We start from the raw sequence: 144,179 nt of genomic DNA on the forward strand, positions 1-144,179 counted from the left end.
GACTTCTTTAAATCTAAGTCTCCAGACTCTTAGGTTAGGGTAAATTAATACCTAACCCATAAATGTCCTATGCTAGTGTTTTATGCTAGAGTGCCTGGGATAACAGAAAAACCAAAACCCTATTATACGTATTGATATTGAGCCCAAAAGTAAATCAACAGCAGAAACAGAATCAAGCAAAGCAGTTGGGATAGATAACTGTAAGAATTTCAGAAAGAAGCAGCAGGAACTTTACTCTTAAGCCTTGGCTGGAAAAATAAGTATTCCCATTACTATTACAGAGTTGGCTTTATACATCAAGTACCATATTAGTAAGAAAAATGCCTATGGGTGTTAGAAATGTTTATAAGTCTATTAATTTCAGAACGAACACTTTCTGAATTCTTCAAGGTGAAAACCAGTTTGTACTCTTCCTGGCATTGATCTTTCTCCACAACTCGCTCTAAAAAAAATCAATGGCAGTTTCTTGCTGGGCTCTGTTTGGAAGGAACTGGAAGCAAGTCAAACAGCTTTGGAGTTTATTTTTGTTAAAGGGTGGGCACAATAGAGGATGTCCTCGACATCTGCAGCATCCATGATGAATTATTTATTCCTGATTATTCTGAGCAGACAGACTTGTTTGCAGTAATATGTCACACATATTACAAAAGTTAGAATGCAAATGAAAGAGGGCCAATCTTATTTTTAGAACCATAAAAATTTCTTAATGTTTAGAAATATTGTCTTTGATGTTAATGATAAAAAAATCTTTTAAATCAATTTTTGGCTTCTAATAATATATTAGTCCTATGTTTATATTTATATTTTATCAAGCTTTTAGTGGTTGTATCATATGTCAATCTTATTTTTATAGGTATTCTGAAGGATAAATCTTAAATATGATATCTCATTACTAATTTAACTTGAATTGACTTAACTGTTTTCAATAATGGGTTGAATATAGCAATATAATCAAAAGTCATTTTTAAATTAGTTTGAATACATGTGAATCACAATTGAGAAACTTGGTAAAAAGGAAATTCCATTTTTTCTTAAGAATAAAATATGAATTTAGTCTCAGTGTGTGCTAAGTGTTGTTTCGCAGTTTATTATAAATAAAATGATATTCAAGAATTATCTTTTCATTTAGCTAAAATGTATGTACTTGCTGATAAATGTAGTACTCAAATATTCCTTACTTACATTATAGGTAGCTGCTATTGAAGCCATATGTATCATTAGCTAGAAAAATACCGCTTCATATTTTCTCTACCCCAGACCCTCACCAAACTCTTCAATATCTCCACCATTGTCATCAGCAATCAAGAGTGAGCATACGTGTTTGGTCATGGCTTTGCTACCTTAATAATATTTATAAGATTTTGTTGTCAGCCTGCTTCAGTGAACTGATGAATAACTGTTACAGTATTTCTGTGGAAAAATATTGTCTCTGCACCTACAACAGATAGACCTCAAAGAACTTGTTAGTTGAAATGTTGGTTGGTATTGTCAAAGTTATCATTTCCAAATTGATTTTCTATTCAATTCCTTTTCAATACCCACTTCTATATGCCTGATTTACAATTTTTATTATTCATAAAGAATTTGGAAAATTCTGATAATTAACATGGAGAAAACTTTAAAATGATATAACACACCACTTTGGAGAACTCTATACTTATTTTGCCACGTTTCCTTCTAAGAATACTCCTGTCTATATTCGTGTCTTTCATATATATAGTTTTTTTTTTTTTAAGGAGCTGCTTAACCATGTTATTTTTAAGCTGAAATTTTTACTATAATATCTTAAGTATCTTTACATTTTATTTAATATTCTACCACAACATAATTTTAATGACTACATGGTATGAATTGTATGAATGTACCATGGCTTCTTCTTTATTTTCTAAGTTGTCCTGTATTAGAAATTTAGGCTGCTTTCCAATATTTAGCTTTAGAAGCAATTTTGTGATGAACATCATTGTAGCTATATTCTGTCCACATTCCTATTTCTTTGGGATAAATTCTCAGAATAGCAATTCCTGGGTCAACATATAAAAACCTTTAGGCTGGGCATGGTGGCTCATGCCTGTAATCCCAGCACATAGGGAGGCCGAGACAGGAGGATCACTTGAGCCCAGGAATTCAGGACCAGCCTGGACAACATGGATAGACTCCATCTCTACAAAACAATGTCAAAAAATAGCCAAGTGCGGTGGTACACACCTGTGGTCCCAGCTACTCGGAAGACTGAGGTGGGAGGATCACTTGAACCCAGGAGGTAGAGGCTGTAGTGAGCCATGATTGCACCACTACACTGCAGCCTGGATGATAGAGTGAGACCATGTTTCAAATAAATAAATAAGATTTTCAATAGGTTCTGACAAATTGTTTTTCAGAAATATATTAGGTTTGTGCAAAAGTAATTGTGGTTACTTTTAATGGCAAAAATTATGATTACTTTTGCACCAACCGAATAGTATCAATTTATACTTCCACCAAGTATGTGTAAGGGTCCTCTTTTACTTGACCCCTCATCAAAACCTATGGTCCACTATATTCTTCAGAGTATATGCTAGAAAATCAAGGGGGAAACATACAATCAGGGATGGGGGAATGGTGAGAGTAGAAATAGGAAGAAAAGGAGGCCATGACCTCCAGATGTTGGATAAACCACAACTCTAAGATCACTGGGGAATGAAGAAAGGGTTTGTTTGGAAGACTTTGAGGTCCAATGTGATTTTATTACACGAGGTCCTAAAAGTCTCCTTCAGGACTTCCCACGAAATTTCCCATCATTGGTTTTCTCAGGAACTTTCTGCTATAAAAATTTAGAATGTCAGGGCTAATTTGTTCTCTCAAAAGCCTGACTATAAAAGCATTTTAAAACCATGACGATCTATGCAAACATAGAAAACATAGATAGAAAAAGGCTATGGGTTTTAGGAATGTTTATAAGTCTATTATTTTCAGAACACTTTCTGAACTCTTTAGAAAGTTAGAAATTATAATAATTCATGCTAATCTCCCAACAAACTGATAATCCCAAACTATTGTTACAAATATTAATTATTCATAATGTGTCTCCCATTGTCTTGGGATTATATCTTCTCTCACCTGACCACAGAACAGAGTGCACACTTAGCCTATTATTACTAGATTGCAAAATAATTTATAGAAAAGAGATTAGATGATCTATAAAAATATAGTCACTCATTGCTCAATTTACTGGGCACAGGTTCAAAGCATTGTTCAATGTTTTTCATTCACGCTGTGTTTCACTTTTCTGTATCCAGCTGGCTGCTTCTCAGGACTCACATTCACCAAGATCATTAATATTTTGTGCTAGAATTAAAGTGTGTGCATGCATGTGTGCATGTGTGTGTGTGAGTGTGTGTGTGGGGGAGAGAGAGAGAGAGAAAGAGAGAGAGAGAGAGAGAGAAAGAGAGAGAGAGAGAGAGAGAGAGAGAGAGAGAGAGAGAGAAAGAGAGAGAGAGCATGCACACAAAGATTTGATTTCACTTTACATCAAATGGAAACTGCTCTCCCAATACCTGTTAAGGCAAATCAGCCTCTGTACTCTGCTTAGGGATTCCTCAAACTAAGTTTGTTTCCTCCCTTTTTTTCCTATCTTTGGATACACTGCATTTCTTCTCTATCTTAAGCTACTTTTCAAATTTTAATTATCACATCTTATTTTAGGTAATATGCTTTTTAATTCTCAAATATTTACATGCCAATCTTATAATTTTTCATTCTGGCCTACAAAATCAATTATGAATTCATTTTCATAAGATCATTCATCTTAATTTTCCTTAGGAGGAAACCTTTTGTCAGTTAAATGCTTTAAATATATCTTCAGTCTCATTCCATTTGAGATTGGCTTGGAAATAGTTTCTTTAGATAGAATGTCAAATTATAAAAATTGAATAACTATCTTTATTTATAAATATATAAAGTTGGATCTTACACTACCACTTCATAATAAGCTTGGTGAAATGGCTTGACTATGAATTTTATAGCTCAAGTTCATTGGACTGCTTATTTTTTATCTAAATAAAATTATGTACTATTTCTATAGGATGAATAACTCAGAAGACACATTAAAAAATTCTGGCAATTAATGAGTGTAATGAGTGTCTACATTTAAATTCTTTCTTTTTTTTTTTTTTTTTTTTTTTTTTTTGGTGATGGAGTCTCACTCTGTCACCCAGGCTGGAGTGCAGTGGCACCCATCTCGGCTCACTGCAACCTCTGCCTCCTGGGTTCAAGTGATTCTCATGCCTCAGCCTCCCAAGTAGTTGGGATTACAGGTACCCACCGCCACACCCAGCTGATTTTTGTATTTTTAGTAAAGACGGGGTTTTACCACCTTGGCCAGTCTGGTCTCGAACTCCTGACTTCATGATCCACCTGCCTCAGCCTCCCAAAGTGCTGGGATTATAGGTGTGAGCTACCACGCCCAGCCTAAAAATTTTTTTGTTTAATCTTTGAAATCCATATTCTAATAACGTGTCAGTGTTGATGAAGAGATAGACTTAACATTATAAAGTTCCTTTTTCTAGTGCTCACAGACTTTTACTTCACTATTTCTTGTAAATAATTTTTAATGTGTAGCTTTTAGAATCTTTGAAATATAAGCAGCTTGGTTAATGAAGATGTTAGAGCATTAAACCTCTTTCAGGAGGTCCAAAATTCTTGTATGATCTTATTTATATATCAACTTAATTCATTCTGCCTTTTGCAGTTATTCAAACTATTAATTTATTATTGAGAAAAAGTCTCGCTCTATCACCCAAGCTGGAGTGCAGTGGCATGATCTCGGTTCACTGCAACCTCCCCCTCCTGGGTTCAAGTGACTCTCATGTCTCAGCCTTCCAAATGGCTGGGATTACAAGTGTGTGCCACTATGCCCTACTAAGTTTTGTATTTTTAGCAGAGATGAGGTTTCACCATGTTGACCATGCTGGCCTTGAACTCCTCACCTCAAACGATCCACTCGCCTTGGCCTCCGAAGTGCTGGGATTACAGGCATGAGCCACCATGCCCGGCCTGATCTATTATTTTAGATGTTCCTATACAGTTGTCTCTCTTTACCATGGTTTCACTTTCCATAGTTTCAGACACTCACTGTCCAAAAAAAAAAAAAAAAATCAAACGGCAAATTACAGAAATAAACAAGTCATAAGTTTTAAATTGTGCTACTCTGAGTAGCATGATGAGATTTCAGCTATTCTGCTCTCTCCTCCTCTGGACATGAATTATCTGTCCAGCAGATCCACACTGTAGACTTTCCCTTTCCATTGGTAATTTAGTACCCTTCTCAGTCATTAGATCAACTATAATGATATTTTAGTGCTTGTGTTCAAATAACCCTTATTTTACTTAATAATGACCCCAAAGCACAAGAGTAGTGATGCTAACATATTTTTGTGATTGCTCTATATTGTTATTAGTTATTGTTGCTAATCTCTTACTGTGCCTAGTTTAGAAATTAAAATTTATCATAGGTATATATGACTAGGAAAAACACATAGTATATATACAGTTCAGTATTCTCAGTTTGCAGGTATCCACTGGGGCTCTTGGAATGTATTCCCTGCAGATAAGGGATAATTATTGTATTTCAGTTTGACAAAGAGAAGTCATGTTTTTAAATAAATGTTACCATTGTATATTTAGTCTGTATTAGAGCTATTAAGATTCATTGGTTTGCTGGGATGGAAAGTATTACAACAGTCCCCAGGGATATACAAGTCCTATTCTGTATGTTAGGTTATTTGGCAAAGAAAAATTAAGGTTGTAGATAGATTGAGGTTGCTAATCAGTTGATATTAAAGTAACAGAATTATCCCGGTTTATCTAGGTGAGCTCAATATAATCACAGGAGTCCTTGAAAGTGGAAGAGGGAAGCAGAAGAGGAAGAATCAGAGGGTGGAAGCATGAGGACTCCACTGGTTGTTGCTGGAGGAAGGGGCCATATACCACAGAAAGTGGGTGACCTCTAGAAGCTAGAAAAGACAGGGAAATGGACTTTCCTCTCAAGCCTCCAGAAAAATACATAGCCTTACTGTCCTCTTGATCATAGCCCAGTGAGAGCCATGTCAAATTTCTGAGCTACAGAATTAGAAGAAAATAAAGTTGTGCTGTTTTAAACCACTAAATACTTGGTCATTTATTGCATCACCAAAAGAAAACCAATATAGCTGGTAATCTGGCTGCCTAAGTAAACATTTATATTAAAATTCTACATTATAATTTAAATAGGTTTAAATATACTCTATGTTTTCCCAACTCTGATGTTTGACTCTATGCTTTTTCTCCATTTATATAGTTTTAGTTTAAGTTCTAGTGAGCATTTGCTTATTTTGCAAAAGGCTGCAAGCTGTCTCCCTGTTTCTGCTTACTCCTATAGCCAGTCATGGAAACATTTCCGGAGTTGCAATTTTCATTTCGTCACTCTATTTCTCACAACTTGGGAATGATTTCTAAACTTCTTTCTCAATATAATTATAATTCTTGATTATGGGTTCCTATTTCTCTACCAAAAAACCCCACCTTCTTGGGCAAGTGCATGTGCCTTCTCCTCAGGGCTCCCACAGTACTTTGTCTATACTTGTATTCCCACCTTTCATTGCACTTTGGTTTACTTACATGCATCCATCTGTTCCCACTGGATTATCAGCTCTTTCAGATATTGGTATTGTGTATGGCACATGGAAGATGATCAATGTATAGTGAATACATGAGTAATTTCTACAAGAATACTTTCTAGCATCACAGACACATGGTGCTTTTTATTGCTTCTACTTTCCTGTATATTCCACTGACCCTGAACTACACAGGAGGTGCCTTTTCATTTGCTTGCTTGCATTTAGACAAATGAATTCCTTTGAAACTGGTCTTTTTGCTCTAGAAAACATCCATTGCAGGCCGGGCGCGGTGGCTCAAGCCTGTAATCCCAGCACTTTGGGAGGCCGAGACGGGCGGATCACGAGGTCAGGAGATCGAGACCATCCTGGCTAACACGGTGAAACCTCTTCTCTACTAAAAAAAAAAAAATACAAAAAACTAGCCGGGCGAGGTGGTGGGCGCCTGTAGTCCCAGCTACTCGGGAGGCTGAGGCAGGAGAACGGCCTAAACCTGGGAGGTGGAGTCTGCAGTGAGCCGAGATTGCGCCACTGCACTCCAGCCTGGGCGACAGAGCGAGACTCTGTCTCAAAACAAAACAAAACAAAACAAACAAAACAAAACAAAACAAAACAAAACAAAAAAACATCCATTGCAAATCTCCATGTGCACTGATGCTGTCAGATGTTACTTTAATGATTATGTTTCAGTGAATTTTGGTGTCTGTGCATTTTGGCAATGGAAAGGGCTAACTGTATTTTTATATGACTCTGAGATTGTATTTATTTTTTCTGTCTACTTGCCATTCCTCTCGTTTTGTTCAGCCTAAGAACTGTGGTGAAAGGAAAGGAATTGTCTCCTCCAGATTACTGACTGAACAAACTGGCATATCCAGGAAGGATACCAGGCAGTACGATTTTGAAACCATGTTATATTAGAAATAAAGATACTATGTTTATTTGGCATGAAGTTAAGATAATGAAGAAATCTATTTATCTATTCATCCAGAGATTGAAAGACTACCATATAAAAGGAGTATATTTATTTTCTATTCATTGTGGTTTTAGACATTAGAACTTGGATCAATAGGTGAGAACTATAGGGAGAATCTAGCTTACACTACAATATGTCAGTTCTTTTTAATTTTAATTATTTTGAGAGATTAGAATCTTGCTCTGTTGCCCAGGCTGGAATGCAGTGGTACAATCATAGCTCACTGTAACCTCAAACTCCTGGGCTCAAGCAATCCTTCTGTATCTGTCTCTCGAATAGCTGGGATTACAGGCATGCATACCACGTTCTACTAATTTTATTTTTTATTTTTGTAGAGATGGGATGTTGCTATATTACCCAGGCTGGTCTCAAACTCATGGCCTCAAGCAATCCTCCCACTTCGGCTTCCCAAAGTGTTGGGATTACAGGTATGAGCCACCATGCCTGACCTATGTCAGTCTATGTGACTACGTAGCCACTAGTTTCCTGCATATTTTCCAGCAAAGGTTGTGCCATCATCTAAATAAAGAAGATACATCTTTGGGGCAAGGACAGGACACCTCTTAACTCCATCTTATAAATAAAGTATGATTTTTTAATTCACCCTCAATACAAGATAGATGTTTAGAAAATAACTCCTGGTTTGAACTGCTTAGTTTTGAATCCTGGCTCCCAAACTTCTAGTTGTTTGATCAAGCAAACTTTTTATTTATTTATTTATTTATTTATTTATTTATTTATTTAGAGATGGAGTCTTGCATTGTTGCCCAGGCTGGAGTACAGTGGCGCAATCTCGGCTTACTGCAGCCTCCACCTCCCAGGTTCAAGCCATTTTCCTGCCCCAGCCTCCCGAGTAGCTGGGATCACAGGCGCCCACCACCATGCCTACCTAGCTAATTACTTTGTGTGTGTGTGTGTATTTTTAGAACAGACAGGGTTTCACCATGTTGGCCAGGCTGGTCTCCAACTCCTGACCTCGTGATCCACCTGCCTCGGCCTCTCAAAGTGCTCGGATTACAGGCATGAGCCACTGTGTCCGGCCGATCAAGCAAACTTTTAAACTATCGTGTGACTCATTTTTCTTCTCTGAAATCTGGGGAGTTAACTCCCAGTGCTATTGTTAGGAGTAATGAGATTAGGCATGTAAAATACTTAAGAGGCGAGGCGCGGTGGCTCACGCCTGTAATCCCAGCACTTTGGGAGGCCGAGGCGGGCGGATAACGACGTCAGGAGATCAAGACCATCCTGGCTAACAAGGTGAAACCCCGTCTCTACTAAAAATACAGAAACAAAATTAGTTGGGTGTGGTGGCAGGCGCCTGTAGTCCCAGCTACTTGGGAGGGTGAGGCAGGAGAATGGCAAGAACCCAGGAGGTGGAGCTGGCAGTGAGCCCACATCGCGCCACTGCAATCCAGCCTGGGCGACAGAGCGAGATTCCATCTCAAACAGAAAACTTGACAAGAATGCTTCACAATTGGACATCAATAAATGTTAGCTAACATTATTCTCAACACTACTGGATTAGTTAGGAATGAGGTTCATTTCCCAATAACTAAAATACTGAATTGTTTTAATTTTACAGTTATATATGTGAAACAGATTTTTGCAAAAATTACTAATAGAGTAACATGTTCCCCTCAAATCCCAACAGTAATATAAATTACTATTCCCAGTCTAATATATATCATGGGTTAATTACATATATATAAAATATTTATGACACCTATGTGTATAAATTTACTTATGTGTATACATACATATTTACTATACTGCACCATGTTTTCTTGCTTTAATTATTGTATACATGTCTCCATTTGTGTATATAAGGAAGAGTTGTATCTTATTTTTTCGCTGCTAAAGACTAGTTTATATTAAGGATGTATTGTACATTTTTAATTATTCATAGATGAATATTTTAAAATTTTAACTATTGCTATCAGTGCTGTGATGAAGAGTCCTGAATATCTTGAACATATTCTATTAGTATCCCTTTAAGAAATTCCTAGATCTATAATTGATTAGTCACATTTTACATTTGTTACACTTACCAAAATTGTCCTTCTGTAATTTTTAGCCAATGTGTACTCCCAACCCAACTGTATGAGTGCTTGTTTTCCATCACCTTTAATAATACAAGGCATGAAAACTATTTTCAATTTCATCCATTTCAAGTCATATTTTCTTATTTTGATTTACATTCACATAGTTAATAGCAACTCTTCATCTGTTTTATTTGATATTTATATTTACTTCTGTTATTTTTATTCATTTGTAGAATAAAAAGGACAAGCATCTTCTCAAAGTTAAATTCTTTGTTTTGCTTTTGGGCTATTTGTCATTATTTTAATAATTTGCAGAGACTTCACATTCTAAGGAGAGTCACATTATGTCACACTTAAAATAAATATGCATATTTTTACTTCTTCATTGAGTTTTCAACTTTGTTCATGACTTCTGAAAAATATAATGTAAAAATATGAACAAAATACAGCATTTAAAAAATTGTGCACCTTGAAGTCAGAACAAAAAGGCTATTTCTAACCTACCATTATAAACATATCCTTGAACATTTACAGTTCGAGTACATGACATTTACAGTTCTACTTTTTCTCTAAATTTTTAATTTATCTGAAATTCATTTTTTCTCTTCTGTATTTGCAAAAGAGATACTTTTTTCCCAGTGGACAGTCAAATATCCTCAAACCATTTATTCAGTAATCCATTTTTATTCCACTTATCGGTAATGTCAGATATATCTAATATTAAATTCTCATATCTATATTGGACCTGTTTCTGGACTTTACATTTTGTTTGCTAATGTGTTTCTATTTCTATGTTAATATATCACAGTGATTTATTTGCTAGCACCTTATATTTATTGATATCCTTCTCACAACTAACTTGGTTACTCAATGAATGTCTTCACTTAAATAACCACTTTGTCACATCCCTTACATCAAAAGAAGACAAAAATTACAAAAAATAGTGAAAGAATGATGGGAGAGGAACATATATCTACTACCATTTTTGGAGAAATTCATTTCACCTTCGGTAACAATGTACATCTTAACGTTCTAAAACACTAATTCCCGCCTTTTATGACTCTCTCTGCTATCTCTCTCATTCTCTTTTTTCTGTATTCATATTAGTATTCCAGTGAAATTATAGCTTAATTTGACAAAAACTGATAGCTTACTCAATGCTTACCTTAGTATTTGCCTGTATATTTTTCTCTTTAAAACTAATGTCTTTGAACACTAAGCTTTTCCAAAGAAATTGATTTTTAAAAATAACAGCCCAGCTCATTCCTTGTTATCTTTATTCCTAGGCATTTGATTGGTATGATTATTATTCTTTTTCTTTTAAAAATTATTTGCTTTTATAATTATTTGTTTCTTATCTTTTTTATGTTTATAATTAATTTTCTAATTTGTTATCATTGGTACCGCTTGTTTCATTGTTATTGTTTGGTATTGTATGATTTATTGAATTTGACCATTTTTTAATTGAATTTTCACTTTTAAATGGAATGCTGCTGCTGATACCTAACATGGTGACTTTGTGGAGCAGAGAGTGGTCCCATTTAGTCACGTGATCACTTGATGTCTCATGGTCAGGCATTTGGCTTCTATCTGGAATCAATATCAAGCCAGGAACTGTTTCTCAAAACTGAATAGTGATCTCTAAAAGAGGTCATGGCTTTTTTTTTTTTTTTTCATGACCCTGTGTCTTGCCCTATAATTCTCCTATTGGGGCTTGCCATACTTGAGCTGTTTTTAGTGCAGGTCACCACTGAATGCAGACTTTAGTCAACCAAAAAGCATATGGAACCACTCTCAGCCACTTGGGCTAGTATAACAAATCCATAATCTCTCTAGTATGTACTCCCATATTAACAAACTTAATTTAATTGAAACCTATGTTCCTAGGCCTGGAACTCTTAGAATCGATTCTCACATTTCTCAAGTTTCTACAGATGCAATTTAGAAAAATTTTATAATTATTTTGGGTCACACCTTGTATTTGGCCTTCAGGGCCAAGTAGGAGGTAGAGGAGCATGTTGAAGGCAATGAGTGGTAAGACATGGGCATGAGGAAAAGTTCATGTTTCCTCAAGAAAACATATTAGTTGATGTCACTGAAGAGTCTTCATGCAGGTAGGACTAGCAGACCAAGACAAGAAGGAAAAAAAAATTCTTGCTTTCAAGGAGGACTCAATAGGACATTTTGGTTCACAGTGCTCAGATTTATTTAAATTTATAGAAATACTCAAATTCAATTTCTTAGTATTTCTATCCTTTGCAATAGATATCCAAAAATTCACATAAAAGATATGGTGAAGCTATTAATTCAGTTTGCATTATGTTTCATTAATCCATTGTATCTGACTCATTTTCAGAAATATTAGCTGTGAGATTTCTTTAGACCACCAATAGAAAATCCCTAGTCCTCTAATCATGCATAGAGTTATGAATTTATTTTTCTTTTGCTTTGGTTTTTTAAATATACTATATTTTTTAGAGACGTTTTAAGTTCATAGCAAAATTGAGCGGAAAGTAAAAAGAGTTCCACTATGCTCCTCTATCCTCACAGGTGCACAGGTTTCCCACTATGGACATCCTAAACCAGAGTCTTACATTTGTTATAACTGATGAACCTGCACTGGAACATCATTATCACTCAAAGGTCATAGTTTACGCTAGCGTCCCATAGACTCTTAGGGATGTACACTCTGTGGGTGTGGAAAAATATATAAGAACATGTATCCACCAGGTTAGTATCATACAGAATAGTTGCACTGCCCTAAAAAATTTCCAAATTTCCATTCACTGCCTATTCATCACTCCCTCCTTCCTAATCCCTGGCAACTGCTTATCTTACTGTCTCCATAGTTTTACCTTCTCCAAAATGACATACAGCTAGAATCATATAGTATGTATTCAGACTGGCTTCTTAACTTAATAATAGGCATTTAAGTTTCCCCCATTTTCTTTCACAACTCATTTTTTAATTTTTTAGGATGGAATATTCTTCCATTGTCTGGATATACAGCACTCTATTTATTCACTCATCTGCAGAAGGAAATACTGGTTTCTTCTGAGTTTTGGCAATTATGGAAAAAGCTGCTATTAACATGTATGCACAGTTTGTGTGAACATGTTTTCAACTCCTTTGGGTAAATACTAAGAAACATGATTTCTGGATCATAAGGTAAGAATATATTTAGCTTTGTAAGAAACTACCAAAGTGTCTTCCAAAGTGGTTGTACCATTTGTATTCCCACCAATAACAAACGAGAGTTCCTGTGGCTCCACATTCTCACAGGCATTTGGTGGTGTCAGTGTTCTAGATTTTGGCCATTCTAATAGGTATAGAGTGGTATATTATGCTGATTAATTTGCAGTTTTCTGATGACATATGATATAGAGCATCTTTTGATATGCTTGTTTGCAATCTGTATATACATATATATATGTGTGTGTGTGTGTGTGTGGTGAAATGGATGTCTGTTCAGATCTCTTGCCCATTTTTTAGCAGGTTATTTGATTCATTATTGTTTAATGTTCTTGGAGTTTAAATTTTCTTGGATATTTTAGATGACAGTTCTTTATCAGATATATATTTTATAAATATTTTCTCCCAGTCTGTGAATTTTCTTTTCATCCTCTTTAAATAATTTAAGTGTTTTTTTTTTTTTTATTTTGCCAGTGTTGTAAAAATCTACCCACTCCACAGTACCTGTGATCACCATTCACACTATGTCCTATTTTTACCCCCACTTAACCTGCTTTCCATGGAAATGTTCTTACAGGCAATCACTAACAATAATTTAAGTAACCTTTTTGCCTTTGCATTCTATGGGCCAATATTTTATTTTCCAACTGTAAGCTGATTACCATTGTCCTCAGACCCTACCAGGTTAGATACCAGTTACAGATGTCCTTCCCTACAGGTCTATTGCATGAAGACATTCATGGTATCTAATATGGTATTAGTCAAGTTCCAACTCAAACAGAAATTACACTAAATTTTTTTTAAGAAGAAAGGAATTTAGTGCAAAGAAACGGGTCCTATCATTTGAAGAGCTAGAGAAGTAGCAATCAGGAGGCTATCACTATAATTATTGAATTCAAGGGTATTACCATTGTTACAACAATTCAGGCATCAAAGGAAAAACTATTATGAATAGCCATATCACTACAACATGGTTTGCCTGTAGAAGCAGCAAAATAGAGCTTCAGTTTTATTTTGCTTTCAAAATCTCATATGAATACATCTAATTGGTAGAAACTAGCTTTTATCCAAAACCGTGGCTTCAGAGTATGGAAAATATATTTTAGCGTTCTGGACTCCATAGCACAGAAAGACACACAAAAGAGAATAATTGCTAACCATATCAGCCTTAGTCATACTCTATAATTAATTATAATGCACACACTTTATTAAAATGTATAATTTTGTGCTAGGATACTACTTGACCCATAGTAATAGTGACACAAGAGTTAGCTATTATGGTTATTATTATATTTAACATCTCTTTCTAGACTGAAATCGATATGAATTCTTATTAACACATATGAGTGACTTCATCGTGTCCTTATGTCCTTGTAAATTCCTAAAGGATTCTGGGGGTCCAGAAGAGATTGTCAACAGGTAAACAGGTGGCAGTGAAGGTTCATGACCAAGCTCCAGAAAAGGAGACAAGGCAGGCAGTGAGGAGTTGGATGGGCTCCCCACACCTCACCTGCTCTGGTTCCAGAGAAGCCCTCAGTTCTTTTGTGTCTTGCACTGTTGTGATAAAGTTCAGCTGAGCATTCTTACAGGGAGTTGTGAAAGAGAAGGAATCAAACGTGTGCCCTTAGATTTTTATACCAACCTTCTGTCTCCAGAGAGAAACAGAGCTTGAATCCAGTCAGTGGGAGTGGGGGCAGTGGGACATGCGCATTGTGAAAGAAGAGTCCTATGCCTGTTTTTTTGATGCTATCTTAATTTTTCTGCCAAGTCCGTATTTTTGTATTAAATTGTAATAGTAGAGGTTAGGGTTGAGCCAGTATGCTGCAACATAGACTATTGTAAGGAATTCGTTTGAAAACGTATTTTCACAATCTAAACCAAAATTAACCGCAATTAGGTAAAAATTAATTGCTTTCAGATTCAGATATTCAGATTGCAGAATGTAAAAGATGATCCTCACATCTTTATTTTTCAATTCCCTCTTAAAAATATGATGATAAATACAGCTTCTGCAACACATTCAAAGGCTCTTCTACTTCCTTATAATTTCATTTCAGTCATTCTAATAGAGATACCTCAAGTCAAAAAAAGTGGATGCTAAATAAGTAGCTAACACTGATTGCTAAAAAATGAGAAATGAGAACATTCCCCTAAAACTACATATATATCTTGGTTCTCTGTGAAATTAAGTTAGCATTTTTTTGTTCATGTTCTCTCTCTTGCATCAGGCCTACTGAAAGTTGATATGGCAGAAAAAAATGAAATACAAAAAACTGTGTATTATCTATTGAAATTCATTAGAGAATGTTTCCCCCTGATAATTTTTGCTCCATTAAACACTTACTCCAAACTATCAACCAAAATATATTTATGTTTGAGAAGCTCACTGAGAAAGAAATTCCATCCTGAGGATTCTCATCAGCTTTTCCACTTTAACCTGCTCTCCCAAGAGACCCTGCACTCTGATTGCTAGTCTTCTTATGGAGAAAAAATAGAGTAAGATTTCCTTAGAGACACCCCTGCCTCTTAGGTAAGGTGGGTGAAGATTACTAATCAGAATGGCAGGAGATACAGAATTTTAAAAATTTAACTCAGTTCCTCTTCAGATTTTTTTATAAGTTGCTATTAAAAATGAAGAAAAACTAGGTCTAAACCTCTTGGAAAAAGTACACTACTTACCCACTCCATAACGATTAAATCAAGGCAGAAGGAGGTTTTAAAAATTTATATTAGACCCTCTCTATAAAAATGCTTGTTTGTGAACTGACCCCTCAATAAGCCTTTCTTGGAAGCATTAATCACTCATTTTCAGGAGCTTTTTGTCTTTCTCCAGGGAACTTAAATAGAGCATGTAAGGCTAGAAGTTTAATGTAAATACAACTTTTTAATTTTCTTCTCCAGATCATTATAGGCTGAAACAGCAAAGGAAATAAATTACAGAAATTATACCTTATCACTGGACCTAGTTATGGTCATAAAAATGATACATATCACTAAGAGTCTGCTAGTGTTGGAAGTTCAGACTAAAGATATTTTTTCAATTATGGATGAGAAAAACATATTTGTTAAAAAATTGCTCTATTGGCCGGGCGCGGTGGCTCAAGCCTGTAATCTCTGCACTTTGGGAGGCCGAGATGGGCGGATCACGAGGTCAGGAGATCGAGACCATCCTGGCTAACAGGGTGAAACCCCGTCTCTACTAAAAAATACAAAAAAACTAGCCGGGCGAGGTGGCAGCGCCTGTAGTCCCAGCTACTCGGGAGGCTGAGGCAGGAGAATGGCGTAAACCCGGGAGGCGGAGCTTGCAGTGAGCTGAGATCCGGCCACTGCACTCCAGCCTGGGCGACAGAGCGAGACTCCGTCTAAAAAAAAAAAAAAAAAAAAAAAAAAAAAAAATTGCTCTATTAAAAGTGTGGCCTACCTGCTCTGCAAAAGAGCAGGTAGACTCTTCCCATGCTAAGCTTTTTTCCTTTTCATTATCATGCATTTACTTCTCAATATAGAATCACTTGATGCTATTGAATATATGAAATTTTACCTGAGAGCAGGATCAGCTGAGATATATATGAGATATAACTAAGAGTGTGAAAACGTAGCCTTGAATATAGTGCAGGGAGTGCAATATGGCCCCAAAGGGTATTCCCAACAGGAAACAGACATAAATGTCATCCTTATAGCCAGGGTGCTTCTCCAGTAAAGTGGGTAATAGAAAATATAACCAACTGACATTTGTTCCAGGGATTCCTACACAGTTTTAGGTAAATCTTTTAGAAAACAGTTTATCAAATGTAAGTGTAGCACACAAATCTAACAAAAATGATTCACTTTACCAAGCACCATATCAGGCACTAAGCAAACATAAGCAAGTATCATTGTATTAAAGTAATGATGTACTATGCCTTGGGATCCAACAGACTTGGATTTAATTCTTGCTTAATCACTTCCTTGTTGTCTTAATCTGTTCTCAAGCTGGCTTGGGGAAAAGGAATTTATTCAAAAGTCCACATGTTTCTAGACTCTGCTTCTCTTCTCCTTCCAGGTTTTATTCAATCAGACAGGCTTGTGCCACATGGCTGAAAATATTGCTATGAGAGGTGACTTTGCCTCATTATCTCTGGCCCCAATTTTGAATCCTGGAAAAAGGTTTATAATTGTCTGATTTAAGTTAAATACCAATCTCAGAGAAAACGGTCTGTTTCTCAGAGTAGACGGTCGGATGGTCTGAAATGGTATTAATATGGCATTTTCAATTTGTACCCTGTGGTTGCAGTGATTTCCATATTAGAGAATGGCCTGGTGGATTCATGCCTAAATCCATTTTAGTTAGCCTCCTTTGCTACAAGTAAGAGAAATTCAGACCAAACTGGCTTGGGCAAAAAGGTATTTATTGTCCAGCATTACAAAAAATTCAAGTTTTAGATTCAGCTATACAAAGGTGTTAACAAGATATCATCAATTTCTAGTATTTCTCTCTCTCTCTCTCTCTCTCTCTCTCTCTCTCTCTCTCTCTCTCTCTCTCTCTCTCTCTCCATTTCTTGGCTTCACTTCATTTTAGGCTTCTTCTCTTAAACAAAAACTTTCATTTTGGTGCCAAAATGGCTGCAGAAACTCCATCTTTGTAGTTTTAAATCTACGGGAAATGGCAAGCCTCTTTCCTAGTAGCCCCAAGGAAATATAAAGGTTTATTCCAGTTAGACTGCCTTAAGTCACATTTTAACATGTGAAACTGATAGTGTGACTACAATAATGTTGGATAGTTTCGACTGGCTTTGGCTTGAGTCAGGTGCTCAAGCAGGTAGCAGAGGTGTGGAGCCCCACACAGAAGATATTGAAAATTTTTTGAATAATTGATGCTCATCTAAAAGTGGGGGTTATTGGGAGAAAATTGTGGAATGGAGGCTGGAAAGGCAAACACAAAAGTCTATAAATAATACTCTATGGAGAAGTTTTAGGCAGAAGATAGAGTAATTGTGTTAATAGGATACTTTCTCAAAAGTAAAAGCAGTTCTACTTTGGTGTCAAAAGTGACAAGTTAGGTCACAACAAGTATTGTAAGTATATTCTTCACTCATCTTCCCAGAATACCAGTTAGTTTCAGTACATTGGGGGATAGGATGCATACTTTAGGTATATAGTTTGAGTACAGCCAGGAAATAATGTATTCTGGAAGCACCAGTAGTGGGAAGATGCCCCTAAAAAACTTCAGAGAATAACAAAGAACATAAGAGGACTATTCAAAAACTAATGAGTCACCTTGGGTATTCAAAGAAATTTGTGACATCAATTCAATGATGATAAGAGCCAGTGAAAAGTGATTATCAACTTGTTTCACAGGTTGTATTCATAGACTGGTGAAACCTCAGGAAACTTTAAAATTATCCAAAAAACCTCCAAACAGTAAATGCACTAGGAATAGAGGAAAAAATTACAGGGGAAGAGAGAGAGAAAGCAATAAGGTAGCAAGAAAAAGAGGAAGACAAATTTAGTTCAACCAGTTGTATATTGCAAGACACAGTGATTTGGGAGAGAAAAAAATAAACTTGACCTGAATCCTGCTCTGGAAGAATCTCTATTCCAGGAGTAAATACAGGACATTTACCTAACTAAATAAAATATGATGTAAAAAGCAATAAAGAGTACTGTATTGGTTCATTATCACACTGCTATGAAGAACTACCTGATACTGGGTAATTTATTAAGAAAAAGGGTTTAATTGACTCGCAGTTCCACATGGCTAGAGAAATCTCAGGAAACGTATAATCATGGTAGAAGGGGAGGCAAGCCTGTCTTACCACAGAAAAGCAGGTGAGAGAGAGAGGGCGAAGGGGAAAGTGCCATTTTTAAACCATCTGATCTCCTGAGAACTCACAATCATGGGAATAGCAAGGGGGAAGTCCACCCCATGATCCAAACACCTCCCACCAGGCCCCTCCTCTGACACTTGAAGATTACAATTCAAGACGAGATTTGGGTAGGGACATAGAACCACACCATATTGAGTATCTTGTAATCTTTTGAGAATTTCATGAAATAATAAAAATGCATGATGCATTTAGCATATCACTTGGCAAACAGATGAAGCCTAATTAATGTAATAAAAAATTTTTAGAAGAAAACAGTGAAAACATAAACAAGTTACATTAAAAAATACTATGAAAGTCTTGGATGAAGAACACATTGAAAGAAGACTTTTCTGGTATAAGAAAACAGCAGAAGTAGAAGTATACCAGCAAAGATTTCAGAGCATTTGTATTATTAAGTTGATCAGTTTAATCAGAGTTGAGGAATGGGTTGGAAGTGCCTGGTTAGCAAATTGTAGTAAGAGGAGAAACAGCAAATTAATTCATTGATAGTAGATTCACAGAATACAGCAATGTGCACTGTGATGGGTAATACCTGTTCTGGGTAGCAAAACTTAGAACTGATAATAGGCATGCCAAGAACGTGCCATCACAGACAGAGAGGAAAAGCAAACAGAATGGAAACTGAGCCTGAAAAAGAGGTATGAGTGAAATGTTAAAAGTGAAAATGCTATGTTCAGAAAGTTGGTCTTTTTCCCACAAGTGACAGCAAGCTAGCAAGAATTTTTTGTGTAAGAAGATGATATTATAAATCTACTTTAAAAACAGCCTGGCAGTGTGTAAAGGAGGAAGGTATAAATTCATTCAGGAAATTATTGCTATGATCCTGCTGAAAGTAGTAATAAGGCCTCAAATAGGATTATGCGAATAGGAATAAAAAGAGAATGGATAAAAAATATTCCAAAATACAGTGAATAAATCGTATTGCAAGTGAGGAGTAAGTGAGAAGATGAGGAAAAACAACATTCTGTGGTTTCTAATTTGGATATCCGGTGGGGTGTAATGGAAATCATAGGAAGAAAGGAAATATTGGAGAGTAGAAAGAGGAAACTGTGGTTTTGGACTTCTGAGTTAGTGCTGGCAGAACATCCAGTTAAAGTCACTCAGCAGATATTTAAAAATCTGTCTTCAACCCTACAGAAAGGTGAGATCTACAGATTAAAACTTATGATGAATTTTCCAAGTGTCAGTATTAGTTAAGAACAGGGAATTGATTCTATTTGCTTCTAGACTAATGAAGCATTCAAAATTATTACATTGATCATAGACATGGAAGAAGAGTTAGAGCTGCCCTTTTCACAAATATTCTACACTGGGCCATCTCTTTAATGAAGTGCAGGCTACACAAAATGAATTGATTTAATGGAACTTGTAAACCAAGGATAAACGGAAGCAACCTATATAGAAAACAAAGCAATAAAAAGCAAGTCTTTGATGTCTAAGGAAGAAAAAAATAAAAATAATGCAACATAAGTGATTAGTATTGAGAACCTTTGTGGAGAAAGAAGATAAACTTTGAGCTTTAAGTCTTTGAGGTAAAGGTGAATTTTAATTATAAATTTAGTTTTTAGGTAAATGAAGTATTTTTAAGGAAGCTGAATATTGATTTCTGGTAATACAGTGTCCAGTGGACACTGAGCTATTTTACAAAATGTGCTTACAATGGATGTTTATAGAAGTTTGGTTGCTTTCCTCTGGAGTTTCCATTTACAAATACAGCATTGATTCCCTTAAAATGTTTAAAATGTTTATTGACTTCATCTCTCCAGGATGTAGCAACTGGTAAAAGACTTATTCTCCCAGTGTTAAAAACGATAAAACTGGACAAAGCATATGAGGCAATTGTTTTCAGGCATTGAATATGGGCAGTCCAGAACTTTCTGAGAGAAAGGAATTAAAAGAGAGAAGCCCACATTCACTCAAGCTTCCATCTGGGATCCATTTCCCAAACAGCCCAATGGGAGGTGAGGCTCAAACAGTGAATGGAGCACTACATAATGAGAGGCACAGATTAGAGATCAGGACTGGGGAAGAGGCTATTATAGAACTGGTAGGAGTATAAATCAAGGAGGAAGAATCTTCACACAAGGTACCCTAGAAGTCTGCAGGTGATTCCCTGTAGGCCCTTGGCTGAGGACCGAATTGCACACATTCAGGACAAGGGTTTAGAAGATGTAGCATAGCGTGGTTGCAGGGGATCTGGGAGCTGAACAAAATACCAGAAGACCTGTAGGACAAGATGTTAGAGTTCCGACCCCCCCAGGGTAGACAGACCTCACTGAGCACCATGGGAATTCCACTGGAAAACCTGGAAAGACCATACCTTATGAGTAAGAAACACCTACTGAAACAAGGACAATACCCAAGGACTAGAAAGAACTGAAACAAACTTACCCCAAGAGCAAGTAAATCCAAACTAAGAGAATAAAAATTATTTTCTAGTGATTTAACTGCCTGCCAGAGCAAAATTTAACACTGTTTAAAGAAAAGCAATACAATCTACACTCCCTTCAATGAATCAGCCACAGTTTTTAGTCTATAATAAAAATTACTGGTCATGCAAAGAACCAGGGAAAGATGACCCATAATTAGAGAAAAGAGTTGTCAATAAAGAGATAATGTGAAATGACTCAGATGTTAGAATTAGCAGACATGTATTTTTCAAAATGCTATTATAGACATATTCAGGACTTTAAAAAATGGATATAATAAATAAAGGGATGAGCTATCTCAGCAGAGAAAATAAACTTTAGAAAAGGCTAACAAAGACTTTTAATGAAAGATAAATAGAGTTAGAAGACTCACATTCTCTGATTTTAAGCCTTACTGAAAAGCAACAGTAATTAAAACAGCATGATGTTGGCAAAATAATGGAGATATAGATTAATGGAAGAGAAAAAATAAAGATGATTGATTGATTTTCAACAAAGGTACCGGCCCAAATTCAGAGGATAAATTAATCTCTTCAACAAATGGTTCTAGAATAAGTAGATAGCTCTAACTCATACAATCCACAATTTGATTCAGTATGAAGCATAAATGTAAAGACAAAAGTGGAAGCTATATTCTTTTAAAACAAAGCATAGGACAATAACTATGTGACTATGGGTTCGGTGAAGTTTTCTTAGAATACAAAAAGAACTACAGGCCAGGCATGGTGGCGCACATCTGTAATTCCTGTACTTAGGTCAAGGAGGGAGAATTGCTTAAGGCCCAGGGTTCCAGACGAGCCTGGGCAACAAAGAGAGACCCCTATTTTTACAAAAACTAAAAAAATTAGCTGACTGTGGTGGCTTGCACCTGTAGGCCCACATACTTTGGAGGCTGAGGTGGGAGGATACTTGAGTTATGGAGTTTGAGGATGGAGTAAGCTATGATTGTGCCATATCATCCCAGCATGGGAGATGGAATGAGACCCTGTCTCTGAAAAATAAAAATAAGGAAGAACTACAAGAAAAATAATATGTTAGACTTCATCAAAAGTAAACATCTCTGTTTATCAAAAACCAGTATTAAGAAAATAAAAAAAAGAATGGCCAAAGATTGGAAAAACATATTCTAAGTACACATATTTGATGAAAAACTTGTTTCCTGCATATAAAGAATGTTTTCAAGTCAGTAACAAGAAGACAAACAGCCTAATTAAAAAGAAGCAAAGGATTTAAAAAGACACTTCACAAAACTAAGTTTTCTAAATGGCCACTAAGCACATGAAAAGATGTTCACTAGCTTTGGTCGTCATAGGTATTCAAACTGAAACTACAATGAGACATCATTTCATAGCCTCTAGAAGAAACAAAATTTAAAAAGCTGACAACATCAAACATTGGCAAGGATGTGGAAAAACTGGAATTCTCATGCACTGCTAGTGGGAATGTAAAATAGTACCAAACTCTTCAAAGGATTTTATAAACATACATCTACCCTACTACTTAGCAATTACAATTATAGGCATTTACCCAAGGGAAGTGAAAGCATGCATTCATAAAAAGAATAGTATAAGGATATTTATAGAAACTTTACTAAAAATAGTCCCAAATTAGACACAACCTGATGAACTGAGGTCCGTTAACAGAGAATGGAAAAACAAATTGTGGTCCATTTACTCAATAGAACATTATTAAGAAGCAATGTACTAATAAAAGCAATAACCCGGATATATATAAAAACCTGTTGAACAAAAAAAGCCAAACATACTATACTCCATTTTGATGACATACAAAAACAGGCAAAATTAATCTATGACCATAGAAATCAGAACAGTGGTGTTGCCTGTGGGTAGTGAGGACTGACAAGAAAGGGACTGGAAGGAATTTACTTGGTAATGGAATTGTTCTATCTCTTGATTGGAGTGTTGGTTACATAGAATTGTGTTTTAATTTATACATTTTATTGTATATAAAGTTTACATGCATACCTACATACACACGTACATATATAAGAAAGAATGTGTATTGAGCTTCTACTAAGTACAAAGCTCTATAACAGGCATTATGGGGGATTCACAGAAAAGTGAGACACCAATGAATGTCCAAGTGTTCCCAGACAAAACTGAGGGTCGGGCTGCTATTTCTTGCGACCCAGTAACAAGATGCAGATGAACTGGGGAGAAAGAAAGTTTTATTTTCTGCAACCGGTTACGGGAGAAGGCCTAGAAATTATTGCCATACCAACTCAATATTACAAACTTCTCCAGAGCTTATATACCTTCTAAGCCATATGTCTAAGTGTGCATTCATCTAAAGACATAAGTGATTAACTTCTTTTAGCCTATAACTAAGGTCTGAGTCTGGAAGACCTTCCTCTGGAGACTCAGTAAGTTTACTTAATCTAAATGGGTCTTGATGCTAGGGTGATTACTCTTATCATTTCTCCTACTAAATCATAAAGGTTTTGGGAGTTCCTTTAGACCCTAATAAACTTGTTTGTGCAGGTCTGGGAAGTTTCTTCAGACTCCCAATAAAACTTGTTTAATCCTTAAAGGGTCCTGTTAAGAATTCCTTTGTTATCTTTTCATGCTTCAAGGTCCAGGAAAAACCTGGGCAAAACTCTTGGTGGGCTTTGTCACATTCCAGCCTTCGTATCAGGGCACTGGCTCAATCAGCTTTTAATGTTTAACCTAGTTAGTCAGTGCAGGGACAGTTGTAATGGAGGCCTGTATTAGTGAGACCTGGCCTGCTACATAAGGTGTCAAAAGCTTTAGTAAATCACTCTTTTGCCTTTAACAAAGCTTTCTTTTTCTTTACAATACTTAGACATTTATAACCAAACACAATTACTAATTTTTTTTAACAATTTAGAAGTTAAATATATTTTGTAAAAATAGACTTTGAAACTCTTCTGTTTCACTAATTTTTAACCATATTCTTCTTTTTATGTTTAAATGTAACACCTTTTATAATAATACTCATTCTTATCTCTTTTCTGTGCCTGCCTTTTCCCAAAATTCCAGAACTTCTTCCCAACTTTTTAAAGGTAGCTTTCCTTCATTTTTTTCTCTCTAGGGAGAGAGCTGATCACGTCCATCCTAATCAGAGAGTAGGCATTAAGTTGTCTTTTTAGCATTCTAAATTAGATTGCTGAACACCAAGCATCCCTGCTGTATTCCCCTGACATCCACATTTCTTCCCCCTCCTCTTGGCAAAACAGAAGGAGACAACAATTATGCAGCAGCATGAAGCCTGTAGTCTGAATGAAAACTCTGTAATTGTCTTTTCCCAACCAACAAGTTCTCTGGCAGACAGCTTCTAAATTGCCTTAAGCTCCCCTCCCAGAAGATATGCTAGATGCTTACTAATTAATTTGAACTCAATGGGCCCTTAGCAACCCTCATTCACAGAATTAAATCTCAGTGCTTTGTAGATTTGAAAAACTATACCCTCCAACAAGAGTGTAACATGTTCCAACCTGGATAACATTTATAAGCAGAAAATAGTTTCTATATGCAGCAAGTTAAGCCTCACTATTGCAGATCATACGACAAAGAAAAGGATGTGAAAATCTAGTTTATGGAGAACTTCAGACATTAAACCGAGTCACTTAGCTTTAATTCAACAGATTTTTTAGGTGCTGATATTATGTAATAACACAATAAGAAAGCATTTGACCATAGTTTATGTATTGTTTCTGAAAGTCTGGAGTATTTATTTATTATTTATTTTTATGTAGTTGATCTTCAAGAGTGGGGAAATACATCAGATTCTAAAAGAAGAAAAACTGAAATATCATTTCAGATGCTCATAAAAATGTTAGAAGTGGATGAATGTTAGTTATAAAAGGGCAAAATGATAGTTGCACAGGAATATTTAGATTAATATCAACTCTGTAATGCTTACTAAAAAGTAAATTGCAGAAGTCACCCACCTGTAATTTCTCATTATCATTATAGAAAAGAATTTTTAGAAGAAAGAATGTGAGTGATAGCATATATTACTGGAGCTGAAGTATCTCCTGGAAATAAAAAATTTTGAGCTGCTTCAAACGAAATATTAGGCACCTGGCTAGCTCTGAGAAGTAAATGAACAACTTAATAAACAATAAGGAAATAGTAGCTTAAAACAATAGCCAGTGAAGTTACAATCAGAAAAGCTTCAGCTCCCTGTAGAAACTGAAGATAACACCTTAACGTATGTCCCTGAGATGTTCTTCAGAAACCCAGATCCCACCAAACAGAAGATCCGCTGTCACGTAGACCTCAGATAAGAGGAAAGTAAGCACTGAACTCTGACCCCCTTATTTGTAACTTCCTCCTGCAGGGCCTAGAGGAGGTCATGCCCACCAGCCTGAGCTCACATTCTTTTCTGCTCATCCCAAGTTCTAGGCAACATTTTACATCCTTAACTTACCGCAATTCAGAAAATCTTTGAATCCATCTATGACCCATCCTTCTAACCTCTCTTTGAGATGTCTGGCCTTTTCAGGTCAAACCAATGTATACCTTCCATGGATTAATTTATAACCTTTCCTGTAGCCTCTTCCTCCCTGCCTTTAAAAATCCTTACCTGTAGCCCTGTGCGGTGGCTCACGCCTGTAATCCCAGCACTTTGGGAGGCTGAGGTGGGCGGATCATGAGGTCAGGAGATTGAGACCATCCTGGCTAACACAGTGAAACCCCGTCTATACTAAAAATACAAAAAAAAAAAAAAAAAATTAGCCGGGCATGGTGGCGGGTGCCTGTAGTCCCAGCTGCTCAGCTACTGAGGCAGGAGAATGGCGTGAACCCGGGAGTCGGAGCTTGCAGTGAGCCGAGATCGCGCCACTGCACTCCAGTCTGGGCGACACAGTGAGAATCCATCTAAAAAAAAAAAAAAAAAAAAAAAAAAATCCTTACCTGTAAGCTATCTGGGAGTTCAGGTCTGAAGCATGAACTGACTGATTCCCCTTGCTTGGTGCCCTGCAATAAATGCTTCACTTTCACTGCTATCTCGATGTCAGCATTTGGCTTTGCTGTGCCAGTGGGAGAACCACAGGCCAGTTGGATAAGACTGTGATAAGTGTTGGTACTTCTCTTACTACTTGTAAATGTATCTTCAAATTTATGGATGTTCGCACCTAATGGACTTGGCCATGCTAGCACACTCTATAGTGGCTGGGTTGCCTCCATGACCCATGAGTTAACTCTAAGCCATGCCTAAAGTTTATGCAAAATCTGGAAATTCTCAATTCTGGTTTCTTATTAAAGTATGGAGATTTGTAAGCATACAGAAGCCTTTCTTACTGAATGAATGTCTTCAGGGGAGGCTTTATGCCTGTAAATATTTAGAGTGGCATACATGATTCTGATGTGTAGCTCAGCTTGAGAACTACCGGAGTACAGCAACTCTCGAGAATGTAGTGAGAACTAAAATAAATATAATTTGGTCTCTGTGTTAAATTATATTGGGACCGGGTATACTTTACCATTTCTATGCTGAAAAACACTGGAATTAAGCAAAAATAATTTAGCTACTTGCTTCAAGGAATATTTACACTAAGAATATGTTTGTGAACAAAACAAAAAAAAAAAAAGCTAACTTATCAAGACTAACAGCTTCTACTATTTGAAGACTCTTCCCTTACTGTGCTCAGAAGTCCAAGCTATTATGTGATAAAATCTGTTAAATCCTGATCAGCTCTTGCTTTTAAACTGGGCTTTAAATTTCTAGCTCAGGCCATTACACCCTATAAATATCCTTCTTGACCACTATACCCCTTTGGAGAAAGTTTTAAGGCTGTCAAAATGGTGTTCCCCTGATGGTGGTAGGAATAAACCTAGCTTTGCTTGATCAACCTGTATTTTGGTAAACTGGAAGTCAAACGCATAAATTCTTTATTTCATAACAATCACCTTATTTTATAAAAATAAAGTATAGAGTTTGATTGAAAGGCACAAACTACCTAGTTATAATAAACTGACACCTGGAATTAATCTGGCATTTTTGTAAATGGTCTCTTAGTTTTTCCTATCTAGAGAAGATTTTGTTCTTATATGAACTCTAGAAATCCTTCAAGCTTTAATATTCCAGAACTTGCTTGTGTAACCCTTTGACCTGAATCAGCTGTCAAAAATCTCAAAGTATATATAATCTACTTATTATACATAAAACCTTAAATAATTCAAACATTTTACTACTCCCAGGAATCCAGAATCCCTGATATTTTTCCATATTGGAGGTCATTCTGTTGCTGCTTTCATCTGTTAATATATTTCACAAATAGAATTAAAAATCAGAGAAAACACTGTTTTCTATAAAAACCCTGTGCTAAACCAATCAAGAAAATATTATGTGTAGCAATTAGGCAATGACAACATTTACTCTAGCTTCATCTTGCTCCTTTCTTTGAAACATTCTATTTACTTCATACAGAAATAGCACAATGCTATTTCTGTGTGAAGTAAATACAGAAATAATTTACTCTAATGCTAACTCTGTACCTGACTTTAGACAATTTTTTTTTTTTAAAGAAAAGTACTTGAGAAAGTACATCTGAACTCATGACCTGAGACACCAAAAGAGAAAGTAATTCAAGATTAAGAAACTCTTCAAAGAAAAAGGAAAAAATAATTCAGTTAACAAAAAGAAAATGAGAGAAACATTGGGGTAAATATAAAAAAGACAAATAGGGAAATCCAATGGGAACGATGAGCTTGGACTTTTAAAGGACACCTACAGAAGATCATTGGGAAGAATATGATAAGAGAGGAATGATGTGAAAGTCCAGAAGGAAAGCATAAGAATAAGAATCTGGAATAAGATTAATGTTGCCACACAAAAGAAAAATGACATTAAAGTTAAATTTGGCAATAATTGCCTTTTAAATTATGTATGTCATATGAAGAAGAAAAGACACTGAACTTGAAAAACAGGATGGGGCAGTTACAACAACTCCTCTTGGAAGTATGTGGCTAAAGCTCAAAATCTTTAAAATCTTTTGAATCAGCTTCACTAAACCTCAAAGATCTAATTATCTTATTCATAAAGTTTTCCATCATTCCATATTTAAGATAAAGATGCACCATAAAAAAAAATTTTACCATATATATTTATGACCTGCTAGTTGAGGCTTTAGGACATATCTGGTTTAAAGTAATGAAGCAAGAAATTAGAGTCACACAATACCTGAGCTTAGGAGGATATTTACACTGGATCTAAGGACCTGCAGTCAAGCTGCAAGTTCAGTTACAAGTATGATATATGGCATCGTGTATGCTAGGACTCTGGGGCATATTTTAAAATAAATGAGCATTAGATTTATCCATTATTGTAATTTATTTCTGATTTTATTTTATGAGAATTTGAGAATCAGTAGTTGTGCAGGGAAAAAATTCTCTCCCCCAGTGTTTTTCTTCTGCTTTCACACCATCACAACAATTATCAACATAGAAGAAGACTTCTGTGACTAAAGTTATAGGAGATTGTCCCCCACACACCATACAGCAGAAAAAAGCTGGGTGTTCTTCAATTCAGTTCTAACACTACCTAGTTGGAGATAGTGTCAGATCCCACAGGTTGAGCTCAGCCTCACAAGAGAACCCCTTTCTTTCCCCTAGTCCCAAGTCTGGACCTCCAGAACTTCTGACCAACTGGCTTCAAGTTGGAGTTCCCACAGTCCCCTCTGTGGGTCCAATTAATTTGGTAGAGGGGTTCACAAAACTCAGGGGAACACTTGCTTATGTTTACTGGTTTATTAAGGAGGATATTTTAAAGGATACAAATAAAGAGATGTGTACAGCAAGGGATAGGGAAAGGGACATGGGGCTTTCATGCCCTCCCCAGGTGCGTCACCCTCCAGGAATCTCCACACATTCAGATATGCTGAAGCTCTCTGAACTGAGTCTCTTGGGTTCTTATGAAGCTTCATGATGTCAGCATTCCTCCCCTAAGTGTACAGGGCAGGACTCTTTCCAAAGGTCTTAAGACTCACAATCAGAAAGGTGGGGGAAGATTAGAGTCCTGCCTTGGAGCAGGTGAGAGGAAAACAGGAGAGAGATTCTGTTTCTTGAGGCCTGTCCCTGAGACCCAATACATTCAACATTATAATAAAAGACTGTAACAAGGGCTATATCTGTTATGAACCAGGAAACATGGGTGAAAACCAATCTATATTATAACACAGCAGTGGTAAAAGCAGCAAAGGTGTACAATGAGTTTGGATACCTAAATCTACCAACAGACTTCTGAAGACCTATGGAAAGACACTTCACAAGACTTAGTGAAGATACAACACTGACTGGGATAGCAAGAATCAATATTGTGAAAATGACCATGCTGTCAAAAGTAATCTACAAATTCAATGCAATTCCCATCAAAAACCACCGTCATTCTTCACAGAAAGATTGTTTTAGAGAAAACAATCCTAAAATTCATATAGAACCAGAAAAGAGACTGCATAGCCAAAGCAAGACAAAGCAGAAAGAACAAATCTGGAGGCATCACATCCTGACTTTAAACTATACTGTAAGGCTACAGTCATTAAAATAGCATGATACTGATATAAAAATAGGCACATAGACCAAGGAAACAGAATAGAGAACCCAGAAATAAAGCAATATACTTACAGTAAACTGATCTTCAACAAAGCAAACAGAAACATAAAGTGGGGAAAGGACACTCTCTTCAACAAATGGTGCTGGGATAATTGGCAAGCTACATGTAGGAGAATGAAGCTGGATCCTCATCTCTCACCTTATATGAAAATCAACTCAACATGGGTCAAAGACTTAAATCTAAGACCTGAAATCATAAAAATACTAGAAGATAACATTGGAAAAACGCTTGTAGACATTTGTTTAGGCAAAGACTTCATGACCAAGAACCCCAGAACAAATGCAACAAAAGCAAAGGTAAGTAAATGTGACTTAAATTAAAAATCTTCTGCACAGAAAAAGAAATAATGAAGAGAAAACAGAAAGAAAGTAAACAGAGCAAAAGAAATACTCAGCAGAGTAAACAGTTTGTAAAAATCTTCACAAACTATGCATCTAACAAATGACTAATACCCAGAATCTACAAGGAACTCAAATCATCAAGGAAAAAAAACAAACGATCCCAACAGAAAGTGGGCTAAGAACATGAATAGACAATTCTCAAAAGAAGTATGTACCCAAAGGATTATAAATCATTCTACTATAAAGACACAGGCACAGGCATGTTTATTGCAGCACTGTTCACAATAGCAAAGACTTGGAACCAACCCAAATGCCCATCAATGTTAGGCTGGATAAAGAAAATGTGGCACATATACACCATGGAATACTATGCAGTCATAAAAAAGAATGAGTTCATATCCTTTGCAGGGACATGAAGACAGAAACCATCATTCTTAGCAAACTAACACAAGAACAGAAAACGAAACACTGCATGTTCTCACTCATAAGTGGGAGTTCAACAATGAGAACACATGGACACAGGGAGGGGAACATCAAACACTAGGGCCTGTCAGTGGGTGGGAGGCTAGAGGAGGGATAACATTAGGAGAAATACCTAATGTAGATGATGGGTTGTGGGTACAGCAAACCACCATGGCACGTGTATACCTATGTAACAAACCTGCACATTCTGCACATGTATCCCAGAACTTCAAGTATAACTAAAAAAGAAAAAAAAAAATTTTAAAGGAGACATACAAATGGCTAAAAAACATGAAAAACTTCTCAGCATCACTAATTATCAGGGAGATACAAATTAAAACCACAATGCAATAGCACCTTACTCCTGCAAGAATGGCCATAATCAAAAAATCAAAAAATAGTAGATGTTGGCATGGATGTAGTACAAAGGTAACACTTTTACACTGCTGGTGGGTATGTAAACTAGTGCAATTACTATGGAAAACAGTATGGAGATTCCTTAAAAAAACTAAAAGAAGATCTACCATTTGATCGAGCAATCCCACTACTATATCTACACAGAGGAAAAGAAGTCATACCAAAAAGATACTTGAACATGATGTTCATAGCAACACAACTCGCAATTGCAAAAATATGGAATGTGCTCAAATGTCCATCAATCAACAAGGGGATAAGTAAAATGTGGTGTGTGGTGTGTATATATATATGTTTTATATATCATATGTATTATATAATATACATTTTATATATCATACTATGTATTATTATATTTTATATATATAATGTATTATATAATATATAATATAATCTGATATATAATATATATTAGATAATAATATTTATTATTAGAGAAAATAGATATTATATAGTATACATTTTATGCATAGATTTATATATTAATATATTTTATGTATAAATATAGATTTAAATAAATATATTAAATATATAATTAATAATATATTATATATAAATAAATTATAGACATATATAATATATAGATTATAATTGACTCTTATGGACTATAAGTGTGTTTTACCAATATATTATAGAGATTAGTATAGTAGATAATCGATATATTATAAATAATATATAATCTAGAATATAATCTATAAAAATTTATATAAGTATATATAATATATAATTATAAAAATTATATATTATATAAAATTTATAAAATATATAAAACTATATAAAATATAAAATATATTACATATATTTTATATTTAATATATAATTTTAATAAAATATATATTTTATATTTTATATATGATAATCATATATCTTACCTATAATATACATTTTAATATTTTTATATATAGTATATTATATATATTTTATATAATTTTTATATTTTATATATAATATATAATGTATATAAAATATACAATCTGTATAAAATATGTCTCAAATATAATATGAAATATATAAAATATATAATATATAATACATACTATATATTTTATATAAAATTTTATATTATATATCATATAATATGTATTATTCATATTATAAACATAATATATATTTATGTATATATTTATATATTTTATATATATATTTGTATATTATATATGTGGGAATATATGTGTATGTATGTTTATAGATATATATACACACACAGACACACATATAAAATGGAATACTACTCAGCTATAAAAAAGAACAAAATAATGGTATTTGCAGCAACCTATATGGAAGGGGAGACCATTGTTCAGGAAGGGAAAACCAAACTTGTATGTTCTTACTTGTAAGTGGGAGCTAAGCTATAAGGATGCAAAAGCATAAGAATGATACAATGAACTTTGGGGACTTTGGGGCAAGAGTGGGAGGCAGTTGTGGTATAAAAGACTACACATTGGGTACAGGGTACACTGCTTGGGTGATGGGTGAAGCCAAATCTCAGAAATCACCACTAAATAATGTATTCACGTATCCAAACATCACCTGTTGCCCAAAAACCTATTGAAATACAAGAAAAAATATTTTTAAAAAGCCAAGGAAAAACAGAATATTAGACACTTATTGTGTACTTCCTGGACAAGAACAAACCTTTTGAAACTATAGAAAGTAAAATACGGCAAGAATTAGTTAAAATTCAAACTAAGTAAATGATCTATAAAAAATCACCAGGGGACCTCTAGTTTCTGCTCTAATCTTACAATTAGAAAAAGCTAAAAGTTGAAAATCAATAACTTGTTTCGTCCCCATCAGGATACGCAGGTTGTAAGACAAAATCTAAAAAGAAAGGCATACCCAGAGAGACACAGCGGGTATCTGCTTACTTGCAGCAGAAAATCAGGAAGTATAAACTACTGGGAACACTTAAATGGTAATTTTGATAAATTGCTGGAAGCTGAATTTGACCCAATGTGAGAGTAAGAAACTCCTGGGGCCCCAGTTTTAGAGGGACCACTGCACTTTCGTGCATTTTACCTCCAGGAAACCCATCAGATCCTCAGAACAAAGAACCAGAAAGATTTCCTTGTGTCTCTGAGAGAAAGAGAGGAAAAGTAATCTTCGTGAAGTGCATCCTGAGAATTCTGCATAGTGAAGGTGTATTCTTCGTGGCAAAATACTTTATCAGATCCTTACCCATGTGGAAGAAAGACACTTTCCCTCTTATTGACTCTTTATAAGTGTGTTTTTTACAATAAACTCTTGTAAAAGTCACAACCCATGGACATAGATCCAGTAACAAACTGAGATTTAATTATAAGATTATGCTGTAGAATCTTCCCCTTCCCTATACCTTACCACTGTATTAAAAGAGCTCCATTACAATCACAGTGGATTAAAGCTGAAAGAGCTGCAACATAAAGACTGCATTTAAGAAGAGATTCTCAGAAAATTCCAAAGATAGGGGAGAGAAAAAAAGCAAGGACACTAGAGTAACTTGAAGACCCTGGCACTTGCGGCTACAACAAACGTTAAAAACAGTCTAACTCCTAGGCAGATTAACTTAAAACCTTATACTAAAGGCTATTTACTCAATTCCTATTATCTAATACATCATGTGTGGTTATCAATGAAAAATTAAAAGACATGCTAAAAGGCAAGATAAAGTACAATCAGAGAAGACAAAGCAAACAAGAATTCTCAGATATGACACAGATTTTGGAATTATCACACAGGGAATTTAAAACAACTATAATATTTTAAGAGCTCTAAAGGAAAAAATAGTCAATATATGTGAAGAGATGTCTAATTTAGTAGCGAGATGGAAACTAAGAATCAAAAGGAAATACTAGAAATCAAAACACTAGGAGAAATTAAGATGTCTTTGGAGGGCTTATCAGTAGACTGCAAATAGATGCGGAATGAGTGAGGTTAAGGACGCACTAATAGAAACTTCCCAAATTGAAATGCGAAGAACAACCAAAAATAAATTTAAAAAAACAGAATCGAATATCCAAGAATGGGAGTACAATTACAAAAGGCATAAATACACATAATTGGAATGCCAGGAAGAGAAGGAAGACAACAGAGGTAAAGAGATATTTGAAGTAATATTGGCCAAAAATTTTCCAAAATTAATTACAGATATCAAAGCATAGATGTCGGAAGCTCAGAGAATGTAAAGAAGAATAAATACCACACAAATCTGTAGGTAGTCATATTATATTCAAATGGCAGTAAACCAAAGACAAAGTAAAAATCTTAAAAGAAGGTAGGAGAAAAATACTTATAGAGGAACAAGGATAAGAATTACAGCAGATTCAGGAAGCTCTGCGAATAAGAAGCAGTATAAACACACACACACCCACAGAAATTACACCTCGGCACATCTTGTTACATTGCAGAAAACTAAAGATAACAGAAAATATTGAAAGAAGCTGGCAAGGAGTGGGGTGGAGTGGAGTGGCAGGTGGGGAGACACCTACTTATAGAGGATTGAGGAAAAGACTTTCATCTGAAGCCGTATACACAGGAAAAGAGTAGAATAAAATATTTAAAGTCCTAAGACATGGGGTGGAGGCAGGTGGGAGACCACACCAGGATAGGATTCTATATCCAGATAAATTGTCTATAGGAAGGAGAGCTAAAATCTTTCTCAGAAAACACAAACAAGCAGACCAGACCTACCCTGCAAGAAATGTTAAAAGAAATGATGCTTCAGGGATAAGGAAGCATACAGGTCAGAAATGAGGATCTACATAAAGAAAAGAAGAACACTAGAGAAGAAGAAATGAACATAAAAGAAAATATTTTATTTTTCTTATTCTTAGTTGGTCTAAAAGATAACTGTTTAAAGGAGTAATAGTAATAATAATAAAAGTAATAATAATAATTATTATATGTTGTACGATTTTGACACATGGTTAAGTAAAATGAATGACAGTAAGGTCAGTAGTGATGAAGAGGAATTGGGAATACTCTGTTAAAAGACATCTGCACAACATGTGAAGCAGAGTAGTATTATTCAAAAGTGGATTAAGATTCATTCAAAATGTATAATGTACAGCAACCATTAATTCTTTTGTTAAGTAGCATGTATAACTGATATGCTAAGAGAACAGAGAAAATATAACCATATAAAATGCTCAATTAAAACCAGAGAAAGCAGAAAAATAGTGAAAGACAAAAAAAGAAAAACAAATAGAAACAAATGGAAAACAGTCACAAATATAGTAGACATTAGTCCAACTATATCAATAAGTATTTCAAATGTGAGTAATCCAAACACACCAGTTAAAAGACGTAGAGTGTCTGAGTGAATTAAAAACAAGTAAGCAAACAAACAAAAAGACCCAAGTATTTGTTGACTTCAGGAGACTTACCTTAAATATGATACAGATATAGTAAAAATAAGGGGATGGATAAAGATTTACCACTCTAACACTAATAAAAGAAAGCTGAAATATATTAATTTCAGACACAGCAGACTTCAGAACAAGCAAAATTATCAGAGATAAAGAAGGGTATTACATAATGATAAAGGAGTCAATTCTCCAAGAAGACATAGTAATTCTTAATACAAGCGCATTTAACAATAGGTAATCAAAACCACGTGAGACAGCAGTGGTGGCACACACCTGAAATCCCAGCTACTCAGGAGGTTGAGGCAGGAGAATTACTTGAGCTCAAGAGTTTGAAGCCAGCCTGGGCAACTTAGTGGGGCCTTGTCTCAAGGAAAAAAAAAAAAGAAAAGAAAAAAAAGATGGGGGAGGGCGAAACATGTGACACAAAAACTGATAAAACATGCAAAGAGAAATAGACAAATCCACTTTTATAGTTGGAGATTTCAAAATTGCTCTTTCAGTAATGGATAAATCAGGCTGAAATCAGTAAGGATTTATTTGACTTGAACAAAACAGTTAATTGACTTGATCTGACATTTATAGAACATTTGATTTAGTAAAAGCAGAATACATGTGCTTCTCAAGCTGGCATGGAACATTAAAATTTACCAAACTCTGGGTCTTAAAATTCACATTAAATATAGAAGAATTGAAATATTACAAAGTATGTATATCATACCACAGTGGAATTAATTCAAAATCAATAGCAAAAGGAAAGCTAGTGTATTCTCCAAATATTTGTAGAACAAAGAACCCACTTTTAAATAACACATGAGTGAAGAAAGAAGTATCAAAAGAAATTAAAAAGTATTTTGAACTAAATGAAAATAAAAATATATTGTATCAAAATTTGTCATATGCAGCAAAAGCAGTGCTCAGAGAAAAATCTATAGACTCAAATACATATTTAGAAAAAAATATCGAAGATTCCACTTTAGGGAAAAGCACAAAGAAGATCAGCTGAAGCCTAAAAGCAAACAGAAGCAAAGAAATAACAAAAATCAGAGAAATTAATGGTAAGAAAAAAAAATAGAGAAAAACAACACACAAAAAAATAGCTGGTTCTGAAAAGATCAATGCAATTGATACACTTCTAAACACACTAACAAAAAAGAAAGAAGCTACAAATTACTGACATCAGAAATGAAAGAGGAGCCATCACCACAGATTCTGTGGACACTAAAAGGAAAATAAAGCAATACTGCAAACCAGCTTTATGCTCACCAATATAACTTAGGAAGATCTTTCTAAGAAATTAGAACCTTCAGGCCGGGCGCGGTGGCTCACGCCTGTAATTCCAGCACTTTGGGAGGCCGAGGCGGGCGGATCACGAGGTCAGGAGATCGAGACCATCCTGGCTAACATAGTGAAACCCCGTCTCTACTAAAAATACAAAAAATTAGCCGGGCGTGGTGGTGAGCGCCTGTAATCCCAGCCGCTGGGAGGCTGAGGCAGGAGAATGGCATGAACCCAGGAGGCAGAGCTTGCAGTGAGCCCAGATGGCACCACTGCACTCCTGCCTGGGCAACAGGGCGAGACTCCGTCTCAAAAAAAAAAAAAAAAAAAAAAAAAAAAAAAAAAAAAAAAAAAAACAAGAAATTAGAACCTTCAAACACAGAATTCTTTTCTTCATATAAATTTTTTTTTTTTTTTTTTTTTTTTTTTTTTTTTTTTTTTTTTTTTTTTACTTTCTAAAACATCTCTATGGTTGTTTTATTAATACACATTAATAGATGTCATATGAAATAGAGAAAACCAAAACAAAGAAGAAGATATAATCTATATTCTCAATGTCAGAGAAAACATTTGCTAATATTTTGGCAGACATACCTCTGAATTTTATGTATGTAGATATAGATACATAGCAAAACTGATGTAATGCAATATATACATTTTTAAGTTGTAGTAAAATGCACATAGCAAAATATCTTAACCATTTCAAAATGTACTATTCAATAGTGTTAAAATGCATTAACGCTGTTGTGCAACCAATTTACAGAACCATCTTGCAAAACTGAAACTCTATATCCATTAAACAACTCTGTTTCCTCTCGTCCAAGTCCTATATAATGTTTTATAAACCTTTTAACATATTGATATGTTGTCAAAGATACTTATAATTCATATTTGATATCTTCATTGGATCATAATTGATTTAGCTATCAAACTGTTTTTGAAATTTTGATGTTTTAGTATTCATTCTTAAACTAAATATTTTTACACACTCCTCATTTTCTGCAGATTAACTCTTAGAAGTGCAAATTCTGGACCCACGTGTATGCACATTATTAAGGCTTTTCTCTCATTACTTAAGCTGTTAAAGTCCAGTTGGTGAGAATTTATTGATGAGAAAATGTAAGAAATTGTATAGTGAAAAAAATAAAGGCAAGTGGCAGGGACCTTACTGTATCACAATACAGTATTTTGATGTATTAAGTATTACAAACTGGCAACAGATGGAGAAGCAATAACTGTAAGGACAGGAGATCTGGAGTCAAATGCCCACAATGTCACCTGTTACTGGAGTCCCCTGATGCACTGACTCTGTAAACTTATTTTATCATTTTAAAGTTGGATCAATAATACCTGTTATAGAAACCTCTGATGGTTGTTTAAAGGATCAATATGAAACAGGCCGGCCGGGCGCCATGGCTCACGCCTGTAATCTCAGCACTTTGGGAGGCCGAGACGGGAGGATCACGAGATCAGGAAATCGAGACCATCCTGGCTAACCTGGTGAAACCCCGTGTCTACTAAAAAAACACAAAAAACTAGCCGGGCGTGGTGGCGGGCCCCTGTAATCCCAGGTACTCGGGAGGCTGAAGCAGGAGAATGGCGTGAACCCGGAGGCGGAGCTTGCAGTAAGCTGAGATCCAGCCACTGCACTCCAGCCTGGGCGACAGAGCGAGACTCCGTCTCAGAAAAAAGAAAGAAGAAACAGGCCATAAAGCACTTAGAAAATGTATATTTTTATTAGGATTAGAGCTAAATGGAAGTCACAGCCAGCCCTCAGGGGGTGTCAGCAGTATCCGAAGGAGACCAAGTGAGGCTGAGTAGGTTAGGAAACTGCCCAGTGCCATGATCAGCCATAGACTTCAATGCATATGTTGTTTGGAGAAGCAGCTACTAAACTAAGGAAGCCTATTTTCTACTTTCTTTTTTTTTTTTTTTTTTTTTTTTTTGAGACGGAGTCTTGCTCTGCCGCCCAGGCTGGAGTGCAGTGGCCGGCTCTCAGCTCACTGCAAGCTCCGCCTCCCGGGTTCACGCCATTCTCCTGTCTCAGCCTCCCGAGTAGCTGGGACTACAGGCGCCCGCCTCGTCGCCCGGCTAGTTTTTTTTGTATATTTTTTAGTAGAGACGGGGTTTCACCGTATTAGCCAGGATGGTCTCGATCTCCTGACCTCGTGATCCGCCCGTCTCGGCCTCCCAAAGTGCTGGGATTACAGGCTTGAGCCACCGCGCCCGGCCCTATTTTCTACTTTCTAGTGCTATATCAGAAATTACACTTCATTGTTTAAACAATAATCATTCACCATCTCCCACAGTTTCTTTTTTAAAAAAAAACTTTAAGTTCAGGGGTATGTGTGCAGGTTTGTTACACAGGTAAAATGTGTGTTATGGGGATTTATTGTACAGATTATTTTATCACTCAGGTATTAAGCCTAGTACCCATTAGTAATTTTTTCTGATCCTCTCCCTCCTTCCATGCTACACCCTCCAGTGTGTTGTTCCCCTCTAGGTGTCCATTTGTAAGTGATAACATGTGGTATTTGGTTTTCTATTCCTGTGTTAGTTTGCTGAGGATGATGGCCTCCAGCTCTATCCATGTCATTGCAAAGGACATGATCTCATTCTTTTCTATGGCTGCATAGTATTCATTGGTGTATATGTACATTTTTTTATCCAGTTTATCATTGATGGACATATGGGTTGATTCCATGTCTGTGCTATTGTGAATGGTGCTGCAATGAACATTCACATGCAGTGTCTTTATAATAGAACTATTTATATTCCTTTGGGTATAGTCTCAGGAGTAGGATCACTGGGTCAAATGGTATTTCTGTCTTTAGGTCTTTGAGGAATCGCCACACTGTCTTCCACAATGGTTGAACTAATTTGCATTTCCACCAACAGTGTGAAAGAATTCCTTTTTCTCCACAAGCTCACCAGCGTCTGCTGTTTTTTGACTTTTTAGTAATAGTTATTCTGACTGATGTGAGATGGTATCTCATTGTGGTTTTGATTTGCATTTCTCTAATGATCAGTGATGTTGATCTTTTTTTATAAGATTATTGGTCACATGTATGTCTTCTTTTGATAAGTGTCTGTTCATGTCCTTTGCCTACTTTTTAATGGGACTTTTTTTCTTATAAATTTAAGTTCCTTATAGATGCTGCATATTAGACCTTTGTCAGATGCATAGTTTGCAAAAATTTCCCATTCTGTAGGTTGTCTGTTTATTCTGCTGATAGTTTTGTTTGCTGTGAAGCAGAGCTCTTTAGAGTCCGTGTATCAATTTTTGCTTTTGTTGCATCATCATAAAATCTTTGCCCCTGCCTATGTCCTGAATGGTATTGCATAGGTTGTCTTCTGGGGTTTTTATAGTTTTGGGTTTTACATTTAAGTCTTAATCTATCGTGAGTTAATTTTTGTATATAGTATAGGGAAAGGGTCCAGTTTCAATCTTCTGCATATGGCTAGCCAGTTATCCCAGCACCATTTATTGATTAGGGAATCCTTTCCCCATTGCTTGTTTTTGTCAGGTTTGTCAAAGATCAAATAGTTGTAGGTGTACAGTATTATTTCTAGTGTCTCTATTCTGTTCTATTGGTCTATGTGTCTATTCTTGTATCACTACCATGCTGTTTTCATTACTGTAGCTCTTGTAGTATAGTTTGAAATTGGATAGTGAGATGCCTCCAGCTCTTTTCTTTTTGCTTAGGACTCTCCTGGCTATTCAGACTCCTTTTTAGTTCCATATGAATTTAAAAATAGTTCTAGTTCTATGAAGAATGTCACTGGTAGTTTAATGGGAAGAGCATTTAATCTACAAATTGCTTTGGGCAGTGTGACCATTTTCATGATATTGATTTTTTTCTACCCATGAGCATGGAATATTTTTCTGTTTGTTTGTGTCATCTCTGATTCTTTGATCAGTGGTTTGCAGTTCTCTTTGTAGAGATCTGTTTCCTCCTTAGTTAGCTCTATTCCTAGGTATTTTATTCCGTTTTGCTTCCACAATTTCTGAGGGTTAGGAATTCAGACAAGGCACAGAAGTGACAATTGCTCATGCTGTCTTTCTTAGGGCTCAGATGGAACACTTGTAGTCTGGAGACTGAAATTTTCTCCTTTTTTCCCCTCAGAAAGAAACATTTAACAGGGACTTAAAACAGAAGTGAGACCTTAGGCCACTGAGAGAAAATGAATCCCTGAACTTGCCCTCCAGAAAGTACCTTTTCTGTAGCAAGCTTCTTTTAGTGAAACAAATGAAGCTGCTCAGGTCATAGACACTCTTGTGAAACTCTGACCACTAGAGAGGTTGGAGAAACATCTTTATGAGGGGTTATCTATGCTACAGGTACTGTTTCTTGACCTCTCTACAAGAACATTGGTATGCAGGAGTCAAATACTGGTATTATGGACAATTTCACCAAAAGATAGTATTACTCTTGCCATGCAAAGGACTGCTTGCCTGCATGGAGATGGAATCTTCTGAAGATTCCCCTTCAGTCCTATGACTGGCATCTGATGTCAGCTGTCAGCTGAGGCCCTAGTTGGGCTGTCACTTGGAAAATCTGTATGTGACCTTTGAAGCATGTGCCCTAATTTTTCTTACCACATTGTGGCTAGGTTCTATGGACATACATCCAGAGAACCAGGAGGAAGCCTTCTTGCCTTATATGAACTAGTCGTGGAAGTCACGTGGCTTCATCTCCACCACATTCTATAGGTTGAGGTAGTTTCAAATGAATACCCTGGTTAAAGAAAAGGGAACACAGATGACACATTTTGATGGAGGCATGTCAGTGTGTCAATGTTATATGTAAGAACATTTTATGATTGGCTATATCTTAGTTAGGCCATTTTTAGAAAATATAATGTGACAAAGAGCCAGAATACCCCATTTTTAGAAAATATAATGTGACAGAGAGCTAGAACACAAAACCCTATAACTGTTACTTTTCCCAACCCCCATAAGGTTATAAAAGCTACACACTTCTTCCTAGCTTCTCAGGAGTCATCTTGTGAAAATGCTGATCATGAAGGGTAGAAGATTAGAAATATGACAGAGTAGAATTATTTCAAAGAAAGGCTAGCATTATAAAAAGCCGCCCTTTAAATTATTTAATATGAACTTAGTTCTAAATTGGATAGGATTAATAAGTAATTTTTTTACTACCCAATACGTGGGGGCTGGCAGGGAAGAATTAATTAGTAATACATAAAATTTAAAAATTATATTTTCTCAGTACCTTTTTTCTAAGTTGAAAATTGTGATTCTGTTTTTATTGAATTGGGTTTGCAAAAAATATTACCACTGGTTTAGAGATAATTACTGATATTACAGAAAATTGCTTGCTTGCATTTAAAATAGCAAGTTGCCCGATTAGGAGTAGATAGTAAAATTGTTGACATTGGAAAAGCCTCATTTGGAGTTCTGGCAGACACCTTTGAAATAGGAAAATGGTTGTATTTCCATAGGCATCTATAAATATGCACTATTACACAGAGACCTGATACTACTTTTGGGGGAAGTTGCAAACCTATGACTGTTGATGCCCCCAGACTAAAACCTGAATATGTAGAGTTGAGGTATTAAGATTAATTTTTGTGATTCATGCATGCCAGAATATTAAGAAAATGGGGGTTTTCAGTATCAGTTTAGAAAAGTGAGAAAAGGAGGCAAGCTTTGCGCATAAAGAGACTAAAAAACAAATACCTTCCCCTTCCTCTGGCCAAGGGATACCTGCAGATTCCTTTTATCATGTTCCTTTGAGCTGCTAGTCAGGAGTCATGCAGGGGCCTGTGTTATTGTTCTTATCTTTGTCTTTTTTTTTTTTTTCTACTTTCTTAAAGAGTTCCTAGATTGTGTCTTTTATCTCTTATACTAAATTTCTTATTTTAGATATCATATTTTTAATTCACAATTTTTTTGTAGTTTTCCTTTTTATGCTATTTTTTATGAATGCTATATTTTCTCTTACCTTTGTAAGCATAGTATATGCAACTGCTTTGACTTACATTTTCTTTGTTTTCCCTAAGTATTTTCTCTGTTTACTTATTATGTGGCTATTTTGATGTTAAAGAATTTCCTCGTTTGACTGGTGATTCTTGACTATGTGGATATATTTAAGAGCAAGACACCAAACTGAATTGGTAGCTCTGTCAGTGGGTGCAGCTCCCGGACTAGAAAGCTTCCCTGCAGGGTGATAGGGTGAACAGCTATCTTTTCTCTAAGGGTGTCCTATGTCAATATCTATAAATCCTGTTTCCTTTGATTGTTAAGCTTTTCCAGAGAAGGATTTTACAGTATTATCACAAGGAGTTTTAAAGCCACTTTCTGAAAGACAGAGGACGTTTTCACACTATTCTGTATGCACACATATACCTAATTTCTCCCTATCCACTTTGCTCCTTGACTTCCTGTGTGCTTGCTTTCTTTATATTTAGAACTTCTCTGGTCCGTTTTCTTCAGAGATTAAATACGTAGTTTCCTTGGGGTTAAACAAGGGGAGTCAGCTATATTTGTTTACAGTGGAAACCCAAAGGGTACAACTATTCCTTATAAAGTCTTTCATGGAATTTCTTAGCCCCCAAACATTCACAAATTTTATACTGAGTATTATACCAACTTCCTGGGCCTCTGGGGTTCTGTAGAGCAGATTGCCATGATTCTCACCAAACCACCCCACCAATTGCAAGAACATTGGTAAATATTTATCTTCTCCCATCTGCCTTGTATCATCATGCATTGGGATAAGAGGGTTATAGAATTCCCCTGGTTTCATTGAATTCAGAATTCACATTTCTGTTCTTTGTTCTCCTTTTCTTGAGATAATTTTTTAAGAAAAAGGAAAAAGATATGTTCACTATACTTTTTTGACATTATTAATCTTGTTTTATAATAAAGTGTATTTTTATTACAAAATTAATGTGCTTAAGCTAGAGGAGATTTTAAATAGAAATCATAACCTAAAAATCATCCTTAATCCTGCCACTCTTAGATAATTGCTATTAAAGTACATATTCTTAATTGACATATTCATTCTCATTCTATCAATCTGACCCAAAGCTAATTATTAAACCACTCAGGTTCTCAAGATTTTATCTCACAAAATAAAAAGATTAGACCAGATAAATAAGTAAAATACTCCTTTCAGAACCTGTTTACCTTTAATGGAACGAAGCTTTCTGTTAGAATTTCAAGTCTATTTATTTCTATTTATTATCCCTATGGCTTTTATCAACATCAGAGAGCACTACCTACAGATATGTACTTGATACTTCCTTTCTGTACAAAGATACAATAAATTAGCCAAGTTAAAAACAAAAACTTTCATACAATAAAGAAAATAAAAGGTGTTAGTCATTAGTTGCTCCTCTAGGAAGAAAAAAAATTATATGTAGTTTCATTTCTCACATTTGAGAAACAATAACACTTGTAAAGCTCACGTGAACTACCTAATTAATCAATTGTGATTCAGGACACTGAAAACTCCTTTCACAACAGAGGCCATGTCTTATTCATCCTTATCTCTTTCATGGTGCCTAGATAACTGCTTCACACATCTTGACTCCTAAGAAAAGGAAATTAAATACCTGAAAAAATATCTTTGAAAAAACTTAATAGACTGTATTTTTACATTCAGGTAAGGTTTTTCCCTTTGCTGAGATTAATTTCAATTTAGCCTAAGATATATGGATAAATTAATTTATTGTGCAGATGGCATTTGCAAGTTAAAATGTTGTTTGCCTGGCTTTCCTCTGAATGAGCGTTCTTCTCTCTCTCAAGCAAAGGAAAACATCATTTCATTAAATACGTAGGGAAGATGTCTAACTTTCAAAAATGCCAAAAGAAAAGTAGTACATTTGGAGTGTAATGAGTTTGGTCAATTAAAATTTTTAAATTTTAATGCTTATGTTTTACTAAACGATACATGTTTATTGCATAAAGATAAAAATACAGATAAGCAAAAACAAAGAAACTTAGAACCATAATTCCAAGTCGAAGATAATCACTGTTTATATTTTGCTCTAGTTTTTTTATTTATCATACTTAAAAGCAAGGAATTATATGATTTAAACACCAAAAAAACAGAAACGAGCCTATTTTTCTCAAAGTTCTCACAGTCAGCTTGAGGGTTAAAAGACCTGCTAAAGCCTCTGATATGGCTGATCAAAATAAGCACTTAATACTCATGCTCAACACAAAGATCTGTATTATGGATTGAGGGGATGAGGATCCAGTGATCTTACCAACTACTGGTATCCTTTAATCTCCCATCTTGCTTTCTTTGGAAAGAATACAACTGGATTCAGATGGTAAGCCAGTGACTCATCTCGGACCATTACTTGCATAGGTCTGAAACTTATATCTTTTCAAGTTAGAAAAATCGTCCAAACAAATAGGATGTGCAATCATTCTGAGCCTGAGGAAATCCACGGTTTAGTATAAGGGTTGGCAAACCAAATTCACCCACTATCTGTTTTCTTCTGGCCTATGAGCTAAACTGGTTTTAAAACTTTTAAATGGTTGAGAAAAAATCAGAAGAATAATAATACTGTATAACACATGAAGATTATGTGAAATTCAAATTTCAGTGTCTTAAGGGAAGTTTTATTGAAATAACCATGGCCATTCGTTTATATAACATCTGTGGCTTCTTTCATGTTACAACAGTGTTAAGCGGTTAAGACAGAAATTGTAGGGCCTATAAATCAAAGCTGGCTCTTTACAGAAAAAGTCTGCTGACTCCTGGTTTTAATCTTTTCATTTCATTTCTAATATCAGCATCAGGGGCTTGTCTTCCATGGCCCTGTTATCTATGATTGGTATTTTAGGATGAAAAGCTTAATCCTATTTGGCTAATTCACCTAAGACTAACTTATTAAAAAGACATCTATTTTTTTTAATTTGTTCAGCTGTTGTATCTTGAATAATAAAGCAAATTTTAGCAAAACTAAAACAAATATGGAAGCATCTACTAATGAATACATTTTACCTAATGCCTTTATTAAAAGGGTATATTCCAGCTATATGCATTGTTTACTTGCTTATGACCTCTTTTTTCCAAGTAAGATAATCATCAAAATATCAATTTTTAAAAGCACTCTTTTTTAAGTTCTGGAATACATGTGCTGAATGTACAGGTTTGTTACAAAGGTATACACATGCCATGGTGGTTTGCTGCACTTATCAACCCATCATCTAGGTTTTAAGCCCCGCATGCATTAGGTACTCATCCTAATGCTCTCCCTCCTCTTTCCCCCACCCCCTGACAGACCCTGGTTTCCCCCACACTCCCCACCTGCCATGTCCATGTGTTCTCGTTGTTCAACTGCCACTTATGAGTGAGGACATGTGGTGTTCGGTTTTCTGTTCCTATGTTAGTTTGCTGAAGATGATGATGTCTAGCTTCATCCATGTCCCTGCAAAGAACAAGAACTCACTACTTTTTATGGCTGCATAGTATTCCGTGGTGTTTATGTGCCACATTTTCTTCATTCAGTCTATCATGGATGGGCATTTGGGTTGGTTCCAAGTCTTTGCTACTGTAAATAGTGCTGCAGTAAACATACGCGTGCATGTGTCTTTATAGAAGAATGATTTATAATTCTTTGGGTATATACCCAGTAATGAGATTGCTGGGTCAAATGGTATTTCCGGTCCTGGATCCTTGAAGAATCACCACACTGTCTTCCACAATGGTTGAACTAATTGACACTCCCACTAACAGTGTAAAAGCATTCCTATCTCTCTGCATCCTCGCCAGCATCTGTTGTTTCCAGACTTTTTAATGATCACCATTCTAACTGACATGAGATAGCAGGCATCTCACTGTGGTTTTGATTTGCATTTCTCTAATGACAGTAATGATTAGCTTATTTTCATATGTTTGTTGGCTGCATAAATATCTTCTTTTGAGAAGTATCTGTTCATATCCTTTGCCCACTTTTTGATGGGATTTTTTTTCTTGTAAATTTAAATTCCTTGTAGATTCTGGATATTAGCCCCTTGTCAGATGGATAGATTGCAAAATTTTTCTCCCATTCTGTAGGTTGCCTGTTCAGTCTGATGACAGTTTCTTTTGTTGAGTAGAATCTCTTTAGTTTAATTAGATCCCATTTGTCACTTTTGGCTTTTCTTGCAATTGCATTTGGTGTTTCTGTCATGAAGACTTTGCCCATGTCCATGTCCTGAATGGTATTGCCTAGGTTTTTTCTAGGGTTTTTGTGTGTGTGTGTGTGTGTGTGTGTGTGTGATTTTGGGTTTCACATTTAAGACTTCAATCCATCTTGAGTTAATTTTTGTATAAGGTGTAAGGAAGGAAGTGGTCCAGTTTCTGTTCTCTGCATATGACTAGCCAGTTTTCCCAGCACTTTTTATTAAATAGGGAATCCTTTCCCCATTTCTTGTTTTTGTCTGGTTTGTTGAAGATGAGATGGTTGTAGATGTGTAGTGTTATTTCTTAGGTCTCTGTTCTGTTAAGTGGTCTATGTATCTTGTTTTGGTACCAGTACCATACTGTTTTGGTTACTGTAGTCTTGTAGCTTAGCCTGAAATCAGGTAGCGTGATGCCTCTAACTTTGTTCTTTTTGCTTAGGATTCTCTTGGCCATATGTGCTTTTTTGGTTCCACCTACAATTTAAAGTATTTTTGTCTAATTCTGCAAATTTAGTCACTGGTAGCTTGATGGGAATAGCATTGAATCCGTAAGTTACTTTGGGCAGTATGGCCATTTTCACAATATTGATTCTTCCTATCAATGAGCATGGAATGTTTTTCCATTTGTTTGTGTAGTCTCTTATTTTCTTGAGCAGTGGTTTATAGTTCTCCTTGAAGAAGTCCTTCACATCCCTTGTAAGTTGTATTCCTAGGTATTTTATTCTCTTTGAAGCAACTGTGAATGGGAGTTTACTCAAGATTTAGCTTTCTGCTTGTCTATTGTTGTTGTATAGGAATACTTGTGATTTTTGCACATTGATTTTGTATCCTGAGACTTTGCTGAAGTTACTTGTCAGTTTAAGGAGTTTTGGGGCTGAGAGAATGGTGTTTTCTTAATATACAATCATGTCATCTGCAGAGACGATTTGATTTCCTCTTCCTATTTGAATACTCTTTCTTTCTTTCTCTTGCCTGTTTGCTGCAGCTAGAACTTCCAACACTATGTTGAATAGGAGTGGTGAGAGAGGGTATCCTTGTCTTGTGTTGGTTTTCAAAGGTAATGCTTCCAGTTTTTGCCCACTCAGTACGATGTTGGCTTTGGGTTTATCATAAATAGCCTTTATTATTTTGAGATATGCTCCATCAATACCTAGTTTATTGAGTGCTTTTAGCATGAAGGGATGCTGAATGTTACCTAAGGCCTTTCCTGCATCTATTGAGATAATCATGTGGTTTTTGTCATTGGTTCTTTTTATGTGATGGATTATGTTTATCAATTTGTGTATGTTGAACCAGTCTTGCATCCCAGGGATAAAACCGACTTGATTGTTGTGGATAAGCTTTTGATGTGCTGCTGGATTCAGTTTGTTAGTAGTTTATTGAGGATTTTTGCATTGATGTTCATCAGGGATATTGGCCTGAAATTTTCTTTTTTTGTTGTGTCTCTGTGAGGCTTTGGTATCATAAAATGAGTTAGGGAGGTATCTCTCTTTTATTACTGTTTGAAATAGTTTTAGAAGGAATGGTACCAGCTCCTGGTTGATGAAATAATGCCATTTGTAGTTTGACAGGAATAGCACTGGATCTGTAAATTGCTTTTGGGAAGTATTACCATTTTAACAATATTGATTCCTTCTACCTGTGAGTATGGAACATTTTTCCATTTGTTTGTGTCATCTCTGATTTTTTTCAGTACTGTTTTGCAATTCTTGTTATAGAAATCTTTCACCTCTCTGGTTAGCTGTATTCCTAGGTTTTTTGTTTTATTTTGTGGTGATTGTGAATGGCATTGTGTTCTTGATTTGGCTCTCAGACATTATTGGTGTATAGAAATGCTCTCAATTTTTGTACATTGATTTTGTACCCTGAAATTTTGCTGAAGTTGTTTATCAGATCTAGGAGCTTTTGGGCAGAAACTGTGGGGTTTTCTAGTTAGAAAATAATATCATCTGCAAACATCAATAGTTTAACTCTTCTCTTCCTATTTAGATGCTTTTACATTTTTCTCTTGCCCGACTCATCTGCTAGGACTTCCGGTACTATGTTGAATAGGAGTGGTGAGAGAGGGCATTGTTGTCTTGTTTTGGTTCTCAAGGGGAAGTCTTCCAGCTTTTGCCCATTCAGTTTGATGTTGACTGTGATTTTATCACAGATGGCTCTTATTATTTGGAGGTATGTTTCTTTGATTCCTAGTTTGATAAGGGCTTTTAACATGAAAGGATGTTGAATTCTATTGAAAGACTTTTCTGCTTCTATTGAGATACCCACATATTATTTGGTTTTGTTCTATGTCATAAGTCATTTATTGATTTGCATACATTGAACCAACCTTGCATTGTAGGAATAAAGCCTACTCTATCATGGATGGTGGATTAGCTTTTTGATGTGCTGCTGGATTTGATTTGCTAGTATTTTGTTCAAGATTTTTATGATACCAAAACTTGGCAGAGACACAACCAAACAAACAAAAACTTCAGGCCAATATCCTTGATGAACATAGATATTTCTGGCCATATTGTTACCCTGCACTCTGTTTCTGGAAGCACAAGCTCCATGGAAAATTAATATGGTAACAGCAACTAATAGTTTAAGTTACCACCAAAGGCTTTTATTTTCCTTGTTTTTTTTTTTAATTTTCCTTGTTCATCCACAACTTTTACTTTCAGGGGATATAATTTAATTAAATTTGTTTTTCACCAGTCAATGTGAAATGTCCTTTTTGGATAAAGTTTCATTCAAGCCTCTTTAGAAGTAGCTGACCTTCACAGATTACATAGGTAATTGGTTGTCCAGATTCTCTTCTTTGGGGCATCACCTCTTCCCTCTTCCATAGTAACATCATTTCAGGTATTTAATTTGGTTAGTGCTTATCCTGCCACCATCTGGCTAGAAGTGGTCATGTGATCTAGGCCTGGCCAATATCCCTGGCCTTCGATTAGTTTAGATATAACCATGTAGCCATATCTTGGAGACTAGAATTCTTCCCAGAGACTTTGTCAGGAAAAGCACATTTTTCTCTTGAGCTTCAGGCTCTTCATTCATTCATTTATTCATTCATTACTTACATAAATATTAATGAGTATATTTTTATGCCAGACTCTGGTCTGGTCTGTTGATATAAGTCAGTGAACCAAATAGGGTAAACAGTCATGCCTTATGGAGTTTACATTCTAATCATGGAGGGAGAGGGATAATAAACAGTAAATAAAATGCATAAGTAATAACTGACATACCGAAAAGAAACAAGAGTCATGAAAATGAAGGAAAAATAGGACAAGATAAGCAGAATTGGTGGTCAGGATAGGTCTTCTTAAAAAGAGGACATTTAAGGCTGCGGTGGCTCACGCCTGTAATCCCAGCACTTTGGGAGGCTAAGGTGGTCAGATCAAAAGGTCAGGAGATCAAGACTATCCTGGCTAACTAGGTGAAACCCTATCTCTACTAAAAATACAAAAAATTAGCCAGGCCTGGTGGCAGGTACCTGTAGTCCCAGCTGTTCGGGAGGCTGAGGCAGGAGTATGGTATGAACCCAGGAGGCAGAGCTTGCAGTGAGCCGACATCACAACACTGCACTCCAACCTGGGCAACAGAGCAACTCCATCTCAAAAAAAAAAAAAAAAAAAAAAAAAAAGACATTTAAGCAATGACTTAAAAGAGAAAATAGTTACCCATGCAGATAAATGGGTGTAAAGTATAGCATGCAGAATATTTGCCACCATAAAATTCCTGAGGCAAGAACAAACCAATGTTCAAAGAATGGTGAAGTGGCCAATTAAGTTATTACAAAATGTTCAGTGGGTGGTACAGCAGATAGAATTGAAGTCAGAGAGGTAATGAGAGAAAAACATGTAGTACTTTGTAGGCCATTTATAGACTTTGGATTTTGCATATATAAAATGGGAAGCATTGCAGGATATTGAGTAGAAGAGGAATGTAATTTGACATAATTTTAGAACACCCTGATATCTAAGTTGGGAACAAACTTTAAGATAGAAAACTGAAGCTCAGATTAGAGTGGTAGCATTGGAAATGGTAGAAACTGAGAGATAGAGGGTTAAGTTTTGAAGGCAGATGCAAGGAGATTTTCTGATGTGCTGAATGAGATATATGATAAAAAGGAACAAAGAAGGATTTCAAAATTTTTGAATTGAGTATCTGTAATAATAGAATAGTCATTAAATGATATGGGGAAGTCTACCCAATGGGCAGGCTTAGCAGATCATCGGTTTGGGGCATGTTGAGTTTGAGATTTCTATTAGACATCCAAATGAGAACGTCAAGTAGGCAGTTGAAAATGTAGGCTTGTAGCTTGTGTCTGGACATAGGAATTTGGAAGTTGTCAGATTATATTTGTACTGTAAAGCTACAATACTGAATAATATTATAAAAGGGAGAGGAAAGAATAGATCTTTAGATGTATTCCTTTAGATCCTTAGATTTTTCCTTTTTTAGGGGAAAGATATAAACCTTAGATCTTTCAAAAATAAGAGGTTGGGGAGACATGGAAGAACACGTCAAAAAGACAAGGAAAGAGCAACCAGTAAGGTAGGAGGCAAACGAGGACAGGGTGGTTTCACGGAGGAAGGTATGATCAATTTCCAGTCACCTTGCCAATGGGTAAAGAGAACCTGTATGATATTGAAGCCAAGCAATGCAAAAAAATCTGTATTGAATAAAAATTGTTTCACGAGCTGGGTGCTGTGGCTCACTCCTGTAATCCCAGCACTTTGGGAGGTCAAGGCAGGCAGATCACTTGAGGCCAGGAGTTTGAGACCAACCTTGCAAACATGTTGAGTTTGAGATTTCTATTAGAAATCCAAATGAAAATGCTAAGTAGGCAGTTGAAAATGTAGGCTTTGTAGTTTGTGTCTGGACATAGGAATTTGGAAGTTGTCAGATTATATTTGTCCTGTAAAGCTACAACAGTGAAACCTTGTCTCCACTAAAAATACAAAAATTAGCCAGGCATGATGGCACATGTCTGTAGTCCCAGCTACCTGAGTAGGCTGACTCATGAGACTTGCTTTAACTCGGGAGGCAGAGGTTGTAGTGAGCTGAGATGGTGCCACTTTTCTCCAGCTTGGGCAATGTTGTGAGGCTCTGTCTCAAAAAAAAAATTGTTTCACTTTTATTCCCACATTGATGCCCCCAAAATTACTTTTGACTAGGACAATGGATTTCAATTCAGTCAACACATGTGACAAGAGTTACAGTTGCTTAAACAAAGAGCATCATTTAGAAGTTTTCCTTAAAAGGTAGCAATGTAACTGGCAGGTATTTTCATTGTCTTCTACACCAAATCTCCCAATTGCTAGGCATCTTTTTTTCTAGGTCTACACTTACAAAAGTATCATCATCAATTTATCATTATAATGTAGCTAGTTCATGCCCAACCAAAGTCACTTCTGAATAGCAACTAAAATTATGGCTTACTTCTACAAAGAAAGATGATATCTTTAAATTATTCTGAAGATAATGTCTAATATTAAAATTTACTCTCATATACAACTATACTTTGTTAATTAACAATAAAACTAAACTAAAATAAGATCTACTCTCTCTGGTTACATTCATTTGCTTTCTATTTTTTAAAATAATACCTCATATACGCAACTTGCCACAAGACCATTTTTAATATTAGACTTTTATTCTCTTTTTATTTAGCTAATTGCTCAGTTCATCTAGGACTCTTGCTTCACAGAATAGCACAAACCATAATTTTTAAAAGGTCTAAAGATATCATATTTTCTTAATGACTTTCAGCAGGAAATAAAAGGAAGTGCCCAAATAATCCTTTAGTCCATCCATGATTTTTTTCAAGCTCTATTTTGGAGCATTAGACTTATTGTCCCGTTCAAGGTGGTAATGATTCTTTTCACTATTATCATGACACAAGTAGTCCAAGATTGACAGGTGCTAACCACAGGCTGCAATTTGGTAAAACCTTTTTCATATTTTATATAAAATGTGTCTGCCTCCTTTGGATACTGTCACTTTTATGTCTAAGGTCTTAGAATGAAGGGATTAAAATAGAATTATTCTGAAAGTGGAATATCAGGTAAGATTTTAAAAGCTACTACTGTTCCTCCTCAGTTTCTAGACCTATACATTTAGATGTGGAAGAGGCATCATTCTATATAAATTGTTGTCACAGATCATATACCACACAAAATAAGACAAGGTAGATCTTCAGTCCAGTATGGTTAATTAAGGGAAAATGTGAATAAGTTTTCAATACATCAAGTTATCATTGTATAAGGCTGACTACTTATCCATGGTGTGAAAATAACAGTAGTTCCTTTCAGGAGTGTCAGATTGCTTTACTTCTTTTCTGTGAAATGAGTTCTACAAACAGAAGTTACATTGATGGACGTAGTGGTATTTGAGAGAGTAAGTCTATGTCATAGGCAAATGTAACATGGCCACAGGAAGCAAATTTAGAAAGAAAGAATAAGAAAGAATGAACAAAGCCTCCAAGAAGTTTGGGATTATGTTAAGTGACCAAACCTAAGAATAATTGGTGTTCCTGAGGAAGAAGAGAAATATAAAAGTTTGGAAAACTTATTTGGGGGAATAATTGACAAAAACTTCCCTGGCCTTGCTAGAGACCTAGACATCCAAATACAACAAGTTTTCAAAGAACATCTGGGAAATTCATTACAAAAAGATCATTGCCTAGGCACATTATCATTAGGTTATCTAAAGTCAGCACAAAGGAAAAAATTTTAAGAGCTGTGAGACAAAAGCACCAGGTAACCTATAAAGGAAAACCTATCAAATTAACAGCAAATTTCTCAACAGAAACCCTGCAAGCTAGAAGGGATTGGGGCTTTATCTTCAGCCCCTTAAACAAAACAATTAATCAGCCAAGAATTTTGTGTCCAGTGAAACAAAGCTTCATAAATGAAGGAAAGATACAGTCTTTTTCTGACAGACAAATGCTGAGAGACTTTGCCATTACCAAGCCAGCACTACCAGAACTGCCGAAAGGAGCCTAAACCTCAAACAAAACCTGGGAACACATCAAAACAGAACCTCTTTAAAGCATAAATCTCACAGGATCTATAAAACAAAAATACAATAATATTTTTAAAAACAAGGTATACAGACAACAAATAACATTATGAATGGAATGGTACCTCACATCTGAATACTAATGTTGAATGTAAATGGTCTAAATGCTCTACTTAAAATATACAACATTGCATAATGGATAAGAATTCACCAACCAGCTATCTGCTACATTCCAGGGACTCATCTAACTCCTAAGGAATCACATAAACTTAAGGTAAAGGGGTGAAAAAAGACATTGTATGCAAATGGTCACCAAAAGCAAGCAGGAGTAGCTATTCTTATATCAGAGGAAACAAACTTTAAACCAACAGCAGTTTAAAAAGACAAAGAGGGGGCTGTGTGCGGTGGCTCACACCTGTAATCCCAGCACTTTGGGACGTCGAGGTAGGTGGATAACTTGAGGTCAGGATTTCAAGACCAGCGTGACCAATGTGGTGAAACCCCATCTTGACTAAAAATACAAAATTAGCCAAGTGTGTTGGTGCATGCCTGAAATCCCAGCTACTTGGGAGGCTGGGGCAGAATTGCTTGAACCCGGGAGGCGGAGGTTGCAGTGAGCCAAGAGCATGCCATTGCACTCCAGCCTGGGCAACAAGAACCCAACTCCATCTCAAAAAAAAAAAAAAAAAAAAAAAGAGGGATTACATAATAATAATAAAAGCCTTGTCCAACAGGAATATAGCACAATCCTAAATATATATGCACTTAACACTGGAGTTCTCAAATTTATAAAACAATTACTACTGCAAATGAGATAGACAGCAGCACAATAATTGTAGGGGGCTTGAATACTCCACTGACAGCACTAGACAGGTCATCAAGACAGAAAGTCAACAAAGAAACAATGGATTTAAACTATATACTGGAACAAAAGGGCTTAACAGATATTTACAGAATATTCTACCCAACAAACGCAGAATATATATTCATCAGTGCACATGGAACTTTCTCCAAAATAGACCATATGATACGCCACAAAAAAAAGTCTCAATAAATTTAAGAAAATTGAAATTATATCAGGTAGTCTCTCAGACAACAGTAGAATAAACTGGAAATCAACTTCAAAAGGAATTTTCGAAACCATGCAAATACATGGAAATTAAATAATCTGCTCCTAAATGATCATTGGGTCAACAATGGAATCAACATGAAAATATAAAAATTTTTCATATGGAATGATAATAGCAACACAACCTATAAAAACCCCTGGGATACAGGAAAGGCAGGGCTAAGAGGAAAGTTCATAGCGTTAAATGCCTACATCAAAAAGTTAGAAAGAGCACGGATAGACAATCTAAGATTGCACCTCAAGGAACTAGAGAAACAAGAACAAAACAAAACAAACTCAAAACCAGTAGAATAAAGGAAATAACCAAGATCAGAACAGAACTAAATGAAATTGAAACAAAAGAAATACAAAAGATAAATGAAAAAAGCTGGTTCTTTGAAAAGATATATAAAACTGATAGACCATTAGTAAGATTAACCAAGTAAAGAGAAAATGCAAATAAGCTCAATTAGAAATGAAAGAGGAGATATTATAACCAATACCTCAGAAATACAAAAGATCATTCAAGGCTACTATGAACATCTTTATGTGCATAAACTAAAATGTCTAGAGGAAATGAATAAATTTCTGGCAAGATACAACCCTCTTAGCTTAAATCACGAAGAATTAGATATCCTGAACAGACCAATAATAAGCAGCATGACTGAAATGGTAATAAAAACATTGCCAACAACAAAAAAGTCCAGGATCAGATGGGTTCAAAGCAGGATTCTACCAGACATTCCAAGAAGAATTGGTACCAATCTTATTGACACTATTCCACAAGGTAGAGAAAGGGAGAATTTTCCCTAAATCACTCTATGAAGCCAGTAAGCATCACCCTAAAACCAAAACCAGAAAGGATATAACCAAAAAAGAAAACTACACACCAATATCCCTGATGAACATAGATACTAAAATCCTTAACCAAATACTAGTCAACCGAATCCAACAACATATCAAAAAGATAACCCACTACAACCAAGTGGGTTTCACACCAGGAATGACTTAACATACACAAGGGATGTTTTAACATACAAAGTCAATAAACGTGATACACCACATAAAGAGAATTAAAAACAAAACTCACGTGATTATTATGATAATCCACCATATAGCCAAAATAATATGAATGGGGAAAAGTTGAAAGCTTTCCCTCCACGAACTGGAACCAGAAAAGGATGCCCACTTTTAACACTTCTATTCAATGTAGTACTAGAAGTCCTGACCAGAGCAATCAGATAAGAGAAAGAAACAAAGGGCATCTAAATCAGTAAAGAGGAAGTCAAACTGTCACTGTTTGCTGATGATTAGATTGTATATCTAGAAAACCCTAAAGGCTTCTTCAAAAAGCTCCTAGAACTGAAAAGTAAACTCACCAAAGTTTCTGGATACAAAATCAATATACACAAATCAGTAGCTCTGCTATACAACACCAACAAGAAAGCTGAGAATCAGATTAAGAACTCAACCCTTTTACAATAGCTGCCAAAAAAAAAAAAAAATATGTAGCAAATACCTAACCAACAAGGTGAAAGACCTCTACAAAGAAAACTACAAAAGACTGCTTAAAGAAATCATAGACAACACAAATGGAAACACATTCCATTCTCATGGATGGACAGAACCAATATTGTGAAAATGACCATACTGCCAAAAGCATTCTACAAATTCAATGCAAATCCCATCAAAATGCCACATCATTTTTCACAGAATTAGAAAACAAATTCTAAAATTCATATGGAACCAAAAAATAGCTTGCATAGCCAAAGCAAGACTAAGCAAAAAGAACAAATCTGGAGGCATCACACTACCTGATTTCAAACTATACTATAAGGCCATAGTCACCAAAACAGCGTGGTACTGGTATAAAAATAGGCACATAGGCCAATGGAACAGAATAGAGAACCCAGAAATCAACCTAAATACCTAAATCCAACTGATCTTTGACAAAGCAAACAAAATCAAAGTGGGGAAAGGACACCCTATTCAACAAATGGTGCTGGTATTGTTGGCAAGCCACATATAGGAGAGTAACACTGGATTCTCATCTCTCACCTTATACAAAAACCAACTCAAGATGGATCAAGGACTTAAATCTAAGACCTGAAATTATAAAAATCCTAGAAGATAACATTAGAAAACCCTTATAGACATTGGCTTAGGCAAAGATTTCATTAACAAGAGCCCAGAAGCAAATGCAATAAAAACAAAGATAAATAGGTGGGACTTAATTAACTAAAGAGCTTTTGCAAGGTGAAAGGAACAGTCAGCAGAATAGACAATCAGTCCACAGAGTAAAATCTTCACAATCTATACATCTGACAAAGGACTAATATCCAGAATCTACAATGAACTCAAATTATCAATAATAAAACAATTTCATCAAAAAGTGGACTAAGGACATGAATAGATAATTCTCAGAAGGAGATATAAAAATGGCCAACAAAGTAGAAAAAATTCTCAACATAACTAATGATCAGGGAAATGCGAATCAAAACCATGGTGTGATACCACCTTTCGCCCGCAAGAATGGCCATAATCAAAAAAAAAAAAAAAAAAAAAAAAAAAAAAAAAAAAAAAAAAAATAGACGTTGGCATGGATGCAGTGAACAGAAAACACTTCTACACTGCTGGTGGTAATGTAAACTAGTACAATCACTGTGGAAAACAGTGTGGCGATTCCTTAAGGAACTAAAAGTAAAACTACCCTTTGATCTAGCAATTTCTCTACTGGCTATCTACTCAGAGGAAAAGAAGTCATCATACAAAAAATATATTTGTACCCATATGTTTGTATCAGCACAATTCACAGTTGCAAAAATATGGAACCAACCCCCAAACCCATCAATCAATGAGCAGATAAAGAAACTGTGACATATATAAAAGAAGGAATACTTCTTAGCCATAAAAAGGAACGAGTTATTGGAATTCGTAGCAACCTGGATGGCATTGGAGTCTATTATTCTAAGGAAAGTAACTCAGGAATGGAAAACCAAACATTGTGTATTGTCACGCATAAGAGCTAAGCTATGAGGATGCAAATGCATAAGAATTACACAATGGATTTTGCGGACTCAGGAGGAAAGGGTGGGAAGGGAATGAGGGATAAATGACTACAAATTGGGTTCAGTGTATACTGTGTGAGTGATAGGTGCACCAAAATCTCACAAATCACCACTAAAGAACTTACTCATGTAACCAAATATCACCTGTTCCCCCAAAACCTATGGAAACAAATAGTATTTTCCAGTGAGGGTAAATAAGTTCATAGCAATTCTACAAAATCTGATGTAATCAACATGCCATCAGCCGCTATTTTTCAATAGAGTATAGTAATTTATCAAAAATTCAAAACTTCATTAATAATTTTTGACATCCCATTTGGCTGTAGACAGACTTACCATAGTAATAAGAGAACAAGTAATTAGACACAATCATAGTCCCTGTTCATCTTCATCACTGTATTATTGAATTCACTGCAAGGAAATGGGCTAGCTGAGGAAAAAAGTACTGCCAAGTGTGGATCATCTGATCAATTCAAATGTTAACAACGTTCCATTGAAATGACTACTCTCTGGGCTTTCTCTTAAAAGCATAATCCATATTGTTCTTATCTAACACCCTACACAAACCCTCCAACTATACTTCTTCCGAGTCTTTGTCAAGTTAGCTAACTGTCAGCCACTGTCTCCAACTCAAAGTAAATGTGGGTCTCAATCTAGGCTTCCTTCCAGACACAGCAAACTGCAAAATGTCCTCCTTGAAGTTCTGCTGAGTGGAAGGATTTCCTTACTCCATCATCTTTCAGGGTTATTCTTATGAGTGCTCTAATGCTAGAGGAATAAACTTGTGTATAGTGCTAACATGTTTTGCAGAATTCCCTAGAAACATCCCTTAAGATTTTAATCCTCTTTAAGTTGAACAGAAAGAGTATTCTACAAATCCACAGACATAAGTTGAGAGAAGAATGGCAATGTGATCCCTATAGAGGCAATGAATATAGAGGGAGAATTTGTTCACTGAATGTATTCAGAGTCTCAGTCCTAAACAGACCACTTCCATTTAATGGTGGACTTCAGCCAGTCATATTCGAGCTTGTGGTATGGTGGATCACCACGGTCAACACATGTCTTGGGGTCAGTTGTATCCCATGACTAGGCGTTTGTTTTCTAGAGGCTTGTGGTAAGTCAAATATTCATCCTCCAAAGGAAAGTGGCATTCTGCTGCAAGATGTCTAACTTTGCCTAAACTTTAGGGAACACAACCAGAAGTCCTTTGGGATTTTACCACTTGGGAATTAAGCTCTGTTCAAGACTTCATGCCTCTGAAAATGAGCAACACATTGGGGAATAAGTGGAAGGACAGCTCATACTTCATCCTGAACCAGCTTAAATTCTTCAGTGGTTCTTTAAAGTATGCAAGTGAAGTACAGGAGAATAGCCAAAATAAAGTTTTAAGCAGTGAGGCATATCTAGAAAGAATAATAAGATAACTCTAAAATAAGAGGTCAATTAAATGTTATTCTACCTTCTAGTTTAAAAGGACTAAAAGCTGTCCTTAACTTTGGAGGGGATTACAATTTATGCTATATCTTTAGACTGATAAGAATTTTGCTTAGGTATATATTCTCATAGGCTTTATTTCTAACTTCTATTCATTTTTTTTTTTTTTGAATTTAGAATTCTTACCACCTTCTATTCCATAGACCCAAGCATTCATGGAGAAGTGTGATGACCTGGGGTGAAGATGTGGTCCATATTCTTCATGTCTAATTCATGAGAGAAATCTGCCCCTGCCATATACAGGTGTGGTATTTAGTCAGCTTCCATAAAGAGGTCTCTAAACACCTCTAGAAAGAACTTACATTACATTTTGGATAAAGTGAGGCAATATTCCAGAACTTTCAATATATTTTACCCAGACCAAACTTGAGAAATAAAAGAGAGCTTATAGAATCACCATACCTGGAAAATCTTCACTGGTGATTAAAATCTTAAGAATTTTGAGGGAGAAGGAATATTATTTTGATTGAAAATTTCACAGATAGGAGGAGCACCAATGGCATCTTCCTGGTAATGAACATCCTAACTCCATTCATTATCATTTACTACATAGAGAATCATCAGCTTGATTTTATTTTTAATTACTAAATATCCTTTCTAAGTATATACTCCTAAATTTGGGATATAACAGCATAAAATATGTACCACTTGTCCCACCTATTTTGAGATAACCTCAGTCTCAATTCTTTATTGCTTAACAGTATTGCTTAACAGTGTGGTCAATGTCTGAAAACTTTTAAAATGTTATCTATAGAGTAATCATATTCTTTTATAATTTTTTGACCTTTTGAAGAAGACAAAGTAAATAAGTCAAGGTAGGTATAAAGCCATTATAGTAGTCTTTATCACGGGATCTTCATTTTCTGGCCTTCAAGCTTCAGTCTCATTGTAACCAAGGAGACCAAGTGTCCTCATCATAACAACAAAACTTAATATTTACTATTCTTAGAAGTTTCCTGAGTAGCTTTTTACACATTATCTTTAATCTTACAACAACTGTTTTCAGTAGTGTTCTTATCTTTTTTTCACAACTGAAGAATCTGAAACCCCAAATCCCACAAGTAGAAGATGGAGCCACACATGTGGCCTGAACCAATGCTGTGTGTCTACACTGCTGAGGTCATGTCTTGTTAGTATGAGAGAAGCATGGCTCCCACTTTTATCAGTCATTGCAATTTCTCTCATACAGATCAAATAGAATCTTAAGGAATACTTTTTAGTTTTCTTTTATGCTTTGTAAGTCATAACCAAATGTCTCCAGCATTGTCATTCCTCAAAACTGGATTATCATCTCCACTTTCTGCTTTTACTGATAGTCACTATCTGTATCTACAGACTGTGACCATTTCCATTATAATCAACAGCTCTCTTGTGATTATAGCCTTCCCTGCAAGTGGAGACGGGACAAGAGGCCCATTTAGCTCTTCAGAGTCTTTCCTTTATAAGCCTCTCCTTCTAGCCACTAACAGGACAGAAACATTGTGGAGGAAACATAACGTAGCTCCAGCAGCTAGATTCAGTAATAAATCTACTATAGAAATCCTTTCTCCCCAAACCATTGAATCTCTTTGCCCAAATTATGCCAAATACTGGCTCTTCACAGTAGTCATGGACCAGGGCTTAGTATAATTGCACATCATTGCTTAAACCAGCAACCTGTTAAAACTCTTGAGATCTGCCGATTGTGCTTTAATATGTATTTCCTATGAGTCCAAAAAAATGCAGCATACTCCATATTACTCCAAATATATGCTCTTGTCTTCTAGACAAAGCATCTTTACAATCCAAGCCCATTCCATCTCTTCTAGCTTGTCAATATACTGACAGCTTATACAACTCATCCTGGAAACATTTTCACTCCTTCTGAGTATGGTTTTGCATAGCGATTCTAAGGTCAGTGACAACCTTCCACTCTAGTTACGGGATATGTCTCATAACTGGGAAGATAATTATAACTGCAAAAAAGGAAGATAGGGTGGCAGGTGGGGTTAGGTGGTAAAAAAATGATTAGAAATGTCCTGATGTGTCAGACATCTCAATCATAAACCTCACTTAAGCCTTCTAAAAGTTTATACTTAAGTGATCAAAATTCTAAATTTCTACCAGTCAGAGCCCTATCCATGAAAAGTTAAGGCAACCGGGAATTCAGCTTACCTGTACATGGCCCTCTATGCATTATGCTATTGCACTGCCTGGAGTATAGCAGTGCCAGCACTAAATTCAGGTTGAAAGTGTTTTCTTCCACAGAGTGACATGGTTGTACCAGTTAGGATACCTTTGAGTACAAAGGTCTGACACTTAACTAAATGAGCTTCCATAATGGGACTTTGCTTCCTTATACAACCAAGGTCTGGGGTAAGGGAGCTCCCGGTGTTGCTCCGAGAGCTCAGCAGCATCACTGAGGAACAAGTGTCTTCCCATCTTCCTTTGCTATCATACTCAGCACAGCTTTAAGCTTGCCCCTCATGGTCAGAAGATTGTTCCTGCAGTTTCAAGCATCATGACAATCAATATAGCATTCCGTCTAAGGAAAGGGATATTAAGCATTTATATAATTGTGGATAAGAAACTTTCCCATAACCCAAACAGACAGCCCTTCACATCCCAAACCAGACTTTAGCTACAATGAGTTAAGATGCCTGGCCATAGCCTAGTCACAGATAAAGCAGGCAAAATGATTATCTCACATTTTAATCTTTGACTAAAAATGTCCTAAAAATGTAAAAAAGGAGAGATTGTTTGTTGGGTAATCAATAAGCATATCTGACACAATAACGGTCCTCAATTTTGTTAGCTATCTATAATTAGAATGTATTCATGTAGGTTACATAGGGTTACCATAAAATTTTAGTGTATCCTGTTATTCTTTCACATTATAATCTCTCCAAAGCAGTCTAATATGTCTACTCTGTGGCCCAAAACCTTGATTTTGTTGGGTATGTCCTCTGAAACAACAGCATAATTAGGTGATAGCCTTATTTATTTACTACTAAAACCTAAATTATGTATTTCCATTATTAATGGGATTACCTCATATTCCCCATTTTGTTCCATCCAAACCCATTTCACATCTGAAGTCTATTCTTTCAAAACCTAACTACCTAAGTACTACATACTAATATGTTGCAAAAAGCTGTAAGGTAGAGAAGAGAGTAGGGTTTGGTACAGGACAACCGTTATTTAAGAGTGCCCCAAAATGTTTTATGGCTCTATGCCGTCATCCTGCATTCAGGTCTCAGTTTGGATGAGTGAAATATGCATCAAATTATGAGGATGAGATCAAGTGACTTCTCTTTATTTAGTATAGATCCTGAAAATGATGATTTTGTCACTATTCACTATGCAGACAGATGCTGGGCAGAGTTTTATCTTGGCCACATCAGCATGGATTGGCCTCTTTCCAGAGCAGATAGTGGTGGTTATCTTCGAATCATGAATTTTAATTCTGATTCAATCAATTGTGTCTAGGCTGTCAGGGTTAGTTTTATTCAACATAGGTGGCATAATCTCAGCAGTTTATTATTAAAACAATATTTTTAGAAGAATATAGTGAATTTCAAATGCACTTTAGACTTTATTTCTGAACCAATTCAAAGCACTAAGGGCAACCATTTAGTAAATAGTTGTTTTATACTAGATAACATGCTAAGTGTATCACATAATTAATTAGCATTGAGGTAGTAATAGCACCACTGTACAGGTGAAGAAACAAAATGAGAGGAAGTGAATTCCCCAGGATCACATAACAGATGGGCCTGTCTATACTCACTGAAATCTTTGAGTGACTTGAAAGACAGTGAAAAGCTTAAAAAAAAAAAAAAAAAAGTCTTCTAAATTCAGCTACCCTTCCATTCAGAAGCATGTAAACACAAATACATGTAAGAGGCAGTAATGTATTCACCAGGTAGTAAATGTGTATGTTTAATATTGTTTGAGGCAGTCTTTAATTATTAAGTAAAATAAAGTTAATATAAAATATGTCTGAACTTTAATAATCTCCATCATAATAGAATTCTATCTATAACCTCTGCTTCTTAAACACATTTGGTGGTTGCTTTGGTTTTAGATGATTTTTGAAATGCTTTCTCCATCTGTTATACAAGAAGGAAATTAACTCTATTGTGACTACTGCATGATGGGCATGAAGTCAGGTGCTTTATGCACAGTGGGATGCTGAGTCTTATATTTCTGTTTAAATATGTACTTCTCCATTGATTAAAGAAGTGGATTACAATAGCATACATGAGATTCCTTAATACATGCCTTTAAATACACTGTGTCATTTATCTGAGACATCTCTGAAATATCTCCTAATCTATAAATTATGGTTTTCCTAAGCGATGCAGGTATTTGTCATTTTTATCATGAGTACGTGTAATTTTTTCTCCGATTAAAATCATGTCCTAAATGGAACATTACAAACTAACCTGGGTAATGGTTTTGATCTATATTCTGATGTTGTATACATGCTTCTCACTTTTAATTTGTATTCAGATATTCACATCAGGAGGGAAGAGTCTAATGGATTGTTCTGAAGACACAGTACATACCACGTCTAAATAATTGGAAATTTGGGATGCAGCCTTGTATACATAATGCATTTTTCTCTAGTTAATATTTCTTTTGAATTTGAGGTCAAAATGCAAACATTTTGAAAATTATTAAACTATTACGAATCCTCTTTAGTTCATAAGCACATGTATTTGAAACACCAAAAAAGTATTAGGGGCTTGCTCTGTGGTATTGAACTAAATTAAACTTTGTCCAAAATTTACGTTTTTCTTTATTAGACAGGTTAATGTGGATGACCTGAATTCAGATTCTCTCTCTTCTTCTGTGTGTTAGTTTAACCTCAAGCTCAAGCTCTTTAAGCCTCTTTTTTAATCTAGAAAAGACCCACGATAATTTAGAGTCCTTTTGTGAGGATTATATGAGATAACATATGAAAATGTCTACCTAAGATAGGCTTTTTTTCCATGTTAATTTCTGCAAAGTATTAACCTGTTTAAATGCTATACAAACTCTGTAAATCACCAAGATCAAGGGAAATTAGAGTTTACGAACAAAACCTAACCATTTTTTTTCACTCTGAATGTATAAAAATGGCAGATTGAGTTTAGAGGAGAATTATGGTAATCAAGTGGCAAGATACAACTGTTACTCTACTCTCTCCTTATTTAATCAAGTATTCAAGTCTCCATGGAATGAGAAGGACTAACCCCTTCCCACCAACCACTAAGGACACCTTCCCCAGTAAAAACAGTCCATTTCCAATTGTTTTGCAATCACCCTCTTCAATCTAATGTCAACCTTGCAGCTCAGGTTTTCTTTCTCAACTGAAAATGTGAATGTTCTCACCCCCACACTTTTGAAATGCTATTCCGTTTGCCTTGAATCACCTATTATCCTACTACCTAATTCCTCCACTTAACATCTCAACCTAGATAATACTTGCTCTTGAAGGCCTTGCCTGAACATCATACCCTTCCTAAACAAAACCAAATGTTTTACAATTTTATTTTCTACTCTGTTATCACTGGGGAAAGTAGGTGCTCAGTAAATAACATATATGTTGTATTCAATGCTTATTAATTAAATCCATCCCTATAGTGGTATTGACCTCTTCCTCTGTCCTCCTTGTATGTTCGTAATGAAGGGAATATGCTAAGTCAGTAACCCAACTTGAAACCTTACCAGAATTAATCAATGTCATTTTACTAGTTCATCTGTATGTTTTGGAGTCTAACTTAGCTGTCAAGTCTACAACACCGATAAGTTCAGAGTAGCAAAAAGAGAAGTTAGAGAAACAACTTGGTCTACATCATGAATTTACCTTGGTCTGCTCGTGAGTTTGGGGAGGAAAGAAGATGGAGTAGTTGGCAAAGGACAATGAACTACTAGAATTTTGCACCTGGAATTCAGTTCTCATCACACTCCTGATGTGCTATTGGGCACCAACCCTTGACATTCACATTGGAATTATATCAAGCAATTTTGATTGAGCAATTTAAAGTCTTTATCCTACAGGTCTCATAGTAACAAATACAAAAAGGAAATCAGAAAATTCCAAAAAGTATGAATACAACTAAATATTGTGATTACATTAAAAGTAAATATTAAATTGCAAAATATGTGTAATAGTGTCCCACATTTATTCATATTATATTCAGAAGCACAAAGAAAACACAGCTCTTTATTTTCAATGTACAGATATGATGTTCACCTAATCCCCTACCTCTGGGGCAGCTAGGAGGGGGAGAGTGGTGAAAACAAGTAGAGAAGAGCACATTCATTCCAATTTAATACTGGTCCACTAGAATAAATTGGAAGTATTTTAAACGTTTCTCTTTCAGATAATTTAGTTCTCTCAGAATGCCCTGTTCTTTTGCTTCTCTCCAAATTTGGGGGCTCCTCTCCAAGACAGACCTAGAATGACTGGGAAAATCACATAAGTTTAAGCCTCAGAATCTCTCTTTGCAGGGACTCTGGAATCTCTTCCAGGGATCTGAAATCTATTCACAAGCTGATACAGCTCTATAAAATTTGCAAAATTAAAATATATTAACCTCAACCAATGAAAATGACTGTTCAATTCCACTCTGATTTCCTCTCTGTCATAGTCTCCCTTTTGTTTAGTAGCACTGGAGTGGCCATGGGAAATTCTGCAGTTAGCCTATGGGGACTTTTAGCTGAGAATATATGCAGTGTAAGTTTGGAGTAATATTTTTGTACTTTGCAGTCACTGCTGTGTAAGTTAAATTATTGCTGGCAGTCTTGAAAGGCTTCTAGGAATAATGTAGTCAGTGTAAAGAGTATTTAAGGAAACTTGAAATGTCCTGAAATTCTAAAGCTCACATAGGACAGAAGCTTCAGAGGGCCTTCTAGACTTGACAGCAATGATAAAAATGCACATGGCATTACTAATTATAAGTTGTAAAGCTGAAATAAACTTTTCTTAAACTGATAGTTTAAGAATTTTAAATTGATAATTTCATAAAAGATCTCTATTAACCTTGCCAGAGGAAAGACAGAATTTCTTTTGCATTCTCTCTGTAGAGGGTTATCCCAAAGTCATGACGAAGCAATTAAAATGTAAGCATCCAATAATGTAGAGAGAAAATATAGGGTTGAGTCAGGCAGCTAATTATAACAGTTGGTTATATCCATTCCCCCTCTATTTTCTAAAGCATTTGACAACTTTTGAAACCTAATTTTTTTGTAAATTATTTTTTTCATGCTGAATATGTGTTCATTTTCATTCCTAATTTTTTACCCCTAATGTTCTTATTTTTCTAAAAAATGCTCCAAAAATCTTCACATTTCAGGCAACACAAAATATGAATTCATCCTGGATGTGGCTAATGTGAATTTGCAGCTCTAGTTGGGGTGGAGGCCTCAACTCTCTGTGGTGTTTTCAGGATGCTCTGCCACAGAGCTCCTGGGGGTGCATTGGTGTGAATGGCTCCAGCTGGCCTTTAGGAGAAACTTGCTCCCATGCAAGAGTATTTGTTCCTCAATACTGTGGCTGTTTTTCTCCCTTTGCTGCAACCTCAGGCCTCTGCTTCCCCACCAGCCATCTCTGCATTTATCAGTGGGGTATGCAGTGCTTTGGGATCTGTACCACACACTAGCCCTGGGGAAGCAGGAGCGGTGCTCCAGAGTCTCTTGCATAGCTGCCTTCCTCTAACACCACTAAGTTCCTGCACAGAAATGGGAAGGACTCCCACCCAGGGCTTTGCCTGGAGGTTGTACCTCCCCATAGAAAATGCAGAGAAGTGTGCTTTTCAAATCACTCTTAACAATCTATAAGTTTTTAGAGACCATTATCCTATACTTTAGCCCAAATGGTGATAATCTCAACATTTAACCAGTTTTTCTACTCTTTCAACCCATCGAGACCATGATTTTATTTTCTCTTTGACCATAACCTTCCTTACATAAAATTCTGTTTCAAGTCTATTTCTTGATGTAATAGATGAGAAGTTGTACTCATACAACCACGGAATCCAAGTCAATTTCTTGGAGGTTTGAAAATCTTATTTTGGATGTCTGAAGCTGACAATGAATTATGTCTTTCTCTTTGCATTTTTCCTGAAATAAATTCTAGCTTCTATCCCCAATCCATTAACCATACAAAATAATGGGTCTCATGCTGATTAAGGAAAAGGTCATGTATACAGTAAAACAAAAGAACAGAAAACACAGGCATTACATGGTTTTTCCAGGCTTCTCTCCCTCACTTCACATGAGTAAATGAAAAGTAAGGAAAATAATTTCAGAAGTAAAATCTCAGCGCTAGTAGGAAAAAGAAAGTGAGAAAGAAGAAACTCTAATACATTATAAGCACCAAACTTTCTTCCACTTGATCATATTTACTCTATTTTAAGGGCTTTTAACTGAACTATCCCTTTGATGAAAGAAAAAGAGGGGGAAGCATGTAGAGTCAGCTCCACCATAGGAGGTGGCTTCCCTACATCCACTCATAGAGCGATGACACTGAGATTCTCCCCTTGGAACAGCACAGAAGGTGCTACTCAAGGTTAGGATTTTAATGAGGAGCACAGGAGAAGCTTAAGGTTGTTTTTAATGGTGACAAGACAAAAAATAGAATGAACATCCACTTAGATAATTTATCCTATTTCTATTTGTATCTTTTCCCTAGAGTAACTGGAGGAAACCCATGCATTATGAATTTTTAATTTCATAATTGCTAATAGCTTTTCTGACAGACGTGGCACAATCTGATCACTAGATTTCATTTATTTTTTAATATTTGGCCAATTTGTCACAAGGCTGAAGAAACATATTTACAGTAAATATGAAAACCTAGAGAAAGTACAATCCAATTGGCAGTGCTGTTTGTTGAAATATGAACCCAACCCTTAAAGTGTTGAAAGCTGTTTTCCCTGTCTATTGTTCATCTATTTCATTTATCCAAACATTCCACAATGATCACTGAAGCACGCAATGCTGTGAACAGTTATTTTGCCACATTTCCAAAGATATTTCTAACCTGCTTAGCTTACCATATTTTAAATATTTCCATTTATTTTAAATTGGAATAAATGGATGCTCTAAAAGGAATAAAGATCTTTTCTGAAAATGCACACCAACACAGTTGGAATTAGATGACCTATCTTGTGACTCTCAGTCTATCACCCTTCATAATATATAAGATCCTATTTCTGTGTTTGGCTATACTTGAATGCATCCTTTCTATTTTACAAGAGACTTGTTAGGTAAAATCATAAAATTTTAGGTCTTGAGATATATCTCAATGGAAATACTGTTTATTTTCCTTATTTTACAAATAATGGAACCAAAATCCTGAGAAGGTAAATGTCTTACTGAAAGTCACACACCTAAATGGTGACAGATACAGAACTTCCCTATTAGACATAATATAATCAGCTGAAACAAAGAGTTGTGATTTAGGATAATGAAGCTTGTATTTGACACTGAGTGAAGTAAAAATATTAAATTTAGAGCATTAAGATTTTGTTCAAGTATACCGCATGGAGCAAAATATTGCTTTGTGCAAGTTTTCATATATTAAAATATGCCTAGGAAAATTATCTTTAAAAAGGATCCCAAAAAAATTTCAGTTTAACTGAAAGACAAAATTAAATGTACAAAATCTGTTATTGGTGTATAGGAATGCTTGTGATTTTTACACATTGATTTTCTATCCTGAGACTGCTGAAGTTGCTTATCAGCTTCAGAAGGTTTTGGGCTGAGACAATGGGGTTTTCTAAATGTACAATCATGTCATCTGCAAACAGGGACTATTTGACTTCCTCTTTTCCTAATTGAATACAATTCTTTCTCTTGCCTGATTACCCTGGCCAGAATTTCCAACACTATGTTGAATAGAGTGGTGAGAGAGGGCATCCCTGTCTTGTACCAGTTTCCAAAGGGAATGCTTCCAGTTTTTGCCCATTCAGTATGATATTGGGTGTCGGCTTGTCATAAATAGCTCTTATTATTTTGAGATATGTTCCATCAATTCGTAATTTATTGAGAGTTTTTAGCATGAAGGGCTGTTGAATTTTGTCGAAGGCCTTTTCTGCATCCATTGAGATAATTATGTAGTTTTGGTCATTGGTTCTGTTTATGTGATGGATTATGTTTATTGATTTACATATGTTGAACCAGCCTTGAATCCCAGGGATAATGCCGACTTGATCATGGTGGATAAGTTTTTTGATGTGCTGCTGGATTCAGTTTGCATTTTATTGAGGATTTTTGCATCAATGTTCATCAGGGATATTGGTCTAAAATTCTTTTTTTGTTGTGTTTCTGCCAGACTTTGGTATCAAGATGATGCTGGCCTTATAAAATGAGTTAAGGAGGATTCCCTCTTTTTCTATGGATTGGAATAGTTTCAGAAAGAATGGTACCAGCTCCTCTTTGTACCTCTGCCAGAATTCAGCTATGAATCCATCTGGTCCGGGACTTTTTTTTGGTTGGTAGGCTATTAATTATTGCCTCAATTTCAGAGCCTATTATTGGTCTATTCAGAGATTTGACTTCTTCCTGGTTTAGTCTTGGGAGGTTGTATGTATCCAGAAATTTATCCGTTTCTTCTAGATTTTCTAGTTTATTTGCATAGAGGTGTTTATAGTATTCTCTGATGGTAGTTTGTATTTCTGTGGGATCGGTGGTGGTAACTCCTTTATCATTTTTTATTGCATCTATTTGATTCTTCTCTCTTTTCTTCTTTATTAGTCTTGCTAGTGGTCTATCAATTTTGTTGATCTTTTCAAAAAACCAGTTCCTGGATTCATTGATTTTCTGAAGTGTTTTTTATGTCTCGATCTCCTTCAGTTCTGCTCTGATCTTAGTTATATCTTGCCTTCTGCTAGCTTTCAATTGTGTTTGCTCTTGCTTCTCTAGTTCTCTTAATTGTGATGCTAGGTTGTCAATTTTAGATCTTTCCTGCTTTCTCTGGTGGTCATTTAGTGGTATAAATTTCCCTCTAACACTGCTGTATATTGTGTCCCCGAGATTCTGGTATGTTGTGTCTTTGTTCTCATTGGTTTCAAATAATATCTTTATTTCTGCCTTCATTTCGTTATTTACCCAGTAGTCATTCAGAAGCAAGTTGTTCAGTTTCCATGTAGTTGTGCAGTTTTGAGTGAGCTTCTTAATCCTGAGTTCTAATTTGATTGTGGTGTGGTGTGAGAGACAGTTTGTTGTGATTTCTTTTCTTCTACATTTGCTGAGGAGTGCTTTACTTCCAACTATGTGGTCAATTTTGGTGATGTGGTGCTGAGAAGAATGTATATTCTGTTGATTTGGGGTGGAGAATTCTGTAGATGTCTATTAGATCTGCTTGGAGCAGAGCTGCGTTCAAGCTGGATATCCTTGTTAACCTTCTGTCTCATTGATCTGTCTAATATTGACAGTGGAGTGTTAAAGTTCCCATTATTATTGTGTGGAATTCTAACAGAGAGTGTTAGTGTTAATCATGAGTGAACTCCCATTCACAATTGCCACAAGGAGAATAAAATACCTAGGAATCCAACTTATAAGGGATGTGAAGGACCTCTTCAAGGAGAACTACAATCCACTGCTCAACAAAATAAAAGAGGATACAAACAAATGGAAGAACATTCCATGCTCATGGATAGGAAGAATCAATATCATGAAAATGGCCATACTGCCCAAGATAATTTATAGATTCAATGCCATCCCCATCAAGCTACCAATGACTTTCTTCACAGAATTGGAAAAAACTACTTTAAAGTTCATATGAAACCAAAAAAGAGCATGCATTGCCAAGACAATTTTAAGCAAAAAGAACAAAGCTGGAGGCATCACGCTACCTGACTTCAAACTATACTACTACAAGGCTACTGTAACCAAAACGGCATGGTACTGGCACCAAAACAGATATATAGACCAATGGAACAGAACAGAGGTCTCAAAAATAACGCCACACATTTACAACCATCTGATCTTTGACAAACCTAACAAAAACAAGAAATGGGGGAAAGTTTTCCCTATTTAATAAATGGTGCTGGGAAAACTGGCTAGACATATGCAGAAAGTTGAAACTGGATGTAAGTCTGTTTAAATTAATTAATTAATCTGTTCCACACCACTCTCCTAGCTTTCAGTGATTTGCTGGATTCAATGCCATCCCCTCAACAGAGACAAACATGTACACAAGGAAGACTCCATGTGAACACATAGGCACAGATGGAGGAGTGGAGGTGGTGATGTATCTTCAAGCCAAGTAACATCAAAGATTGTCAGCAAATCACTGAAAGCTAGGAGAATGGTGTGGAACAGATCTTTCTTTCACAGCCCTTGGAAACAATCAAACGTGCTTACAACTTGATCTTAGACCTGAAGCCTTCAGAAATGTGAAACAACAAAGCTCTCTGGCTTAGGCTGTCCAATCTGTAATAATTTGTTAGGCAGCCCTAGCAAACTAATACAGACTCCAAATCATAAATGGGCAAGCAGCAGATAAACTTTAAAATTAATTATATAGTTAATAAATGTTTTAAAATTAAAATTTACTGATAATTTGAAAATGCATATTTAAATAATACAATTTTATTTTTCCACAAAATAAATTGGCAATTAAAATGTTAATACTGAATGCTCTTGGGTGTATATGAGGAAACAACATTTTTCAATGTGAATTAAGGGACTTAAAAATGCTCATACATTTGACTATTTTCCATTTCTCTAAATATCCGTTTAATAGGCAAGCAAAAGTTCACATACATGACAATACTTATAATAGCAAATAAAATTCAAATTTCTAAAAATAAGAATATTTTTCAGATGGTTGCTAAAAATCTTGTGTTGCAATGGGAAGCTATTCCAAAGGGATTGGCAAACTACAGCCTGTGGGCCAAATCCAACCTATGGCCTGCCTTCCAATAAAGTTTTTTTGTTAACACTCATACACGTGAACAAACACACACACACACAACTGGTCCCCAAAGCATTTGAGATGCTCAATATTAATAGGTAATATTAAGATAAAATTGCTGACCTAAAAACTAGATGAATTTCAAAAGACCATAAACTATAAGCTTTGAAATTATTTACTCTACCAGACAGAAATAATCTGATCTCTATAGGATAAAAATCAAAGTTAATATGTAACTTCACTAAATGTCAGGCTTTTAATCAATAGTAAACAGTGAATTGAACTAAATACATTTCCCTAATACTTCTATAACACTGAAAACAATGAGTTGCATAATGAAAAGACGTACATTTTTATTTTTTATTTTTCGTTGTTATTTTTGAGACAGGGTCTCTGTCGCCCAGGCTGGAGTGTAGTGGCCCAATCTCGGCTCACTGCATCCTCTGCCTCCCAGACTCAAGTAATTCTCACTTCAGCCTTCCAAGTAACTGGGACTACAGGCATGTGACACACCATGCCCAACTCATTTTGGTGTTTTTAGTAGAGATGACATTTCATCACGTTGTCCAGGCTGGTCTCGAACTCTTGAGCTCAAAGCAACCTGCCCCACTCTGTCTCCCAAAGTGCTGGAATTACAGGCGTAAGCCACTGCGCCCAGCCAAGATATACATTTTTAAAAAGGAAAAATGTGTTATTGTGTACTGAAAAAATTCAAAAGTTGTATTATCAGAAAAAAATGGTCATAAAATAGGAAGAAGAAGATAGGATTGAGAGTGTTTACCATTTATTGTCAATATAACTAATGATTCCATAAATAATTTCAATAACAAGGATCTTGTGATTATTACACTGAAATTCTTGAGGTTATTTTGAGTAACAAAAAAGTACTATGAATCATTAATTTCTATTCAACAGAACTAAACTCAAGCCTATTTACACATCAGGGTTTTATGTTTGTCTAAACAGTTCAATTATAAATAAAATTAAATGTCGACTGCATAATTAATGAAGTATGAGTTGTATAAGAAATAAAACCATTAACACAATATCCCTTCTCTATATTACATATATAAATGTGTATTTTATGTATACATATATAACTATGAAGCTTTAAAATCATACACACACATATACACGTATATACATATATAACTATATATGTAGCTTTTAAAGCTAGTTTTTTTATACCTGGTTTTTTAAAAGATGGGACAAAATCTGTCAATGATTAAAAAGTTTCTTTGCTCAATAACCTCAGGTGGAAAGTAGATTTTTTTTTATAACTCAAAGTAGGCACAGAAATTTTTCAAAATAATTTTGGATATATATATGTGTTTCACTACAGGTTTTAATAACCTGCTTGGATTAAAAATGTTTGAATCTTTTGTTCCCCAAAGACTATCCAGATTTTTTTGATGAATACTTTTTCTTTCTGTTCTACAACAGTTATATTCACCTACAATGCCAATTTTCGTTAACCAGTTCAGAGTGACGAATGTTTCGGTTGTACCTTAACCACTTCAATATAAAGTATGATTCACAAGTAGAGATCCAGAAAGAAGTCAAAAAATATTTTAAATAAACTCACTGGAATATATGTCAAAAACATTATTAAACTTCTTAATATTAACTACTTCATTTAAATACAAGGAAATAACAATTGAGTACCTTATTTGAGCCTGGTACTTGTTGGATACTGTAGGAGAAATGAAAGTCATACTCACTTTTAGAGCTTTCTATTTCCACTACTGTAAAATTCTCTTAGCCTGAAAGAGCTGCTAATTATATTATCCTCTCTGGCTACTACCTGGAAAGCTGTGCTTGTTTTTTGTTAGTTGACAACCTAAGAGCCTGAATGATATGTCAGGATTAGTACATCAAGGTTGACATCAAAAAGAAAAAGCAATCTGGCCGGGCACAGTGGCTCATACCTGAAATCCCAGCACTTTGGGAGGTCAAGGCAGGTGGATCATCCGAGGTCAGGAGTTCAAGACCAGCCTGGCCAACATGGTAAAACCCAATCTCCACTTAAAAAAATACAAAAATTAACCAGGCAATGGCACACACCTGTAATCCCAGGTATTTGGAAGACTGAGGCAGGAGAATCATTTGAACCCAGTAGGCAGAGGTTGCAGTGAGCTGAGATTACACCACTGCACTTCAGTCCGGGTGATGGAGTGAGACGCTCTCAGTAAAAAAAACCCAAAAACAAACAAACAAAAAACAAATCTCATTCATCCATTTAGCAAGTAATTACAGTGTCTACAAAGTGCCACACACTGTGTTAGGCAATTGAGGCCAATCCCATTGAGTCCTCTCTTTCAGGATGCTAGCTATATCATTACAGATAAATATCTATTCACATAAAACAATTTGAATTCTATAAAAGAGCATATAACCAAGTACTAAAGCAATGTTAGGATTTGCAATCTGTTGCTGAAACGTTGGAGCCATTTTTGACATCTTTTTTTTTTTTTTTTTTCCAAATTCCATATCCAATCATCAGGAAATCCTGCATGCTCTTCTTTCAAAATACCCAAAATCCAAGTGCTTCTTGTGACTTGTCTTGTCTGAGCTAGCATCTTCCCTAGTCTGGGTACAGCAGTAGAATCTATCCAGTCACCTAGCCATCATCTTTGTCTTCCTGTTGCCTATTCTCAACACAGCTATGACAGTGATCTGCATAAAATTTAATGTAGGTCCTATAATTCTCCCACTAAAAACCTTCCAGTAACTTCCCATTTCATTCACAGTAAAAGCCAATATGTTTACAATGGCCTTTAAAGCCCTGTGTGATCTTTCCTTGGCCACCTCTCTGATGTGTCTTTTATGGCTCTCCCTCCCACCACTGGGCCAGTCATTCTATAGTTCATTATTTTTCAAACATGACAAACTTATATCAAAGATTTTATATTTGTTCTGCCTTGAATGCTATTAAATGAGTGTTCCTGAATGTCTCCCTCTCTTCCTTCTTTTTAGGTCTCTACTCACACATCAGTTTATTAGAGACTTCTTCATTGACTACAGTAAATAAAATAATAAAGCACCTCTGCCCCTTTCCACCTTACCTTGTTCGTTATTCTTCATAGATGTCAATTGCTATTGATTGCTCTAGATGTTGACATTTTTTTTTTTTTTTGTGGTTTGCTAAAGAAGAGGGAAGAGTATCCTGAAGATGAGAAAGTGGAAATGTAAGGACTTTTAGTCAGCATAGATCTGCGTTCTGGGCCAGTGAAGCTGGAATGCAGTGTGTGTGTGTGTGTGTGTGTTCACAAGCATGTGAAAAGAGAGGGAGAATGGACAGATTTAAATGAAAAGAGAAGCACAAGGTGGCATGGTAAAATTTTAAATTTCATTGTAATTGCAATGAGATTTTTAGGTATTTGATTCACAAGTTCTGAGTGGTATTTTTTTAATTGCATGTTTTTAATTTATAGAAAATGGATTGTGGTAGACTATGTTGGATATTCCTGGCCTTCCCAATCTACTTTCCCCCTTTATCCATCCAGGGAGGCTGATCATTTTAGACAGCATCAGACACCCTAGCCATCTCTCTTACCATTGGATTTGGCCAATGGTAGAATTCACAGAATGAAAGGAGGAAGAACTTGAAGCAACTCTTCCTTCTAGGAACACGTTTGCTGAGCTGAGTTTTGACATTCCTCATGCTCCCATAACTAAGGCCTCAGATGCTATCAGTGGCCTAGGTTGGGGGGACTTCCTATCATCACTGCTCATGCCAGATTTCAGAAACTACCTCTTTGCCTTGCTCCATATGGCCTTGGGCTGGCCCAGACACAGTTTTCTCATCCCTTGTTCGTTCCTCAACTATGTCCTCGTCTTGTGATGTACCATCTATTTCTTACCAGGACCCTGACAGCAAATAAGTGGAGGAGTTATGAAGCAGCTGCAGGTGTCCAGAAGAGAGGTGACTTGAATTAGCATGGCATCAGCAGAGATAAATAGGTAAGAGATGTATTTTGAAGGTAAAATTAGAGAACATTGCTATATGATTGTCACTAGGAGATAAGAAAAAGGAATAAATGAGAATGACTCCTGTGTTTGTGCTTGGGCCTCCAGCTAGATCAAGGTGTTGTGTAAAGAGTCAGAAGAACAGGGATGGTAGAGAACGGTATAGAAGATGAAAATATCAAGAGGTCTTTTCTTGACATGTTGAGTTGAAGTTGCTTCCTTGGATAAAACTTGATTATGAGGTTGGATACCAGGGAGACACAAGGGATGGCCACAAGTGTGGAAAGTCATGTGCTCAGAGGTGGTATTTAGTATCACATACTAGATGAGGGAATCATGTAGAAAGCAATAATTTAATTGAAAAAATATCCTGGGCATACCCCTTCCAAAGGTGAGAAACTTAAACATTTAGAAACTTAACAGAGAAGGAGGAGTCAGCAGAAATGACTGGGAAATATGGGATGTAGCATGTGTGTGCATAGGAAGGAAAGAAGCAGGATAGAGTGTCCCAAAGGCAGGAAGGCATGATAGTGATCATCTTGAGAGCACTTTTGGTGTAAGTGTGGAGTAGGAGTGGAAGTTAAATGAAACAAAGGTTTTCATTAGAATCCAACATTGCTCATTAGAGATCTATACTGAGGATAAAAGTTAGAACATCAGCTGGTAATAAAATGTTCCTTTATTTGACAACTGAGGATATATTTTTCTTGGCACCATTTAGATAGACTTTGTTACTCATTGGCAGGATTCAGGTGATCAGTTCCTTGCCCCAGTTGCTATATGTCCATTCTATTACTACCCAATCTTAATTGAATTATAAAGCTTTACAAACAGAATAACAACAACAGCAAAACAAATATGTTTAGGTTAGTATAATAATGAACTATCATCCAGAATTCTACTTGCAAAATTTTGATTATATCAAAGATCTTTATTAACATTAAAAGACATTAGAAGAGACTTTCAAATTTTAACTTATGAAACTACACTAATTATACAATTTATTTATTATTATTATTTATTTACTGAGACAGAGTCTCCCTCTCCCACGCTAGAGTGCAGTGGTGCGATCTCAGCTCACTGCAACCTCCACCTCTGTGTTCAAGCGATTCTCATGCCTCAGTCTCTGAAGTAGCTGGGATTACAGGTGGCTGCCACCATACCCAGCTAATTTTTGTATTTTTAGGAGAGACAGGGTTTCACCACATTGGCCAGGCTTGTCTCAAACTCATGACCTCAAGTAATCTGCCCGCCTTGGCCTCCCAAAGTGCTGAGATTACAGACATGAGCCACCACACCTGGCCATTATTTACTTTATAGATGGGCTCCATGAAATGTACTGATATGAAAAAGAATTCCACTGCAATAAGGTGACTATACAGGTAATTTTGAGAAAAAAAGACTGGCAGACTTATTTTTCAATAACTCCACTATTTTTTCATTTTTGAAATTGCATTGTTACTCCAAATATTGTTTTGCCAATATTAACATTTTCTTTGCTATTTCTCTTGCAAATATTACATGTTCTAATAAATAAGATGATCCTACCTCAGCATTAAGGTAGACTTTATATTGTCAAAAAACATGATAAAAGCTTTAAAAAAAAAGCATGAATTACAGAATGGATTTTAAATTTTAAACTAGAATTTATTATAAATGAAATATCCATATTTGTTACTAGTTAACCTATTTTTAGATGACATTTTAAACATGACATTCTATAAAGTACTGTAAATAAGAACACAAATGTGTAAAATAATCATTAAGCTGGCCTCTAATTTTTCCATTCTGTATTTTAAGACTTCTAATGTGCCAATTCTCTCATCTTTTAAAAACATAAAATAGACTGCAAACTAAGATTTTTAATCTAATATGAAAATGAATCTTTCAAGCCAAGATATGGACAGATGGGTAATGTAGTAATTAATTGAAACATGGATCTTTATTTCACATTTAGATAAACAATTCAACAAACAACCTCATTTTATACTTAAAGATAGCTGTATTCCTTAAACTGCCTTCCCAGCTTCAAAATTATATTTTAAAAAACAAAATATAAACAGATTAAAAGTGGATGTCTACAACTGCACATAGTTGTTACGATTATTATATTCAAGATAGGATATTGAAATGGAACAAAACCAACTCAGAACAAGAAGAAAGGAACAGAAGACTGGATTTAACACAAGGCTTTACCTACTGGCTCTTGGGAAAGTCAACTTTCTCTTATGTTAACTTCCTTATGAATAAAATGAAGGGAATACTGCTCCAGTTTCAGGGGAGATTTTTGTGTGTGGGGGGGTCGGAGGGGGAAGATAGTTTTTTTCTTTTTTAGTCAGGCAAAACTCCTGTGGAAATAAGAGATATAAACACAGCTTAAAGTCGTAAGATAAGTGATTACATTTATTTGAATAAATGCGTCCTTAAAAGATTCATCCTTGATGAAGTTTACATGCCTAAATTTTAACAAGGTGTCAAATTTTCATGCTATGGATTTGGTTTCTCTGTGAAGGAAAAAATTAATGAATGTTTAATAAATTGATATTACTTAATATAAACTATGTGGATGACTGTTATAGTAGCAACTACTATTTTGAGCAGGTCATCAATTGTACATAAGTTTAGAAAGGGTTTCCCATTTGATATCACTCTAGTGACAAATGTCAGGAATGACATGTACCTGGTATCTATCTATCTTTTTGTAATCTAAATGCAACTTTTTGTCTTCTACTGTTTGCCTAAAATTTATTCATTAGAGAAAGTTTTTCTCTGCTGAAAGACCAAACTGACAGGATCTATGATTTTCTGGAGACTTGCAGGTAATAGAAAATCTGTGGTTTGAGTTATGAACAATCTTGATGAAGAAATTATATTGTCAAGACTAATATATTAAGCAATACTTCAATCTGTACTGAGAGGATGTACCTTTGCCAGCCTCTTCACTTAGAATCTGTAGTAGGCAGGTTACTTGCTTTCAGAGGAGGACGGTGAAGAAGGTTGCCATTTTTTTTTAACAGATATCAAATGTACAAAAACGTTGCAATAGTACAAAAATTTTCCTGTGTCCTTCACTCAGATTTCACAAATGCTAATATGACTATTTTATCATATCTCTTTTATTCTGTTTTCTCTATCCGTATCTATATGATTTCTTTCTGAGCTCTTGAGACTGACTTGCAGCCATGATGCCTCTTTGTTCTTAAATTTCTCAGCCTGGTTTTCCTAAAAACAAGGTCTTTCTCATATAGTTACAGAACTATGTTCAAAATCAGGATAATACCATTGATACAATCCTATTATCTAATCTGTGAACCTTACTCTGAATTTTCTGATTGTCTCAATAACATCCTTTATAGCAAAAGAAAATATCAGGTCCCACATTACATTCAGTTGTCATGTTTTTTAGACTGCTAAATTAGTCTTGAACCATTCAGCAGTCATTTAGTGTGTTTCAAGACACAGGCCAGTAATTTTGTAGAATGTACTTCAATTTCAATTTGTCTGATGTTTCCTCATGAGTAGCATCAGGCGTTTGGCAGGTATCCTGCAAAAGTGATCTGATGTTCTCAGGGCATGCTACCAAGAGGCAAATGATATTGATTTATCCCATTTACTGGTGATGTTAACTTTGATCACTTGGTTAAGATAATGTTTGCCAGTTATTTTTACTATAATGGTACTACTAATTCCTTTTGTAACTAGTAGGAACTGTGTGAAAAGATACTTTGAGATTATGAAAATCCATGTTACTTCTCAAACTTTCAACCTAATTAAACCATCTGCTGATGATCCTTGCCTGAATAGATTGTTTGGTAAATGATTTTTAATTCCATAGTTTTGCACATTTATTTTTTGCCATTGTACTGTAACAAAAGATTTTACTTACCTTCCTTCCCACCCTTCCTTCCTCCCTTCCATCTATTCTTTCTATCTATGTGGACTTATGAATTCTTATTTGGTGAGTTATATTCTTAAAATAGTGTTTATTATATGCTCAAATTATCCAAGATTTGGCAAGTGGGAATTCCCTGAAACTGAGTCATAAATGCTTTTACATCTCCTCATCATTCTTTAAACATTTTGCTCTGTTCTGGCAAATGAAAATATTCCAGGCTCATCATGAACTTCCCATTCGCCAGCATTAGAATCAGCCATTTCTCCTAAGAGTCTTGTTTTTTGTTTGTTTGTTTCTTTGTTTGTTTGTTTTTTTTAATAGAAAATGGTGCTTGGAAACCTAGGTCTGAGATCCAGGTAAGTTGTGCTCATTGCTTCTGGAGCATTATTGTTTCTAAATCCTCTCCACAGAGCATCTGTAAAACACAAACACACACACACAGACACACACACGATACAAACAGACATACATATCTATGTCTACATTTATGTGTCTGTTAAAAGTTATGAGTAGATTTTGATATCTCTAATTTTAATCTACCATCACTGGGTTCACTCTATCTTCTCCTTTCCATGTTTGTAAATCCTTTTACCAACAATGAGAAAACTGTCTTCTAGTCTCAAGATATCCACTTAATTCCAAAGTATATGGAAAATAGTTCCACAATTACTAATCCAGGCCTCTGCATAAAAAGAAGCCTACCAGTTAGACTCCAATAATTGTTTAGAGTTCTTTTTTCTTTAACCTGAGAGAATATAACCCCAATATTGTGTTAAAATTTCCTAAATGTTGGTTGTTTTTTCCAGCTTTTCAGCGGCAGAGTGGCTATACTATTCATTTGTTAATACAGCCCAATTTATTTGTTTCTATTTGTAGAAACAGAGTTACTGTAGCCCAAAAGTAATGACTACTTTACATCCAGCCTAACAACTCAAATGACGTTCAGAGAGATCAAGCGTATCCATCAATAAAATAAAGGGTTACACATCTGGCCACAAGATGTCCATGCATCCCTTCTTCAAACCTGTAGAAATCTCTTCCCAGCAAGAGAAGTCATGCATATTCTCATCCTGTCTCTGAACCCAGTTCAAATCCTAGATCTCTGGGTGAAGTCAAGTGTTAGCCCCGAGGTCTAGATCTGGTGATCTATGTATTACATATACATTTAATTATATTATTTAATTAAATGTGTGTGTTTAATATAAATATCCATGTGTGCGTGCATATGCGTGTGTGTATTTTTTAATCTTTGTGTGGTTCTTAGCTCCACTTTCTGGAAGATATTTTTGTTTGTTGTTCAGTTTTCTCTTTGACCACAATTGCAATAATCATTGGGAATATGATTTTTTAATCCTTGCTCATGTAAATATGGGGGCCTCTGTGTTGCTTTGATGCTAGAATAGTTAGAGATTTTTTGATGTTATTGTTATCTAGTTTGGTTTAGTTTGGGGTTTACCTAGGCTTGTGATTTCTTTAGCAAAATGATTCTCTAAACAATTTAGTAGGCTTTTACTCTATTTGCTTCCAATCAGTTTCTAGTGCCAGCAGACATACTGAAAATATTTTTCTTAGACATCATCTGCAAATTTGATTTATTCCTTTTGCTTCCTCGCCTCATACCTCTTTTTCTCAATTATAGCAGCCTTGGGCTGCCACTGTGAAACGTATAACTATTCCACTATTAGATTGCAAACAAATCACTGACTTCATGTTTTCCTTTTGCATGCACACTAAAATTCTCCCTCCCTATAGAGATTGTACGGATCATATTTCTATCTCTTGTCTATTTTATTAATGAAATACTGTGAGTACTATTGATTATCACCTGATAAAAGCATTTTTTTCTAACCAAATATATAAAATAGGTCCCCATTCAGTTTTTCCCTTGACCCTGGTCATCTTTATCAGCACTTACCTACTTTGGATTTTTAGTTATTCATTTTCAACCCTACAAGTTTCCTGCTGTCCCCTGAAATGTAAATAGCATGAGGGAAGACCAAGCACAATGTCTAGTATATAGGAATCCACCAATGATTATGAACCAAATTGACTTACAGATAAGTGAGCAAGTATATACTTCAGTTAAAATGTGTGGTACAACATTTTAGAATTACAGTGTTTAATGCCTCGAGTCATTACCTTTAAATGGTTCACAAGCACAGTACACACAACGGGAAGAAAATTCTAACCAGACTCAAAGTTATATATTTACTTTTTGAGTCATGCAAGAACACTTAACGTGGAACAGAGCACCCTCTCTGTAAAGGTAAGCCATTACGTTGATGAGTATCTTGCCCTCATATTTCGCCTGGTAAGCCAATTTCAAATAAAGTTCAAGAGTCTCCTTAATTTGCTGGTTCTAGTTTACCATACCTTCCCTGATGTCTGAGAATAATCTGAAATAACAGTTCATTCTACTACTGTCAACAATATAAGGAATTCAGGAGTGGCCTTCCTTTATATGAAAAGTTGGCAAAAATATATGAACTCCTTAGCATTTTTATAATTTTATAGGGTATTGTCAGAATTAATAATGAAGCAAACCTAGAAATCCAAAGAACCCCATCAAAAAGTGGGCAAAGGATATGAACAGACATTTCTCAAAAGAAGACATTCATACAGCCAACAGACACATGAAAAAATGCTCATCATCACTCGCCATCAGAGAAATGCAAATCAAAACCACAATGAGATACCATCTCACACCAGTTAGAATGGCAATCATTAAGAAGTCAGGAAACAACAGTTGTTGGAGAGGATGTGGAGAAATAGGAACACTTTTACACTGTTGGTGGGATTGTAAACTAGTTCAACCATTATGGAAAACAGTATGGCAATTCCTCAAGGATCTAGAACTAGATGTACCATATGACCCAGCCATCCCACTACTGGGTATATACCCAAAGGATTATAAATTATTCTACTACAAAGACACATGCACACGTATGTTTATTGCGGCACTATTCACAATAGCAAAGACTTGGAATCAACCCAAATGTCCATCTGTGACAGACTGGATTAAGAAAATGTGGCACATATACACCATGGAATACTATGCAGCCATAAAAAAGGATGAGTTTGCGTCCTTTGTAGGGACATGGATGCAGCTGGAAACCATCATTCTTAGCAAACTATCACAAGAAGAGAAAACCAAACACCGCATGTTCTCACTCATAGGTGGGAACTGAACAATGAGATCACTTGGACTCGGGAAGGGGAACATCACACACTGGGGCCTATCATGGGGAGGGGGGAGGAGGGAGGGATTGCCTTGGGGAGTTATATATGATATAAATGATGAATTGATGGGTGCTGACGAGTTGATGGGTGCAGCACACCAACATGGCATAAGTATACATATGTAACAAACCTGCACGTTATGCACATGTACCCTAGAACTTAAAGTATAATTAAAAAAAAAAAAAAAAGAAAACAGCAAATTAAAAAAAAAAAAGTATGTTACACTTTTAGCAAGTTCAGTGGAACAGAAAAGTTGATATATTATCTAAATGTAAAGTTCAAGAACATTGATTATGTGACACACTGTTGTGACACATCTGGTGACCTTAAAATTACTATCTTAAATTTAAATTATTATAAAAGCAGAAGCGAGAGATCCTTCAGGTCCTTTATTCATGGTTTAAAATATTTTACATGCTAATATACTCTTACCCTACAGGGATGACACTTACATTTTACTGAGCCATGGAATATAGAGTGAGTTCAAGGCTGAGGAAAGCTGCTGTTTTCAGAACGATGCCGATTCTGGGCAAGTAGTCAATTTCTGGTTAAGTTGTCACAGGGAGTCACCTGGAGTGAGCGATGGAAACCTGAGAACCTCCTACTATGCATATCTCTCTATGTATGTATCACCAATCTGGATATATATATGAAATATTTCAGACATTTTATATAATCAGACATTTTTATATATGAACATATATATGAATATATGATTTTTAATATTTTATGCATTTCTCTAAAATATATTTCTAGATATCTATATATTATCTTAAGGAGTCAGATAACTTCTGAAATGATGAAGTCGGTCAGTCATTCACTCCTTTGTAAATTATAATATTTTCATACGATTTTTCACAGGAAATGAGAGGATGCCTTATGTGTGTGTTTGTGAGGGTCTATGGGTAAGCATTCATGTGTGTTTTTCTAAGAAAAGAGCCACTCTCTCACTTGACTATAGAAGTTAGTTCTCAATTTGATTTAACATTTATATTTTCCCTAATCTCTTGCTAATTGGAAAATGTATCTACGCTTTTCAATGCTCCAGTTCAATACCCCATCCCACAGAGTTCCCAAGATAACTGTTAGGATTCAATGAAAGATGTAGTTTTTCCCCAAAAAGCCTGCACTTTCTTCAAACTGGATTCAGACAGCAGGTAAGGTCAAGGAGTCAACCAATACTTAGTTCTGGAGCCTCCATCAACCTAATCCAACCATATAAGAAAATGCTCATGCTGGCCTTGCACGGTGGCTCACACCTGTAATCCTAGCACTTTGGGAGGCTGAGGCTAGTGGATCACCTGAGGTCAGGAGTTCAAGACCAGCCTGGCCAATATGATGAAACCCCATCTCTACTAGAAATACAAAATTAGCCAGGCATAGTGGCATGTATCTGTAATCCCAGCTACTCAGGATGTTGATGCAGGAGAATTGCTTGAACCCAGAAGGCAAAAGTTCAGTGAGCTGAGATCACACCACTGCATTCCAGCCTGGGAACAGAGCAGGACTCTGTCAAAAAAAAAAAAAAAAAAAAAAAAGGAAAGGAAAGGAAAAGAAAAGTCTCATACTAATAATGAAACTGTAGGTAAGTTCAAGACTGATAACTGTGGGCAAAAATGTTGGAATTGAAATAAGGTGAGTTCTACCAACACCTTCTAGTTTTACATACAGAAAATGTGGTTTGCTATATAATCTGTATTACAAACATCTTCCCTCTTCCATTCTGCTGCTTAGAGCCTGAGGGATACTGGAACCATGAACTAGAAGGAGCTCACCTCCCAGAGAGCTTTTCAGATCAGAGCTTGAATTCTTTCCTTGGATTGTGTACCTCCACACTTTTATGTGAGAGAAAATTGAACTTTGGATTTAGCCACAGATACTTAGATTTGCATCACATGAAGAAAAATGTAATTCCAAATGAAACATCATCCCACTTGGAGTAAAATCCAAAGCCTTACACAGCCCCAGTGATCTGGTTACTAGCTTCATAGACCCATGAGTCTCCCTTCTCTGTCTACTCTAAGGCTACCCAGATAGACACTGCTGGCTCAGGTCCTTAGACATTTCCTCAGTCTACATTATTTCTTCCCCAGAGAATTGGATGGCTTTCTCTCCCTTAATTGAGTTTGTTCCTCAAATATTATTTTATTAGAATGGCCTTCCCTGATCTATATATTAACTCTACCCTCCCTCTTTTCCTTTTCCTGCCTTTTCTGCCTGGTTGTTCTCCTTAATCCTTAACATCTAAAATACTAATTATTCACACATTTATTTGTTCATTTTCTGTCTCTCTTCACTAGCATGTAAGCTCCATGAGTTCAGAGTGCCTTTTTACCCACTGCTGTATCTCTACCACCTTGAATAATGCCTGGCTTATTGTAGTTCAGTGAATGAATAAATGTGAATGCACATGATATAGACCATGAGAATACAATATCTAATTGATATTACTATGTCCCCGAGACCCCCAACATATTGTAGGGTTTATGGTTTTCAAAAGTTAGCCTTATGTAGAAAAAAAATCAAAACTGTTCCTTCTTTCCTAGAAAGCTATGGATATTGAATCCTATTCTTTTAAACAATACAGCTAATATGGAAGAAAATTGATGACTATTAGAAATCCTACAGAATAAAAATGTCATTGCTATGAAGTAGATAGCTTTAGCCAGAAGTAGGCAAAATTTTTTTCTTGAAAAGCAAACTAGAAATTCAGTATAAATTTAGAAAACCGTTAAAAATTTCAGTGTAAATTCATAATTTAATTGTGTAGCATTGCTATAGACTTAGAATCAGGGTTAAAATGTCAATTTTCATCATGTTTGATAGCAATGCAGTAAGGCTTGAAAGCAAAATAACACAAAGCTATTAGAGATAGGGAAACCAGATTAGCACATGCAGGCTATGTTATTTTATATCTACAAAGTCTAAGGATATAAATGAAATTGGAGTACATAAATATGTAGTGAAGCAACTGAGAACAAAATAAATGTTTAAAAAAATAGGGTTTAAAAATAGTTGAAGCTTGTAATATAGTATTTAGTGTTCTTTTTTTCCCTGTCTAAAGTTGAAGTTATCTTTTAAAAGATTATTTATAACAGAAATAAGGATAAATACTTAGGTAACAATTCATGAAATAGAGAGCATGCAATGAAGAAAAGAATGATGTGAAACTCTACTGAAGTCAGGTAATTAAAAAGAATATACAATTGCTGGAGGGAAGACAATATTATAAAAATGTTGATTCTTCACAAATTACTTTTCTAGTTTAGTTAAATTTAATTCAATCCTACATCGTAATGGGGTTTTATTATAGAAATATGTTAAGTTCATTGAGCATATTAAATAGGTATGAATATCTGAAAGTTTTTATTTTTAAAAAGTCTAGTACACTAACATGTCAAAAAGCTAAAAGGGACCTGGCATGGTAGCTCACGCCTGTAATCCCAGCACTTTGGGAGGCTGAGGCAGGCAGATCACCTGAGGTCAGGAGTTCAAACCAGCCTGGCCAACATGGTGAAACTCCGTCTCTACTAAAACTATAAAAAATTAGCAGGGCATAGTGGCACACACCTGTAGTCCCAGCTACTCAGGAGGCTAAGGCAGGAGAATTGCTTGAAACTGGCAGAGAGAGACTGCAGTGAGCTGAAATCACGCCACTGCACTCCAGCCTGGGAAACAGTGAGACTCTGTCTCAAACAAACAAACAAACAAAACAAAGCTATAAGAGTATTAAGTGTCATACTATATAAAATAGCAGTCTTTAAGAATCTAGTAATTCTACAAATATAAATCAACCTACCATCCTGTCGTTTAACCTAATATAGTAATAGTTCATTTATAAGTCATAATTTGAGATACAATAAACTTGGTGTTTACATCATGAGTAGGTAAATAATTGTCTTTATATGTGTTGTGCTTAGATTTTTCTTGCTACTTTTGTTTTTTAATAAGTTTAATTATTTATTTCGCCACATGTATACTTTTCTTTAAGCCGTTCCATGAAATTTTCAAGCCGCTCCATTGGATCCACTACAAAAAGAATATCAATTTGTTCTGCAGAATTATCATATTTATCTGAGAATCTATGAATTCTCTCTTTTCTATTTTCATGATCCAGGCCTACTGTACAAGTCTTTTTTCTAAAACTTTCTTTTAACACTTTCTAGGTTGAAACGAATGTTTTCTCAATCCCACGTGCTCTTCTTTCTCCTTTACGTTGTGCTACTAGATTTGGTGGGAGAATCTCCTCACAGCTTCCTAAGAGATCTGAACTTCCATTCTGTAGGTGGAAAAGAGGGAATCATCTGTTAGTACAGGATGTGGCTGATATTCTGCTCCACGGCGAAATGCCTTTGACCAGTTCCTTTCATTTTCTGCCCTGTGCCTCCACCCTACCTTCACTAAACTAATACATCCAAATACTGAGTATCTCATGAATTCTACAGAGTTAATTAGTTGTCATAGTATTACCTTACCATTCATTTAAGACTGAGATCTTCTGCCTTGCCATATTGATAATCATTTATTCACTTTATTTATGATGTTGTGTTCACTTCCATTGCCATATGGATTTTTTTTTACTCTTGGGTTTATACCATTTTTATTCTTTCACAGTTATTTTAGTTTGGATCTCAGGAAATCAAAGTAATAAACTCAAAGTGCCATATTTAAATGAATTTTTAATACAATTATTTGAAAAAAAAGAGGAATAAGGAAATTCTACCATAAGACATGTTAAATACAAGTAACAAATAATTAAGTTAATTGGGTACTGATTAGAAGTAGAATGTTATCAGTAGTATGGAAAAATATTCCAAAAAATATATCTTGGCATATATAGAAATTAAATAAAGTTAGCATGAGATCAGTAAGGAAAAAAATCAAAACAATTTTACAACTGATTAGCTATTTGGATAAATTAATGGATTAGATAGATTGATCAGTTATTCTTAACTATTTTTGTTCATCCATATTTACCTGTATAACACATTATACTCAGTAATAGCTCTCATAATCTGCTATAATTCACATCAAGAGAAGCAGGACCAACACATTCTCTGGAAGACATATGAAAATATCCAGGGAAAGGCTAATATAGTTTTTAAAATTTATATTCCCCAGCTAAACTGATATACTCTCCCTTTCTCTACTAGAGGAAAGAAGTGTACTTCTTTGCAGATTTCTATTACTGTTCTAAATAAAAATCAAGATATTAAAAACCAGAAGAAAATATGAGAATTATTTCTCAGATACCTAGTTTGGGAAAAAAATATTTAGAATAAAGTATTTTAGGAAAATTGTCAAGTATTACAACAAAATTAAACTATATAAAACTATATGAAAGATACTATAAACTAAAAGCTTCTTTCTGTGGGGAAAAAAAGACTTAAAAATAACCAACACACTTGAAAAATTTATAAAATCTACAGAATAAACAATACACAGATAATTTTTATGTCAAAGCAAGGAAAATACATCTCCCAATAGAAAATGGAGCACAGAAATGAGCGGACAATTTAAAGAAGATTCAAAAGGATAATATTTGAAAAAATCTGGGCAATAATTAAAAAATAAAATTTTAAATTGAATTACTGAATTTCTAGATCCAGAAAAGTTGGAAAAGATTCACTTTTCCCTGTTCCTCCTTTCTAAACACAACTAAATAACCTAGGAAGTATTCAACATACCACAGTGAAACGATTCTGACAGTGAGGCAGACAAAGGCAGACTGGCTAGGGGCCTCTTAAGTGAAGACAATATGGCAAATTCTTAGGGAAAGGGAGTCCTTTTATTACATTTGCAAACATTAAGGGTGACTCTTTGTGCTGCAGAGCTGTGTTTTGATAAATGCATAATGTTAATTAAACACAATTACAGTATCATACAGAGTAGTTTTACCCTAAAATTCTTTTGCATCATTTACTAAAACTTCTCCCACCCCCCACCCCCAGCCCCCACATTCCCTCCCAGTCTCTGGCAGTCACTCTTTTATCCTGTCTACCTAGCTTTGCTATTTCAGGAATGTCATAAATACGATCATCTACTAAGTAACCTTTTCAGACTACCTTTTTTCAGAAAGTAAAATTCAATTTCTTTTTATTGCTGGATAACATTACATTTTATACATGTAGTACCTGTTTTATTTATTAATTTATCAGCTTTGTTAAGCTATTATTATTGACAAATAAAAATCAGATACTTTCAAGGTGTCCAATGTAATTATATATGTATACACTGTTGCCACAATTAAATTAATTAACACATCTATCAGCACATAGTTACCATTGTGTGTGTGTGGTGAGGGCAGTTAATATCTACTCTCTTGGAAAATTTCAAGTAAATAATACAGTACTATTAATGACAGTCACCATGGTCACTAGGTCTCCAGAACTTATTCATCTTAAAATTGGAAGTCTGATCCTTTGACTAACATCTCCCCATTTCCTCAATCCTCTAGCTCCTGGCAAACACTTTTCTACTCTCGGCTTTTATGAGTGTGACTGTTTTAGATTCTAAATATATGCTAGATCATAAAATATTTGTCTATTCAACCACTGTGCTACCCTCAGCTTTTATGAGTTTGAGTGTTTTAGATTCTATGTGTACGTTAGATGAATATTTGTCTGTCTGCTTGGCTTATTTCATTTAGTATAGTCCTTCAGTTTAATCTGCATTGCTGAAATGGCAGAATTTGCTTTTTATTAGGCTGGTAATATTCAATCACATACACACACAAATTTATCCATTTGTCTAGGAGCATGAACTAGGCTGTTTTCATATATTAGCGACTGAATAATGTTAAAATGAACTTGTGATTGCACATGTCTCTTCAAGACCTAATTTAATTTTCTTTGGATATATACATAGAAGTAGGATTGAAGGATTCTATGGTAGTTTTTTGTTGTTGTTGTTGTTGGAACCTCCGTACTGTTTTCCATAATGACTGGACCGTTTTATATTCCCACCAAGAGTCTACGAAGCTTCCCTTATATCCATCCACATCCTCAACTCTTGCTATCCTTTTCTTGATTATAGCCAGAATGACAGAAGTGTTATTCCATATGCATTTCCCTGATGATTAGTGATATTGAGCCCCTTTTTGTATATGGCCATACCTCATTTTATTGATCTTCACTTTGAATTTTACAGATATTGCATTTTTTATAAATCTAAGGTTTGTGGCAACCCTGCATCAAGCAAGTATATTAGTGCCATTTTCCAACAACATATGCTCACTTAGTGTCTGTGTCACATTTTGCTAATTCTTGCAATATTTCAGACATTTCATTATTATATCTTTTATGATGACTTGTGATCACTGATCATTGATGTTACCACTGGAATTGTTTTGGGGCTCCACAAACTAGTCCCAGATAAGTCAGCAAACTTAATAGATGAATGTTGTGTATGTTATGACTGCTCCAACAACAAGCCAACCAGACATTCCTGTGTCTCTGTTGCCTTGGGGCTTCCTATTCCCAAGACACGTCAATGTTGAAATTAGGCCAATTAATAATCCTACAATGGCCTCTAAGTAGTAAACTGAAAGGAAGAGTCCCATGACTCTAAATAATAAGCAAGAAATAATTAAGATTAGCAAGGAAAGCATGTCTAAAGCCAAGACTAGGTCAAAAGCTTAGGCCTCTTCTGCCAAACAGCCAAGTTCTGAATGCAAAGGAAAAGTTCTTGAAGGAATTAAAAGTGCTGTTCCAGTGAACAGACAAATGACAAGGAAGTGAAAAACCTTATTGCTGATATGAAGTTTTAGTGGTCTGAATATAACGTCACACTAGCCATGACATTCCTTTAAACTAAAGCCTAATCCAGAATAAGACTGTAACTCTCTTCAATTCTATGAAGGTTGCAAGAGTTAAGGAAGCTGCAAAGTTTGAAGCTAGCAGAAGGTGGTTCATGAGATTTAAGGGAAGAAGACATCTCCATAAAATAAAAGTTTAAAGTTATCCAATCTAAGGTAATTGATAAAGATAGCTACACTAAACGGATTTTTAATGTAGACAAAAAATCTGTTTCAAAGATTTGCCATTCCTTTATTTCATAGCTAGAGAGGAGAAGTCACTGTGCCTGGCTTTAAGCTTCAAATACTAAAAAACAAACAAACAGGCTGACCCTCTTATTAGGGGATAATGCAGCTGGTAACTAAGTTGAAGCCAATGCTCATTTACCATTCTGAAAATCTCAAGGCCCTTAAGAAGTATGCTAAATCTACTCTGCCTGTGTTCTATAAATGAAACAACAAAGCCTGAATGGCAGCATATCTGGTTACAGTACGTTTTACTGAATATTTTAAGACTACTGTTGTGACCTGCTGCTTAGAAAGCAAAAATTCCTTTCAAAATATTACTTCTCATCAACAATGCACCTAGTTATCCAAGACCTTTGCTGGAGATGTACAAGGAGATTGTTTTCATTCCTGCTAACATGACATGCACTCTGCAACCCATGAATCAAGAAGTAATTTCAAAAAAAGAAGTAATTGCAACTTTTAAGTTTTATTATTTAATACATTCATTTTGTAAGGCTATAGCTGCCATAGATAGTAATTCCTCTGATGGATTTGGGAAAAGTCAGTTGAAAACCTGAAAAGGATTCACCATTCTAGATGCCATTAAGAGACGGGCAGATCACGAGGTCAGGAGATCGAGACCATCCTGGCTAACACGGTGAAACCCCATCTCTACTAAAAATACAAAAAACTAGCCGGGCGAGGTGGCGGGCGCCTGTAGTCCCAGCTACTCGAGGCAGGAGAATGGTGTGAACCCGGAAGGCGGAGCTTGCAGTGAGCCGAGATTGCGCCACTGCACTCCAGTCTGGGCGACAGAGTGAGACTCCACCTCAAAAAAAAAAAAAAAAAAAAAAAAAAGAGTATTTGTGACTCATGAGAGGAGGTCAAAATATCAATACTAATAGGAGCCTGGAAGAAGCTGATCCCAACTACACAGATAACTTTGAGGGATTCAAGACTTCTGTGGAAGAAATAACTGCAGATATATTGGAAATAGCAAGAGAACTAGAATTAAAACTGGATCCCAAGGATGTTACTGAATTTCCACAATCTAATGATAGATAAAACTTGAATAAATGAGGAATTGCTTTTTGTGGATGAACAAAGGAAGTTTTGCTTTTGTATTTTTGGGATAGAATCTGCTCCCAGTGAAGATTTGGACATTATTGAAATGACAACAAAGGATTTAGAATACTGTATAAACTTAATTGATAAAGCAGTAGCGGAGTTTGAGAGAATTGACTCCCAATTTTGAAAGAAGTTCTACTTTGGGTAAAATGTTATCAAACACCATGACATGCTACAGAGAAGTCTTTTGTAAAAGAAAAATCCAATCAATGTGACAAACTTCAGTGTTGTCTTCTTATAAGAAGTTGCTGCCACCTTAATCTTCAACAACCTCAACTGACATCAGCATGGAGGCAAGACTCTATACCAGCAAAAGATAATGATATGCTGAAGGCTCAGATGATGGATAGCATTTATTTTTAGTAATATTTTTAATTAAGGTAGGTATATTGTCTTTCTAGACATAATGCTATGCACACTTAATGGACTAAATTATAATGTAAACATAACATGCACAAGAAAACAAAACCTATCTTGTAATTTGCTTTATTGCAATATTCACTTTAGTGTGGTGGTCTGGAATAAAACCTGCAACATCTAAGGTAAGTCTACCTGTTGGCCATGTGTATGTCTTTTTGGGGAAAAGAAAGCCTATTCAGATTCTGTCCTCATTTGTTAATCAGTCTATGAATTTATGAATTTCTTATTTTGACACTAACTCATTACTGGATATATAGTTTGCAAATATTTTATCTTATTCTGTGGGCTGTCTTTCCATTATGTTATTTCTTTTGCTGTGCAGAAAGTTTTAGTTTGATGTAGTCAAACTTGTTTATATTTGCTTTTGTTGCTTGTGCTTTTGGTGTCAAATCCAAAACCTGAGAAAACCAGTATCAAGGAGATCTCCCCTTATGTCTTCTAGGCATAGGTCTTACCTCATTTTCAGGTCTTACTTTTAAGTCTTTAATCCAGTGCATAACATTACATTTAAGGTGGGTTTTTTCTCTCTTTTTTTTTTTTTTTTTGTATATGGTGATAAATTATCCAATTCCATTCTTTTGCATGTGGATATCTATTTTTCCTAACATTATCATTGAAGAGACTATCCTTTCCCTGTCGGATATTATTGCAGCCCTTGTCAAAGATTGGTTAACTAATGTATGTGTTTATTTCTGGGCTTTCTATTCTGTTCTATTGGTCTAATGTATCTGTTTTATGCTACTTTTGATTACTATAGTTTAGAAACAGTTTGAAATTAGGAAATGTGATGTCTCCAGTTTTATTCTTTTTGTTCGAGATTGCTTTGGTTTTTGAGTTGTTTCCTTATGAATTTTAAATTTTTTCTATTTCTGTGAAAAATGACAATTGAATTTTGATAAACTTTACACTTAATCTCTAGATTAGGTATGGCAGTATGGACATTTTGACATTAATTCTTCTGATCCATGAACACATGACGTCGTTCCATTTATTTGGGTCTTCCATTTCTTTCATAAAAGTTGTGTAATTTTTAGTGAATAGATTTTTACCTCCTTAAATTTATTCCTAAGATTTTATTCTTAAATTTTATTTTTTTAGATGCTATTGTAAATGAGATTGCTTTATTTGTTTTTCAGATTGTTTGTAGTGTGTACCTAGAAATGCAACTGATTTTTATATGTTGATTTTGTATTCTGCAGCTTCACTAGTTCTAACAGTTTAGTGGAGTCTTCAGGGTATTCTATATGTTTGCAGATGATGTCATTCACAAACAGACACTTTTACTTGTTCCTTTCTGATTTGGAATGCTTTTATTTCTTTTTCTTGCCTAATTACATCAAAAGATAAAGTGGCTGAATGGATTTTAAAAAAAAAGATTCGACTATATGATACACAGGAGACTTTAGCCTTAAAGACACATGTAGGCTGAAAGTGAAGGGATGGGAAAAGCCATTCCATGTAAATAGTAACTAAAAGAGAACAGGGATGGTTGTACTTATATCAGATAAGATGAACTTTCAGTCAAAATCTGTCATAGGAAACAAATAAGGTGACTTTATAATGATAAAGGAATCAATTCATCAATAAGATATAACAATTGTAAATATATATGCACTCAACATTAGAGCACCTAAATATATAAAGCAAATATTGACACAAATGAAGGGAGATTTCTATACTGGATTTAAATTTATACACCACCATTACAGTATTGTTCTGAATTTGACTACATGTATCTACCTTTACCAGTGAGTAAAGGTAAATACTTGCATTTGTTTTATGTTGTTACTTAGTATTTTTTGTTTAAACAAATAATTTTCTTTAGCATTTCCTATAAGGCAGATCTAATGGTATGAACTCCCCCAGCTTTGATTTATCTGGAAATGTCTTTCTCTCTTTTTTTTTTTTTATTATACTTTAAGTTCTAGGCTACATGTATACAATGTACAGGTTTGTTACATAGGTATACATGTGCTGTGTTGGTTTGCTGCATCCATTAACTGGTCATTTACATCAGGTATTTATCCTAATGCTATCCCTACCCCAGTCCCCCCACCCGACAGGCCCTGGTGTGTGATGTTCCCCACCCTGTGTCCATGAGTTCTCATTGTTCAACTGCCACCTATGAGTGAGAACATGTGGTATTCGGTTTTCTGTCCTTGCAATAGTTTGCTCAGAATGATGGTTTCCAGCTTCATCCATGTCCCTGCAAAGGACATGAACTCACCCTTTTTTATGACTGCATAGTATTCCATGGTGTATGCATGCCACATTTTCTTAATCCAGACTGCCATTGATGGGCATTTGGGTTGGTTCCAAGTCTTTGCCATTGTGAATAGTGCTGCAGTAAACATATGTGTGCATGTGTCTTTATAGTAGCATGATTTATAATCCTTTGGGTTTATACCCAGTAATGGAATTGCTGGGTCAAATGGCATTTCTAGTTCTAGATCCTTGAGGAATCGTCACACAGTCTTCCACAATGGTTGAACTAATTTACACTCCCACCAACAGTGTAAAAGCATTCCTATTTCTCCACATCCTCACCAGCATCTGTTGTTTCCTGATTTTTTAATGATCCAACAGACATTAAAAAATGCTCATCACTGGTCAGAGAAATGCACATCAAAACCACAATGAGATACCATCTCATGCCAGTTGGAATGGCGATCATTAAAAAGTCCTTTATTTTTAAAGAACAGCTTTTCCAGGTATAATATTCTTATATTGCAGTTCTGTGAGCTTTTTTCAGTACTTTTAATATGTTATCCCACCTCTTCCTAGTCTGCAAGGTTTCTGAGAAATATTTTGATAGTTTTATAGATGTTCCTCTGTATAACTTATCTTACTGCTTTCAAAATTTCATCTTTGACTATTGGCAATTTGATTCTTATGTGTCATAGGGTAACCTTTGGGATTATCTTGCTTAGAGACCTATGAACTTCATGAATGAGAATGTCCATATTCTCCCCAACATTTGAGGAGTTTCCAACCATTACTTCTTTAAATAAGCTTTCTGCTCCTTTCTTTGTATCTACTCCTTCTGTCACTTCCCTGATGTATAAATTTATTTGATGATGTTTCATAGGTCTCTATATGCTTTAAAAAAATTTTTTCCTATTTTTCTAGCTGGCTAATTTCAAATGACCAGTTTTCACACATTCACTGTCCTCTTATTCTACATGATCAAGTTCACTCTTGAAGATCTCTATTAAAATTTTCAGTTCTACATGTATATTCTTCAGCTCCAAGGTTTCTATTTGGTTCTTTTCTATGATTTCTATTTCTTTAATAAACTCTTCTCTATGTTCATTTACTGTTTTTCTGATTTTAGTTTTTTAAGTGTTTTTTTCTTGCATCTCATTGAGTTTTTAGATGATTATTTTGACGTTTTTTTTCAGTCAATTTATAGATTTCCATTTCTTTTGGGTTATTGGAGCTTTGTTTCCTTTAGTGGTATCATGTTTGCCTGATTGTAATCTGTGTAGCCTTATATTTGTGTCAATGTATTTGAAGCACAAACACTTCTTCCTGTCTTTATGACTTGATTGACTGATAGGTAAAAACCTTCCCCTGTCCGGTCTCTAGAATGATGGGATTGCCTCTAGACTCAGAGCCAAGCAGGGTACATGACATCTTTACACGTGGATCCACAGTGTGGTTCATTATGGGGTTAGTGTTTGGCAGGACTATTACAGAGGCAGGCATGGATCCTGATTGACTCCTGGTCAGATGAAACTGCCTCCAGGACGTTGGTTAGTAGAGGTGGTTCTGGGATAAAGTCCTCTTCAGGATATGCAGTTGGGTCAATAGATGATGGGCCTGTTTCCTGTGGATAAATGTTACCCAATCTGGGTCCCTTGGAAGACTCCTGCTCATTCACTGTTTGGAACTCTGGCCAGGCAAGATTGGCTCAGGAGTATGGTTGAAGAGGACAGGATCTGAATCACAGGGCTGTTTCCGTTACAAAGCTGAATCCAAGATCTGTAGATATGCCTCTGTGGGCATAAATGGGTGATCATCCTATCCCATACCTGGGTGGGTAGGACCACTTGGACAATGACTGAACAGGGCTTTTGTGGGGTCACTGGACTGCTTAAGGATTTGCAGTCAGTCTGAGGTCAAGAGGCCTGCCTTTAGGGGCATGGATGGTCATGTATTTTGCAGGTCCCTGGGCAGCAGGACTGCTCTCAGACCATAGCTGAATGGTAGAGTTGAGTTACAGGGTCATTTTAGGATAATTTGTGAGACTGAGGCTCTAAGACCTACTCTGGTAAAACAGATGGGCATACCACAGATTTTATCAATTCACCTATTGAAGGATACCTGAGTTGACTACAATATTTTGCAATTATAAATAAAGTTGTCATAAAATTTCATGTGTAGGCTGTAGTGTGGGTATAACTTTTTAGGTTGGCTGGAGAATATCCCAAATACATAAAAACATTTTCATGCAAAACTTTATACACACAGGTTAATAGAAACTTTATTCTTAATAGCCAAAAACTAAGTACTAAATACTACCATTCAGTGAGTAAATGGCTAAATAAAGGGAAATAAATTCATACCATGGACTACTACTCAGCAATAAAAAGGAACAAACTATTGATACATGCAACATCTTAGATAAACCTCAATGAAATTATGCTGAGTGAAAAAAGTCAATCATAAAAGGATACTTGTAGGGTTCCCTAATTCTTCCTACTTTCTATGTCCTGACTAAAACTCCCAGAGTACCTTGACTGCTTTGTAACCAAGACAGTGGCAGGTATTTCCCAGCAAGCTTGAACCCAAACCAAGACCTTGAACATTCTCAAACACTCAAAAGGTATCTAGGTTGTTGCCCCAAACACTGAAAGATATTGGTTTTGTCCCTGAGCCAAATTCCTTAAAACCTCATAAAAATTCCATACCCGGCCTTCTTGATGCAAATGTATCTAGGTATGTAGCCATTTACCTGTTGAATGGTAGTATCTAGTACCTAGATAGTATCTAGGTAGAACATCCCTTTTCTTTTGCTCTCTGTCACGTGGATTGCTATAGCACTCTCAGTTCTCCTAATAAATGCTTTGAACTGATTACTCTGGTGTTTAGTGCTTCTTTCTTCAGGAGACTCAGACAGCCACATCACAGGACAGTTCAAAGCATCTTTTGTGGAAACATATCTCCCACCACTTTTGTGGTGATTTTAGCTGCATTTCAGTGGAACAAAATGGAGACACTACAAGATGCCATTTGTTCAACATTCATTAAAATCATAATTACAGAGATGGAGAATAGATTAATGGTTTCCAGGGATTATGAATTTGAGAGGTAGGGGAAATGTGTGGTAATAAAGTGGTAGTATGAGGGAGAATTTTTATGAAGTACAATAGTCTTGATTGTAGTGGTGTTTACATAATGAAATTACACTGAGCTCAACCCCTCCAAACATACACAAAAGCAAGCACATGTACAACTAGTAAAATCTGAATAAATTCTGTGGTGTAGCAAATTCATTTTTCTGATTTTGATGGTGTACTATAATTGTACAAAATGTTAATATTAGGGCAGTCTGATGAAGGGTGTTGGGATCCCCTTGTATGTTTCTTTATACCTTTGTGAAAATCTATGTAATTATTTCAAAATAAGATGTTTAAGAAATAAGTAGTTTGGACGCGGTGGCTCACACCTGTTTTCCCAACACTTTGAGAGGCCAAGGGGGGCTGATCACGAGGTCAGGAGATTGAGACCATCCTGGCCAACGTGGTGAAACTCAGTCTCTACTAAAAATACAAAAAGTAGCTGGGTGGCACCTGTAAATTTCAGCTACTTGGGAGGCTGAGGCAGGAGAATCACTTGAACCCAGGAGGCGGAGGTGGAGATTACAGTGAGCCAAGATCGCAGCGCTGCACTCCAACCTGGTGATAGAGCAAGACTGTCTCAAAAAAAAAAAAAAAAAAAAAAAAAAAAAGACAGTTACTGAATTATAAATCTCTCCATGTCCTACAAAATCAACAAGAAGTATTAATAGTCACTTACATTTATAATTCCATTAGGAGAAAATATAATATTACAAATTTCCATTTCCATTTGAAATTTGTTATATTGGAAACTCAAAAGCAGAGCCAGCTCAGGAGCCCATTCCAAAGCAAAAATTTGAAGGAAACTACACAGTAAAGATGAGAATGCAGCAAAAGTCTAGCAGTGGTAGGCTAAAGATAATCACACTCAGAGTTCCACAGTGATTAGGAAAAACACTGAGTCATTGTGAACCAGAATTGTCTGCTAGGAAATCAAAGGATAGGAGCTAGCATATGCAAGAGTAGAGAAACAGTCTTGGAAAGGCATCACCTCTGAGGAGAGAGGGAAGTTATAAGGTGAAGGTATCATGGAAATGAGAAAGAAAAAAATCAAATGGCAGAAATTAAGGATCCTAATGAAACAAAAGAGTATCATGGTATTAAAACACTCTCTCAAATCAAAGATACTATCTTTTACTGTACCAATAGAAACATCATTTGGGCTGAGATCCGGCCACTGCACTCCAGCCTGGGCGATAGAGCGAGACTCCGTCTCAAAAAAAAAAAAAAAAAGAAAATGTAGTAAGCCACACAAATAGCTCACACCTTTTCCACCCCATGCAGAAATGCCAGTTATTTCTAGTCCACAAAAAATAAAACCACTTAAAATAAGCACAAAACCACAGGAAAATCTTTAAGATGCTCCTATTAAAACTACTGAAGTATTGAGAAAACTTTTCAACTGATTAAAATAATCTCGCAAAAGCAACCATTAAGGCAAAGGTAGACTATAAAACAAAATATTGGCATGATGAAATGTCATTAAAGAATTTTTACCAAAAATATACCTGGAGTAAGAAGTTCACATGCTTAAGAGTAGGAATGGACAGAAAATACAGGTATAAGATATAAAACTAAATTTGAAAAAAAAGAAAAAGTGAAAGTCAAGTCTGAAAAATCTAAATATTAGTATTAGAAGCATATTATGAAAAAATATGGATAAAGAATTCCAAAGTGTTACTACAGAGGACATTTAAGCATTAAACAAGAAGGCTGGGTAAAGTAGCTAGACGTGAAGCTAAATTAGGACTCAGTCTATAGAGAAAGCATTTTAGCTTGGACTGAATATAGTCATAGGGGTATGTATGCCCTAAACAGTCTGCACTTGGGGGAGGTAGACACAGCATTTGTGGGACTTTGCATTGGAGTACAATGCTGCTGTGGCACAGCAGAAAGCAACACTGCACAGAACTCAGGTGGAACCTAGAGTATTCTGACCTGCTCTAGCCAGAGGGGAATCACCCATCCCAGCAGTCAGAACTTGAATTTGGGCAAGCCTCACCACAATGGGAAAAAGTGCTCTGGGGTCTTAAATAAATCTGACAGACAATCTAGGCTATAAGGACTGCAAATTCTAGGCAAGATCAAGTGTTGTGCTGGGCTTCAAGCCACTCGACTTCGGGGGGCACACATGCCTAGTGAGACAGGAGCCAAGGCAGCCAAGGGACTGCTTGCATGACTCGCTCCCAACCCCAGGCATTACAGCCTGCAGCTCCGAAAGAGACTTCTTCCTTCTGCTTGAGAGGAGAAGGAAGAATAAATAGGACTTTTTCTTGAAAATTGGATTCTAGTTCATCCACAGTAGGGTAGGGAACCAGGGAGAGTCATGAGGCCCCTATTTCAGGCCCTAGCTCCTGAATGACATTTCTAGACAGACCCTGGGGCAGCAGAGAACCTGTTTCCTTAAAGGGAAGGACAGAGTCCTAGCAGAATTTATCACCTGCTGACCAAAGAGCCCTTAGGATCTAAACAATCCACAGCAGTAAGCAGGCAGTGCATACTGTGGGCCTTGGATGAAACTCTGGGTCATGCTGGCTTCAGGTGTGACCCAGCACAGTCCCAGCTGTGATGGCTACAGAGAAAGGCCCTTTCTGCCTGAGAAAAGCAGAGAGAATAAAGAAGGCTTTGCTCTGCAGCAGAGGTTTCAGTTCTGCCACAGTGGGGAAAAGCACCAAGCAGGCCCCTGAGGTCCTTGATTCTTCCCTTGGCTCTTGAACAGCCAAGGGACTACCTTCTCTCTGGGCCTTCCTTGGGCCAGAGAGAAGCCCACTATCCTGAAAAGTGAGTCCCAGACATGGCAGCATTTACCACAAGTTGACTGAAGAGATCTTGGGCCCTAAGTGAACATTAGTGGTATCCTGGCAGTACTTACTCCCCATGGCCCTGTAGTGGTAGCAGACATGGGGAGACTCCTCTGCCTGGGGAAAGGGAAGGGAAGAGTGTGAAGGACTTTGTCTCGTGGCTTGGGTGCCATCTCAGCCACAGTAAAATAGATCACCAGGTAGATTTATATGGTTTCTGACTCCTTGTCCTGTTTCCTGGACAGCATCCCTGGACTCACCTGGGACTAGGGGAACTTGCCACCCTCAAGAGAAAAACATAAGTCTGGCTGGCTTCACTACCTGCTGATTATAGAGCCCTAGGGCCTTGAGTAAATCTAAGTGCTAGTCAGGTAGTAGTTACAGTGGGCCTTGGGCAAAACCCAGTGCTGTGCTAGCTTCACGTCTGACCCAGTACAGTTCCAGTATTGATGGACACAAGGGTGCTTGTGTTACCCTTCCACCAGCTCCAGGCAGCTCAAGCATGGAGAGAGAAACTCCATTTGTTTGAGAGAAAGTAAGGAAAGAAAACAAGAGTCTCTGCCTGGTAATCCAGATAATTCTTCCAGATCTTATCTAAGACCACCAAGGCAATACCCCTGTGAGTCTGCAAGAACCATAGCATTATTGGGCTTGGGGTCCCCTCTAATTCAGATACAGCTACAGTAACCAAAAGCATAGATGAAAACACTCAAGTCCCTTCAAATACCTGGAAAGTCTTCCCAAGGAGTACAGGTACAAACAAACCTAGACTATGACGACTATAATAAATACCTCACTCTTCAATGCCCAGACACCGATGAACATCCACAAGCATCAAGAGTATCCAGGAAAACATGACCTCACCTAAGGCACCAGGGACCAATAGAGAGACAGATGTGTAATCTTTCAAACAGACAATTCAAAACAGTTGTTTTGAGGAAACAAAGAAATTACAGATAACACAGAAAGAATTCAGGATATTATCAGATACATTTAGCAAAGAAATTGAAATAATTAGGTGGAATCCAGTAGAAATTCTGGAGCTGAAAATATAACTGACATACTAAAAATGCATTAGAGTCTCTTAGCAGAACTGATCAAGCAAAAGAAAGAATTAGTGAGCCTGAAGACAGGCTATTTGAAAATACACAGAGCAGACAAAAGAACAAAAAAGAATGTGGCACATTTAAGATCTAGAAAATAGCCCCCAAAAGGCAAATCTAAGAGTTATTGGCCTTAAAGAAGAGGCAGAGAGAGAGAGAGTGCTAGGGGTAGAAAGTTTATTCAAAGGGATGATACAGAAATCCTCAAACCTAGACGAAGATTATCAATACTCAAATACAAGAAGGTTACAGAACACCAATCAGATTTAACCCAAAGACGACTACCTCAAGTCATTCAATAATCAAACCCCAAAAGGTCAAGGATAAGGGATTCTAAAAGTAGCAAAGGAAAGGAATAAATTACAAACAATAAAGTTCCAATATATCTGGCAGCAGACTTCTCAGTGGAAACCTCACAGACCAGGAGAGAGTAGCATGACATTTAAATTGCTGACAGAAAACACAAAACAAAACAAACAAAAAAAACTTCTAGCTGAGAATAGTATGTCCAGTGACAATACCCTTCAAACATGAATAGACAAAGAACATTATTATATGATAATAAAGGAGTCAATTTAGCAAGAAGACATAATGATTTAAAATATATATGCACCCAACATGAAGCACCATGATATATATAGTAAATATTATTAGAGCTAGAGAGAGACTAATACAATAATAGCTGGAGACTTCAACACCCCACTATCAGCAGTGGACAGGTTATTTAAGACAGAAAATTAACAAATAAATATTGGACTTAATCTGCACCATGGAACAAATAGACCTAATATATATTTACAGGGCATTGTATCCAACACCTGCAGAATAAACATTTTTCTCCTCAGCACACGAATTATTCTCAAGGATAGACTACATGCTAAGCCACAAAAAAAGACTTAAACATTCAAAATGTTGAAATTATATCAAACCTTATCTGATGACAAGGGAATACAACAATTGATAAGAGGAATTTTTGGAAACAAACACATGAAAATTAATCATTATATTCCTGAATGACGAGTGGGTTAATGAACAAATTAAAGAAATCGAAAATTATTTTGAAACAAATGATTATGGAAACACAACATACCATAACCTATGGGGTACAGCAAAAGCAGTACTGAGAAGGAAGTTTATAGCTGACTCTATCAGAAAAGAAGATACACTTCACATAAAGAACCTAATGAGACATCTTAAAGAACTAGGAAAGCAGGAGCAAACTAAATCCAAATTTAGAAGAATAGACACAGTAAAAATTAGAACGTAAATTTGAATGAACAAAAGAATACAAAAGATTAATGAAACAAAAAGTTGCTTTCTGAAAAGAAACTTGACGAACCTTTAGATAAAGAATAAAATAAACTTGACCAATGTTTAGACAGACTCAAATAACATAAAAAATGAAAAAGGAGACATTACAACCAATAACTCAAAAATTTGAGGCTACTATGAGCAACTCTATGCCAATAAGTTGGAAAACCTAGAAGAAATGGATAAAGTTTTAGACACATACCATCTACCAATATTGAACCATGAAGAAATAAAAAACCTAAACAGATAAATAACAAGTAATGAAATCAAAGCTGTAAGAAATAGTTTCCAAAGTAAAACCTGGGACCCAATGGCTTCACTGCTCAATTTTGCCAAACATTAAACAAATAAAATAACACTAATACAATCCCACCCAAACTATTCCAAAATTTAGAGAAGTGACTACTTCCAAACTCATCCCACAGGGCCAGTAGTACCCTGATACCAAAACCAAAGATAAATCAAAGAAAAAAAAAAAAAAAAACTACAAGCCAATATCCCTGATGAGTATTAATGTAAAAACCTTATAAAATACTAGCAAATCAAATTCAACAACACATTAAAAAGATCATTCATCATCATCTTTGGGATTTATCGCAAGGATACAAGGATGACTCAACATATGCAAACCAATGTGATACATTGTACCAACAGAATGAAGGACAAAAGCCATAGAATCATTTCAATTGATGCTGAAAAATAATGAAGTTTAACATCCCCTCTTGATAAATACAGTAAGAAATGGGTATACAAGAAACATACTTCAACATAATAAAAGCCATGTATGACAAATCCACAGCTAGTATCATAATAGAAAAAAAAAAAAAAAAAAACACAACACTGAAATACCTATCCTTGAATATCTGGAACATGACAAGGATGCCCAGAAGCACTATGGTTATCCAACACAGCACTGAAAGTTCCAGCTAGATCAAACAGACAAAAGAAATAAAAAGACATCCAAATTGGAAAGGAAGAGGTCAAATTATCCTTGTTTCCAAATGATATGATCTCATATTTGGAAAAAGCTAAAGATTTCACACACAAAAAAAAACCTATTAGAACTGATAAATTCAGTAAATTTGCAGTATTCAAAATCAACATAGAAAAATCAGGAGTATTTTTATATGCCAAAAGCAAATAATCTGAAAAAGAAATTTAAAAAGTAATCCCATTTACAATAGGTACAAAGCAAGTTAAATACCTGGAAATTAACCAAAGATGTGAAAGATCCAATGAAAACTATAAAAAAAATTGATGCAAGACACTGAAGAGGACACAGTAAAATGAGAAGGTATTTCATGTTCATGGATTGGAATAATCAATATTGTCAAAATTTCCATACTACCCAAAGCAATCTACAGATTCAATTCAATCCCTGTCAAAATACAAATTACATTCTTCCCAGAAATAGAAAAAAAATCCTAAAATTTATACAGAATTACAAAAGACCCAGAATAGTCACAGCTATCTTGAGCAAAAAGAGCAAGACTGGAGGAATCACATTATCTGACTTCAAATAATACTACACAACTATAGCAACCAAAAAAGCATGACACTGGCATAAAAACAGACACATAGACCAGTAGAACAGAATAGAGAACCCAGAAACAAATGTATACATATACAGTGAACTTATTTTTGACACAGGTGCCAGGAACATACAGTTGGGGAAGGAGAGTTTCTTCAAAAATGGTGCTGGGAAAACTGGATATCCACAGGCAGAAGAATAAAACTAGTTTCCTATCTCTTGCCATATACAAAAATCCAACTAGAGGTCATTATGTTAAGTGATAAAAGCCTGGTACAAAAAGACAAACTTTGTATGTTCTCACTTATTTGTGAGAGGTAAAAATTAGAACCATAGAACTCATGGAGATAGTGGGTAGAATGACAGTTACCAGAGGCTGGGAAGTAGAGTGGGGCAAGGGAAGTGGGGATAGCTAATGGGTACCAAAAAGTAGTTAGAAAGAATGAATAAGATCCAGTATTTGATAGTATGACATGGTAACTATAATTAATTTAATCACACATTTTAAAATAGCCAAAAGAGTGTAATTGGATCATTTGTAACATGAAGTATAAATGCTTGGGGTGATGGATATCTAATTTACCCTGATGTGATTATTATACATTGCATGCTCCTATCAAAATATACCCCATAACTACTATGTGCCCACAACAACTTAAAAATTTTAAAAATTATCAGAAATTTTAATTTGTACCAGGTAGCATGCTAGATATGAAGATAAGACAAAGTCTTTGTCCTCAAAAAAATTTGTCGTCTGGTGGGCAATAAATTGTAAATTATCAACCACAGTATGGTATATGAAATGTTAGGATGATTAACAATGGGTAGCCATATGAACTCACTGAAGAAATAGTTAACCTGTACTCTGGATGTAGAAATAGGGTTATATAAAATTTCATCAGAGCCCTGACAGATTATAGGGAACTTCTGAGGAAAAAGAAGTTGTTAAAAGGATGCTCTAGGCATTCTGACGCATGGTTCATGAGTTCAAACTGGGGACCAGATGAAGATGAAGGGTAAAGGCTAGGAAGAGAGATCCATGAGTGCATTTGGCTTTTATCCTAGAGAGGGTATAGAGCCCACTAAAATTGTTTCAGCATGGGAGTAATTTGGTGGTCTAATTAACATAGAAGTATTACTCTTACAGCAATGTAGATGATTTGAAGAAGACAGAGAAGGAAAACCACTGTAGAAATGTTTCAATAATCTATATTACAAATGAAAAAGGCTTAAGTTAGTGAGATGAAATATTAATACATTTCATAGAAATTAATATGTCAAGTGAAACTAAACAAATATGCACAACTGAAGCCCTACAAATACCAGTACATAGTCAGCAAAGAAAATGGAGGGCCTAGTGTGGGGAGGACAACACAAAGGTCATAGGAATACTTTTGAGATAGCTGTCCATAGAAGCTAAGAGGGAGAAGTATTTTAAGACAAAAGTCATAGTAAACTCTTTAAATACTGCAGAAAAACGAAACCAGATATGTTATAAAAGTAACCATTGGATTTTGCAGTGAGGTTTCTGTTCACATGAGTTGGAATTTTGGTGGTGTAATGCTAACATTGTGGTACACTGAAAAATATATGCCGAAATAGTTTCCTGCTACCTGAGCTGGCAGAGGGGCATCTGTGGCAGCAGCCAGACACCAAGGCTGTGCTGAACAGGAAGGGCCTCCGCACCAGTACCCTTTACATTGCTGAGAGCCACCTGTCTTGGTTAGATGGCTCTGGATTAGGATTCTCACTGGAATACCCCACCATTAGTTTACATGCATTATCCAGGGACCGACCTGTCTAGGAGAACATTTGTATGTTACAGTGAATGACAAATTTGAAGAATCCAAAGAATCTGTTGCTGATGAAGAAGAGGAAGACAGTGATGATTATGTTGAACTTATTCTGAATTTATATTTGTACCTAGTGATAAATCAGCATTGGAAGCAATGTTGACTGCAATGTGTGAATGCCAGGCCATGCATCCAGATCCTGAGGATGAGGATTCAGACGACTATGATGGAAAGAATATGATGTGGAAGCACATGAACGAGGACAAGAGGACATCCCTACATTTTACAACTATGAAGATGGATTATTCCATTAACAGTAGAAGGCCTCATTGTTCTTGTGATAGTTTGCTAAGAATGATGGTTTCCAGCTGCATCCATGTCCCTACAAAGGATGCAAACTCATCCTTTTTTATGGCTGCATAGTATTCCACGGTGTATATGCACCACATTTTCTTAATCCAGTCTGTCACAGATGGACATTTGGGTTGATTCCAAGTCTTTGCTATTGTGAATAGTGCCGCAATAAACATACGTGTGCATGTGTCTTTATAGCAGCATGATTTATAATCCTTTGGGCATATACCCAGTAGTGGGATGGCTGGGTCATATGGTACATCTAGTTCTAGATCCTTGAGAAATTGCCATACTGTTTTCCATAATGGTTGAACTAGTTTACAATCCCACCAACAGTGTAAAAGTATTCCTATTTCTCCACATCCTCTCCAGCACCTGTTGTTTCCTGACTTTTGAATGATTGCCATTCTAACTGGTGTGAGATGGTATCTCATTGTGGTTTTGATTTGCATTTCTCTGATGGCGAGTGATGAGCATTTTTTCATGTTTCTGTTGGCTGTATGAATGTCTTCTTTTGAGAAATGTCTGTTCATATCCTTTGCCCACTTTTTGATGGGGTTGTTTGTTTTTTTCTTGTATATTTGTTTGAGTTCTTTGTAGATTCTGGATATTAGCCCTTTGTCAGATGAGTAGATTGCAAAAATTTTCTCCCATTCTGTAGGTTGCCTGTTCACTCTGATGGTAGTTTCTTCTGCTGTGCAGAAGCTCTTTAGTTTAATTAGATCCCATTTTTGCTTTTGCTGCCATTGCTTTTGGTGTTTTAGACATGAAGTCCTTGCCCATGCCTATGTCCTGAATGGTACTACCTAGATCACTTGGACTCGGGAAGGGGAACATCACACATCGGGGCCTATCATGGGGAGTGGGGAGGGGGGAGGGATTGCATTGGGAGTTATACCTGATATAAATGACGAATTGATGGGTGCTGACGAGTTGATGGGTGCAGCACACCAACATGGCACAAGTATACATATGTAACAAACCTGCACGTTATGCACATGTACCCTAGAACTTAAAGTATAATAAAAAAATAAATAAATAAAAATAAATGAAAAATAAAAAAAAAAAAAAACAGTAGAAGGCCAAGCCACATTGGAGAGATTAGAAGAAAAGTTTTCTCAGTCTGTGAACAGCCAGTATAATATGGCTGGGGTCAGGAGAGAAGATTCAATAAGATTATGAAGATGGGATGGAAGTGGATATCACACCAACAGTTGCTGGACAGTTTGAGGATGCAGATGTTGATCACTGAAAATAATTTACGCAGGTTTGGCCGGGCGCGGTGGCTCAAGCCTGTAATCCCAGCACTTTGGGAGGCCGAGGCGGGCGCCTGTAGTCCCAGCTACTCCGGAGGCTGAGGCAGGACAATGGCGTAAACCCAGGAGGCAGAGCTTGCAGTGAGCTGAGATCTGGCCACTGCACTCCAGCCCGGGCGACAGAGAGAGACTCCGTCTCAAAAAAAAAAAAAAAAAAAAAAAAAAAAAAAAAAATTACGCAGGTTTGAGATTCTGCTCCTATTGCGGTGAGCAGATATCATGCCATTGCACTTCAGCCTGGGCAACAAGAATGAAACTCCATCTCACACAAACAAACAAACAAAAACAAAAAGCAACAACAAAAAATTCTGCTCCTAACTATAGGAGAGAACTTCATGCCTTTTCCACTCTGGAGCAAAGTTGATGAAAGTCTTTTTCCTTTTCCAAAACCCAACCTGAACCAGTTCTTTCTTGAGACAGACTATGCTGAGATAACAAGTTGTCACCAGCAGAAGAGATACTATGACCTTTATTAACTTGATGAATTAACTTAACCAAGAGGGTATTTGTAGTTTATTCATTACTCCAAAACTTTATGTGTTTGAGTACCCTCTGAGTAGGCCTATAATTCCTGCCTTCATTGTATGCATCTTCTGTAAGCTAGCAGACTTATGTGGTGAAAATGCACAGGAGCTTGGAGTTACAGGTAGACTGGGAAAGAGACGGTTCCTTTCACCATGCTTTACCAGGCTGCTCTGTTATAACCTCTTAGGTTATATTTTTTAATTTCCAGCCTTTTAGATTAGTTTTTGTAATAGAGTAAGTGAGTGAGTCTGGGATGAAGTCCTCAAAGTATTTCAAACGGTAATTGTTTTGTTTTTGTAAGAGCTTAACAAACCTAGGTTTTCTATATTTAATAAAAGAAAAATAAATGCCAAACTCATATACAAGATAACAACAAAGCTCTTTTGAGAACCTTGACGGATGGGGAAATTATGGGAAACTTGAAAGGCTACAAGTGATCAAAAAGTACCCTGAGTTTATGGGAAAAAATAAGATGTTTGGGGCATCAATTTAGGTAAGACTTGGAATAAGTTTATAACTCTTCTACATCCCCTCTAATACATAAGAAGGAACACGGTAAGGGCCAATGATTAAGTTGCAAGCAGGAAACAGGAAGTTTAGAGTTTTACTCCTATATGATAGCCTTTATTTTCTCAGTGATATAAATTATGATATAGCCATCTAGGTAAGAAAATATTATACAGCCATTAAAATATTTCTGAATGGTCTAAATAATGTATACCCTGGGTACAACACTGTTTACTTCAAAGCAAATGAGATTATGAGTAAATCATTTTTCTGCTTTTAAGTAAATCATTTTTCTGCTTTTCACTTTTACATATTTCAAAATGTTCTTCATTGAATCTATATATTTTTATTACCATAAGTGAATATTGTGGCAGGATAAGCTATCTTCATCCCATTTATAGACAAGGAAAAGACAAAAGAATGAGTGTTTTTAACAATATAAACTTAGGAAGAGGAACAGATAACTCTGCACCATAATTTCAAGAAGCTATGGAAATACGGAGAGGTTAACTCTGGGGTGTAAGATGCTTTAATTTTTTAATAAAAATATTTAGATTTCTCATGAAAGAAAGGCAAGCTGCCATTCAGGGTCAAGCTGACATTATTGACCTTCATTTTTCCTGCTCCCTGGACTGTAAACACCCTCACTCCTACCTGCATTCTACACAAGGGTCAAAAAAATAAAAAATAAAAAATAAAAAAAATAAATCATGGCTGTGACAAAGTCTTCAAGGTTTTTATTTCTAAGGAGAATAGGGGAAAGTTGACAGGGAATTGGGACATAGGTTGGGGGATATTTGTGGAGGAAGCAAGGAAAAAATGGAAGGAATCAAAGGTCTCAGCATTGGGGAAAGAGAAGAGATGTTCTCATTGGAGGTGGGGAAATGATTGCTGCCATTTAAGAGGAGTATCTTTAAGAGATGGCTGAATGGCCTTGTTTTTGATGACTTAGCTGGACATCATTTACTCTAACTAGAATTTTACCCAGCATCCTGTTTGACTTTGGTTAAAGGGGACAGGGAGGCAGATTTTGCCTGTGTTTGTGTTTTAGAGCTATCACAACGAAATACAGAAAACTTAGTGACCTAATACAATATAAATTCATTCTGAGTTACAGAGGCAGAAGTAAAATAAAACAAAACAAAAAAATCAAAGTGTGGGACAGGACTGCCCTTCTCAAGGGAAGAATTCTTTCCTGCCTCTTTCTAGTGTCTGGTGGCTCCCAGCAACCCTTTGTGTTCCTTGGTTTGTAGCTGCATCACTCCTATCCCTGTCTCTATGGTCACGTCTTTCTCTGTGTATCTTTGTGTCCTCTGTTCTTCACATAAGGATACTAACATTCATTGGATATAGGGCCCACCCTAATCCAATATGACATCTTCTTAACCTAATTACATCTACAAAGAGTCTATTTCCAAATGAGGTTTCATTTATAGGTACTAGAAATTAAAACTTGAATGAATCTTTTTAAGAGACATAATTGAACCCACTACAGACCAGAAAAAGAAACAGGGTATGGCCTCTACCTAAAGTTGGACCATCAGAAGCGTGAGGATAAAATCAGGTAGCTTAAGCAGGGAAATCTTCTGTGCTCAGTTTCTATAGCAGCTCTTTTCCTAATTCCTTGATGAAGGTGATGAGGTAACAAATACTTTGACTTGTTGCCCACCTGAACACATCATCAGAAAATCCATAGCCACCTTGTAGAGTATCCTTTAGGTCAGTGGTTTTCAAACTTGAGCATGCATTAGAATCACCAGAAGGGCTTATTAGAACACAAATTGTTGGGCTCCACCTCAGAGTTTGATTCAGTAGGTCTGTAGTGAGGTTCCATGATTTGCATATCTAACAAATGTTTAAGTGATAATGCTACCAGGAACCATATTTTTGGGGCCGGAACTTCCCAAATTGTAAAGTGTATATTTATTATGTTGAATTTATGTTAAAATAATCCACGTGATTTTTTAGGAAGTGGCAACAACTATCAATGATGAATATGGATTAATTTAATCCTACATTTAATCATATTGATGGAAAATACAGAATTAACTTGAGGAAAAAATCTACATGAGAGAATAGTAAGATGCTAAATTTTTAAAATGTACTTCCTCCAGAAAATAGAGGATATGCAGAAAAAAGGATATGACTTCTTTTCATCTGTATTTGTTACCCACAGAATGATATGCAAAGCAATTTGCATCCATGAAATAAGTAATTTACTAGGTAGAGAGAAGATTCAGAACAAAAACATTAAATATGTTTATAAAAAAAACCAAGAGGGACAAAATAACAATAAAAACTCCACTCAAATTAGTTATCTGAAATGACAAGTTGAATTATTTCTGAATGTAAAAAAAAAAAAAAAGAAAAAGGAATTAGTGAAAATGTGACATGGAAGTGTGATCCAAGGGTATATTTATAAAATTTAATATGTAAAGGCAAAAATGTGAAAGAAGCAACAATCAAGAAAATAAAATGAATTTTTCCTTAAGGTGACTGAAGAATCAAGTTTTAAGATTATAAGAGGGCAAAAGAAGAAGACATGAAAAGAATATTTCTTTTTTAGAAAAAGTAATTTTATTAAATTTCAGGAGGGCAACTGTTATATAAGTTTCCAGAGAGCAAACAAGTTAACGACAAACCGAATAAAATTAGATTATCTTCAAAATAGAATATATTAAAATTCATACCTGTTATTGATACAGGAATGCTGGGAAGGGAAGAGCATGGTCCTTTAAATAATATGGAAGCAAGGGAAGGGAAATGCTGGGTACAGGAGAGCATGGTTCCTGGGTAGGGCTCCACCCCCACAGACCTAGGTGAGGATAGGCCTTTCCTCCCCAAATGTTGCATTTCCCAAGACCACCCTGGCCCACCATACTCCCATCCTGGGCCTATAAAAACCCAAAACCCTAGTTGGCAGACACACAAGTGGCCAGACATCCAGAGAAATACATCGTCGGAAGAAGAAAAGCTGCTGGTCGTGGAGAGTAACACCCCAGCAGAAGAGCACACCAACACCACCAGCACTCCCGCAGGCCATTGACCAGGTGGAGTTTGGCCAGGGCAGTTGGAGGAGAGCCAGGGCTGTGGGGCTGCTGAGAGGCCCAACTCCAGAGGAAGACCTTCTCCATTCTGGCTCCCCCATCAGCTGAGAGCTACTTCAACTCAATAAAACTTGGCACTCATTCTCCAAGCCCATGTGGGATCTGATTCTTCTGGTATACCAAGGCAAGAACTTGGGACACAGAAAGCCCTCTGCCCTTGTGACAAGGTGGAGACTGTAATTGAGCTAGTTAACACAAGCCACCTATAGACGGCAAACTAAGAGTACCCTGTAACACACACCCACTGGGGCTTCAGGAGCTGTAAACATTCATTCCTAGAACCTGCTGTGGGGTCAGAGCTGGAGCCCCACAGCCTGCCTGGCTGTATGCTCCCCTAGAGGTTTGAGCAGCCGGCCACTGAAGAAACAAGTCACACCCCCATTGCACACCCTGCAAGCAAGGGGAACAAGGGAACTTTTCCCATTTCATTATCAAGAGACAAGAATTGTGATGTAAGAAATCCCATTACTGGGTATATACCCAAAGGATTATAAATCATTCTACTATAAAGACACATGCATATGTGTGTTTATTACAGCACTGTTCACAATAGCAATGACTTGGAACCAACCCAAATGCCCATCAATGATAGACTGGATAAAGAAAATGTGGCATGTATACACCATGGAATACTATGCAGCCATAAAAAAGGATGAGTTCATGTCTTTTTCGGGAACATGGGTGAAGCTGGAAACCATCATTCTAAGCAACTAACACAAGAACAGAAAACCAAACACCTCATGTTCTCGTTCATAAGTGGGAGTTGAACAATGAGAATACATGGACACAGAGGGAAACATCACACTAGGGCCTGTCAAGGGATGGGAGGCTAGGGGAAGGATAGAATTAGGAGAAATACTTAATGTAGATGACGGGTTGATGGATGCAGCAAATTACCATGGCACATGTATACCTATGTAACAAACCTGCACATTCTGCACATGTACCCCAGATCTTAAAGTTTAATTAAAAACAAAAAGAATTATATTCAAACAAGTAAATAAACAAAAATCACTGAAGTGTGAGAACCAATTAGCTAAATTATTAAATGAGGAAAGAATCAAGTATATAACACTGAAATGTACTTTAAGGGAAAAAAATTTTGAAAGACTCAGGACAATAAGAAATCAGAATATTTTTAAATGGGAAATAATGACAAAAAGCTGGGATAAGAAAAGTAGTAAAGCGTTTTTATGTATAATCATTAATGTTAAATATGTATTAGTAAATAAAACTATTTTGAAGGGAATTATAAAATGAAAAAATGTGGTATAATAAAATCAACTATTACCTGAAATAAAACTCCAATTATTTCAAGACATCTTAGGATATAAGAAATGAAGCAACCATAAAAACATGAAAAATGAAAGTGAACTGAAAGTGAACTGAAGTCATAGTTGATGAGCCACACACAAAAATCTACATATGTATTATGGCTGAAATAGTACTCACTAGAAAAATTGTAGTCTCAAGAAATTTCATAAGAGAGGGAATGGAGAGAATGCATTAACTATGCATTTAACCAAATTCAGAGGAATATAGATTTAAAAATGGGGTTAAAATATGTGTTAAAATTTATGAGTAACTAGACATAAAATTTAAATAGGTTATGGAATTTCCAATTCAACAGAGGAAGAAACAACAACAAATTAGTCATCTATTGCTGCATAACAAATTACCTCAAAAGTCTGCAGCTTAAAATAACATTCTCTCAGATTCCATGGCTCACAAATCCAGGTATGGTTTAGTTGAGTGGTTCTGGCTCAGAAGCTCTGAGGTTGTAGTCAAACTGTCAACCAGTGCTGAATCACCTCATATGCGACAGAAACTCCATTTCCAGGCTCACCAACTTGGTTGCTTGGAAGCCTCAGTTCTTCACTGGCTGTTGGACAGATATTTCAATTCTTTGTCATATCTACTGCATTGACTGCCTGCATGTCTTTAGCACATGACATTTGGATTCTTCCAATGAGTGATAAGAGAGAAAGAACAAAGATCGGGGTCTGGGGAGAGAGAGAGAGAAGAGTGCCCAAACTATTATTGGAGGTGATATGCTGTCTATTCTCCCTTGTTCTGTTCACCCCACAGACTGATCCTGGTTCACTGTGGGAAGGAACCAAACAAGGTTGTAAACACCAGGAGGAATCATTGGGATCTTATAGGTTTACTACCACAATAAGCAACCACAGAAGTTTAGTAATTACTGTAAAAATGGGAAATAATGAAAAGGAGACAATAGACCTAAGACACAGAAAGCAAAAAGGAAGGAAAGAAGGGAGGGAGGGAGGGGAAAATAAAATGTTAATTAACCACAGAATATGTGAATAATTGAATTTTTCCAATGAAAGACAAACATTTCCTAATGGATTAAAAAAGAACATTCAGCTATGGGTTGCTTACAATAGAAACATTGAAACTAAAATGACACAGAAAAGTCGTAAATGAAAGGATAAATCTACGTATGCCAGGCATATGTTAAGCAAGCAAATAAAAAAGACAGGAAAATGTAAACATTAGGCCTTTAGACAAGGCTGAACTTAAAGAAGCATTAAAAATGATAACATTTTATATTGGTAAAAGGTTTAGTCCTCAGATCGTATATAATAATGGTAATATTAAACTGAATACATAGAATTCACATAAATACTACTCCTAATATAATAGTTCTTCTTGATACTTCTACCATAAATCTTATAAGTACAAAGAGAGCCAGATGAAGGCATAGAGTGAAAAATATTAATGCACTTCTCCCAGTGTAGAGCTAGACCTCAATAACAAATGACACCAATATCTAACACCTTAGAAATTTAAAGCAGTCACGTAAACTGAAAGTGAACTGAAATCATAGTTGATCAACCACACATAAAAATCTGCATATGTATTATGGCTGAAATAGTACTCACTAGAAAAATTGTAGTCTCAAGACATTTCATTAGAGAGGGAATAGAGAGAATGCATTAACCATGCATTTAACATAATTTTGAATGCAAACAGTAGAGAGAAAACTGTAAAATAAACAAAAGAGGGTAGATTATAACCTCTATGAGGACAGGGATTTATTCTCTATCTTATTTGTTACTATATCTCCCGCACCTAGAACTATGTCCAGCACACTCAAAATAGATGGAATAATGAAACCCATAGAAATTAATTAGTTTTAAAAGTTTACTTTAATAGAATCAACCAGAAACCAATATAATAAATAATCTTTCTGCAAAGGAAAGAATCCAAATATCAAAGGTGTAAATAAGAATTGAATACATATAAACATATCACAATCAACTTTTAAATTTTAAAAAACACTATGTGAAACAAACATGTACAAGAAAATAGAGGCTGTTATGTTTAAAGTTTGTTTGTAAAACATCTGTATTCAGAATCATTAGGAGAGCTTGTAAATCTCTTCCTGAAGATTCTTATTCACTGGGTGTATGGTGGGACTTAGGATTCAGTATTTCAATAAACTTGCCTTCTACCCCAAGAAATTCCTATGCACATTTAAGTTTAGGAATGTTTAAATCTGTGTGGATGTTGAAAACCTGAAAGGGAGAGGAACAACCACCACAAGAATGGAAAATAATCTACTGTGATGATGTCCAGTCCAAGAGGAGTCAACAAATGTCAGCATAGGCAAGAGATTGCTCACAAAAGGGGAAAGAAAGATATGTAAATTGGCTGTAAACATGGAAAGATACTCAACATCATTAGTCATAAAGAAAAATGCAAACTGAATCATAGTGAAATACTGCCACCAACCAGAATGGCAAAAACTGACAAAACCAAGTGTTGGTAAATATATAAAATATTTGGAATGCTCATACATTACTGGTGGGACTATAAAATGTTTATAAGCACTTTAGAAAACTGTCAGTATCTAATAAAGCTAAATACATGCCTGCTATACAACTAAAAAAACTAATTCTAAAGATATACTCAAAAGAAATGAATCTATATCCCATAAAAGGCACAAAAAAATTCAAAGTTTCATTCATAACATTCAAACATTGAAAATAGCCATCTAGAAAGAAAAGGATAAAGTGTGGTGTATTTATACAACCGACAATTAGAGTAACTTTTTTTAAATGAACAACTGCTGCATGCAATACAGATGAATCTCAGACATGTTGGACAAAAGCCACATACAAGGACATGTATATGAAGTTCAAATACAAGCAAAACTAATCTCTAGTGATTAGTGTATAGTCTGGGTAAAGTGTATAGTGTATAGTCTGGGTATAAAATTATCTTATATATAGTACTTAAGATTTATATACTTTACTATAGATATGATATATACTTCAATGAAAAATATATTTTAATCCACAAATAGTACATGTATTAACTAAAAATTTCTTGTTAATGCTGTTTCAAGATACTTAATTTGTATTGCCATTAAGTAGTTTTCTATCTATATTTAACAAACACTGCCAGTTTCTTCTCTTTCTAGCCAGGTAAGTGTAGGAAACCTACTTACTAATTATCTGCTATTTCACTACCTTGATCTATTTTCTCTGGGAATTTTTTTCTGATTCTCAACAGCTTAATGAGCATTTAGAGTTTTAAGTAGTCTGAATAAATTTGTCTAAACCAAGGCATCACTTTGAAGTTCAAAAATCCATTGAATGACTAAGCATTTCTATGTCATCCAAAGAGTGTGATTCAAATTATAGCAGAAATGACAGTCAAATCTAGTAAAGCAATGTGACAGACAGAAAACTAATCTAATAATATCTTCTCATCACTTTCTAGCAGTGCCAGATTAAAGTGATCTCTAATGCCTTCATTACACAAGACTCTCCCATACTCTGAGGAGCCCAGGAAACCAAGGATGTTGGCCGAATCTTTTGTTCTAAGTGAGAACGTTGTGTGCCCTTTGCCATTACTTCACTGAAGACAAATATACAGAAAGTAATATACTAATTTCATTCAAGAAGATAGCCAAAAATATAATTTGTATGATAGATTCCCCTATAATATACATTTTAGGATAAAACAGTCGTTTTACTTAGACTGCCGTAACACTACCATAGACTCAGTGACTTAAACAGATTTTTTCTGAAGGCTGAAAGTTTGAGATCAGAGTGCCAGCAAGGTGGGATTCTCTGCCTCCTTGCTGTCTACCCACATAGTCTTTCCTAGATGCATGTGGGGAGACAGATCTCTTTCCCTCTACCTTCTTACAAGGGCCACCAATTCTATTAGATTGGTACCCCATCCTTATGACCTAATTTAACCTTAATTACCTCCCCAAAGCCTTTTCTCCAAGTACAGTCACGTTGGAGATTAAGGCTCCAATATATGAATGGATTTTAAGGAGACATATTTAGTCCATAGCAACAGTGTAGTAGTTGAAAGAGGGAGCTCTGGAGTTAACCAGATTCAGACCACCAATCTACCATCTCTTAACTGTAGGACCCTAAATTCTCTATGATACACTTTTCTCACCTGTAAAGTAAGATAATAGTACCAGCCTCATAGAATTATTGTAATTAAATGAATACATATACAACTACATAGCACATGGTAATTATTTTTAATTAAAAAAATTTAAAAATCTCAAAAGCTTTTGGCATATCAGTGGTTTTTTTCGTTACATGAATAAATTATACAGTGGTGAATTCTGAGATTTCAGTGTACCCATCATCAGATTAATGGATGTTGTACCAAATGTGTAGCATTTTATCCCTAGCCTCCCTCTCACTTTCCCCTTTCTGAGTCTCTAAAGTCTATTATATCACTCTGCATGCCTTTGCATACTCATAGCCTGTCTCCCACTTGTGAGAACAGTTTTTGATTTTCCACTCCTGTGTTACTTCACTTAGAATAATAGCCTCCAGCTGCATCCAAGTTGCTGCAAAAGACATTTCATTCCTTTTAATGGCTGAGTAGTATATATGCCACATTTTCTTTATCCACTCATTAACTGCTGGGCACTTAAGTTGGTTCCACATCTTTTCAATTGTGAATCAGGCTGCGATAAATATACATAGCAGGTGGTACTTTTTCAATAAATATTAGCTTGAATTATTAGGGTAATCTACATCATGTAGGAAAATATCTTAAAAATATATTTGAGGTGTCAGATAGACTTGATTGTATTGTTAGGTTAAACTTGTTTTAAAAATATGACCTTGTAGCAATGCAGTGAAGTTAATATAGCAATGGTTTTCGTTTTTGTGTCAAATCAGCAGCATCTGCAAATATGTTATAAATGCAAATTATTGAGTCCCACCCAGACCTATTTAAGCAGCTCTCTGGGGGTGAGGTCCAACAGTCAGCATTTTAACAAGCCCTCTGGGTAATTGTGTTGCACACCAATATTTGAGAAACACAGTAAAAATGTGAGGCAGTCTTCATAGAGAAGCACTATTTGGTAAATCCTTGGCATAGAACATTGAGCTTCCTATGACTTAGCAACTTGATGTATTATTCGAATTAAAATGAATACAGGGAGGATACAGAAATGATAAACCATGAAATAACTGGAACATAATTTCATGCTACTGATGAATAATGAAGAAACAGACATCTATAGGCAAATAAATAAAGCAAATTTGCTTAAAATAAAGGCTTTTGTTTTGGTTCCCAGCAATTTAAAAGTGAAATCTACTTCAGAGATGATAGTGTAACTTCTGGTATCTCCCTCAAATCTTTAGGGTTTATTATTAAAAAAAGGAAATGTCACATGAAAACTGTACCTCTACAAGATTTTTGCAAGCCATTTATGTTTCAGGCTAACCTCTCACTTAAGGGCAATCGCATTTGATAATATAGTTGCCAAAGCACTTAAGAACTAAAACCTACTTTTGCACGATCCTACTTTATCTCTGTATTTGGCTTTGTAAATGTGCTTCGCTTTGTTTTCAAATGGCATTATGTCATTTTTCACTTGGAGAGTTGATAGTGATTGATGGAAAGCATTAAATTAGAAAGACCTGGCTAGAGTCCAAGTTGTCATCCACAGCAGCATCTCCAAGGCACTAAAAATGAATTTTAAAAAAGTCAAAGCCATGAGTCTGTTTCATAGATAAAATGAAATGGATCAAAGATTTCAATGGCCTATGGCTTGCCACAATTCAGCATGAAAGTAAAGAAGTGATTCATTGTTCATATTAATCTTATATCGAGTTATTCATCAAAAAACCCTCTTATGACCAGCATATCAAGAGGCTTCATTGTTTTTTATTGTTTTTCTCACTTAATATACTGGAGAAAACTCCTCACCATTAATTCAAGATTTGTTTCTTAGTTATTCACACCTAACCTAGGGCCCTGGTAGTAAAAAGACTTTTCAAAATTAGGGGTGGGGATAAATGAGTGAGTGGGTAAAGGGGTATAAGAAAAGTGAGGGAGCAAAAGAAGAGTGAAGGTGGGTGGAAACCTTGATGTGAACCATCTTTAATATTCTACAATTCCGGAGAATAATTTATTCTGTGCAAATGCGATAGAATCTTCTTGCCATAAACGAGTGGAGATACCAGTTTATGCACTTTCCACCCATCCAATGAGTCTTTGTCAAAAAGAAGCAAAATATTGTGATATGCAAAGAGTGGATATTCAAAAAAAGGCTTGGTTATGAATCCAATAAGCAGGAGACCAGGAAAAAACTCTTACCTCTCTCTACTGATGTCTGAAGAGATATCTTACGTATCTCAATTGGATTTCTATAGTATTGTAAAGGGTTTCCTAAGTGTTTGAGTTACTGTCTTATTACTACAGTACATTTGGTGACTTGTAATAAGCACTTCATTTACACAAGAAACAAGATATCCTACAAATGTTTAATTAAAATTTTATTGCAGATGGAACTGAGGTTAGTGGTTTATCAAAAATGTATTAAGTTAGTAGTTAACTAGATTATGGCTTTAAACACATGTGCATTATATAACGACATTTGTACCAGGATTTCGGAGTTACTGTGTCATGCTAATGGATTGATCATCCTAACCATTTTAATTCTAAAGTCCAGTGGTTGAAACATCAGTTTGATTTTAAATAAAATTCACTAACCATAAATATCACATATAAATCAAAATGGTTTGCTTTAGTTAACAACTTAACACAAAAACATTACTGAGATATTAAACTCACAAGAAAGAAATTCATAGTGGAAGTAAAACTGCTCACAGCCTATCATTTTACAATAGATCATTTAATTTTAATCAACTAAGACTTTCACTAATATGTCAAAAGACATAAAGATGGGTCTTTCAATTTTTAAATATGAGGGGATTTTAAATGTCCAGAACAATCCTTTGTGAAACTCAACTTCCCTTGAAAACTTTACAATTTAAAAATACTGCGGTAGTAGTTAACTCTTTCATTCCCAAAGAAACCTCTTTCTCAACCTTGAAGTTTTTGCCACAAATATTTCTATTAGAAAAAAATAAAATTTTTATTCCATTATATAAAACATAGTTTTAAACAAAGCATGTACTAATTTTACTAAGACTGTCCAAATGAGATTCTATATATAGAAAGAAAGTATTCTGAGAAAATGAAGGTCTAAGAATACGATTTAATTAGCAACAGGTAATGTACAGAATATTCTAAGTCACAATAATTTGCAATCAGGAAAACCTTGATTATAGTGCTCAAATCAGATTTTTAGATGATTTCTTACTCCTCAAAATAATTTCCCATGGAGGCTTTACTATTTGACGTAAAAATTTTAAGTATGCATTATACATTCAATATTGTAGGTTTCACATTGCTACTGATGTTGCCTTTTGAGTCCTCAACCAATTTTCCAATAAGTAATAAAAGTGATTATCCACGCAGCTTTGAATTCAGGCTGCCTGGGATTGAATCATGTTTTTTTCCCAATGAACCAGCTACACTGCAGTGCAGGTTATTTCTTTAGTTTCTTTATCTGAAAAGTAGGGGCATATTGGTTATCTATTACTATATAACAAGTTACCATAAACATAATCGCTTAAAACAATGCACATTTATTATCTCATAGTTTCAGTGGGTCAGTAGTCTGGGCACGGTTTACCAAGATCTTCTGCTTAGGGTCCTATTACGCTAAAATGAAGGCACTGGCTAGGCTTCATTCTCCCCTGGAGCTCACAGTCCTCTTTGAAGCTTACTTAGGTTATTGGCAAAATTTTGTTTTTGGAGGTTGTATTAGCTTGTTTTCACAGTCCTAAAAAGATACCACTGTATAAAGGAAAGAGGTTTAATTGACTCACAGTTACGCATGACTTGAGGCAGACCTCAGGAAACTTACAATCACGGCAGAAGACACCCTCTTCGCAAGGTGGCAGGAGGGAGAATGAACGCAGGAGGAACTACCAAACACTTATAAAACCATCAAATCTCGTGAGAACTCACTATCGGGAGACCAGCATGGGAGAAAGTGCTACCATGATTCCATTACGTCCACCTGACTTCTCCCTTGACATGTGGGGATTATCGGGGTTAATGGGGATTACAATTCAAGGTGAGATTTTGGATGGGGACACAGCCAAACCATATCAGAGGCTGTAGGACTGAAATCCTCAGCATCTATAGACTGCCCCTCTACATAGGCAGTACACAGTGGCTATTTGTTTCAAGGCCAGCATAAGAGCATATCTCCTACTTCCAGTTTCTTCTCTCAGGGACAGTGTAAGTCCTCTTTTAAAGGACTCACCTGCTAAAAGTCAGGACCACCCAAAATATTCTTCTTTTTATTAACTCAGAGTCAATTGATTAGAGACCTTAATTGCCTCCTGAAAATCCTTTCACCTTTGCCATATTCCATTGGTTTGTTGACAAAAAAGTCAAAAAAGTAAAATATTTGAAGAGATTTATTCTGAGCCAAATATGAGTTACCATGGCCCATGACACAGCTTTCAGGAGACCATGAGAATATGTGCCCAAGGTGGTTGGGGAACAGCCTAGTTTTATACAGTTTAGGAAGACACGAGACATCGATCATGTAAGTTGTACATTGTTTTGGTCTGGAAAGGCAGGACAACTTGAAGCAGGGGCTTCCAGGTGTAAGTAGATTTAAACATTTTCTGACTAAATCTAAATGGCCATTGGTTGAGCTAAACTGTTGTCTAAGACCTGTAATCAATAGAAAGGAATGTCTGGGATGGTAAAGGGATATGGAGACCAAAGTTTTATCATGCACATGAAGCCTCCAAGTAGCAGGCTTCTGAGAGAATAGATTGCAAATGTTTCCCTTCAGACTTAAGGTCTGCATTAATGTTAATGTTGGTCAGCTTTTCCTGAACTCCAAAAGGGAGGAGGCTATAATGAATCATTTCTGACCCTCCTTTCATGACCCGAACCAGTTTTTCAGGTTAGCTTTGGAATGCCTTGGCCAAAAGGAGGGGTTCATTTGAATGGTTGCAGGAAGCTTAGAATTTTATTTTTGGTTTACAGGTTAAAAGTTATAGATTCTAGGTTGGGCGCAGTGGCTCACACCTATAATCCTAGCACTTTGGGAGGCCAAGGCAGGCAGATTACCTGAGGTCAGGAGTTTGAGACCAGCCTGGCCAACATGGTGAAAACCTGTCTCTACTAAAGATTTTTAAAATTAGCTGGGTGTGGTGGCATGTTCCTGTAATCTCAGTTACCTGGGAGGTTGAGGCAGGAGAACTGCTAGAACTAGGGAGGCAGAGGCTGCAGTGAGCCAAGATCACATTATTGCACTCCAGCCTGGGTGAGAGAGTGAGACCCCATCTCAAAAAGAAAAAAAAAAAAAAAAAAAAAAAAGAAGGACAAAAAAGTTACAGGTTCTACCTGCAATCAATGAGAAGGGGGTTACACAAAAGTGTGGATACCAGAAAGCAGAAATTACAGGGGGTATCTTATAATTCTGCCTATCGCTGTCAATAAAAACAATACATTCCTCTTTGGGCTGATTTTTTAAAAAGCTTATTTGTATAAAGTAAGTAGAATAGTTCATGATGCATAATAAATATTACTTATTACTCTTTTTAGTTTGCTAGTCATTTTTGCAGAAGCTTTGAGTGACTAAAATGGTGGTGTTATTGGGGGAGAATATAAGCTGAGTGGAAATTATAGGTTGTGAGAGAGCCTCCAGTATTCACTATACTCCATTTGCAACTTGATGGTAAGTGTGTTCTGTTACCTTGCTCTTAGAAGTAGTGGAAACAACTGTCAAATTCCCGTAGCCTTGTTGCCAAAACTTGTGATGTTCCATGGTCTATCATATCTTGAATATTATAAATATTTTGCCTACCAAATATTGAGATATTCAGTGAAAGTTGAAGATAGGTAGGTTATAATATGGGTTATTCTATATCCTTCACATCTATGTTTTTCTCATTGTTTTTATGTAGGATTCAGAAAATTTTTCTAAGGAAATAATTGCTGATAATATGAATAATAAACAATGCTTTATTAAAGAAAGTGTACTAAAAGCAACAACAGTATTTCTGATTATCTTGCTTTTCCTCCTACATATTCCTCAAAAAAATCTTCTAATTATTTACACAAATGCATCATTTAACTGGCATAGAATAAACAAGCTACGGTGATGTCAATTTTTGCTTTGAACAAAACGAAAGTGTTTTTCTTTCACTTAAGGCCACAGACAGGTGAGGTGGAGATAGAGGGGGAGTGGATGTCACATTCTCATGTTACATGAATTAAGTATAATTTTTTTTTTTTTTTTTTTTTGGGATGGAGTGTCGCTCTGCCGCCCAGGCTGGAGTGCAGTGGCCGGATCTCAGCTCACTGCAAGCTCCGCCTCCCGGGTTCACGCCATTTCCTGCCTCAGCCTCCCAAGTAGCTGGGACTACAGGCGCCCGCCGCCTCGCCCGGCTAGTTTTGTGTATTTTTTAGTAGAGACGGGGTTTCACCGTGTTAGCCGGGATGGTCTCGATCTCCTGACCTCGTGATCCGTCCGTCTCGGCCTCCCAAAGTGCTGGGATTACAGGCTTGAGCCACCGCGCCCGGCCAAGTATAAATATGTTTTTAAAAACTTCTCTGGATGTACTTGAAAACAAAGCTCATAATTATTTTGGTTAACTTTATCCAGCTCTCCACTTCAATACCTAGAGAACTCAGAGGAAGGCAGGAGTACACCAAAACACAGTCCCTATTACTTTTTAATAATGGTCACCAAAAGAACTTCACAGTTCTTTTCGCATTAATTCTTAGAAAATCTAGTGGAAAAAAGTAATTCTTGAAAACAAACGGCAGAATGTTTAATGATTTCAAAAGGTAATCAGAGAGAGGAGGCATTTTTCTTTGTTTTTATAAGTCATCGACATTTTGGCTTAATTTACAAAATGTTTTATGGGAACTTCAGGAGCATTCTGTCTTCAATATCCAACACTAAAAGAACCCATTGTGTACTTCCTCTAGCATATAAGTTACTGGTTACTCCCCTTTGATATTTCCCACAAGCTTCTTTCCTATGATTACTTGAGGAATAACTCAACTTGTTTGTGAATGCTGCCAAATAAATTGATCAGTTTCATATTCCAGTCAAAATTATAAGATCAGTTTTTAAACTGTAGAATAGGCAAATATGTTGATCAAAGTGAAGAGAGAAATTGTTTTTTGATTATCATTTTTAACAGACCTTTGTCGTATTTATCAAACTTTGTCTCTACTTTTTAAAATTATTCCACTTTTTTCATTACCTAGTGTCTGCTAATAGTTTGGTTTCAATTTCTTGATGATATAATTTTAATATTGTTTTGTTGATTTGTTCTGGATGTAGGAAAATATTTTAAAAATAAAGTATTATTTTATGTAAACATGCCCATCTTCATATACATATAACCACATAAGTTTATGTATATGTTTCTGGGAGAGATTTATGTGTGTGTACCCACCCATGTGGTATGTTTTCAGGTCTTTTGAAGCCATTCTATCCCATATTTACAACTTTCCACCCATTCTCTCATATGCAAAATTGCATAATGAGAGTCTCAGTTTTTTAGTTAACAATGTTGATTCCTAAAAAGCAGGTTTAGGATGAGAACTGCAGTTTGATATTTTTTTGGCAGGCAGCTAATGTTCCTCTGAAATACTTAGGAAGTTATACTTACACACACACACACACACACACACACACACACAATTTGAAAACAGACCCCTATATAAAGTGGGACTGATTATCCATTCTCTCACAGAATCACGGCAAAATTTCCACTAAATTAAGAAAAAAAGAGAGAGAAATGGATTAGAAAGCCCAGTCAGTAGAAACTGTGATATAATGCCAGTAAATCTATTATTGCCTTCAAATATATTGAAAGATCCTGTAAGCGTCTCTCATTCCTTTGGACCCAGGTTTGGATAAACCAGAAGAAAAAACCTCTATTATTTTACTTTGTGGCCACTTGTTTAAGGCAGCTAGTAGATTCCTCCTCTTTCCTCTAATCAATCATCTTTTCCTATGCCGTTGAGAGGCAGAAATGCTTGAAAAAACAAAACAACAATAAAACAACTTTGTTGAACTTGGTGGGGAGTAGATTGGAATTGGCACATTGCTTAATGGGAATGTTTCTTACGGTGAAAAGTAGACTTGGCAGAAAGAGGAACAGTTCTGAAATGCATGGGCATTCTGGGAGTTGAAGTTATTCATGTACTTCTTTCCTTTACTTCGATCTTTCATGGCTCCAGAAAATGAGCATAAATGAAGGCCCATTTTGACATAGATGCCAGAAGAGAAAGTCTTTTGGATACGGAGAATTGGCTGAGTCGATATTTTTCCAAGTATTCATGTTCTAAATAACTACCATAGATATTACATAATGCACGCAAATGAGTAAGATACAGGATTTTGTGCTCAAGTGACTGAAAAAGTAAGTTATTTTTAAAAAGCAATTTTCTTAATAAGATTTATCATATTTTTGTTATGCTAATATGCACTGTAATCTGGATTACGGGCACAGCAAGCTGCATAGTTTGCAGTATGTTTACCATAAAGTGCAACACCTTCTTCCCTGGACATTTTGTGGGATTAGTATTCCCAACAGAGAATACAATTATTAGAAACTACATATGTCACACACCCTTAGTCTGCAAATCTAAGAAATTGTACAAATTAAACTCCTTAAAAATAAAGATTTCTTGCATGAATAAATGAAATGGGCAAGGTTTTGATAAATGAGGCAGATCTGGGGACAACAAACTTTCTTTAGTGGAGTGCATAGTATCTCTCTTAATTACCCATCTCCCCTCTCACTAGTAGCTAGCTAACCCTGTCCCAACAGACATCTTGATCTTCTTTATTTTCTAATCTAAATTTGGGAGGAGCAAATATGTATAGCTTGACTAATTGGTATCCCTTCATATTGTGCTGAGGTCTTAGTACCTTGCCAGGTCATGTGTCTCTGACATCTGGTGGGGTCACCCTTGGCACAGGGCCTACCCACGCACTTACCCTTTGCCTTTTATGTTTTCTGACATAAGGGCTATTGGAAAAGAAAACTGAGCATGACCAAAATCCTGACTGATCATTTTACACTTATGAAATAAAATTACAAAATTAAGGTGAAAAGTAATCATCATTCAGAAAATAAGCAAATACCTGAAAATAACCTTCTGAAATAAGCACAAGATGATTAAAGTATTTGAAAATCTTTATATGATTCCAGAAGACATAACCTGTGGATAAAACCAGATACTTTTAAGAGGTAAAAATGTCGAATGAAGGAAAAGCAGAATCAAATGAAAAGAGATTGTATCAAAGAATAAAAATAAATGTTTAAAAATTCTAAGGCACAATAACATTGTAAAGAGCTTACTTGAGTAAGAAGTAATTCATGAACTGGAGCACATCAGACTGAAAGGGTTTTGGTGACAAATAGTTCTGATAACAAATAGGCAGGGACAGGTATTTATAGGATAAGTACAAAAACAAAATAAAAAATATTTGATTGGTTACTCTTATACAGTGTCTTATTTGGTGTATCCCATTGGAAAGTCCCTAATTATATAATATAAATTTATTGGCTACTTCTGATTGGTTGAGCTTAATTTCTGTTTTTCATTAATATAGGCATTTACAAGAAATAGCTCAAGTTAAGTGTCATTGATGTTTGCAAATCAAGCAAGTTTGGGGTCACTTATGAAGCCTAAGTAGTTTTGTCTGCTCAGATTCTTCAGGTGTGGTCTCCATTTTAATGTACCATAACACATACAATAGCAGAATTCAAAGATACTTCAATGAATAAAAAGAAGAATTAATGCCATAGAAATTTAAACATTTGATGTGAAAGTCAAACTTCAAAATGATAGAAACAGAAAAATATGGTATTCATGTAAAGTAGAAAACACTGGCTCAAGCCCAAGTCCTCCCACATCTTCTCACTATGCCCTCTGGAATTCATGCTCTGTCAGCATCTTCCTTATATTTAGTCCTTATTGAAATATGTCCTGAGGATGACACTTTTATTTTTTCTTTTTCAATAGGCAGGGCAGACATCTCTTTATTGTATTTTATTTTTTTAACTTTTATTTTAAGTTCAGGGTTACATGTGCAGGTTTGTTTTATAGGTAAACTTCTGTTATGGAGGTTTGTTGTATTAAGCCTGGGTGATAACCCATTAGTTATTTTTCCTTTTCCTCTTCCTAATCCCACCCTCCACCCTCCAATAGGCCCCAGTGTCTATTGTTCCCCTCTATGTGTCCATGAGTTCTGATCCTTTAGCTCCTACTTTCAAGTGAGAACATGTATTTGATTTTCTGTTCCTGCATTAGTTTGCTGAGGATAATGGCCTCCACCTCCATCCATGTCCCTGCAAAGGACATGAACGCATTCTTTTTTACACCTGCATAGTATTTCATGGTGTATTTGTACCACATTTTCTTTCTCAAGTCTATCATTGATGGGAATTTAGCTTGATTTCATGTCTTGTGAATAGTGCTGTGTTAAATATATGTCTGCATGTGCCTTTATGGGGAACAATTAATACTCCTTTGGGTATATACTCAGTAATGGAATTGCTGGATTGAATGGTAGTTCTATTCAAAATTCTTTGAAGAATATCCAAATTGCTTTCCACAGTGATTGAATTAATCTACATTCCCACCAGCAGTGTATAAACTGCATTACTCTGTTTTCACACTGCTGATAAAGACATACCTGAGGCTGAGAAGAAAAAGAAGTTTAATTGAACTTACAGTTTCATATGGCTGAGGAGGTCTCAGAATCATGGCAGGAGGTGAAAGCCACCTCTTACATGGCAGCAGCAAGAGAAAATAAGAAAGAAGCAAAAGCAGAAACCTCTGATAAACCCATCTGATCTCATAAGACTTATTCACTATAACGAGAATAGCACAGAAAAGACTGACCCCCATGATTCAATTACCTCCCCCTAGGTCCCTCCCACAACTCGTGGGAATTCTGGAAGATATAATTCAAGTTGAGATTTGTGTAGGGACACAGCCAAAGCATATTGTAAACTATTCCCGTTTCTTCCCAGCCTCATCAGCAACTGTTATTTTTTGACTTCTTTGTAATAGCCATTCTGAGTGGTGTGAGATGGTATTTCATTATGATTTTGATTTGTATTTCTCTAATGATCAGTGATGTTGAGCTTTCCCCTTTGCTTGTTTTTGTCAGGTTTGTCAGAGAACAGACAGTTTTAGGCATGTGGTCTTATTTCTGAGTTCTCTATTCTGTTCTATTGGTCTATATTTCTGTTTTTTGCTTGTTTTTGATTTTTTTTCCCCAAGGGTGACACTTTCTTTACAACTTTCTTATGTCAAAGTTTCTTCTTATTTTATTCACCATGTGAACCAGTTTGTAAAGATGGGTCAAGGTTCTCTTTGTTCCTCTTTGCTATTTTCAAACCATTTTTTGGTCTTTTTGTCCCCCCACAAATCTCAACCTGTTTGAAAGTCAAGCTCTGAGACTCTGCAATTTCCCACCCTCACTTATATGTCATCCATATATTTTTTGCAAAAGGCACAGTATCTTCCTCTTTACCTGTACTTTCACAACCATTCCTGATGACATCAATGCTCATTTGGATAATTCCTCTGGCCTCTCTGTTCTTTGACCTTCCAAACTCCAGTGGTCATTTCTTTTATCCCATAGTAGTCAAGCACATGGTTATACCTTTGATTTTGTTTTAGCAACAAGTGGCCCACCTTCAAACTCACAATAACAAGTATCCTTTCTTCTAATGATCACCTCTAATTCTTCCAGTTCACCTAAGCTAGAATTCCCATACCATCATTTCCTCAAGGGCCCTGAGAGTTTTAATCCATTGACTCAACTACATTTTCAATATTGGTCATACTTTCAGCTTCTCTCATCACTCTGCTCCATCTCTTACCTATATTCCAGAAGTCTTCTTTCTCCATCTACCCAAACTTTTACTTCTGCTAGTCTCTATTACCCATGCCTTTCTACAAATAAACAAACAGAAGCATTTTTTAAAAGTTCTTTCCTCAACCATCATAATCAATCTATCAGCAAGTATTGTCAATTCTTATGTCCCAAATCCATCCACTGTCCTCTCTCTGCCTATCACCACCCTGGTTCAAGCTACCATTGGCTCTCCCTGAGGTGCTGTATGAGATCCTTAACTGGATTTCCTGCTTCTACTCTGACCTCTTATAATCATTTGTGAAATAATAACAAGGGAAAATATTTTGAAAAAGTAGACCAAATCATATCTTTCCACTTTGTAAAACCTTTCAATCCTACCTGTTTTCTTTTTTTTTTTTTTTTTTTTTTTTTGAGAGGAAGTCTCACTCTGTCGCCGGGGCTGGAGTGCAGTGGCCGGATCTCAGCTCACTGCAAACTCCGCCTCCCAGGTTCACGCCATTCTCCTGCCTCAGCCTCCCAAGTAGCTGGGACTACAGGCGCCCGCCACCTCGCCCGGCTAGTATTTTTGTATTTTTTAGTAGAGACGGCGTTTCACAGTGTTAGCCAGGATGGTCTCGATCTCCTGACCTCGTGATCCGCCCGTCTCGGCCTCCCAAAGTGCTGGGATTACAGGCTTGAGCCACCGCGCCCGGCCAATCCTACCTCTTTGACTTCAGCTCCTACCACTTTTTGCCACATTCACTATGCTGTCAACATTCTGTTTCTCATTTATCAGAATGGTCCCCAGGCCTCCAATCAAATGTTACTGCTTCAGAGAGGTCCTTTGTTATCACTCTGTTCAAAATTGACCAGCTCCCTCTCTTCTCTCACCAGCGCTTTCTATCAACTTACCTTTTTTTTTTCTTTTTCCCTGTTTATTATTCATCTCTCCCTGCTAAAATTTAAGATCCATGAAAATGAGACCCTTTCTATCTCACTCACTGTGGCATCTCTTAATCTCCAACAGCCAGATCAGTGCCTGGTATGTAGTGATTGCTACTCAGTAAGAGACCAGAAAAAATAGAATACAAACTATAAGTAAAGATACAGTTAAGAAAACTTTCCAGAGTTGAAAAATAATCTGGTTATTCAGACTGAAATTTCTACAGAGAGAGAGAGAGAGAAAGAAAGACGAAGGAGGAAAGAAGGAAGGAAGGAAGGAAGAAGGAAGAAGGAAGGAAGGAAGAAGAAGGAAGGAAGGTAGGGGGAGGGAGGAGGAGGGAGGGAGGGAGGGAGGGTGGGAGGGGAGGGGGGGCAAGGAAGGAAAGAGAGGGAGAAAGAAAGAGAGAGAAAGAAAAAAAGAGAGAGAGAAAAAGAGAGAGCCTCGAAAGAAAGAAAGAAAGAAAGAAAGAAAGAAAGAAAGAAAGAAGAAAGAAAGAAAGGAAAGAAAGAAAGAAAAGAGAGTGAGCAAGATCAGCAAAGAATAAAGACAGGCTTTTCTCAGTCTTTTCAACTGCAATAGGAGCCCAACAACTTTGGAACACTATGGATAGACTAAAAAGAGATGGTGGTGTTTTAAGGAATTTATAATGAGCTTAATTTTCTTTAATATATCAAGGCTACTGAAAGAAACTCTCAAATATGTAGTGGCTCAGGCAGGTTACCACGATTTCTCTTTAAATGAAAAAAATAATAATAATAACATGAATGACTAAAAAATCAGAACCTAAAAATAAATAAAAGACTTATTTTTAGCTTTTAATTTTTTAACTTCAGAAACCCTGTTGAACTACATGTTGTAATGTACATTTTGTGGCTTCCTAAAATATGACCTAAAGTACTTTTCTCAGTATTTTATCTTTTCCTGCAACTTCTTTTGCAACCAAGAATTTCTCATTATACAAACTTTGTTTCAAATGCAATAGATTGCCAACCATGGCAACCAAATAAAACAATAATTGGTTGTATATAGTTCCAAACTTGAACTATTTTTGCCATTGCAACCTTAGTGGAGGGAATAAAATCTCTGTTTCTCTCTTTCTTCTTCCTCCACATTAAGAAGAGATAGATAGAGCTCAGTAATGGCAATTTTCATTATCTAAAACTTTAAGTGATAATTTTCATTATCTTTGAATGACTTCAAACACAAAGATTTTTCATTTTAACTCAGGAAGACTTATGAATTACACTGTGACAGACTCTTTGTGTCATCAACAAGCCTTTGCAAGGAAATTCACCAAAATGTTAGTGTTACTGCTAAATGACAAAATTATTCATGTTTCCCCCCTTTACAAATTGTTGAATTTTTATACTCTGTGATTGTCATTGCATTTATGTTCAGTTGAAAGGCCTTATAAATGGTATACTTTTATAGATACTATTTTATCATCGTTAGGTAGAAAATGCACCACAAGAGACTTGATAGAAAAGGTACCAAAGTGTTAACAGTAGTCAACTCTGGTTGTATAGATAAGTGACTTTTTTCTTTCTTTTAATCTAATTTTTTTTACATTTGTTTTCTTCATGAACGCATGTGTTAACTTTATATTAAGAATGATTAAACCTTGATTTTAAAATCCAGGCATCACTGGAAAAGTTAACATAGCAATCTGCAATCAGCTGCTTTATATCCCAGTGAGAATGAAGAAACCAAGAATGGAATTAATAAGGGCAGAGGTGGGGGAGTAGCAAGGAAGGTAACTATAAGGGAGAGAAGGACATTAACCCACAGGAAGTTTCTATAAGTTAGGGAAAAGGATAGGGAGTGCAAATAATAAATATTTGCATATTTACCATAACCCCATCCCCCAGAGACATTTTTCTTTGCATTATTTTAAACATGATTGAGCTATTTGCTATTAAATACTTTTCAATTTTGGTTAAGGCTGACTTGATTTTTCTGTAAGTCAAAACAACATGAGCTGCAACCACTGTCAGATTAATATTTTAGAAATAAATGCATTTTATAAATAAATATCCATAAATGAATGAATGAATGGACAGTTGTTAAAGAGATTTCACAGTTCATTCATTTATACCCCAGCCATTTAATACTTACTATTTGGCACTGGAGTACAATATTAAACAATATAGATGCATATTTTAAATAATAGTATAAGTGTTTGAGTGGAGGACCAGATAATAAAAGATAAGCAATAATGAGAAGAATTTTATATATTTATAAGCTCTATGAAGAAAATAAAACAGATTAATACAAGATGCAAAATGGAGGAAATTGGAATTTGATAGGAATCTAGGGGCCATCTACATGACTCCTGAGTTACATGTTTAGTAAATACTGATTTGGTGAGAATTGATCATGTTCAATGCAGCATACTAGGTGAGAGGAGGGTTGATGAGAGAAAGTTACTGCTCTGTGAGGGCCCACAACCTAATAATGTAGTGGATTCACAGAGCATGTATTTTTTAATGCCGTGGTTCCTAAAGTGTGGGTCTCCAGACCAACACAATCAGAATCACCCGGTGCTTATTACAAATGCAAATTCTTGAGCCTCACCCTAGAACCACTGAATCAGAAATTCTAGGGATGGCCCAGTTGTCTGTATTTTAACAGCCCTCCAGGTGATTCTGATGCACACTAATGTTTGAAAACCACAGCCTAGCCGGGCGCGGTGGCTCAAGCCTGTAATCCCAGCACTTTGGGAGGCCGAGACAGGCGGATCACGAGGTCAGGAGATCGAGACCATCCTGGCTAACACGGTGAAACCCCCGTCTCTACTAAAAAAAAATGCAAAAAAACTAGCCGGGCGAGGTGGCGGGCGCCTGTAGTCCCAGCTACTTGGGAGGCTGAGGCAGGAGAATGGCGTAAACCCGGGAGGCGGAGCTTGCGGTGAGCTGAGATCCGGCCACTGCACTCCAGCCTGGGCGACAGAGCGAGACTCCCTCTCAAAAAAAAAAAAAAAAAAAAAAAAAGAAAGAAAGAAAACCACAGCCTACTCCCCACTCAGCTGAACTTGTTAATTAGAACCAATATTCTCACCCCAGCTAACTGAAAATTAATTACAATGGAAATATGTTCCCTTTTCTCCCTCCTTATCTAGGACTTCTCAGAAAGTCATGGAAAACGCATATTGGCTCCAGTAGTCTAAAAAAGCATAGTCTCTTCTCCTAATCTGTAGGGAAAAGCACAGATTTCCTTTCTCAAATAATTGCAAAGTGACTGATTACCATGCTGCAAGAGAGGCCATGCAGGAGAGGTGAGAAAACTCACTTAGTTTCAGCACACTGGCTCCTCAAAGAAAAAAGAAAGAACTGTTTCTTGAAAAAAACCCAAACCAAAAGTAGAATTATATGCTTTGTGTTGCTTAGAAAAAGCATGGCTCTTTATATGATGTAGATGAATTCATCTCAAGACAAATCACTCATTCTTGTAGTTGTTCGTGCTTACTGAATAGCTATGTGATGAAAAATATATGGTAGAATATAATTTTTTTACTACAAGTAACTATATCAGAAAAATTACTAAAATGTTGGCAAAGCAAACTCAAATAGTCAATATTTATTATACAACTTACACTTTGTCTCAAGAAACTTCTGCATTCTTGCTACTGTTATGGTTGGACTATGTGCAAAGCTGCTAGTTTCTCTCTTCAATTGTAGACATTCTCTTTACAACCACTGAGTTATTAGTAGTGCTAGCAACAACTCTCTAGATAAATAAAGGTAGAAAGGTATTTCATTCTCCCCAGTGATAGGTCTTTCCTATTTTAAGGAACGAGGGAGAGGAAGTGAGAGGAAGGAAAGACAGAACAGGAAGTTATCCTGTCAGATATAGGGGCTAATAAAACACCATATTTCAAAGCAAAATAAAATTCCAATTAAATGTTTCTCAGTGAATAAAATAAGGACCAATGTCAGGATTTTCTTATTTTAGGTTTTCAGATTCAGAAAGACATTTAAACTCAAATGATTACAAATAAAATGCTAGGAAGTTATATTCACAAATATAACCACCCTTATTGAATTTTCAAATCACGATTTCAAATAAAATCCAACCAAATTTTCAATTATGATTTCAAAATGATCATTTGTCATTCAGAATAATACTTAAAAGTTATCTATAAATTAGGCTCTATATTACTATAGTCTTACTCTGTTATTTTCAGCATCCACATAGTTCTAAGATTTTGTGTTAGATTCTAGTTTTAAATATTATACCTGCTGTGCTTCCAAGCAGTCCAGAAGAGGACACTTAACCAGAATTATCACCGTCTGTCCAACTGATAGGTCTATCTTGAGCTTATTATTACTCTCGGTGAGCTGTGTTCTTTCATGTCTAAAACGTGTTTGTGCAGAAGCCAAACCAATTACACAATTTCAATCCCAAATTGTTCCAAATTTCTGGTAAATTAGAGTGTAGAGCAGGTACACGTTTTATTCATTCACTCACAGAGGTACAATATTCTGGTAATGCTATATGAAATCTAGTTTAACAAAAAACATATTCAATCAAAATAATATGCAGATAATAAAAGTCCTTTGATGTATAAAATACATGCATAATATAAAAGAAATTTCAATCCTTTTGGGGAAGGCACTTGTAAAATAATACATTCATATACACAGCAATTTGGGACAAATTAACAATATATTTTCATATTTTATAACATCTCATTGAAATACCTTGATTCTCTAATAAAACTAACAGAAAATGGAACCTGGTACAGAAAACACAAAATTATAAAAGATAGAATTTCAGCAGCATATACAGTAACCAAAAATAATTGTCAATGAGGTCTCAAAGGAGTATAAAAAAGACAAAGTAATTAAAGCTTGTTTGAGGAGTTAATCAGTTAAATAGGTATTTTGTTAAAAAATGCAAATAAAATACATATTGAAACAATGAGAGATACAGGGAGATCACTACTAAGTTAGAAACATTGTGCATTCATGCTTTTGGAAAAAAATATCTTTTGCACCTCTGTCACTAACGTACCCTGGCAAAGCATCATTTTGGCTACCAGCAGTATGACTAAGACCATCTAATGTGCACCCTAACACTTCTAGAAGAAGGAGAACAAGGGAAGAAGCTTATTTTGTATCTCATAGCAAGGAACATTCAAGGCAGGCTAAACTAGCTTGAGAAAAAGCAAGAATTATTTCATGGGTTTTAGGGGGTATTTCTGAAATGGTAAAGGAGCTATATCAGATTGTCAAATGTCCGGCCATAATGAAAAACATAATTAAATAGAACAAGTAAAATCTCTGAAAATCCACAAGTCTAAAATAGGAAAATAAATATAAAGCATATAAATAGTTATTATAATGCAAAAGAATGGCAACTCAAATAATATATAGACTCATTAATTTTAATTAGTATGGGAGTATTTGAGTATTGTGTTTCTACTATTAAGTACATTTTCACTCATCAAGTAGAAACCTTTCTCTACCAATTGAATAAATAAATGATAACAGGAAACTCTATGGTAAATACTCCTGAGAAATGTGGCAACTGTATGAAAAACGTGTCATTGTACACACAAAGACCAGACAAAAAGGAGTTAGCAATGTGTTCACAAATAATGGCTTAAAATGTTCTCAAGAGGAGAAGTAATTATGCAGACTCAATCCTGTGTCTCCTGGTTAAATTATTGGTAATGGCATATTAATAGGTCAAACATTAATTTTCCGTTATACTAACACTCCAGATTAATAGAAGAGGACCAAACAGTGGGGATGTAATACTGGCGGAGTAAAATTTCTCTAAACAATTTTGGGAAAGGGAACAGGATCTACAAAGCTAAAACTCAGTGGAAATGTCTGGGCTTAGGTAGTTCTGTGGATGTAGCAAGTAAAGATGAGAAATTAAACGATGCCCAGCCTGGAGCATTACTGTCAAGGTTTGGAAAATACAACTAAGTCCATATGCCAACAAAGAATCAATTGATCATCCAGAACTTGCGACTTCAGCTGCAATGAGACAATAATCTTTTATTTTCGGCTTGGAAGATGGCTACATCCTTAGGAAATAAACAATATGACTGATGAAGTTATTGTAACCCCAAGAGGACCCAAGAAGAAATTTAAGAGTGAACATGTTAACAAGAATGAGAATAATAATAAAAATATAATGAAAACAAGTCTACATCCACTGTATTGATAATTTTGTAACTGGGTTAAGTATAAATCTTTAAAAATTTTGAGATAATTTCGAGTGTTTTCCTGCTTTATTTAAGTGACTGAAAGTCTTACATGTGATATAATGTACTTATGATTTTAATTACATGTTTGAGAACTCTAATTAAAGTGTTAATATGCAAATAACTGGATAATTTTGCTTTTTACAACTTTTGATTTTTTTTCTGAATTTAAGCATCAAAAGAATACCATTTAATAGCTATATAATATTAAGACATTGAGCATTAAGTAAAGTAAAAATAGTTTCAAATATATCTCACCATACATAAGATAACCTAGTGGACATTAAAGTGAATACTTACATGTGATAGGTACTGTTTTTGATGACTTCTCATATTTTCTCTCTCAGTTTATCCTTAACCTTATCACAGTTCTATGAGTTTTACAGTGTTGTATTTAATAGATGAGGAAACCACAGCACAAACAGATTAGGTGATTTGTCCTAGGTTACACATCTTGCAATCCCAGGCTTCACTTGTTCCTGGACTTAACCGATGGTGCCCACTAGTTACACTGCATGTAATGAACTGTACTGAGTCACTGTTACATTTAAGCTTGAATTCTTCTCTGTAAAGTTGAATTTATGTATGCTGCACCTTTTTCAGTCTATATCAAAACAAGACATTTACACAAGTGACAAGTGGGCCTTGTATTCTCTTTAGTGGATCTCCCCTTTACTCTGTTGAAAAGAAGCAAGACATCGCTTAAAATTAAAATTTTTGAAAGAAAGTCTCTGAAGAAAATGTGTTTGCCTGATCCCGTAATTCATATTTTGATGATAGTAATAATGTATAAAGTAGGCAATGTTTTGAGTTTAAAATCATTTCAAAACATTAAAAATGTTTTTGCCCTTATTCAAAAGATGAAGAAATACAGAGACATAGTTGTTCTGAATCATTTAATATTCTTTCCAGAGTTTCTCCATTTATTTGTATTTTTACAGTTGCAAACAAGGTGAAGAGAAGGATGCAATGAGTCAGGCTGACAGTTTTGGACAGGATAAGTTCTGTCCTGCCTTGCAGCACTAGCCACAAGCACAGGTTTCCATCTTACTGTTAACGTCCCACTAGAATTTAATGATCACCCACTACAAAACTCACTCAGGACTTGGATAATGATGAATAACTAGAAAGTATGCTTAAATATTTCCTAAATATCTGGACTGCTACACAACAAAGCCATTTCATTACCTCTAAAAGTAGAAATACGGTATTAAAGATAAATTCAAAAACAAAATGGCTTTAAAATCTAAGCCAGTCTCCTGAATTAATGATTTCATAACACAGTCACTTTGACAGGTATGTTTAAATTCCACATAATGAACCTGAAATACGCTCTAGAATAAATGAGGATAGCAATGTCTCCATTTCTACTCTTATATTCTCAAATTACCCTCCAGTCCCAGAGAAAATAGTCATCTTTCTTTACAATGCTGCTCTCAACTTCTATTTATATTCCTTGATGTCATCCAGTATCCTTTTTGACCTTGTTTTTTCAATTGCTTCCTCTCTGTATTTTATTAACTTATGTAAGAGTAGTAATCCACTGCTGGCAAAATGTTTTCACATATACTGAGTCCTCATAACAATCCTAAAGTTATAAATAATACCAGTCCCCTATATACAAAATCAGGCTTAACTGTGTGTTTCCTATCATCCAAGCTCTGTGGACACCAGAAACCAATAAAGAGGAAATTCAGTTATTTTCTTGCCCCTCATTACCATTTCCAAATCCCCATCAGGGTTCTTGTCTGGTAAAATCACTATTGTTTCCTTCTTTTCTTTTTTTTGCACTATCATCTGCCAAACACAGGGACTTACGGTCTACATATGGCCAAGAGTCATATATTCCATCTCTAGTTTCACAAGTGTTTTGGGTGATGTCAAAGACTATGATGAGGGCTTATTCAGCAGCCTATCTTTATGTCCAATGACCTTCCCCAAATCCACTTACACAGCCACACCCTGGAACTTATCAAAACTCAAATCTGCTACACTCCTGAAATTTTTCACAGAGATACAATTGTCTCTATACAGCCTCTTCTCTTTCTTAGTCATTCTACACCACAGTCACAGCAGAGCTATATCATTTGTTACAAATCTATCAATGTAGTTCTGTGTTCACTCCCTTCACTATGCAGTCTTGGTCCAAGACCTAGCTCTTTAAGCTTCATAACCCTATTCTTCATTCTACCCACGATACCAACCTTGCAATCCCCAGAGAAGACCACTTTCTAGTGATTAAAGTTTCTTCTGGAGAAAAGAACCTATTAGGGAGAATTGATGCTACAAAAAATAATAAATAAATCATAGCTAGGTCTTAAAAGCTTCCTGGGCAACCCTCTACACATCTTTAGGTAGTATCTACTCCATTCCCCTCCGTTGCTGTTCCAAATTTTCACATTTCTCAGAAAATCTTCACACCACCACATCCTCCCTTAACCTCAGCAGGTGAAATTGCATTCTATTTTGCCAAAAATATTTAGGCAGAACCAAAATTTTTTTATTCCTCACTAATATGATTTGCCTATGTCCCCACCCAAATCTCATCTACAATTCCCACTTGTCATGGGAGGAGGAACCCAGTGGGAGGTAATTGAATCATGGGGGTGGCTCTTACCCATTCTGTTCTCATGATAGTGAATAAATCTCATGAGATCTGATTTTTTTTTTTTTTTTTTGAAACGGAGGTTTGCTCATGTTGCCCAGGCTGGAACGCAGTGGTGCCATCTCAGCTCACTGCAAACTCCGCCTCCCAGGTTCAAGTGATTCTCCTGCCTCAGGCCTCCCAAGTAGCTCAAGTAGCTAGGATCACAGGTGCCCACCACCACACCTGGTTAACTTGTGTGTGTGTGTGTGTTTTTTTAGTAGAGATGGGGTTTCATCATGTTGGCCAGGTTGGTCTCAAACTCCTGAGCTCAGGAGATCCACCCGCCTTGGCCTCCCAAAGCGCAGGGACTACAGGCATGAGCCACTGTACCTGGTAGATCTGATGGTTTTAAAAATGGGAGTTTCCCTGCACAAACTTTCTCTTTTTGCCTGCTGCCATCCATGTAAGATGTGACTTGCTCCTCCTTGCCTTCTGCCACAATTGTGAGGCTTCCCGAGCCATGTGGAACTGTAAATCCATTAAACCTCTTTTTTTTGTAAATTGCCCAGTCTCTGGTATGTCTTTATTAGCAGTGTGAAAACAAACTAATACACTTACAAAAATCATCTATGGCTATATCCATTATTTTCACCTATGTATTGAAAGACATCTCCTCTCCTCCTGCTTCAAGCTAATTATCCCATCTACACATCCAATTCCATCTCTGCATTAACTTATTCTTTGTCTTAACCTGGATTCTCCCAAAAGCAGAGCTTGAAATAAAGGATTTTGTACAGATAGTTTCTTGGGATTATGCCCAGAGAGAGACAGGATATGAGAAACAGAAGAATGAAACAGAGAATAAGGAAAAACAAATGCAAAGATATAATTTTAAATTGGTCACCCCAACAAGCAACTGTTTCTTGTTCATGTGCAATATTCTCAGAAGTCTTGAGAAATACAAGAACTGTCCACCCAGGGGACAAAAGTTAAAAGTATTTGTCTACCAACTTCCATCTCCTATTGGTCAAATGTGGTCCCACAAACATCAGTTCCCTAACATATTTTTCTGAAATTTTTCCAGTATCAGACTAGATGGTCAAGAGTCTACTGAAGATTGCCTTGTGAAATTTCCACAGGTATCTGAATAATATTCATTATGTGGTCTCTACTAATAAGCACACATATACATACACATACATGCTCCTCTTGTGGTTCCCCCATTACTCATCCAACTAATTGCCTAAGCCACAGAACTAGGATTATCCCTGATTCTTCCTCCCTTGTCAGTATTTCACTCCAATATTTCACAATTTCTCACTGATCCTTACCTCCTTGATATCTTTAAATTAATCCCTTCCTTGTATTCTTCTACCACTGTATTATTTCAGGTTCTCATCACTTTTCACTCTGATTACTCTAATTTTTATAGTTTTGCTGGCTTCTGCTCAATTATCTTTTAATTACTTTCAGTATGAGGTCGTTAAAGGTCCAAAGCTGAGCTCCTGAGACAAAGATATAAGTGCAAATAGTTTATTGGTGAATTATTCCTGAAGGCAGAGTAAGGGAGTAAGAAAAGTAAAAGAGGAAGACAGTTATTAAAGGATGCATTTATGGCTGTGGGTAACTGAGGATCCCTGAGATTTTCCACTGTGAACTTCTGAGGAACCATGTATAACATATTTTTGAATTCTTCCTACCAAAGGATGTAGAAGTTGATGATTGCTCTTGGATTGTGCTGTGTGTAGGGTAAACATGTGATCAGGAAAAAAAAAAAAAAAAAAAAAAAAAAAAACTCTTGGGCAAAAAGACTTACTTTTGTCATTTTGCTATTTGCTTCCTATTTGCCTTGCAGCTTTTTTGTCCCCATTTCCCACATTACTAGCTCATTTTGTGTTTAGTTGTTTTGGTAATAAAACATTTAAATTTCTTTCTAATTTACTTTAATAAATATTCTATAGCTATTGTCTTTGTGGTTACCATGGGTATTACATTTAACATCCTGGAGATATAACATTGTAACTTGAATTTATACCAGCTTAACTTCAACAAAATACAAAAACTCTACTCCTTTAAAAGCTCTGTCCCCTTTATTGCAGCGCTATTCACAATAGTAAAGACTCGGAATCAACCCAAATGTCCATCAATGATAGACTGGATTAAGAAAATGTGGCACATATACACCATGGAATACTATGCAGCCATAAAAAAGGATGAGTTCATGTCCTTTGTAGGGACATGGATGAAGCCAGAAACCATCATTCTCAGCAAACTATCACAAGGACAAAAAACCAAACACTTCATGTTCTTTCTCGTAGGTGGGAATTGAACAATGAGAACACTTGGACACAGGAAGGGGAACATCACACACTTCGGCCTGTTGTAGGGTGGGGGGAGAGGGGAGGGATAGCATTAGGAGATATACCTAATGTAAATGATGAGCTAATGGGTGCAGCACACCAACAAGGCACATGTATACATATGTAACAAACCTGCACATTGTGTACATGTATCCTAGAACTTAAAGTATAATAATAAAAGAAAGCTCTTTAAATGTTTTAATCTTTTAAATCACATAGAAAATGAAAAGTGAAGTTATAAACCATTATTACAATACTACTTGCTTTTATAATTGTTTATGTATTTACTTTTATTAAGATTGTTATTTCTCTGTATGCCTTCTAGTTACTGTCTAGTGTCCTTTCAGTTCAACTTGCTAGGCTCCCCTAAGCATTTCTTATGGGACAAGTCTAGTGGTAACAAACTTCTTCAGCTTTTGTTTATCTGCAAATGCCTTAATTTCTCCCCCACTTTTGAAGGACAGTCTTACTATATATGGGGTATATATATATATATATATATACATATATATATATATATGTCTTACTTTTTTCTTTTTGCACTTTGAATAAATTGACCCACTGACCTCCTGACCTTTAAAGTTTCTGATGAGAAATATGTAGATAATCTCATTAAGAATATCTTGCTTCTCTGTTTTTAAGACTCTGTCTTCATTTTCAAATAATTAATTATTATAGGTCCTGGTGTGGGTTTTCTTTTTTGAGTTCATCTTACTTGGAGGTTGTTAAGCTTATTGGATGATTATATCAATGTCTTCTATCAAATTTGGGGAGTTTTCAGTCATTATTTCTTCAAATATTTTCTTTGCCCACTTCTCCCTTCTCCTTCTGGAATTCTCAAAATATATATATTGTTCCATTAGGTCTGTTAGATGGTATTCCACAGGTCTCTTAGGCTCTGTTCATTTTTCTTCAAATAATTTTTGACATGGGCTCCAAAACCATTCAATGGGAAAAAGACAGTCTTCAATAAATGGTGCTAGAGACACTAGATATTCACATGCAAAATAATCAAATTGGGCCCTTACCTAAAATCATATAGAAAAATTAGCTCAAAATGCATCAAAGGCCTAAATGTAATATCTAAAACATACAGTAAAAGCTTCATGAGGTTGGATGTGGCAGTGATTTCTTGGATATGATACTAAAGACACAGACAACAATAGAAAAAATAAACAAATTGAACTTCATGAACATTTTTAAAAATTATGCATCAAAGACACTATTGACAGAATAAAAGGTGATCCACAGAAAGGGAGAAAATATTTGCTAATCATATATGTGATAAGGGATAAATAACCAGAGTATACAGAGAACTCCTAAAACTCAACAACAACAACAACAACAACAACAACAAAACAAACAACCTGATTCAAAAATAGGCAAAGGATTTATGTAGTCATTTCTCCAAAAAAGATATACAAATGGCTAATAAGCACATGAAAGGATACTTAGCATTACTAATCACTAGAAAAATGCAAATTAAAACTACAGTAAGATAGCACCTCACATTATGATAATGAGACTAATGATAACAGCCTCATCAGAATGGCTACAAAAAAAAAAAATCCCAGAAAACAACTAATGTTGGCAAGAATGTGGAGAAGTCAGAACCCTGTGCACTACTGGTGAAAAGGTAAAATGGTACCACTGCTTGGAAAACAATATGGTGATTCCTCCAGAAATTAAAAATAGAATTATCAGATGATGCAGCAGTTTCACCTCTGGGTAGATATCCAAAAAAATAGAAGACAGGGTCTCAAAGAGATATCTGTATACCCATGTGTATAGTAGCAATTTTTACAATAGCCAAGACATGAAAGTGACCCAAGTCATTATCAACAGATAAACTGGTAAGCAAATTGTAGTATATGCATAAGATGAAATATTATTGAACCTTAAAGAGGAAGAAAATTCAAACATATGCTACAACATGGATGAACGTTGAGGACATTATGCTAAGTGAAAGAAACCAGTCACAAAAAGACAAATACTGTATGATTCCACTTCTACGAGGTACGTAGAACAGTCAAAATCATAAAAACAGAAAGTAGAATGATGGCTGTCCAGGGTTGGGTGGATGTAAGAGAATGGACACTCATTGTTTAATGGGTATAGAGTATCAGTTTTACAAGATGAACGTGTTAGAGAAATGGATGATGCCAATGGTTGCACAGCAT

General features: G+C 35.8%; 1 pseudogene; it reads left to right on the plus strand.

Annotated features, from left to right (window-relative positions):
* Nucleotides 1-14,178: 14,178 nt before the first annotated feature.
* LOC104663173 lies at nt 14,179-108,453 on the plus strand (annotated as a pseudogene).
* Nucleotides 108,454-144,179: the final 35,726 nt, after the last annotated feature.

This window comes from Rhinopithecus roxellana, chromosome 4 (assembly GCF_007565055.1).
Source record: "Rhinopithecus roxellana isolate Shanxi Qingling chromosome 4, ASM756505v1, whole genome shotgun sequence".
Classification (NCBI taxonomy): domain Eukaryota; kingdom Metazoa; phylum Chordata; class Mammalia; order Primates; family Cercopithecidae; genus Rhinopithecus; species Rhinopithecus roxellana.